General features: G+C 39.2%; 2 protein-coding genes and 1 pseudogene across 16 annotated transcripts; 2 read left to right on the plus strand and 1 right to left on the minus strand.

The window, feature by feature from the left end:
- Window positions 1–7,049: 7,049 nt before the first annotated feature.
- Window positions 7,050–7,628, plus strand: LOC138421049 (nucleoside diphosphate kinase 6 pseudogene; annotated as a pseudogene).
- Window positions 7,629–20,146: 12,518 nt separating this feature from the next.
- MRE11 (MRE11 homolog, double strand break repair nuclease) lies at window positions 20,147–98,268 on the minus strand. 6 transcript variants are annotated; one of them, XM_069554761.1, is made up of 20 exons: window positions 98,101–98,268; window positions 97,209–97,326; window positions 95,454–95,586; window positions 88,748–88,908; window positions 81,098–81,185; window positions 79,292–79,433; window positions 75,325–75,439; window positions 70,221–70,406; window positions 69,354–69,525; window positions 66,651–66,731; window positions 62,754–62,880; window positions 59,729–59,829; window positions 58,196–58,369; window positions 51,847–51,909; window positions 42,551–42,770; window positions 41,313–41,393; window positions 33,513–33,571; window positions 31,356–31,423; window positions 25,414–25,492; window positions 20,147–23,325 (listed from the first exon to the last, which is right to left on the minus strand). In XM_069554761.1, exons 2-20 carry the CDS (start codon window positions 97,226–97,228, stop codon window positions 23,272–23,274), a joined length of 2,124 nt encoding a protein of 707 aa, XP_069410862.1. In that variant the 5' UTR covers window positions 97,229–97,326; window positions 98,101–98,268; the 3' UTR covers window positions 20,147–23,271. The 6 variants fall into 6 exon arrangements, with proteins under 6 accessions (XP_069410862.1, XP_069410863.1, XP_069410865.1 ...); XM_069554762.1 differs by having other exon boundaries at window positions 97,209–97,290; window positions 98,101–98,264; XM_069554764.1 differs by having other exon boundaries at window positions 88,748–88,889; window positions 97,209–97,290; window positions 98,101–98,205.
- Window positions 97,579–116,339, plus strand: ANKRD49 (ankyrin repeat domain 49). 10 transcript variants are annotated; one of them, XM_069554774.1, is made up of 5 exons: window positions 98,346–98,395; window positions 104,994–105,118; window positions 110,676–110,787; window positions 113,789–114,139; window positions 114,836–116,339. In XM_069554774.1, the coding sequence occupies exons 4-5, from the start codon at window positions 113,885–113,887 to the stop codon at window positions 115,295–115,297; spliced, it is 717 nt and encodes a 238-aa protein (XP_069410875.1). In that variant the 5' UTR covers window positions 98,346–98,395; window positions 104,994–105,118; window positions 110,676–110,787; window positions 113,789–113,884; the 3' UTR covers window positions 115,298–116,339. The 10 variants fall into 10 exon arrangements, with proteins under 10 accessions (XP_069410868.1, XP_069410869.1, XP_069410872.1 ...); XM_069554777.1 differs by lacking the exon at window positions 110,676–110,787 and adding an exon at window positions 99,224–99,800 and having other exon boundaries at window positions 98,348–98,395; XM_069554772.1 differs by having other exon boundaries at window positions 98,351–98,395; window positions 110,676–110,930.
- Window positions 116,340–144,179: the final 27,840 nt, after the last annotated feature.

Here is a 144,179-nt window from a genome sequence, read left to right on the forward strand (position 1 = left end):
ATTTGAAGATACTATTTCTCTGTCTGGAATCATCCTCTCCCACCCCTCAGCCAGGAAAACATCTCTTCCTTCTCTAAGATCCAGCTCAAGGGCTGTCTCTCTTGTCAGATTCACCGACCCCTTTGACTGCCACAGTCTCGTAACAAGCAGAGTCTGTGTCCCCAGATCTCACTTAAAACTCCTCCCATACCATGCTGTCTCTTTTCTGATGTCTCCTTTACCTTGTGGTTGTCAATTTGTAATTTATCTGTCTTTCTGATTGTCAGCTCTTCTGTGTATCTCATTCTTATTACCCCCTAGACCCTAGGCCAGGACCCAGACAGGGGAAATGAGCAGGACTATAGCAGAGATTTTGAGCTTGGAATCAGAGAACTCAGGATGCAAGCCTTAATTTTTCTGAATACTCCTTTTTCTATCTAGCAGGGTTCAGAGACATAGCTACATTTTAATCATTTAAAATTTTATAAACTGTATCTTCTGAACTCAATATAAAATCTACCTTCTGTGAAAATAACTCTATTTTCTGTTTCTACTGCTGGTTAACCACTTAAATGAGGATTTCTTCAGTTAATCTCTGAGGAGGCAAAGAGAAAAAGATACAGTTCTTCTATTGGTAGAGCCATGGAATGGATGTTACAAGGAGATTTTCTGTAATCCTACAGGTTGAATCATGTTTCTTAGCACCAGCTCTAATTCTATGCTCTTAATTGCTCTTGAGCTATTTTTTCTTCTTTCTCTTTTATTTCTGCTGTGCGTTTTGTTTCAAACCAGATCCTCACAAAGTGAAAGAGGATAATTAAGCCTGATATTTAAGCCTTTTGATTAATTTACATTTTATAGAGGGAGGAATTGATGACTAGTTTTTTTTTTCTTATAACAATACCAAATAAAAATTTTGTAAAGTTATTTCTAGAAAGCATTACCAGATCTGCAACTTATTTTCACAGGATATAAGTAATAGCTATCATTGATACACTCTTGAAAAATGCTTTAATAAGACCTTTTTTTTTTCTGAATTACCAATGAAGCCATTGGTTTTGAGCACCAGGAAAAAAATCTTTTCGCATATTAATTTTACATCGACTTTTATTTTATAAAGTTCATGCCATGATAAAGACAAATTCTAGTAATTACAATTGAAAATTCAGCTTGCAGTCAAGGGAACCAAGGAAGGTTTGTGGTGTTTGAAATATGATGATCATACATCTTTGAAGAAGAAACTATTTGCAATGGAATAAACATGTTAGATCATAATGTAAAGGTCAAATCCTGGCCAATCAGTCAGATTATTTTAAAAAATCACATTAAGGATACCATAAAAGCCTGACATTAAGGGCAAAAGATTAATATGTAATCTAAATTGTGAGATGAGAAAGAACCTACCATTTATTCTATACCTGTAAGTTTAATTGCTAAATGAAAGATCTTAGCAGCAAGTGAGTTCGGAAGAGCATGTGGGCCCTCAGCGTGGGTTTGATGGTTCATCCTGAGCTTACTTCTGCCTCAGCTTTTCCTTATTTATTTTTGGCTGTGCTGGGTCTTCACTGCCGCACACAGGCTTTCTTTAGTTGTGGGGAGCAGGGGCTACCCTTCATGTGGCGCACGGGCTTCTCATTTCAGTGGCTTCTCTCATTGTGGAGCACAGGCTCCAGGCACGCGGTCTCAGTAGTTGTGGCTCATGGGCTCAGTTGTTGTAATGCATGGACTTAGGTGCTTGCTTTAGGGACTGAACCCGTGGCCCCCACACTGGCCGGTGGGTTCTCAACCCCCAGACCACTGCTAGGAAGCCCTACCTCAGACTTTCTATCCAGTTTAACAACTGTTTACCTCAGCCTGTCCTATTAGACTGAACTTTCTTAGGTGCAGGCACTCTGCTCTTTTCATCTTTTTTTTTTTTAATTGAAGGATAATTGCTTGACAGAATTTTGTGGTTTTCTGTCATACATCAATAAGAATCAGCCATACACTCATGTCCCCTACCTCCCCAAATCCCCTCCCACCTCTCTCCCCATCCCACCCTTCTAGGTTGTCACAGAGCCCCTGTTTGAGTTCCCTGAGTCATACAGCAAATTCCCATTGGCTGTCTATTTTACATATGATATTGTAAGTTTCCATGTTACTCTCTCCATACATCACACCCTCGCCCTCTTCCGATCCCTGTGTCCACAGGTCTGTTCTCTATGTCTGTTTCTCAACTGCTGCCCTGAAAATAAATTAATCAGTACCATCTTTCTAGATTCCATATATATGTTAAGAGTACGATATTCATCTTTCTCTTTCTGACTTACTTCACTCTGTATAATAGGCTCTACATTCGTTCACCTCATTAGAACTGACTCAAATGGGTTCCTTTTTATGGCTGAGTAATTGTCCATTGTGTATATGTACTACAGCTTCTTTGTCCATTCATCTGTCAATGGACATCTAGGCTGCTTCCATGTTCTAGCTATTGTAAATAGTGCTGCAATGAACATTGGGGTACATGTGTCTTTTTCAATTTTGGTTTCTTCAGGGTATGTCTCTTCATCTTTTAAACCATGCCTAGCATGGTACCTAGCATAGAGCAGGCTCTTGCTAAATACTTAATGAATCTATATATGAAAACATCAATAGAGTGTTTTTAAAGACAAAAGCTCCAAACATTCATAGAACTAAAGCAGAGCTGTTCATTTCATCATCACTCCTTGACAAAGGAACTGTCTCTCACAAACACAACTGGCTGTGTCCTGCAGAAGTACAGGGTGTAACTTATAAAGCCAGCAGTTTTATTTCCTTTCCAACGACCTCCTTACATGTAACCAAAACCTGCCACCCAGGTCATATTGGTTCATTTAGCTGATGAGACCAATAACCCATCTCCGACAGTGACAATAGTAAGGGACCTGTTAGATGTAAAGATTGACTGTGTTGTTCCATACATCACTCTCTTTTTTCTGAATTATAAATGGTATTTATAAAAGAATATAAAAACATATAAATATAGGGGAAAAAATCACCGCAATCTCTCTATTAACATTTTGGTGTTTCCTTTACATTTTTAAAATAATTGAAATGAAATTTTATCAGTTTTGTGTCTGGATTACATCATTCTGAGAGCATTTTCTATGTTACTGTATTTTTCTCAAAAACATCCCTTTTAATAGCTGCATATATTTTGCCTCAAGGAATACCATACTACAGTGTATTTTTTACTGCAATAAATAATGCTTGATGGAATAATCTTTTACATTAATATTTTAAGCCTTTTTATATAGAAATATGATATAGTATACTTACATGTATCCATTAGCCAGGTCCAATCCATTTCCCTTCCTCTGGTCCAGATGGTTTTAAGGCAAATTCTAGACATTCTATTATGATGTCATTTACTTTTATTTATTAAATAAATTATTCCATATATTCTCTCTATGTATTTACATATATTATTGTTGTTATAATAATACATATTGTTAGAGTATAATATATACTCAATTTTTAAATCAAATATCCAGTCAGTTGTTCAAGCATACCAAATTTTATGGCACTTCATTTATTGCACTTTGCATATACTGTGTTTTTTTACAAATTGAAGTTCTGTGCCAATGCTGTGTCAGGCAAGTCTATCAATACTGTCCTTCCAACAGCATATGCTTGTTTTGTGTCTCTGTTATATTTTGCTGACTCTCACATTTCAAACTTTTTCATCATTATTATATTTGTTATGGTGATCTTGGATCAGTGATCTTTGATGTTACTATTGTCATTGTTTTGGGGTGCTATAAACCATGCACACAAAATGGCAAAACTTATTGATAAACATGGGTTCTGACTGCTCCACCAACCAGCCCTTCCCCATCTCTCTCTCACTCCTTGGGCCTCCCTATTTCCTGAGACATAGAAATATTGAAATTAGGCCAATTAATAACCCTACAACAGCCTCTAAGTGTGCAAGTGACAGGAAAAGTCACACATTTCTTCTTTTAAAAGCTAGAAATAATTAAGCTGAGTGAGGGAAGCTGAAAGCTAGGCCTCTTGCACGAAAGAGTTAGCCAAGTTGTGAATGCAAAGGAAAAGTTCTTGAAGGAAATTAAAAGTGCTACTCCAGTGAATACACAGAGATGGTTAAGAAAGAGAAACAGTCTCATTGCTGACATGGAGAAAGTTTTAGTGGTCTAGATAGAAGATCAAACCAGCTGCCACATTCTCTTAAGCCAAAGCCTAATCCAGAGCAAAGTTTAACTCTCTTTAATGCTCTGAAGGCTGAGAGAGGTGAGGAAGCTGCAGAATAAAAGTCTCATAGCAGAGGCTGGTTCATGAGGTTTAAGGCAAGAAACTCTCTCCATAACATAAAAGTACAAGTGCTGATGTAGAAACTGCAGCAAGTTATCCAGAAGATCTAGCTAAAATAATTACTTAAGATAGTTATTTAAGGTGGCACCATTAAATAACAGATTTTCAATGTAGATGAAACAGCCGAATATTGAAAGAAGATGCCATCTAGGAATTTCATAGCTAGAGAGGAGAAGTCAATGCCTGACTTTAAAGCTTCAAAGGACAGGGGCTAATGCAGATGCTGACTTGAAGTGAATGTCCATTTACCATTCCTAGGGCCCTTAATAATTATGCCAAATCTACTTTGCTTGTGCTCTACAAATGGAACAAGTTTAGGATGATAACACATTTATTTACAACATTGTTTACTGAATGTCTTAAGTCTACTGCTGAGATCCTGCTGCTCAAAAGAAAAAAAAGGTTCCTTTCAGAATATGACAGGTCATTGACAAGGCACCTGGTCACCCAAGAGCTCTGATCAGGATATACAATAAGATTAGTGTTACTTTCATGCCTGCTAACACAAGGTCCATTCTGTAGCCCATGGATCAAGGAGTAGTTTTGACTGAAAGTGAAGCGACTCCTTGTGACCCCATGGACTGTAGGCCGCCAGGCTCCTCTGTCCATGGGATTCTCCAGGCAAGAATACTGGAGTGTGTTGCCATTTCATTTTCCAGAGAATCTTCCTGACCCAGGGATAGAACTCCAGTCTTCCACATTGCCAGTAGATTCTTAACCATCTGAATCATCAGGGGTTCCAGTTTTAACTATTAAGTCTTATTACTTAAGAAACATCACTTTATAAGGCTATAGCTGTCATAGTGATTCCTCCGATGGATCTGGGCAAAAGTCTATTGAAAACCTTCTGGAATGAACTCACTATCCTAGATGTCATTAAGAACATTCAGGATTCATGGGAAGAGGCCAAAATATCAACATGAACAGGAGTTTGGAAGAAGTTCATTCCAGCCTTCATGGATGACTTTGAGGGGTTCAAGGCTTCGGTGGCAGCTGTACCCACAGATGTGATGGAAATAGCAAGACAACTGAAAGTGGAGCCTGGAGATGTGTCTGAATTCCTGTGATATTGTGATACAGATTTAATGGATGAAAAGTTGCTTCCTTTGGGTGAGCAAAGAAAGTGGTTTCTTGAGCTGGAATCTACTTCTGGTGAAGATGTTGTGAAGGTTGTTGAAATGACAACAAAGGATTTAGAATATTAAATCATCTAAGTTGATAAAGCAGCATCAGGGTTTGAGAGGACTGACTCTAATTTTGAAAGAAGTTCTATGTGGGTTAAATGCTGTCAAACAGCACTACATGCTACAGAGAAACTGCTCCTGAAAGGAAGAGTCAATCAATGGGGCAAACTTCACTGTGGTCTTATTTTAAGAAATTTCCACAGCAACTACTCCAACTTTGAGCAACTACCACATTGATCAGTCAGCAGCCACCAACATCAAGGCAAGACCCTCCACCAAAAAAAGAGATTAATAACTTGTTAAAGGCTCAGATGACAGTTAGCATTTTTTAGCAATAAAGTATTTTTAAATTAAGGAATGTACTTTTTAAAGACATAATTCAGTTGTGCACTTAATAGACTACAGTATAGTATAAACATAACTTTTACATGCACTGGGAAGCCAAAAAATTCATGTGAGTCACTTTATTATGATATTCATTTTATTTCAGTGGTCTGAAACTGAATCCACAATATTTCTGAGGTATGTCTGTTGATTCCCAGGTGGTACTATGGTAAAGAACCCACTTGCCAATACAGGAGTCAAGAGACAGGGGTTTGACCCCTGGGTTACAAAGATCCCCTGGAGGAGGATATGGCAACCCACTCCAGGATCCTTGCCTGGAGAATCCTCACGGACAGAAGAGCCTGGCAGGCTTCAGTCCATGAGGTTGCAAAGAGTCAGACACTACTGAAGTGGCTTAGCACACATGCTCACATGTCTGCACATAAATCTTTGATCACATTTCTGATTCTGTCCATGGGATAGAATGTTAAAAAATGGAATTCTGGGTAAAGATGAAAGCTCTTGATGGCTTATGATATCTTGCCAGATTGCTTTGCTGAAAACATTCATCCATTTTCACTCCCATGAGTAACAGGAGAGCCCCATTTTCCTTCACCCTAACCAACAACCAGTCATTGAACTGATAGTTTGAAATGCATTCTGAAAGAATCCTCTTCACCCAGAAGCTAATGGTGAGGTCTTTGGAGTCAGTCAAGGCTGAGATTCAATCCTTAGCCTATGTAGCCCCATGATATGTGAGTCAGTCTCTGAACATCTGCTTCCTCATTCAGTAGATAAAAATACATAACACATAGAGTTTTGTGATGATTAGACGTTATAATATTTATAAAGTGCTTAGCATGGTCCTGGCAAACAGTTCAAAAAATGCCTGTTTTAGACTAAAAGTCCCATGAGGTCATGTCTATTGTGGGTGGTTTCTTGTATTGCTCTTATTTTGCCTTCACTTAGTGTCCAGTGAGGAGCTAGCACTCAATAACCAATGCCTGAGGGCTCAGATGAGGAAGGGTGAGGAGTACAGCCCTGATGGGTCTCCAGTCAGTCTCTCTGACAGCAGGAGGGAGGTGACCCTTGTCTTGCGGAGCCTCAGGCCCTCCAGCTCACTCTGGCCTTGACTAAGCCTGCAGCTGCTTGTCACTGATTCTGGAGGCTCTTCGTCTGCAGATTCAGAGCAGCAAGGTCCTCACTGTATGAATGAGAGAAGCTCTGTAGAGAAAGGGATATTGCCATAAGTTTTACCAAGAACACAAAGGGCGTTTTCTCTGTCAATGGCTGGGGGAGTTTATGGCCAGTGAGCCTATGTCCTCGCCCTCAAGGATGCCACTCAGCTCGGGGGGACAGTGCGAGGACCCACCAGAATGTTTCAAGCATGCTGCCTGGCCCCAGATTCACTTCATGGGAGTTTTGACCTCACCAATATCTGTAATACAACCCCTGACTTGGACGCTGTGGCTTCAGCTAGTAGGGAGAGTGTAGCTTCTTTCCTGATGCTGGTGAACAGGCTGGTGTGAGGAAGAGAAGCCCCAGTTGCTCCATGCCCCTGTGTACTGCATCCCAGAGGGAGGCATCCTCTATATAGCTGGAACAGGGCACAGGGCCAGCTGGATGCAGGCCAGTCAGTCTGTGAGGACCGGAGGTGTGGTTTGGCCTTTTTCACAGACCTCTGGTCCAGAGCATTCTCCTAGGACCAGGGAGGCCTGGGGCTCCTGTGGCATCTCTGCTGAACATCACCACCTATGTGAAGGCCTAGCTCCTGCCTACCATCCATTCTAGAATCTAACTCTCTCTCTACCTCATCTTTGGAATGCTCATTGGTGGTTCAGAGAAATGATGGCTCCTCTTTTTTCTGAGAACTACTTATCCTTTTTCAAGGAGGAGCTTATCTAATTGACTTGCCTGAAAAATGCAGTGACTCTGTATTAGCAATACTTGGTCTGTTTTCTTAGTGAAAAGTCAATATCTCCTTCCTAACATCATACATAAAAATATCGGCAGATGAATGGATAAGAAAGCTGTGGTACATATACACAATGGAGTATTACTCAGCCGTTAAAAAGAATTCATTTGAATCAGTTCTGATGAGATGGATGAAACTGGAGCCGATTATACAGAGTGAAGTAAGCCAGAAAGAAAAACACCAATACAGTATACTAACACATATATATGGAATTTAGGAAGATGGCAATGACGACCCTGTATGCAAGACAGGGAAAGAGACACAGATGTGTATAATGGACTTTTGGACTCAGAGGGAGAGGGAGAGGGTGGGATGATTTGGGAGAATGACATTCTAACATGTATACTATCATGTGAATTAAAAAAAAAATAAACTCAAAATGGATTAAAGACTTAAAGGTCAGAAACTATAAATCTCTTAGAGGAAAACATAGGCAGTACATTCTTTGACATACATCACAGCAAGATCCTCTGTGACCCACCTCCTAGAGTAATGGAAATAAAAACAAACAAATGGGATATAATTAAACTTCAAAGCTTTTGCACAGCAGAGGAAACTATAAGATTAAAACACAATGCTCAGAAGAGAGATAATAACTGCAAATAAAACAACGGACAAAGGATTAATCTCCAGAATATATAAGCAGTTCATACAGCTCAGTATTAGGAAAAAAACCAGCCTAATCAAAAAATGGGCAGAAGACTCTAAATAGACATTTCTCCAAAGAAGATATACAGATGGCCAATAAATGCATGAAGTGTTCAACATCACTCATTATTAGAGACATGCAAATCAAAACTAGAATGAGGTATCATCTCACACCAGTCAGAATGGTCATCATCAAAAAATATACAAACAATAAATGCTGGAGAGGATGTGGAAAAAAGGGATCCCTCCTACATTGCTGGTAGGAATGTAAATTGATATAGCCATAATGGAAAACAGTATGGAGAATCCTTTAAAAATAGGCATAAATCTACAATTATGACCCAGCAACCCCACTACTGGCATATATCCCGAGGAAGCCATGACAGAAAAAGACACATGTACCCTCAGTATTCATAGCAGCATGGTTTACAATAGCCAGGACATGGAAGCAGCCTAGATGTCCATCAACAGATGTATGGATGAAGAAGATGTGGTATATATATACAAAGGAATATTACTCAACCATAAAAAAGAACGAATTTGAGTCAGTTCTGGTGAGGTAGGTGAATCTAGAGCCTGTTATATAGAGAAGAAAGGCAGAAAGAGAAAAACAAATACAGTATATTAACACATATATATGAAATCTAGAAAAGTGATACTGATGAACCTATTTACAGGGAAGGAATGGAGATGAAGATGAAGAGAATGGACTTGTGGACACAGTCGGGGAGGGAGAGAGTGAGACGAATGGAGAAAGCAGCACTGACATGTATACACTATTAGGTGGAAGACGGACCGCTGGTGAGAAGTTGCTGTGTAGCACAGGGAGCCAGCCTGGTGCTCTGTGATGACCTGGAGCAATGAGATTTGGCGAGGGGAGGGAGGCTAAGGAGGGAGGGGATATATTACATAATTATGGCTGATATGTGCTGTTGTATGGCAGAAATCAACAGAACATTGTAAAAATTCAAAAATATATTTGAAAAAAAGTCTGTGTTCCACTGAATCCTCAAGGCTAGGGCAGTAGCCTCAGTGCTATCTATCTGTAACTGGAGTAATTAAACATGTCCTGAAGCCAAATATAAATATAAATATAAAAATATATATACACACACACACACATATGTGTGTGTGTATTAAATGAATAAAAAAATTCATGTCCCTTAAGGTTAATTTAATGACTAGTAATGTCCTGGGCTTATTAACTATTTGCATTTCCTATCTATCACTTTAAAATTCATGTCCTCTGGCCATTGAACAAGGGAATTTGTTAGCTTTTACCAAGTCTTTAAAATGTAACTACACTTTATATTCAAAAAGTTCACCTCTAAGAATTTATCTTAAGGAAACAAAGCAACTATATTCACAAATACATATATATTTATTATATTAATTATATACTTCCAATTTTTTTATAATCAGAAAAAATAATGTGATTTGGGGAGAAAACCAAAAAATAGAAAAATTTCCATAGAAAATTATTAAATAATTTTAGTTGCTGGACACATTAAACCTAGCTGAATTAATTCTGAGAATCCCAGTGATCAACCGTTCTATTATCTATTATCTAGTCTATTATCTATTATAGATTTTATCTGGACCAACTGGACACCATTTACTTTTCAATTGTCACAAGAACTTGGTCAATGAGTCACCCATATTTACTGCTTATTGTTTAATATGAATCCTTGTAACCATCTGAAAAGTCTCCAAGGGAAAGCTCTCCTCTGGGTGTTTACTCTATCTGGGCCAGTCATCAACATGAGGTCCAGCTCACAGTTTCCTTTGCACTTTGTCCTTTTTTATATAATCTCTGTTCAAAGATGCACCAGGATTCGAGACTACTGTTTTAGGTTGTTAAGTCAGGACATGCCTCAGTTTCATGAGAGGCAGTGTGGTCATGCAGAAAGAACAAGATATGGATTCAGATTTAAATCTCAGCTCTACATTTATTAGCTGTGTGATCTTGTTGTTCAGTTGCTACATCACGCCTGACTCCATGTGTGACACCCATGGATTGCAGCACTCCAGTCTTCCCTGTCCATCACCATCTTCCAGAGTTTGCTCAAACTCATGTGCATTGACTCGATGATGCCTTCCTGTTTTCCTTTCCTCCTGCTACCTTTTCCCAGCATCAGGATCTTTTCCAATGAGTCAGATCTTCACATCAGGTGGCCAAAGTATTGGAGGTTCAGCTTCAGCATCAGTCCTTTCAAGGAATATTCAGGACTGATTTCCTTTAGGATTGACAGGTTTGATCTCCTTGCTGTCCAAGGGACTCTCAAGAGTCTTCTCCAACACTACAGTTCAAAAACATCAATTCTTCGTTGCTCAGTTTTCCTTATACTCTAACTCTCACATCTATACATGACTACTGGAAAAATCATAGCTTTGACTATTCAGACCTCTGAAAGTGATGCCTCTGCTTTTTAATATGCTGTTTAGGTTTTTCATAGCTTTTCTTCCAAGGAGTAAGTGTCTTTTAATTTCATGGCTGCAGTCAATGTCTGCAGTGATTTTGGAGCTCAAGAAAATAAAATCACTGTCACTGTTTCCATTGTTATTTGCCATTGAAATGACGGGACTGGGTGTCATTATCTTAGTTTTTGAATGCTGAATTTTGTCAGCTTTTTCACTCTCCTCTTTCAACTTTATCAGAACTCTTTAGTTCCTCTTGGCTTTTTGCCATTATGGTGGTATCATCTGCATATCTGAGATTGCTTATATTTCTCCTGGCAATCTTGATTCTAGCTTGTTTGATTCATCCATCCCAGCATTTCACATGATATACTCTGCATATACATTAAATAAGCAGGGTGACAATATACAGCCTTGATGTACTCCTTTCCTGATTTTGAGCCAGTCTGTTGTTCCATGTCCAGTTCTAACTGTTGCTTCTTGACCTGGATCCAGGTAAGGTGGTCTGGTATTTTCAACTCTTTAAGGATTTTCCAGTTTGTTATGATCTTATGTGCCGGGGTCCAGCCCCGGTGGATCCAGGGAATTTGAAGGGTGGACGGCGTTGGCGTGGAAAGACTTGTTTATTAATATAAGATTAGATTAAGAAACTATAGTGTAGTAAGAAGATTAAGTGGAGGAAGAGGGCTGAATAGCTTGGTTTACACAGAAGGCCAATAAAATTCCAGACAAGGAATTTGCACCATCTACATTGGGCCACCGGCGCCCGCTTGAATATCTAAGGGTGCCTCGCCTTAAGCTCCCTTTCGCGCGGGTCTTAACAGCCAGGGCAAGTAAGTAGACCTGGCGAGCCTTCGCGCCCCAGGTGGAGATCCAGCCTGAAGTTAAAGTAAAGAGCAGAGAGAGGGAAAGGGAGAGAAGAAGAAAGAGAGAGAAAGACACGGGGGGAGCCAGAGTCCCAAGAAACCAGGCCGAGAGACTAGTTCGCGAAACTGGTCCTGTCCTTTATTGCTCAGAAGGCCTTTTATACTTTTGATAAAACATGGAGATCAATGGGTAACACAAAATTATGTAGCGTTCGCAGCCCAGACTCTTTCTATACATCATTTTGTATACAAAAGGTCTCAGGTGATTTACATTATCTTCTGGCCAAGAGGCTTGTTAACACTTTTTGGCTCTCTTCCTTAATGAATGTTAATTTTGTTTCCTCTGTTTTTCTTTAATCTGCATCTCCTTAAAGCATTAAAGTTACATCTCTATAGAACAAAGGTGCAGTGGGTTATAACAAAGAAGGTACTTAACTCAAAGATCTAATGTTGCTAATACCAGGTCTACTACTTGTTTTTCTGTATACCAACTATATCTACAAATAAAGGATATGAAAATTTGGCAGCAAGTATTGACTCAACAAATGAAACTTTTAATCAGTCCTATTCTAAAGATTTTGACTCCTCGGAAGCTCCTACATTCCTAGGATGTTTTAAGCTTCCTGTGCCTCCTGCGGTCAGGAGGCCTCAATCACATGCGCAGCTGTACCAGTCCTGCAGGCAGGCTAGAAAGCCATCAGAGGAGTATTTGGATTGAAACACTCTTTCAAATGCAGAAGACTAAAGGCCTGAAATGACTTTTTCCAGAAAATGTCAGAAGAGTGGAAAAGCAGAGCACAAAAACCGGCAGATTTTTGTTGGGGTACATGCTTAGGAATTTCCAGAGGGGCCCCTGAAGTCTGAGCTCGCCTTGCGTATGTCAGCTTCCTTCCTCATGACCTTGTCACGGGTGGGATTCCTCACACTGGCTCCTGGCACTTATGCTTTTTAAAAAGGTTAATAATGCCTACTTTTTAGTGTTATGAGAATAATGAGAGTGCATATACACACCTGGAAGCCTGGTGGCTCAGACGATACAGTTTGCCTGTAGTTCAGGAGACTGGGGTTTGATCCCTGGGTTGGGAAGATCCCCTGGAGAAAGGAATGGCTACCTACTCAAGTATTCTTGCCTGGAGAATTCCATGGACAGAGAAGCCTGGGAGGTTACAATCCATGGGGTTAAAGAGTTGGACACAACTGAGCAACTAACACTTTCATACACAGTTGGGCCTGGAAGGGAAGCACAACTCAGTGAATATCACTCTCCTTCATCGTCCACCTCTCCTCATTCCCTGGTGCGAGCACTGGGGAGAAGGGACTCCTGCAGAATACAAGGGGATGTCATGTAGGGAGTGGACATGAAGATGGAAGGAAACCAGTGGCTGGAGAGACAGAGGGGGTTTGATAGTGAGGGTCAGAACTGCCAGAAAGCCTGGACTGGCTGTTTTGTAAATGTACGAAGGGTCTCAGGAGAGGAGGGTAATCCACCTGGCTTACACAGATTGGCAGAAAGGAAGGTGGGTGGGGTAGGGGCATGGGAATCATTACTACTCTCTCCTGACAGGCTAGGTCACCAATGGGCAAAGGAACATTAGGCCAGGTAAACAAGGTTGGTAACATTTCAGGTAAGAAACAGAAACATAACAGCAAGAATAGGATATTTTCTTAATATCACAAACATTAGCTAGCTCTTAGCAGCCCTGGGATTTCTTTGGAGGTAATGATGCTGAAGCTGAAACTCCAGTACTTTGGCCACCTCATGAGAAGGGTTGACTCATTGGAAAAGACTCTGATGCTGGAAGGGATTGGGGGCAGGAGGAAAAGGGGACTATAGAGGATGAGACGGCTGGATGGCATCACTGACTCGATGGCTGTGAGTCTGAGTGAACTCCGGGAGTTGGTGATGGACAGGGAGGCCTGGCGTGCTGTGATTCATGGGGTTGCAAAGAGTCGGACACGACTGAGTGACTGAACTGAAATGAACTGAACAACCCAAATTGGTTTCTTTGACTATCAAAGGAAATGTCAAGTCTGGGAATAAGATTAAGGTTTGAATTAAATCAACTACAGGGACTTCCCTGGTGGCCCAGTGGCTTAGACTCTGCACTCCCAATGCAGGGGGCCCGGGTTCAATCCCGGGTCAGGAAACTAGATCCCACATGCTGCAACTAAGACCCAGAGCAGCCAAATAAATAAATAAACATAAATATATAAATATAAAAAAAGAAAAAAAAATAAATCAACTACAATTAATAACAGTTAAGAATTATAACCAACCATATAGCACAGGGAACTATATTCAATGTCCTAAGATAAACCATAATGGAAAAGAATAAAGAATGTATATGTGTATATATATATATATATATACACACACACATATATATACACACATATATATATTCAAATATATACATAGATAAAAATATATATTAGAATATACACATATATATTAGAATATAATTCTTATATATATAAGAATGTGTATACATATATATAACTGAATCACTTTACTGTACAGGAGAAGTTAACATTGTAAATCAACTATATTTCAATTTTTGCCAAAAACATATTAACTCACAAGCAGTATATATGACTATAAAATTTACTTGAAAATTTATGGAGCCAAGAATTACCAAGATACTTTTGGGGAGATAACAAAGATGGAAGGCATGTTCTAGTAGATGAAAAGCTCATTATAAAAGTATAGTAATGAATTTGAAACAGAGTAATGGAACCGAATAAAAAGGTCAGAAATAAATCCACATATGTATATGTGGTCTGTTAATTAATGACTAAGAGAGCTCTGCACTGCAGGGGAAAATGACAAGTGATTTCAACAAATGTTGTTGGGGCAAGGGCATCTCCATGTGGAGCAGAATGAAATGATTCCTATCTCAGACCACACATAAAAATAAATGCCCAGCTGGACTGTAGAATTACATGTAAAAGACAAATTAGATAAGCTTTTGGTAGATAACACAGAAGAACCTCCAGATCCTAAGATCTTAGGATAGAGAAACAGGACATGAAACATTAATCACCGATAAACTGAACTTTGTTGAAATGAAGAACTTCTGTTCAACAAAACATCATTTACAGAATGAAAGGGTAACCCATTGGAGAGAATTTTCAATACATATACACAATAAAGAAATTATTTAAAACATACATCTCAGAAATCAGTTTTTAAAAAACCAGACTACTCACTCAAAAATGGGCAAAATATCTGAATACACATATTACAAAAGACATCAAAATTGTGAAAAACAATATGCATGTTTTTTAACATCATTAGTTATCAGACAAATGAAAATAAACACAGAAGACAGTACTACATATCCATCAGAATGACTAAATTGAGAAAGGGTGAAAATACCAAATATTTTATAAGGACATGGACCATGCTATGTGGCTGGTGGGAGTTGGAACTGCTATAAGCAATGAAAAAGTAGGGATATGCTGCAACATGGTTGTAGTTCAGATATCACATTGTGAAAAAAAGTTATACACAAAAAAAGGTACACACTGTATGAGTCCATTTGAATGAAGTTATCATTTGCTAAATTTATAAAATTTGGAGAAAAAGCTAAAATTTTATGTTCCTTGTCTGCACTTTGCCAGTTTTTTGATATATTTACACTGGAGGCCAGTGCACTTAGATAAGACAAAAAACATTAAAGGCCTAAGAATTAAAACAAGATGTAAAAATATCTTCATTGATAGATCACATAAAATTACACCTGGAAAAGCCAAATGTATCAAAGATAAAACAAATTTAAGTGATAGGATTCATCAAGTTAGCAGGATACAAAATTATTATACAAAAACAAAGATTTCATATATAAAAATAATACCCAGTTATAAGATATAATGGAGGAGAAAAACGATAATCACAATAGCAGCATGACAAGATGAAATAATACTGATGATTAAATTTTTAGTGTTCAAAACCTCTATGAAGAACATTTTAAACATTTTTAAGATGCATAAAATAAACTTGAATAAATGTGAAATATTCTTTGTTCTTAGATAGGATATCCTTAAAAGATCAGTTCTTCCTAATTTATAAATTAGGAAGGTCAGTTCTTCCTAATTTATAAATTTAATGAAATCCTAAAAAAAACCCCACCAAAACAGTTTTTGTTGCTGTTGAAGCTAAAAAAGTGATACTTAAGTTAATTTGGAAAAACATACACAAAAGAATACCTAGGAAAACATTGAAAATGAAAAGCTATGAGGGGTAATGAGCCCTATTGCATTCAGCTCAGTTCAGTTTGGTCACTCAGTTGTGTCTGACTCTCTGCAATCCCATGGACTGCAGCACGCCAGGCCTCCCTGTCCATCAGCAACTCCGGGAGCCTGCTCAAACTTGTGTCCATTGAGTCAGTGATGCCATCCAACCATTTCATCCTCTGTCATCCCCTTCTCCTCCTGCCCTCAATCTTTCCCAGCATCAGGGTCTTTTCCAATGAGTCAGCTCTTCGCATGAGATGGCCAAAGAATTGGAGTTTCAGCTTCAACATCAGTCTTTCCAATGAACACCAAGGACTGGTCTCCTTTAGGATGGACTGGTTGGATCTCCTTGCAGTCCAAGGGACTTTCAAGAGTCTTCTCCAACACCACAGTTCAAAAACATCAATTCGTCGGCACTCAGCTTTCTTCACAGTCCAACTCTCACATCCATACACGACTATTGGAAAAACCACAGCTTTGACTATATGGACCTTTGTGGGAAAAGCAATGTCTCTATTTTTTAATATGCTGTCTGGGTAGGTCATAGTTTTTCTTCCAAGAAGCAAGCATCTTTTAATTTCATGGCCGTGGTCATTTTGGAGCCCAAGAAAACAAGTCTGTCACTGTTTCCATTGTTTCCCAATCTATTGCTATGAAGTGATGGGACTGGATGTCATGATCTTAGTTTTTTGAATACTGAGTTTTAAGCCAGGTTTTCACTCTCCTCTTTCACGTTAATCAAGAGACTCTTTAGTTTCTCTTCACTTTCTGCCATAAGGTTAGTGTCATCTGCATATTTGAGGTTATTGATATTTCTCCCAGCAATCTTGATTCCAGCTTTTTCTTCATCCAGTCCAGCATTTCATGTGATATACTCTGCATATAAGTTAAATAAGCAGAGTGACAATATACAATTTTGATATACTCCCTTCCCAATTTGGAACTAGTCTGTTGTTCCATGTTTGGTTCTAACTCTTGCTTCTTGACCTGCATACAGATTTCTCAGTAGGCAGGTAAGGTGGTGGTCTCGTATTCCCATCTCTTGAAGAATTTTCCACGCTTTGTTGTGATCTACACAGTCAAAGGCTTTGGCATAATCAATAAGGCAAAAGTAAATGTTTTCCTGGAATTCTCTTGCTTTTTCAATGATCCACAGATGTTGGCAATTTGATCTCTGATTCCTCTGCCTTTTCTAAATCCAGCTTGAATATCAGGAAGTTCGCAGTTCACATACTGTTAAAGCCTGGCTTGGAGAATTTTGAACATTACTTTGCTAGCATGTGAGATGAATGCAATTGTGCAGTAGTTTGAATAGTCTGGCCTTGCCTTTCTTTGGGATTGGAATGAAAACTGACCTTTTCCAGTCCTGTGGCCACTGCTGTTTTCCAAATTTGCTGGCATACTGAGTGTAGCACTTTAACAGCATCATCTTTTAGGATTTGAAATAGCTCAGCTGGAATTTCATCACCTCCACTAGCTTTGTTTATAGTGATACTTCCTAAGGCCCACTTAACTCCTCACTCCAGGATGTCTGGCTCTAGGTGAGTGATCGATCACACCATCATGGTTATCTTGGTCATCTTTCTTGTATAGTTCTATTCTTGCCACCTCTTCTTAACATTTTCTGCTATTAGTCCATATGATTTCTGTCCAATTTACTGTGCCCATCTTTGCATGAAATGTTTGGTATCTCTAGTTTTCTTGAAGATATCTCTAGTCTTTAATACTACACATTAAAACATACTATACAGCCTTCATTTTTAAACTTTGTGCTATTGGTGCATGAAGAGCACCAATGGAATGGAACAAAGTTGAGAAATAGACAACACAACATATGGAAACCTAGCACATCACTAGGGCAAAGAGGCGGCTTTAATAAATGATGGACAGACAACTGGATAGTCATTTGTAAAAGAGAAAATTAAATCTATTCTTCACAACTTTACACAAGAGTAAACTCTAAGTGGATCAGAGATCTAAATGTGGACAAATGAAACTATAAGAGCACAAAAAGAAAGTAATGCATTATAGACAAAGGGCGAATATCCTTAACATAAAAGTATTTTTATTAATTGGTGGGGGTGGAAGAACTAAAGATCTTAGGAAAAGGGGTTAAATACATGAACAAGCAATATACCAAAAATGGCCCTGAAATATATATTTACAGGTTCAATTTCATTCATAACAGAAATACAAACTAAAACTACATGGAGATGCTCATCCACGAGATTCCCAAAAAATCAAAAGCTTGACAATAAATTCTAATGGTGAGGCTACGGAGAAATAGGCTGTCTCACATATCTTCGGCAGAAGTACAAAACAGAGTAACCTCTATGGAGGGAATTTGGCGGTATTTAGCAAAACTACACAAACATTTACTGTTTTACCCAGCAATTCCACCTTCCAGGAATTTACTCTGAAAATACACATCCATAAATATGAAAATGTTAACACTGCAGAAATGTTTATATAATTGTAAATATTGGAGCTACTTAAATATCCAAATACAGGAAAATGATAGAATAAACCATTGTATTTAAACTCAAGGGAGTACTATGCAGCTATAAAAACAGAAAAATCTATATAAATTGTTTGGTGTAATTTTCAGGAGACATTGTTTGGTGGGGGGTAGGGAGACAGTATATATAGCATACAACTTTTTGCATAAGAAAAATGGAGAAATTAAAATACACAAATTCATTTTTAGCAAAAAGAAATACAGAAAAGATAAACAAGAATGAAACTGTTTACTTACAATAGAGCAGAGAGAGGGATATGGGAGGGAAGAGAATAAGATTTAAAGGCACAAGAATATACACTGAAGTATTATGGGGTAAAGAAGCATTTCCCCTTGCAACCTACTCTCCAAAGACTGAAAAAAAATTACACAGAAGTATACATGTTCATGTTTGTATATGAATATATATATGGATGGGCTTCCCTGGTGGCTCAAAGGTTAAAACCTCTGCCTGCAATGCGGGAGACCTGGGTTTGATCCCTGGGTTGGGAAGATCCCCTGGAGAAGGAAATGGCATGGAACATACACACAGAGAACAGTTTTTTTAATGATGAAAAGTTAAAAATTGGTGAATCTGAGTAAAAGGTAAAAAGTTCTCTATTATCCCTGCACATTTTCCAAATTTGATATTATTTCAAAATTAAAAGTTTAAAAAATGTAATCTGGTTTCAAAGCACTACTGAAAAGCTCAGAAATCAAGACTGGGATGATCAGCTGCTGTGTGCTTTCATGTATGTCTATGACAGATGGTTAGATGTCATTTCACAAGTCCTATTTCTAGACTATCAAGACCTACAGACAAAACAAAAGACCATCAGATATGCAACTGCGCCTCTCATTCAACTAGGCAATGCCTTTTCACCTCTAGCAACACTTTCTCCAAGTCCAGAGACATCCCACAATCAGTTCAAATGCAATCATAGGTAGACTGAAGTTAGTTTTATAAGCTTACAGCTGAGAAAAAACTGATTTTAAACATAACAAATCAACTATCATGCACAATCACTGGTCAAGAGCCCTTTGAATCTTGCTTTACCACTTACAACATCAAGGCACACAAATTAAATATTCTTTTATTTGACCCAAATTATTAGAGTGATAACATTTAAATTACACATTGGAAAGCACTGCAATTATCTCTCAAAAAAACAGACAATGGTGGCTTAATTAAAAGAGCTTGATAAACAAGATACGGAAAACTCAAGATGTCAAAATAAGTAAAAGGTGAACATATACCTCGACACACAGACTGAAATATTTGACTATACAATTTGATTGAACCATTTTTGTTAGTAATCATCTCAAAAGCAATTAGAGAAATACGTACCTAAACTGTTGAGAGGTTGTCTGGGGAGAAGATTATGGGGAAATACATGTTTTGATAAAGATTTCAATGTCTGAATTTTGAAGAATATGCACTGCATTTATGATTTAAATAGCTAAAATCAGATTTAGCTACCAGTCACAGAACAGATATACAAACGTGCTTGGCAAAGGAAAGCTATATGAACTGACTTCATAGAGACCGATCTATACTGCTAGTATTTTGAGACCTAGTTATTAAACATTAAGTTCAGAAATATTAAAAGGGAATAAGATAAGCAAATGATGAAATGTAGACATTTTTCATTCAAGAATATGGAAGCTCTTTGGACTCAAAAAAAACAAATCTTTATTCTATAATGAGCTTAAAAAAAAAAATTAGCTTTAAAAAGCCATAAAACACTGTGAGAAATGTATAAGGAATACAAAAAAGGACAACAGATTACACTGGGCAAAAGTTATTTTTAAATATAGTATATTTCAAGAGAAAAATTTTACAATGGGAAATTTTTTAATTCCATTTTTCTAATAAAGATTTTTCTCTTTATTAAAACATAAAACATTTTCTTCTTGAACCTTTATATGTAAAATTTATCGAACTGACAATTTCCTTAGTAACACAGGTGAAATATACCAAGCAATTTACATATAAAATTAGAAAGCTAATTTTGGTTTTAACTGCATAGGTTAAGTATTATTATTGCATAGGTTCCAAAATTACTGCAAAACTACACTGAGTAAATTTTAAATTTGGAAGCACCACCTTGTGGACAAAGAACGAACTTCTCAATGGCAGGAGTCAAGGTGGGGTTTCCCAGAGAGGAAACCAGTGCTCCTGAGGCACTGGTGAAATTCTATTTTCTGACCTGTACAGAGTGCCATGAGGCTCACTTTATCATTATTTTTTAAACTACATGACTTCCGTTACTGTATTTCATAATTTTAAACATTTATGGAAACCATATCCAATATGTACCCAAATTGAAAGTCTGAGTGCCTGAATTTCCTAAGTACCACTTTTATTTCCTAGAATTATAAATGTACTATTATATTTTTGATACAGAACGCCAGAAAAAGATATTCTTCGGTAAATGATGAAAGAAGTTTTCCCCTCAGAATGTTTTCACTGAGGCTTTCTCTCAGCCTCTGAGGAAACTGCAGGGGTTCTGCAGTCATCACCTCCACACATCTATCTCAACTCGAAAAATCATTCAAAAAGCCCTAGATTTTACTGCATCAATGTACAATATAAAGGATATGTGGCATATTTAACTATGCAGCAATATTCATCAAAAATGTCTTTCTTTCCTACTTTAATTACTATAGCTGCTGCAGCTGCAGCTAAGTCGCTTCAGTCGTGTCCAACTCTGTGTGACCCCATGGACAGCAGCCCACCAGGCTCTTCTGTCCACAGGGTTCTTCAAGCAATACTGGAGTGGGGTGCCACTTCCTTCTCCATACTTACTATAGGGTTGGCCCCAAATTTCATTTGGGTTTTCTGTAACATTTCATGGAAAAACCCCAACAAACTTTTGGGCCAACCAATATATTTCCAGGAAGTGACATGCTATTCACAAAATGACCTGAATTAGCTGGGGAGAATTCACCTTCTCTCACTGCCAGAGTTACTTTTCACAGGAGCTAAATGCATCCCATTTAGTACCTCTTTCATACCATAGAGCAGTTTGCAGAAAGGAAGTCCTTACTCTTTTTCTCAGGAATCTGTCAGGTTGCATTAGTGACCATGTCCCTTACTATGGCTCCCATCTGAACACATCCGACTGGCAGGTGAGAAGAGTCATTGGCTGAGTTCCTAGAGACTGCCTCCCAAACCAGCTTCCATCCCACCGTGGAAAGCATCTCATCTTTGCTTCATTCAAATACTGCGAATATTAAAGACAGGAGTAGATGTGCTGGAGAATATTTCACAGGACAAGGCCTTCTGCTGAGGCCTTGATGCTACCTACTAAAATAATCCTATACTCAAATGAAGTACAGAAAATATTTTTAAGGAAACCAGGGCTACATTGCAATTCTTGACTAGGGCCCTTTCAAAGGGCTATGATATAGAGGCCAGCCACTAAGCTAATGCTGTCTTTTGGAGTTTGACACATTCTAGGTTTGAATATACCAAAGATCAGGACTATTGCTCCATCTAGTGTTTGTTTCTACCTATGAAGAAATGTCAGGCTGTTGTACCACCAAGATCTGTAACTTCCTTCAGGAGTTCTGAATAATAGCTGCATTGTAAGATGAAAAGAACACTCTTACGGGGTCTTTTAACAGTCTTAAAAAGGAAAATGGGATTACTGAACTTAAATCTGAAGAGGTCAAATTCTTCGGTGCCCCTAAGAAGGAGCAAGAGCCATTTTCTCCTTTCTTACCTACAAGTAAGAAAAAAGTAACAGAAGCTGCTTCTCTTAAGATTTTGGAATTGCCCATGCCCAATGTTACGATAAAATATTAATAGTGAAGAATCTTGGCACTGATATTCCACAGAAGTGATACTGCATTGTTAATCTAATATAACCATAAGGGTCAATTGGCCAGTCTATCTTTAAAAAAAAAAAAAAAGATTCAATATTTCTAAGAAAATATGGTTAAACTATTTTAACCCTTTTCTCTTAGATAAGGAAGAGAGAGAAACTTTAATAATGGAAAATAATGCAGGAAATTACTACCATTCAATGGAAGCACAATATTTTAGAATCTTTGCTACAACTAGAATAAGAAATGATAATTCTGGCAGACTTTATTTTTTTACATCAACTTTTATCGAGTTGTTCAAAGTACAGGCTATATGTAATCATTCAAAGTCTCTGGCTGATACCTTCAGAAGCATTAGAAAAAGAACATATATTGAAAAAGAACACATATTGAGTAACAAACAGTGAGCTTAGGCACTGTTTCATATAAACTGTTTTACGTGCAGGAAATCCAGGATGTCTAGAAATTACTAAAATTATAAAAAGGGGTAAAGCTCTTTTCCTCAACTCTTGCTAAATGTCATCACCTTAAAATACTGACACAGTGTTTGATTATAAAGCAGAAATGTACAATGGTAGATTTATTTTAGTCCTTACTCAAGAATGATATTTACACAAAGCTCTCACTCAGTATAAACAAACTATTGTATGTCAGATAACCTTCTAAGTTTTATAGAGCATTTATAATACAGGTAACATTAACACCAGATTAAAAAATAAGGAGAACCAATGCTACTCTATATGCCCTTGATATGGGAAGTTTCTCAGACAGTGGGGTCATGGTCAGGAAATGATATTAAAAAACACAAATTTTTATACATTAGTTTCTCCATCTCTGTGTAAGCAGAGATTCAAATTCTTTAGTTAACAGCAATACTCAAAAAATCTTCAACTGATAAGCTCTTAGTCTGCAATGTTTCCATTTTTCCCGAATCTTAAAAACTTCCAACAGCCATTAAATATATTATCTTCTGTTTCTTCTTAAACAACTAAGGTTCATAAAAGGATCGTCATCATCCTAAAACGACATCCAAATGTAAAATTAGTGACTGTTCCATGCTTCACTGAGATAAAACAGAAATGCTTACGGGCAAACAATGCCAGTAAAAGCTATCTTCTCCTTTCACATTGGGTAGGCTTTCGTGTTTCTATTTCCTTCATAAATACAAATTGTCAGGTTTTTTTCTCTTTCTCTCTTCCTTAGTAGCCTTTTCACTGTTAAAACAAATAAGCTCAACTGAATTTTTAGCAAGAATTAAAAATAAAATTTATCCTGTTCTATATGAGTGTGTATATATATACCCATAATATATCTCAATATATTTTCTCAGTTATTCATCCTACAAAAAGCAAATAAGGTACAGGAAAGCCAAAAAATAAATATTATTCAAGTCATTTCTATTAGGTTTTTAAACAGGTGTTTTTTTTTCAATTTACATTTTATAACTGGTATATCTGATGTTCCAGAAACTGAAAGCCAAAAAATTAATGAAGCCACATGATCCAATTTAGAAATAACTGTAATTTTTATTCCCAGTACCCATATAATGCCAGAAATAGATCCACTACTCTCAGAATGATGCAAGAAACAATCTAGCAAGCAATCTTTCAAATATTTTTTGGAAAAAGTAGACGGGCTATTTCAGTTTCAATGAGTTCCTATGCTCCTAGGTTGTTTATTACATGTACAGTATAAATAGGCAAGAATATCAGATGTTTGCTAAGAATTTAGAGAGAATGAAAAGTAGCAAACCTAAAATAAGCCCCAAACACAGGATCTAATGCAGATAACATAAATCAATGATTATATATAACTATATATTCAAAAGAGAAAGCCAAACTGTACAGTTTTGGTTTATGTTTCTTTTAAGATATTACTAAAAAGGAATAACTCTTTGGTGTTAGGCTCTGTTGGCAATGTTAACACATTCAAATGTTCACCAAGTTAGCTATCTCTAGTGATATACGGATGTCTTGAGAAATACAAATTTGCTCTCACTTGTTGCTTCATTTTCTGCTACCATAAAAGGCAGAACTGATTTATAAATGAGAGTTAAATCCAAATTACAGTAGAGAATTTGCTAATAGTTCTCCTTTGCAGTTAACTTGAAGTATACAAAGTTTTTTAAGTAACATATAACCATATGTATATCTAGATGCTCTGGAATTAATAAATACATCAACAATTGCTCACTTTTCTCCTGGAGGCAACATGTTAGTATTTAATAGACAGACTGTATGAGTTCATGTTGCCATTTTTCTCTGTAGCCCGAGTTCTGGGGAGTCTCTCCAAGCTGTTTCAAAACTACATATGGGACACAGGGAACATGACAGCAGCAGGTGAAGCTCAAAATCATAGGCATTATTCACATGCTACAATGGGGATAAACCTGGAGAACACTGTGCTCAGTGAAATAAACCAGGCGGAAAAAGACGAATACTGTATAATCCCACTGATCTGAAGTGTCAGAGCAGTCAAAATCATAAGGACACTAGAGTGGTTGCCAGGGGCTGAGGAGAGGGGAAATGGAAAGACATGGTTCAATGGGTATAGATTTTTGGTTCTGGAAGATGCACAGGTTCTGGAGGCTGTTGCACAACAATGTGAATACACTTAACACTAGTGAACTACTGATAATTGTACACTTAAAACTGGTTGAGATGGTAAGTTTTATGTTCATGTTTCTACCACAGTTGAAAACTACCACCATGCACCCTTATATAGGAAATAGAGCATATAATGAGGATTTAATAAACATTCTATTAAAAAGTAACATTAAAAACTTCTATGATATTATCACCGCTATTTCTCCAAACATAAACAACAAAAGTTAAAAAAACTATTCTGATCCTACTGTTAACTGGGCAGGTTAAATAAGAGCTGAGTGAATATTAGATGTTAAATTTCAGGCCTTTCACGTCTGAGACATTTCCACTGACAGGCCCTCAACAGAGGCCGCTCACTGATTCCACATTAACTATGGTTCCAAGGAAGGTGATCAATGAAACTATATTAAGAAATAATTTTCAGCAACTAGCTTAGCAGTTCCTATTCAGATTTTATAAACACTTAAATTATTTAAGATTTAACATAGTATTTTATTACCTCATCTGATTCAAAGTCGACCCCTTTGGCGATCTGGCTCTGGGACATGGGTTTGCTTGATGATGAAGTCCTCGAGCCTCTGAGGCAAAATAGGAGAAAAACAGAGAAGATGAACCAAAAATTCATCACAGGAGCCTTTCTTGCCAAACTTTTCATTTTAGTAGCAGCCATAAATAAAAACAGCTAGTACATTCTCTTCGAGCTACATTAGAGGCAGTAAAAGCTCAGAGATGTGTGAGGAAAAGCACTCTGAGGTCAAGGTCTGAATTCCAGTTCTGCCCTTTATGAGTTACACGGTTTCCAGCAAGGTACTCAGCCTCTGTGCCGCAATCTCCTCAGATATGAAATGAGGATAATAATACTTTTTTAGGGATTAAATGTGTTAGCCATAAAAAGGAATGAAACTGGGTCATTTGTAGAGATGTGGATGGACCTAGAGAACTGTCATACAGGGTGAAGTAAGTCAGAAAAAGAAAAACAATTATCTTGCATTAATGCACACATGTGGCATATAGAAAAATGGGAGAGATGAATCTATTTGCAAAGCAAGAATGGAGACAGACGCAGAGAACAAACATACAAACACCAAGGGGGGAGGGGGAGGAATGGGAGGAACTGAGAGACTGCGTTGATGCATATGTACTCTTTATGTTGTTGTTGCTGATTAGTCACCAAGTCGTGTCTCACTCTCTGTGACCCCATGGAATGAAGCCCGCCAGGCTCCTCTGTCCATGGGATTTTCCAGGCAAGAATACTGGAGTGCGTTGCCGTTTCCTTCTCCAGGGGATCTTCCCAACCCAGAGATCAAACTTGCGTCTCCTGCATTGGCAGGTGGATTCCTTCCTGTTGAGCCACCAGGGAACCCATATACTATTGACACTATCTGTAAAACAGATAACTAGTGAGAACATACTATGTAGCACAGGGAACTCCACTTACTGCAGTGACCTGAATGGGAAGAAAATCCCAAAGTGAGGGAATCTATGTATAGGTATGGCTGATTCATTCTGCTCTACAGTAGAACCTAGCACAGCAATGTAATTATACTCCAATAAAAATTAATTACAAAAATAAAAATAAAAAGCAATAGCCACTTAAAAAAAGATTAAATGTGTTAATATACCTAAACACTTTGATCAGTGCCTGACACGTATGAAGCATTTCACAGATGTTTGCTTGTATTATCATAGTTCTTAGCATATATTAACACGTATCTACTACTATCCTCTACTCCTCAAAATTATGGGAACATTGAAATATTTTAATTCAACTATCAGCTATATTTCCATAAAAGGATAAAAGGATCTTGGAAAAGCCTCACTGCTTTCTGGGGTTGCCTCAGTTAGTATCATTCATGTTCTGTCCAAATTGAATAGCAAACATTTATTTAGTACTTGATCCCTGCCAAGTACCAAATGATAGGCCATGGGAAGTATCGGTAACCAAGATAATCAGGAATCTGCTTTTTTGAAGCTTAACTTGTAGTAATGGAATTCATATTCCTGTCTTTCTACTAACAAAAATTTTAAGTAATCTTAGAACAGGGGCCAGCAATCTTGGTTAGCAAGCCAAATCCAGCCTACCTGTTGCCCACAGATCTGAGCTAAGAATGGTCTTCAGCTTTTGAAATGGGTACATTTAAACGGTTGTTTAAGTACCTACATAGTATCCCTAATATTGTCTCCTGGCCCACAAACCCTAAAATATTTACTGCTGCTGCTAAGTCGCTTCAGTCGTGTCTGACTCTCTGCAACCCCATAGACGGCAGCCACCAGGCTCCCCCGTCCCTGGGATTCTCCAGGCAAGAACACTGGAGTGGGTTGCCATTTCCTTCTCCAATGCATGAAAGTGAAAAGTGAAAGTGAAGTCGCTCAGTCGTGTCCAACTCTGTGCGACCCCATGGACTGCAGCCCACCAGGCTCCTCCATCAATGGGATTTCCCAGGCAAGAGTACTGAAGTGGGGTACTATTGCCTTCTCCCAAAATATTTACTACCTAATCCTTTACGAAAAAGGTGGCCAGCTCCTGTCACAAATGAAAGCAGCGTTTGTGAATTCCTAGCCAACGATTTATTACCACGCTTTGGAATGTTACTACAGCAAAAGAACTGAAGGTCTTATCTGGACAAACTATTTGAAACAAGAGGTCTTATGTCAGAAGGAAACAGAAAAACGCACAGGTTCTCAGGCACAAAGGTAAAGGAGGATATGACGAGCAAACTCGAAGGCAACACAGCTTCAGAGACAGCAGATCAAGGAATTTATCAACTGATCCAACTGGGACACCCCTACCTCTCTGTATTTGACCTAAGCTGGAACTGGTCATTGTTGACTGGTTTCCATCTGTGACACAAAAACAGAGCATCAAGAGCATAAAGCCGAAGCCCACCATGGCAGGCAAGGCATTGTGGATGCGGGGGCTGGGGAAAGTGGAAAGTTAAGAAAGAAGCACCCACTGAGACCTGACTCTGCCTGCTGCTGTCTCCCCAGACAAATAACCAGTGGTGCCCAGACATCTACACCAGACGCTGGCTCATGTGATCACAGCAGGGGTCCTTAAATCTACACCAGAGGACCCCACAGACCGACAGATCTAGTCTATAAAAGGTATCCTATCCTTAGAAATCAGTGCTGGAAGGAAAGAATGGCTATACTGCTTTGACTGCTAGGCCAAATAAATAAATGGCTTTTGTCCTAAATGACCAAAAAAAAAAAAAAAAGTTTAATTTGATGAGCTTTAAGGCAGAGAGGGTGTATTAAATTGTGTGCAGGAGCTCTAAGTCGTCTTCATTTTTGCAGATATATTTTGGAGCCACAGGTCAGAATTCCTGTCTAGAGATGTTTGGCCAATTATGTCAGTTGTAGCACTGTCACAAGCATAAGATAACATGTTAAATTGGCCTTGGCACATAAAAGGTGCCCCTGAAATGTCAGTTCCCCTCACTGCGAGGTTTAACAGGATCCCCTCCATCTCTCCTCTTCCCCCTGGCCTGATGGGACCAGGTCTTCTCTTGCTCGTGGCTTTAAGATGAGGGTGGGTACCACCAGCTCTATCAAATCTGGAAGGGTCCTCTTATTCCCAGCGTTAGTCATTCAGTTGTGTCTGATTCTTTGCGACCCCATGGACTGTAGCCTCCCAAGCTCCTTTGTCCTTGGACTTCTCTGGACAAGAATACTGGAGTGGGTTGCCATTCCCTTCTCCAAGTGATCTTCCAGACACAGGAATCAAACCCAGGTCCCCCACATTGCAGGCAGATTCTTTACTGTCTGAACCACCATGGAAGCCCGCAACAAAGTAGAGTTTGCTGCAATTTATCCAAGGAAAAGTGGATAGACCACCATTGCCTATTCAGCAGAAGGGAGTTTTACAGCTGAAAGCTCTTTCCTTTTTCAAGTTAACCACCAGAATATCAGTGCTTTCACTGCCTACCATTCTTCCTATCACTCTCATTCTATTTCCCTGTTCTTCCTTATAGAGGTGTTACTTTGTGCCAGGTACTGAGAAAGTTAACTTAAGCAAGTTGACAGGAAGTCCAAGGCACCTTTAAGGAAGTGAACAGTCTATCTTTTTCACATTCTTTTGCCTTAGCCACGAAGGCCTTATAAGCCTCAAGGACATGTATTTTTTAAGCTCAAGATGTATGCTGTGGGAAAAGAGGTGAAGGGTTAATAGGGTAGCAGAGATGTGCCTGCAAACGGGTCTCTCTGCTCAGGCTGAGGGTCCTTGCATACGAGGTGTTCTGCCAAAGAGTCTGGATACAGCCTTGAGTTTAATGGTCCCTTGCAAACGAGGGAGCATTCCCTTCTTGAGATAAGAGGGAGATGAGGGCTTTGTGCAGACTCTGCAGTAGACAGAGATTTCACTCCCCTTTGCTGTACGATAACATGTATGCACCTGCACTGTACTGAAAAGGCTTATTCTCACAGTCTGGAATTCTGCCTAAGGGGGGCTTTATAATAATAAACGGCAATTAGTTTGCCCAGTTCTGTTCCTCTGGCCAGAGTGGTGTCCTGTCTGTCTCTTGTGTGTCTTGTATGTTCTGTGTCATTTCACTCGTAGTAACCAACAAAGAGGTCTGACAAAACTTTAACAGCCTTGAGGCATTCTTTTTATCTATTCTCAACAGCCAGTTGAAAAGTATATAATGCTTTTATATAAATATTTTAGTGCTTAAATATATTTAATGCTCTGCTTAAACTAGCAAGCCAGATACTCTTCTACCCCCTTCCTGTGCCTTTTGCTAGAATACTTTTCTATCACTTTCACTTTAATAAAATCTCAGCTACACAAAGCTCTGAGTGACTGAGACTGCATCTTTGGTCCCAGAGTTAAATTTTCTCCTTTAGAGACCACAAATCCTGCACCATTCACCATAAGCTATCAGTACTGTACTTAGCACTTCACTAACATTAACTCACTTCTAAGCCTCATAATAACCCTTGGAAATGAATATTCTTGTCTTCATTTTACAAAAAAGGACACTGAGGCACAGGAGAAACTTGTACAAGGCCCATACTCAATAACTGGTAGAGCTTAATACTTCCAATTATGACTGAAACAAATATATCAACCATGTTATTACTAAATAATTTCCACCAAACAACCTAAATCATGTCACCCAGTCACTGTCATTAGGAAAACAAATCTGCCAAGGCTGATTTCAGATTTCTTGCCAAAATGTTAGTTTATAAATTGTCTCTTGTCATTTAAATGACTCATTACATGCACAGAGGTCTGAGAGTTTAATCTATTATGTTAAGAGGCAACAGCAGAGGATGAACCTAGAGATTATTATAAGCAAAGCAAGTCTGAACGAGGAAGACAAATACCATATGATATCACTTATACGTGGAATCTAAAATACAACTCAAATGAACTTATCTACAAAACAAAAACAGAGTTAGAGACACAGAGAACAGACTTGTGCTAGTCAAGCGGGAGAAGGGTGTGAATGGGATAGACTGGGAATCTGGAATTAACACATGCAAACTATTATATATAGAATGGACAAACAACATGGTCTTTCTGTATAGCACAGGCAACAGTATTCTATATCCTGGGATAAACCATAATGGCAAAGAATGTGAACAAGAATGTATATATATGTATAACTACTCTGCTGTACAGCAGAAAATAACATAACACTGTAAACCAACTAATACTTCAATAAAATTAAATAAAAGCAGCAGCAATGGCAGAGGTGAGTCCTGGAGCAGAATGCCTGGTCCGTGACTGGCTGGTGACCTCAGGTAAGTTATTTAAACGACCACGCTTCACTTTCTCCAAAGGGAAAAGGGAGGAAAACAGAGTTATAAATACATTTACCTCCTGGAGTGACTGTAAGCAGCAAACAAGCTAATTCATATGCAAAGACTTAGAATGGTTGTCTCACATACAGGAAGTGCTAAAAGCTGAAACTGAATATTAACAAAATACAAAGCTATTTTCTGTTAATTGGAGAGAACACAGTACTCTAAGAAGAAAATCACTGGGTAATAAAGGCAAAAGGAAATGAACGACAAGTTGTTCAAACTGTCATTGAAAATACTTGTAATAATGATGCATTGACTATGAACTAGCCCCTGGTCTATTTTTCACTTCTGTATATACATGACTGCTTCCCAGGTGGCTCAGTGGTGAAGAATCTGCCTGCAATGCAGGAGATGATGGTTTGATCCCTGGGTGGGGAAGATCCCCTGGAGGAGGGCATGGCAACCCCACTCCAGTATTCTTGTCTGGAGAGTTCCATGGACAGAGGAGCTTAGTCCATGGGGTCACAAAGAGTCAGACATGACTTAGTGACTAAATAGCAACAACAAATACATGCCTTGTTGAAAATGAATCTGTTAGACTTCCATGACTTAGAAAAATGTATAAGGAGAATTCTGGATAATTTTTAATTTTTTCAGATGTTTCTTTTTGCAGGAAGTGATTATACCTACCTTTGATCAGTTTTGACAGTAGTCAGGAAAATGTTTTCTTCGGTATCTGACTCATCCACCTCAATCACCTAAGAGGGAGAAACAGCAAATAGTCTTTGTGGGGATGGAAAATTTGAATAAAAATGCATTAAATAGTCTAAAAATACATTTTTAATAAAAATTTACAAAATAGGAGGCAGAAACCATGTGAGCAGCACCCATAAAACCTAAAGCTCTGCCTGACCTCCTCCCTAAGACCTCTTCATTTTATGTATGGTTTTCTGTATAATATGTGTGAGCTCACTTCTATCCTGTACTATGGCAGCCTGCATACCTACAGGAACATGTACCTAGACTGGTGAAAGACTCACATAGGGTCACATGCAGACAGTGCCCTGTGATTCTCTTGGGTTTGAAATGAAAGACCATTGTTGTTTCATCTCTAATTAAAAATGAGTATATAAGACTGTGTGGGAAGTACGGGATATCTGTTTTTCTGTTCCATTTATTCCTGTTAAATACCACTTGTTGCCTTTAAGCCTCACTAAAGATATTTATCATTGTTGATTCTATAATCCAAAATAAGTGAAAGTGAAGTTGCTTAGTCGTGTCCGACTCTTTGCGACCCCGTGGACTGTAGCCCACTACACTCCTCTGTCCATGGGATTCTCCAGGCAAGAATACTGGAGTGGGTTGCCATTTCCTTCTCCAGGGGATCTTCCCAACCCAGGGATCGAACCCAGGTCTCCTGCATTGCAGGCAGACGCTTTAACCTCTGAGCCACCAGGGAAGCCCTTTCTGTTATCTTGACACTTAATACACACATTTGCTATGTCTTCATCTAACTGATAAAGCCAAAGACAAAACAGTGAAAAAAATAGCACTTGCGATCCATTTCTTCAACAGGTTAACATTGAACTATTAGTCAAAAACCATTAAATGAAGCTGTCTAATCAGCTATGAATCCAGACAATATTTTTGTCCATGAAACTATAAGAAGATTGTCTTATGTACCTTGAAGGAATCTAACGCCTTCAGCATTCCCCTAAACCACCACTATGTATCCCCAATTTAAAAAAAAAAAAATGAAAGAAAAAGTTTGCCATGACTTAACTCTTTTTGAACTCATATTCTTCCATTATAAAAGAAAAATCTAGAAGGGAAGCTTCCTTGTCAACATGATGAAAATTTTGTTTGTTTTCACATTTGAAGCAATAGAGGGCAACAGCTGACGGAATAATGAAATGGAGGTCAGGATAAAAGGACCAGTACACTCAGAGATAGTTGTATAATAGGAAGAGGTAAAAAAAAAAAAAAAAGATGAAATTAAGAGAAATAAAAGAACAATAGTAGGAGCAGGACAGAGAAGCTTTCTGGAAGAAGAGAAGGTCAGCCACATCATGAGCTCAAAGAGACTAGGAAGGGATGAATTTAACGTTGCTAGGGCAGTGTGATACAGGGCAGTGACTCTCAGCTAGGTGTGATTTTTAACCCCTACTCCCATTCCAGAAACGTCTGGCATGTCTGGAGGCATTTTTGATTATTATATCTGGCAGCGGGCGGCGGTGGTGGTGGTGGTGTGCGGGTATGGACCACAGCCGCCACTCGGAGGCAGAAGCCAGGAATGGTGCTTGAAAAGTGAGACACAGGGGTTTTGAAAACGAGGGAAGAGGAGACTCAAGCCAATTTTGGACTCTCTTTGGAATCCAAAGGAACAGCAGAAGTTTCATGTTAAATCTAGAGTCACACAGAAGTCCATAAACTCAGAGCTTATAATCTGTCTGGAGCCTAGCTTCAGCCATTAAGACACAGCCAGAGTATGAAAGTAACGAAAGGACACCAACAAGAAACAAGACCTCTCTGTGCACTGAATGCCCATCTTCTGTAATGGTTTTCCACACACGGACTCTTCTGGTTCAACATTATTATTCTTAAAACTATTACAGGGGACACATATTTATGGATGTACAATCAAGGTGATTCACTCTTTTGTTGCTTTTTTTAAAAGAGAGAAAACAAAATAAAAACTCCTAGAAGCCCTCAGCCTATAATCAGTAAAGTTCAGTTTTAAAATTTTACATTTTTTTCTTCTTTTATTTACTCTGTAGAGCAAAGAATTGACAATCACAATGTACAAAATATAAAGTAGCCCACAACTATGAACCTTTTTTTCCTTACCTCGGTATAATTTTTAGTAGCAACATTTCGGGAGGGCTGCTGTCTTGTAGATTTAAAGGCTACAATGAAAAAGATGATACATCCATTATGTTTTTCTTAAAATAGTTTAGAAAAATCTGCATGCTTCTTTAGCTGAATATTTCCTAAGTTTTATCTGTAAAAGCTCATGATGACTAATTATAAAATCATTTACATTTCTTAAAATCTGAAGGTAGATGGAATTATATGTCTAATTGTCAGTCTCAAATGATTTTTCTGATTTACTCAAATAAAGTAATAAGCAATGTTCATAAAGACACCTATAGTAAAAAAGTATTTTATAACAAAATACCTGAAGGATAAAATCTGATCACCAAACATACTGAAATCCAAATAAGTGAAAAGTAACCTCCTCAGGTCTTCTCTTACAGTTGGCAATCTCTTTCCTCGTGGCTCTACTGTGTTAGGAGCCATTTGTTTCAGTAAGAGCTTCCTTCCTCTCCTCTACGGTATTAAAAATATTCAGTTATCTAATTAATTGTCCAGAGGGAATTCTAGAAAACAGTGTATCCATTGTTTCACAATAACTTAACCTATAAATCCTTACATTTTCACCTTTGTAAACCTGGTTAGAATCATGAAGTTTATTCTTCCCAAGACTATGATATTATGATTTTACAATAAGAAATATAATTTGGTCTTCACCCACATTTCTGGCAGAGAGCCGCTAGCGAGTCAGTTAGTGTTAGTCACTCAGTTGTGTCTGACTCTTTGCAACCTCACGGACTGTAGCCTGCCAGGTTCCTCTGTCCATGGAATTCTCCAGGCAAGAATACCGGAATGGGTTGCCACTCCCTTCTCCAGGGGATCTTCCCAACCCAGGAATCGAACCTGGGTCTCCTGCATTGCAGGCGGATTCTTTACTATCTGAGCCACCAGGAAACCCCTAAAACGCTGATTTCCTGAAATGATGAGAGCCATCAAGGTGTTCTTTACTATGTTAACAAAGCAACTTTGGGACCACAACTGAGGGAGGCTGGGTACCAGGGAACCAACTAGGAAGACAAGGTTGGAACTTTCAGTCCCCAACCTGATTTCTGGGGAGGGTAGAGAAGCTGGAGGTTGAATCAATCACCAACAGCCAATAATGTCATTAATAATGCCTATGTAACGGGGCCTAGATAAAAACCCCAAAGGAGGGGGTTCAGAGAGCTTCCAGGGAATGAATCAGGATGTTTCCACATGCCACCATGCCTAGACCGCAAACTTGATACAGACAGAAGCTCCTTTGTTCTGGACCTTGCCCTAAGTATCTCTTCAACTAGCTATTGATTCATATCTTTAATATCTTTGGTAATAAGCCAGTAATCCAGAAAGTAAACTAGTTTCCTGTGTTCTGTGAGTCACTCTAGCAACTAAATTGAATCAATGAAGGAGTCATGGGAACCTCTGATTTATGGCCAATTGGTTAGAAGTATGAGAACAACCATATTCCAGCATGCGACTGGCATCTGAAGAGAAGCAAGCGGTCTTGTGGAGCTGGGTCTCTCCCCTGTGGAACTTTATGCTCTCTCTGGGTAGTCAGTGTCAGAATTGAGTTGACTTGTAAGACATCCAGCAGGTATCTGAGAACTGCATGGTGATATGGGCAATCACCCCCCAATATACTGGAATTAAGAGCAGAATATTAAAAACCTAGAATAAAATGTAAACAGCCCATCAGAGGTTTAAGTTTCTCCTAAGCCTTACCAGTTTCCTAACATAAAAAAAAAGGTCTCCCCCAAGATAACCCCAAAGCCAAACAACAGGGCAAGAGGAGATAAAAAGACAGAGGATTTAAAGAAGTCAAATGCTCAAACAACCCCACAAAGTCCAAAATTCTCCTAGTAAGAAAACTCAGGAATCTTTCCACCTAGCCCTAAGCTACCATTTACTCCTTTTTTCCACCCCCAGTCTTGGCATGTCTAGCTAAGAGGGGAGAGGAAAGACAAAAGCAGAGTTCTTACCCACCTACTCTATTACTGGCCTCACATCCTACTCTACTCAAAGGCTGGACAGGGCAACTGAATGAAAGAGCTAGTGACTGCAACTCTTCCAAAAAAATATTTCTGCTCAACTACTATTCACTAATGGACTTGTCAAACTCTCAGCTCCTTGAAGAAGAAACAAGAGCCTTCCTTTCTTTCTATCCCCAATAAATGTTTGCGTGATAAATGAACATTATCAGAAGATTAAGCACTGGGTTCTATTAGGAAGGCAATGCATACTGTACTAGGGGCTAAAAGCTCTGGTTTTAGAGTTAGACCTAGGTGGACTCTCTAGCTGGGTGACTGTGGCCAAGTTCTTGGCTTCTTCAAGTCTCAGTTTCCCCACCTATAAAACAGTGTTAAAAATACTTCATGCTGAAAATTGTCGAAAGGATAAATAGAGGTAGTTAATGTAATTGTTTTGGCAAGTGACTATAGGAGTAGGTATTCAAATGATGTCGCTAGTAACAGTAGATGGAGTAGCACCAATGGTAGCCATGGTAAATTAAATGCAAAGACAGAGGCTCTTTTATTTACTTAGTCACTACCCTTTGCAGACAAACTTCTGTGGAAAAAATGTGGGCTATCAACTCTTATTCACAACTGCTGCTGGCTATAAATGTAATACCTAATAATACATGTCCCAATAAAACTCCAATGCAGTAACAAACCTCTACATTCCATGTACTTTGTTATAATAGAATTGAACTTTTATTTCTTCATTCCTCCATTCAGAATACAAACACAGAAGCTATAGTTTTAAAGTTGCTTTTGTCCCAAAGTTACAGCAACTATAGCTAGTACTCCATGGCTATTATGTCACAGACTGTATTAAAAAGTCAGTTTTATTTTTCAAAAAAAGGCCCAATGTTGGATGTAACCAGTTAAATGTAAAACCACTGAGCCAAATCAACTGTATAAAAGACAAATTTAGACTAATTTATGGAAGATCCATTTTCATAAGTTTATTGTAAACACTGCCACTAATACTATTAATAACAGCAATCACTGATTGGATTCTTATCAAGTGCTATGCTCAGTAATGGATATGCATAGTTCAGTTAACCCTTTTAATTACTCTGGGAAGTTAGTACTACTCCTCAGTGGGAGGACAGAGTGAATAGGTTATTACTTAATTGAAATCTTAGAAGAATAAGAACAGAATAGAGGTAGTATCTGAAGGGACAACGGCAAAGGATTACTAGAATTGATAAAACACACCAATTCAGTTTCATGAAGCTGAATAAATTCTAAGCAGGATAAAAAAAGAATTGAACATCTAGATTCATCATAGTGAAAGTGGGGACCACCAAAGACAGCTAGCTGGAGGAAAAATGTACTACTTTAAAAGAAAAGCAACAAGATACACTAACAGCTGATTTCTTAACAAGACCAGGAGAAACATGAAGACTCAGTTTGAGTGATTAATTCTGTCCACTGGTGTCAGGGAAATCTTCACACAAAACAATAAAGCCTGGACTTTTTGGATGGTCCAGTAGTTAAGAATTTGCCTGCCAATGCAGGGGATGTGGGTTTCATCCCTGATCCAGGAAGATCCCACATGCCATGAAGCAACTAAACCCATGCACCACAATTACTGAGCCTACAGGCCCTAGAGCCTGTCCTCTGCAACAAGAAAAGCCACCTCAAGAAGTCTGCTCACTGCAACTGAAAAAGCTGGTGCATGGCAATGAAGCCCCAGTGCAGCCAAAAGTAAAAAATTAATTTAAAAAACGAGCAAACAAACAAAAAACTGAACAAAGTCATGATAAAAAAACTCAGTTTGGGCTCAGATAAAGGCAGGTAATTTTACAATGTCCATGCCTCTGTGTTGCCCATTAACCAAATTTTGGTGGCTTAACAAGGAAGTGGTCATATTTTATTCTTGTTCCTTTCCTAACTCCCTCTTTTTTTCAATAGCTCTCTCTCTCTTTTTTAACATTAACATTTCACAAAAGCCTACTATGTGCCAGCCTTTGGGGAGTGGGGGGGACACCCTATCATCTGGCTTGCAGGATCGTACTTCCCCAACCATGGACTGAACCTGGGCCAGTGGACCGCCAGCAAATTCCCAGGTTTTTTGCTTTTAATCTTCAGAATAATCCAATTTGGCAAGATTAGTCCCAATTTACCTGTGAACAGACTAGGAGAGTGAGTGACTTATCTAAAGTTACAGAACTTTTCATATGTTGAACTCAGCCCAGATTCTTTATAGTGCTTTTTTTTTTTTCACTTCCTTTCCCCTTCTCTGCTTTTTAGACCTGCTAAGAATGTCTCAGTATCTTTCTAGATGCCATTTTCTAAATGGCAACAGAGACAATATACTTATGAAGTCAAATGGATTTCAGCTGGCTCTATGAAAATACTGAATAATTCTTGAATAAAAACATAGCAGCAGAACTTCTGATAAGAAGGTTCTTTAAGAATCATTTAATAGATCTGATGTCATTATCTTTTCTCCAAAGTCATCCGTCATCCAAAAAATACTGAAAAACTTCCTCTGATGGACTCACAGGTCATTTCCTTCTGAGGTGGCTTACTCCATGTTTGGGTTGATTAACAGGCTATTTTGTATAATGCAAAGACTACTGAGAACCAATTAGCTACATCAACCAATTAGCTCAAGCTCTAATTTTATCTCACTGTGGAAACTAGTATACTGCTTAACTACTTGTCCTGAAGGCCAGAGAATGTGGGGGATCAATTCAAGCTCCAGAATTTACCAGCTGTGAGACCTTAGATAAACTGCCTATCTTTTCAAAGCCTTGGTTCTCTTTTCTGTAAAACAGAGAAAATTTAAGTACCGACCCTACTGAGCAGATGCTAAAGAGTCTGCCTGCAAAGCAGGAGACCCGGGTTTGATCACTAAGCCAGGAAGATCCCCTGGAGAAATGGCTACCCACTCCAGTATCCTTGCCTGGGAAATCTCATGGACAGAAGAATCTGGTGAGGCCATGGGGTAGCAAACAGTCAGACATGACTGAGCAACTAACACTTCCACTTTCCACTGAGCTGTTGACAGGCATCCAGTAATTGTCTCATAAATATTAGTAATTATAGTTGCAAACAATTAGCAATTGTCTCATAAATTAGTACTATCAGTGGTTTTATCAACCTAAGGCAAAATATTTAGTTCAATTCCCTCGTCTATAAAAGAGGGAGTACGTGAAACTGTTTTTAAGTCTTCCAGTCTCAAGCAGAGACATTACTTTGCCGACTAAGGTCCGTCTAGTCAAGGCTATGGTTTTTCCTGTGGTCATGTATAGAGGTGAGAGTTGGACTGTGAAGAAGGCTGAGCTCTGAAGAATTGATGCTTTTGAGGTGTGATGTTAGAGAAGACTCTTGAGAGTCCCTTGGACTGCAAGGAGATCCAACCAGTCCATTCTGAAGGAGATCAGCCCTGGGATTTCTTTGGAAGGAATGACGCTAAAGCTGAAACTCCAGTACTTTGGCTACCTCATGTGAAGAGTTGACTCATTGGAAAAGACTCTGATGCTGGGAGGGATTGGGGGCAGGAGGAGAAGGGGACGACAGAGGATGAGATGGCTGGATGGCAACATTGACTTGATGGACGTTGAGTCTGAGTGAACTCCGGGAGTTGGTGATGGACAGGGAGGCCTGGCATGCTGCGATTCATGGGGTCGCAAAGAGTAGGACACGACTGAGCGACTGAACTGAACTGAAACTTAAATCTGTGTGTGATTAGCTTTTCCCATCTGTCATCACTGGGGAGCAGTCCTTAACCTAGAGCCCATGGATGGGCTTCTAGGGGATCCTTGAACTCTATGAAATGGAATATAATTGTATGAGTACTTATTTAAAGACAGGATATGTAGCTTGCAGAATCTATAACTTAAAACAGATTTAAAACCACTGTCTTTAGGACTGTGCAAATCACATCTATTTGATCTTTGACATGATAGAACTTCATTAATGTAAAGATTTCAATTTTTCCCAGGTTAGCTATCCTAAGTTCCTTCTAAGAGATTTTTCTATATTATATTGTTTCTCTTCTGAATGATCATATAAAGCTGATATCCTTCTTGAAATATGGTTCCAAAGATGAGCACAGTATTCTTGACATGATACATCCAATCAGCTCAGAGAGAGAACATCCTTGCTGTAGAGAGGCACTGCTTTTATAAATACTGCTTTAGGCACTGAGAGGGTAACAGACAGGAAGGCTAGGGGTCTCCAAATGGAGGAAATAGGCTGTAAGTGTCAGACGATTTTCTGATTTTCTCTCTCTTAAGCGGCAGGAGGAAACAAACTACAAGTATCAGATTTTTTTCCTTCTCTATACAAAATTAAAAGGTTTCTTTTAAAATTCTGTGTTGCCATGACGACACTTGGTTCCACCCGAACTTAACTTTTCTCAAACCTTGAGCTAACCAATGTGTTTTCCTTATGGAAATACTTTTCTTAAGCTATGTTAATGAACTATGTCTTTCTTCAAGTCAGTTCCTTAAGAGACTCAGAACTGATAATGGCCCAACGAACCAGTATGTTTTACTCATACAATTGTTCTCCTAATCTATGTTAATGAAACTATGTATTTGCTTGGAAACCTGCCTTTCTTCAAGATTCATGTCAATGGCTTTATGGCCCAGGATGACTCACCTTGTGCCAATGTTATGTCAAAATGCAGCTGTGAGTTTTGAGATATTTCCTTTCTCCCACTAGCAGCTTGCTAGTAGCTACACAACATCCAGCTAAAGGCTAGCAGGGAGGCACTCTTTCCTCCCACTTCTGATGGCTATGTCCATAAGCCTTCTCTATCTCTTTTATACTTTAATAAAACTTTATCACACAAAATCTCTGAGTGACTGAGCCTTGTCACTGGCCCCAGATTGAATTTCTCTCCTCCGAAGAGCAAGAATCCTGGTGGTCTTTCATGGCTCAGCAACAGCATTTCAGGCACCATCAGACTGAAACAGTTAGATCAACCTTTGCACAACCGTAGTGACCTAAGTCTTTCTTACTTGGTCCTGCTAATATCACATACTTCTCAGAACTCTCTCTGTGTAGCCATCCTCTTGGACATATACAGAGCATGTATTTACCCTTTATAAATTTCATCTTGTAGATTTAATCCAACTCTCCAATCTGTCAAAAATTAATCTCTAATAATAAGATAATATAAATACAATACATATATACTCTCAATTGAAAGGAGAAAAAAAATAACCTATTTTAACATATATTTTCACAAATCTGACTTATAATTTCTGCTGATCTCATAAACTATAATATTAAAAATAGTTTATTAAATTTTTATACATTATTATCTAAACAGTTTATAAAAAATTGGTTCCATTAGTTTGAGGCTAGCTTTCAGACACAACACATATACAAAATCAATGCATAGAATTCTGACTGTAGTTTCCCTTGAATGCAGCTCACATGACTATATTAACAGTAGAGATGGACAAAAGCAGCATGAGAAAAGCAAGTTAACAGTATGTTAAGAAGCAGTTCCTTGTCTCAATCACTGTTGATACACTGACCAACTGCCTTTTCTATGTCTCAGTGATCCCTCTATTAAAGAGAAATCATCAGATCTAATATCAGATATTATAAAAAATTACATGTTACAGCTCACCTTCTTCAACAGCTCCCCTGAATGGCAAAGGTCTTTTAAATTAATATAATTTATCCTGTGATTCCAATAACTCTTTTGACTCCCCAGTGACAACAACACAAACCAGTAAGACTTATTCATGGGGTTTCCTGGGTCTTCTTGCATTGGAATTTGTAAATAACTGCAAGATGATCACTTGTAGTCTATACTCACCATCTATAATAGACATATTTCTAGACGTTGATGTAGTGGCCTTTGAACCTCTGCCTTGAGTAGAAATCTCCAGACTAGTGCCTGCAGTTAGAATATTGAGCAGTTAATATACAGTCTATCAGTAGCTAAAAAAATAAAATCAAAATGAAATCTTAAGAAAGTTATCTCAAAACAGTTTATGTGTAAAATGCCAAATATATACATATATATATATAAGAAGAAACATCTAGAGTCTGATCAGTCAATTTTCTAAGACTATACTTAGGCCACTTCTAGTTCATATTATTCCATTTAAAATATAAGGAAAATATTTATAAATGCAAGGGTAATAAAATAATCATCAATAGAATATGGAGACTTTTCTCCTTGGAGATTTTTAACTAAAGTACTACCCATTTTAACCAGTTTAAAATTCCTATAGGTAAATATTTAATAAAAATAATTTTTAAATATTCCTAGGGATTTTTATACTTCATCAGGAAGTCACTGGGTGAAAGCTTTTATTATTTGGACTATTCAATGACAAAAGTGTCACATTAAACACAATGATGGTAATTAATGTTAACTAACATTAAGAAATCAAACTGTTTGAGGGCAGTTTTTCTTTGTAAACAAATTTTATAAAGCCATTTCATGATAATGTGGGCATTTGTATCTTATGACACTAACAAAAATAATTTTTATCATCTGGAGTTTTATTCCTACTGTCAGTGGGCCTTAGCTAATCATTTTCCTTAAGTGTTTCATTCACTATTACTTTGTATATGTGACAGTAAATGTATTGATTAAATACACCCAATGTGTAAGAAAAACTGTGAAACTTTTTTCTTTTTTTTTTTTTTTTGGCTCTCACTACACAGTGAGACTTGAGGGATCTTAATTCCCCGACTAGGGATTGAACCCACACCCTTAGCAGTGAAAGCTCAAGTCCTAACCACGGGATCTTCAGGAAAATCCCCAAACACAGTGAAATTCTTTTAAAAAATAGGAGAGTAGGTATTAAACTCTTTTATTATGTAAAAAAAATATATATATATTAAAAAACTTTATGTCATGTGGCTATTCAATATTTAAGTGAAATGTGTATGTCAGAACTACATTAAAGCCTGTCTCAGCACATTATAAAGATAAATTTTTGAAGGACTGTGTAACTCAATTCTGCCAATGGGAACACAATCCTGAATTTTCTGAACAACTGCCAAGTGTGAATGTGTAGGGAAGACAGTACTCTTCCTAACCTCTTCCTCTCTGTGACCCCCTTCTCGACACTGAACTCTGCCCTCTTCCTCCTCTTTGGCCTCTTCCTCGGCCTCTTCCTTTGTTGGTTGCCGCTATGTTGCTATCGTCAGAGTCATCAGCCATCTGTTCTGCCAAATCTATACTCATAAGGTCTTCAGCAGTCAAGGCGTAAGCAGCATCCTCTGACTGAGATCTGAGGGCTCTGGCCCTACTCATGGCCTGACAGGGATGATAAGAGGAAAGCACATGTTACTGGACAATGCAGCATCCTCCCAACTCATTAATCTGGTCACTCTGGTGAACATCTCATATTGCCAAACTGTCTAAACTATTGTTTTTCACTAATTATGCTGTTATTGTTGTTGTTCAATCACTCAGTTGTGTCCAACTCTGCAACCCCATGGGCTGCAACGTGCCAGGCTTCTCTTTCCTTCACTATCTCCCGGAGTTCACGCAAACTCAGGTTGATTGAATCAGTGATGCCATCCAACCATCTCATCCTCTGCCGCCCCCTTTTCCTCAGTCACACTAAAAAATGCAATACAAGAGAAGCCTTCTCCACCAGCAATCAAATTCAATGCCTGTGATTTGCCAGATCGATTTGCAATACTACCTATTAAAGGAGACCTTTTAAAAGGTATACTAAGGAGAATAAAATTTCACAAAATCAGAAGTTTCAGAACTGGGAGGAATGGCAATTCTGGCAGGAGTTAGCAATCAACCCTAATTCAATAGGCTTCCCAGGTGGTGCCAGTGGTAAAGAACCTGCCTGCCAATGCAGGAGACAGAAGAGACAAGTTCAATCCCTGGGTTGGGATGATCCCCTGGAGGAGGGCCTGACAACCTCCTCTTGTCAGGAAAACAAGAGGAGAAAATCCCAAGGACAGAGGTACCTGGTGGGTTATAGTCCATAGAGTTGCAAAGAGTTGGACATGATGGAACCGACTTAGTACATGTGCATGCATACCTAATTCAACACCACCATTTGTAAGAGACTGTCATCATTTGAACTTCTCTATACAATGGGCTATTGATAAATAATAACAAGAAAAAACCTCACAAAAAATAGCTTCTATTTCTGAGTGATGATATTTTAGGGTGCTTTTCTTTTCTTCATTATTATTGAATATTACAAATTTGCTACAATATACATTTTTTAACATATTACTTTTATAATCAGAAAGACAAAAGCAATAATTTCTTACAAATATATATAAAAAGAGTTAAGTAGAACAAAACAACTGAAAGCCTGGAAAAGGATAAAAACCTTTAGGATCAAGATTTTAATTTCATAAATTTTAATTTAGAAAGAAACTGTCTAAAAACAACCAGTTTGAGACTTAATCAACTATCCTGAATAACTCTGAAGTGACTATAGATTTCCTGATTAAAAACAAAAAGAGAAATGCTGCTCTGATCTCTTCCTTTAATCTATCAAAATGTAACAAGAACAAAAATTTTTTTAAATGTTTTCAATGAAATTAGAAAAATGCTCTACCCACAAAACACAAAGCCTAGGAGGAAGAGTTAATGGGTAGGAGAGTGAATATCTGGCCTGGCTAAGGGAGAAGATTGAAGAGTTTCAGACAGTGTAGAGAGCTCCAAAATTGATCTATCCCTCCCAAGAGACCATGACAATAGTCTCTCTTGCTTAAAATGACAAGTTCTGGGTCTAAAAACAGGCAGCTATGGACAGACAGGGCTAACTGAGGAGATGAGAACAAAGCAGGCAGGGCAGAAGCAGGAGTGAAGTGGTGGTGGGAGGGAACCAAGCTTCACGATGAGGCACTTGCTGGAGTGGAACAGCTAACTCACTACCAGCACTCAACATGGCATGACAACTCAAAAAGAAAAAACTTCAGGGAATACAACAAAAAACATAAAGAAAAAAACTGTAAAGATTTCAATTCATCTTTCTTGTCCCAGATAAAGTATGGCCAATCCTCATAATTTTCACATCCCATATATGCAAATTCACCTACTTGCCAAAATGTTTTTGTAAGCCCCAAATAATACTCCTGATGTTTTTGTGGTCATTGATGGGCATGTGCAGAGTGGTGAAAATTTTTAATTGCCCGAAACACACATTCCCAGATGATGTCAAACAATGTGACACTCAGCCTTCTGGTTTCAGCTCTCATACTTGTAAATGAGTGTCCTTTTTGGAACACATGTAATGCCATGTTGTTCACAATTTTGTGCTTTTGGATGGTGATTTACTTTAAAAATGGCCCCCCTGTTGTACTGCTGAAGTATTATTTACTGTCCCTAAGTGCAGGAAGCTAAGACATGCCTTGTGTAGGAAATACACTTGTCAGATAAGCGTCATTCAGGCATGAGTTATAGGGCTATTGGCCACAAGTTCAATGTTAACAAATCAATGACATATACTGAATAAGGTGTCCTCAAACAGAAACACACACGGAAAAGGTACTGCATTAATCAGTTAGCAAAGATTTTGTAACCAGTGGCTGGCAAGAGCCTATTCTTGTATATCTTCTTGAAGCAGTAAGTTAAATACTCACTCAGTGTTTGTACTGACTTTATAGAATAAAACTACCATAAATAACAGTGCATTAAAACATGTACTAAAGACCTAAATTACATACTAAGGTAGATGTAACTGATACATGTTGAACACTGTACTCTGAAAATAAATAATATACTTCTTTTTAAGACCCCATTAAATGGTTCAACTAATATACAATGGGATGCTAAGAAAAAGATCAATTCTAAATAGAAAAAAAGAATATCATACTTTCTCATCACAGTGCAATAAAATTAAAAAATAAAATACCCTGACTTCAAATTGCAAAATAAAACAAAAAGTACAGAATATCTAGAAAATTATAATAAAAATACTGAATATCAGAACAGATGAAACTACTTTAAAATGAATTGTTAAATTAAAGCAAAGAAATGAGAATGGAGGGGGAAAAATGATCTAAGGAAAATTAAAAGAATTACGACAAAGCACTCTACTCAATTCTAAGTAATTTGGAAAATAAATGACCTCAACTAAACCAAGACAGTCTCAACAGACTAATTAACAAACAACATTTTGAGAAAATTATTACAAGATCTACACTCCAGAAAATGACCACAACCAGAGAGTTTCACAGGTAAATTCTACCAAAACTGCAAAGAACAGATGATTCCATGGCTAGTTCGACAGCATTAAGAAAGAAAGCTGGTCAATTTCTTTTTATAAAGCCAGCATAACATGGTACCAAAAACTGACAAAAGACTGCATGCACAGGAGAAAAATTACAGTATCTTACTCATGAATATCAAAGCAAACAAAAGGAATCCAGGGGCACACTGAAAGACCAGTACACCCATTACCAGGGGGTTCCTAAACTGATTCTAAGGATGTTTCAATAACAGAATAGAAAATAATATAATTCACCATATTAACAGAACACAGGAGGAAGAACCCCACAAGCGTATCTTCACAGATGCCAAAAAAGCTTTTGATTCATTACCTATTCCAGACTTAAACAAACAAAAAACCCTCAGGAACAAAAGGAGACCTCTCTTACATGGCAAAAACGCCTAACTCTGCTACACAAACACTCGCTTTCACCTGAGTGCTCTTATAAATCAATTAGAGAAAGGCCAATGACCTAGGCAAAAAAAATATACTCTATGTAAAGAACATGACAAAGTGTTTCGTATAATGTAACTTATAAAAACTGTTCAGACTTACTAGTAATAAAAAAAGTATGAATTAAAAACAATAGTAAGAAATAATTTTTCACCACTTAGATTTGTAAAGCTCATACAGCAATTCCATGTTTAACCTTCTGAGGAATCATCATACTGTACTCCAGTACTCTTGCCTGGAAAATCCAATGGACAGAGGAGTCTGGTGGGCTGCAGTCCATGGGGTCACTAAGAGTCGGACACGACTGAGCGACTTCTTTCACTTTTCACTTTCATGCATTGGAGAAGGAAATAGCAACCTACTCCAGTGTTCTTGCCTGGAGAATCCCAGGGACAGGGGAGCCTGGTGGGCTGCCATCTATGGGGTCACACAGAGTCGGACACGACTGAAGTGACTTAGCAGCAGCAGCAGCAATGCACAGGGGTTCCCATTTCTCCATTTTCTTGCCATTATTTGTTACCTTCTAATTTCTTGGAGAACAGCCATTCAAAGGGATACAAAGTGTATCTAATGGTTTTGATCACAATTCCCTAGTGTTTACTGATATTGAGCATATTTTCTGTGCTTAGTGGTTAAATGTATCTCTTCTTTAAAGAAATATCTAGGCAAGCCCTCTGTCCATTTTTAAAACAGGTTGTTTCGTTTTAGAGCTCTATATATTCTGGTTATTAATCCTTTATCAGATATATGATTTGCAAATATTTTTTCTCATCCTACTGGCTGCCTCTTCACTCCATTAATAGCACTTGGTATTATAGCTTAAAAAAAGATATCAACCCTGAATCAAATTCAGATAGAACATAAGAAAGATATCAGAGGCCAGTCCAACTATGAACTTTGGATAAGACTAAGAACAGTTTCAACATTTTTAAAGGGCTGTTAAAAAAAAAAAGGTGACATATACCACAGATGGCCAGCAAAGCCTAAAATATTTACTACTGATATTTGGCTTTTTATTTAAATAGGAACCTAAATTAAAGAAAATACTTGAGAGTTTTTCTATGTGAACAAGACATTAAAGCATGTTTTTTAATCTCTAAAGGAAAAACTAATGCTTTTGTTTGTCTGTTTAAGTAATTTAAGTATGATACTGGGATTCATGTTTTGAGCTAAATAATTCTACAAAGCTGTGAATTACACCTTGGGAAAGCCTCGAACTTCATTAGTCAAGTTCTAGATAGTATCAGTTCAGTTCAGTTTGGTGTCATTCAGTCGTGTCCAACTCTTTGTGACCCCATGGATTACAGCACACCAGACTTTACTGTCCATCACCAACTCCCAGAGTTTACTCAAATTCATGTCGACTGAGTCAGTGATGCCATCCAACCATCTCATCCTCTGTCGTCCCCTTCTCCTTCCACCTTCAATTTTTCCCAGCATCAGGGTCTTTTCAAATGAACCAGTTCTTCACATCAGGTGGCCAAATATTGGAGTTTCACCTTTTGCATCAGTCCTTCCAATCAATATTCAGGACTGATTTCCTTTGAAATAGACTGGTTGAATCTTCTTGCAGTCCATGGGACTCTCTCTCAAGAGTCTTCTCCAACACTACAGTTCAAAAGCATCAATTCTTTGGTGCTCCGTTTTCTTTATATTCCAACTCTCATGTCCATACACGACTACTGGAAAAACTATAGCTTTGATGAGACAGATCTTTCTTGGCAAAGTAATGTCTGCTTTTTAATATGCTGTCTAGGTTGGTCATAGCTTTTAATGACCAAGCATCTTTTTAATTTCATGGCTGCAGTCACCATCTGCAGTGATTCTGGAGCACCCCAAAAATAAAGTCTGTCACTGTTTCTATTGCTTCTCCATCTATTTGCGATGAAGTGATGGAACCAGATGCCATGATCTTAGTTTTCTGGATACTGAGTTTTAAGCCAACTTTTTTACTCTCCTCTTTCACTTTCATCAAGAGGCTCTTTAGTTCTTCTTCGCTTTCTGCCATAAGGGTGGTGTCATCTGCATATCTGAGGTTATTGATATTTCTCCCGGCAATCTTGATTCCAGCTTGTGTTTCATCCAGTCTAGCATTTCTCATGATGTACTCTGCATATAAGTTAAATAAGCAGGTGACAGTATACAGCCTTGATGTACTCCTTTCCTGATTTAGAACTAGTCTGTTGTTTCATGTCCAGTTCTGTTGCTCCTTGACCTGCATACAGATTTCTCAGGAGTCAGGTAAGGTGGTCTGGTATTCCCATCTCTTTAAGAATTTTCCACAGTTTGTTGTGATCCGCACAGTCAAAGGTATTGGCGTCGTGAATAAAGCAAAAGTAGATGTTTTGCTGGAACTCTCTTGCTTTTTCGATGATCCAGATGAGCGGATGTTGGCAATTTGATCTTTGGTTCCTCTGCCTTTCCTAAATCTAGCTTGAATATCTCAAAGTTCACAGTTCACATACTGTTGAAGTCCAGCTTGGAGAACTTTGAGCACTACTTTGAAGCGGGTCAGATGAGTGCAATTGTGCAGCAGTTATAACATTCTTTGGCATTTCCTTTCTCTGGGATTGGAATGAAAACTGACCTTTTCCAGTCCTGTGGCCACTGCTAGTTTTCCAAATTTGCTGGCATATTGAGTGCAGCACTTTCACAGCATCAACTTTTAGGATTTAAATTAGCTCAGCTGGAATTCCATCACCTCCACTAGCTTTGTTCATAGTGATGCTTCCTAAGGCCCAGTTGACTTCACATTCCAGGATGTCTGGCTCTTGGTGAGTGATCACACCATCGTGGTTGTCTTGGTCATGAAGATATTTTTTATACAGTGCTTCTGTGTATTCTTGCCACCTTTTCTTAATATCTTCTGCTTCTGTTAGGTCCATACCATTTCTGTCCTTAATTGTGCCCATCTTTGCACAACATGTTCCCTTGGTATCTCTATTTTCCTGAAGTGATCTCTAGTCTTTCCCATTCTATTGTTTTCCTATATTTCTTTGCAGTGATCACTGAGGAAGGCTTTCTTATCTCTTCTTGCTATTCTTTGGACCTCTGCACTCAAATGGGTATATCTTTCCTTTTTTCCTTGGCTTTTGGCCTCTCTTCTTTTCTCAGCTATTTGTAAGACCTCCTCAGACAGCCATTTTGCCTTTTTGCATTTCTTTTTCTTGGGGATGGTCTTGATCGCTGCCTCCTGTACAATGTCACAAACCATCCATAGTTCTTCAGCCATTCTATCAGATCTAATCCTTTGAATCTTTGTCACTTCCACTGTATAATCCTAAGGGATTTAATTTAGGTCATACCTCAATGGTCTAGTACTTTCTTCAATTTAAGTCTGAATTTGGCAATAAGGAGTTCATAATCTGAGCCACAATCAGATCCTGGTCTTGTTTTTGCTGACTGTATAGAGCTTCTACATCTTTGGCTGCAAAGAATATACTCAATCTGATTTCGGTATTGACCATCTGGTGAAGTTCATGTGTAGAGACATCTCCTATGTTGTTGGAAGTGGGTGTTTGCTATGACAAGTGAGTTCTTGTGGCCAAACTCTGTTAGCCTTTGACCTGCTTCATTCTGTACTCCAAGGCTAAACTTGCCTGTTTCTCCAGGTATCTCTTGACTTCCTACTTTTGCATTCCAGTCCCTTAAAATGAAAAGGACATCTTTTTTGGGTGTTAGATATTACAGGTCTTGTATATTTTCATAGAACCAGTCAACTTCAGCTTCTTCAGCATTACTGATCAGGGCACAGACTTGGATTACTGTGTTATTGAATGGCTTAGCTTGGAAACAAACAGATATCATTCTGTCATTTTTGAGACTGCACCCAAGTACTTCATTTCAGACTCTTATGGACTATAAGGGATACTCCATTTCTTCTAACAGATTCTTGCCCACAGTAGTAGATATAATGGTCACCTGAATTAAATTCACCCATTCCAGTCCATTTTAGTGCACCGATTCCTAAAATGCTGATGTTCACTCTTGTCATCTCGTTTGACCACTTCTAGTTTACCTTGATTCATGAACCTAACATTCCAGGTTCCCATGCAATATTCTTCTTTACAGCATCAGAGTTTATTTCCATCACCAGTCACATCCACAACTGGGTGTTGTTTTTGCTTTGGCTCCGTCTCTTCATTCTTTTTGGAGTTACTTCTCCACTCTTTTCCAATAACATATTGGGCACCTGCGGACCTGGGGAGTACATCTTTCAGTGTCAGATCTTTGTTCCTTTCGTACTTTTCATGGGATTCTCAAGGGAAGAATGCTGAAGTGGTTTGCCATGCCATTCTCCAGTGGACCACGTTTTGTCAGAACTCTCCACCATAACCCATCTATCTTGAGTGGCCCTATACAGAGTGGCTTATAGTTTCATTGAGTTAGACAAGGCTGTGGTCCTTGTGAGCAATTCCAGCTCTTTCCAATTCACCACCTGTCAGCTGCTGCTGCTTCTGCTAAGTCACTTCAGTTGTGTCCGACTCTGTGTGACCCCATAGACGGCAGCCCACCAGGCTCCCCTGTCCCTGGGATTCTACAGGCAAGAGTACACCTGTCAGCTACAGTTCTGAAATATTTAGGGAACGAAAATGGACTAATGGGACAGTTGTATGAATTCAGTGAGGATGAAACTTCTGGTCATAAGGATTAAATTTTTCTTTCTGCATATCTCTGTCTCATGTACTAAACTGAGACTCTGTGGGGGACCCAGGCCATCTTTTTCATGTTTATATCCCTAATAAAAAACACAATGGCTACCCATAACAGGTACTATAGAAAATGCTGAAGGAAAGCAATCAAAAGTCCAAAATAAATAATTGATAAAATAATTTTTGAGTACTAGACAGCAATCATCCAACACTTACAGCAATTAAAAAATAGGAAAATATATTTTAATTTGAATTTCAATCATGAATTCACCAAGTACCAGACAGAGGCCCAAAGTTTAAGTTAACAGTTGCTAACCTCAAATTCCTAATCTACAAAGAGATGGAAAAGACAGTGATGAGGGCAATCAAGCAAATTTCAACAGTTTAGAAAGACCAGTGGACACTGTGTATTTACCTTTAATGACACTGCTAACCAAAACACTAAATTTCTTCTTTTTTTGCTGCAAACAATATCAGCTGGGGTAAGGTTTTACCTTATATTGATAAGAAGCTCTAATAGCAGTTGGGAATTATTTTGACTAATAAGAACTCTTCAAACTATTATTCCTGCCCCCTGCTCTCCCACTCCATACACGTATCAACAATTAGTTAAGTTTTCAACAATAGCAGAAGGTTAAAAAGAGAGTATCAGCAACCAGAATATTTGTAGGTTGAACTGGAATAAGTCAAAGGCAGCTGTCATCAGCAACCCCTCCTCAGTCCCACCCACCAAACCAAGATCCTGTAGACTGACTAAGTAAAGTAAAGTCGCTCAGTCGTGTCCGACTCTTTGCAACCCCATGGACACCAGGCTCCTCCGTCCATGGGATTTTCTAGGCAAGAGTACTGGAGTGGGTTGCCTTTTCCTTCTCCAGGGAACTTCCCGACCCAGGGATCGAACCTAGGTCTACCCGCATTGTAGACAGACGCTTTACCGTCTGAGCCACCAGGGAAGTCTGCCTGACTAAGTAAACCTACTAGTTATCCTGATTTAACAAGCTGACACATATGCAAAGGAATTAACAGCAAAATTAACCTCTCGAACTTCATCATCTTCTTCATTCGTATTCTTTTGTCGGCTTTCTCTGAAACGACGTACCTGGATTGTAACAGAAAAATTCACAAATATGTTACAAACGTGTCTGTTATGTAAATACAAAACTGCTTAACAGATGCTTTTCATTTCAACATAAAACTTGGAAATTCAAGTATAGTTTTGTTTCACAAAAGATTAAAGAAGTCATATTTCCCCAGTGCTGCTCCTAAGTCGCTTCAGTCGTGTCCGACTCTATGTGACCCCATAGACGGCAGCCCACCAGGCTCCAGGTATGCCTGGGATTCTCCAAGCAAGAACACTGGAGTGGGTTGCCATTTCCTTCTCCAATGCATTAAAGTGAAAAGTGAAAGCAAAGTCACTCAGTCGTGTCCGACTCCATGGGCTGCAGCCTACCAGGCTCCTCCATCCATGGGATTTTCCAGGCAAGAGAACTGGAGTGGGCTGCCATTGCCTCCTCCAGAGACTTACATTAAAAATTCAGAAATGTACTCTAAGAAAAATTGGCCATAAACAAAATTACATTACCTGTTGCCAAAATGGCCCCTGTCATTGAAAAACAGCCAGTCAGACTACAGAGGAAGAACCTGCAATGTCCTATGGGTGTTATACTTCAATAAAATAGCTAAGAACAAAAACCTCTCTTTTAACAGGTTTGAGTTATTACACTACACAAATTATCCTTAGGCTCCTGGCTACAATCATCCAGGAGGCTCTCTAAATAGTGTCCCAAATGGGTGGGCCCTTGAAGATCTATTTTGTTAACAGTCAACCACTGAAAGTTTAATGATTGCAAATCCTGGTCCTGGTGCCACAAAGGATACAGAGCTTCCTTTGTTACCAGTCGCTGCTCACAAAGCTCTTACAATTTAGTTATGCAGCTGGAGACATGCTCCATTTATTTAATAATTTACTCGGCACATATTTACAAGCCACTAAGTACCAGGTACTACTGTAGGAGTGGAGAATACAACAATGAACAAGAGTCAGAAAGTCTGCCCTTAAGGAGCTTATAATCACTGTGTGCGTGTGTCTGTGTTAGAAAATCAGAAACAAAATAAGCTATATTGTATTTTAGAAAGTGTATGGGATGGTGTAGTTGGAATCAGCTATGGCACCCCACTCCAGCACTCTTGCCTGGAAAATCCCATGGATGGAGGAGCTTGATAGGCTGCAGTCCATGGGGTCGCAAAGAGTTGGACATGACTGAGTGACTTCACTTTCATGCACTGGAGAAGGAAATGGCAACCCACTACAGTGTTCTTGCCTGGAGAATCCCAGGGATGGGGGAGCCTGGTGGGCTGCTGTCTATGGGGTCGCAGAGAGTCAGACATGACTGAAGTAACTTAGCAGCAGACTGGGAAAACTCTGTCCTTACCTCTGGGGAGCCTTTGGCATTCCCAGTGTCAATTTACTGATGGTTTCCTACCTGGATGAGCAGTTAGCATGGCTTATGTGACCAGAGGGGCATAAAAAAAACCCTGTCAACTTCTGCATATATCTTGCTATGCATCCAGTCCTGGGTGCACGGTGTGCATGTAAGGAGAGGAGGAGTGGATGCCTGGCATTTCCCAGACCCCTAATGCCTGCCTATACTCCTCCCTCTTGCCAAACTATACCAGCTGCCTTTAAATAAAAACCTTGAGTATGCTCAGTGGAGTCTTAGGAGTCCTTTCAAGTATGTGAACCTGTGAAATTTTTGCAAAAGGTGTTTACGTGCTCCCAGAGAAATAATGCAGGAAGAGGGACAGGGAGTGCCAAGGAGAGGCTACAGGTGATCATTGAAGGCCTCACTGAGAAGGTAATAAAGTGATAAAGCGGCAAGGATTTTAAAAAGTAGGGAATGAACTTCGCAAGTACCTGGGGGAAATCATTCCAATCAAAAGAATACATGGAAAGGTACTGGGGCAGAAACACTGTATGTTTAAAACAGCAAGGAGGATGCTGGGCTTGAGCAGACAAGTGGCTGAAGAAGTTACAGAAACCAGATCCAGTAAGGCCTTGGGAACAACTGTAAGGGGTTTTTCTTCTCCGGCCGGAGTGACTTCATCTGAATTACTTTAGGACCACCAACAGCGGAACTGAAGATAGAACGGTAGAGGACAAGAAACACTGGCAGAACAGGGAGACCAGTTTGGAGGCAACAAGAGCAACTAAGGTGAGAAACAGTCAAGCTTTAGACCACTGATAGTGATGGAGGTGGTGAGAAACATTCACATTCTGTCACAAACAGTACAGATTCTGAAGGTAGAGTTAAAGGATTTCCAGGCAGGATACAGGTGACATGAAGAGAGGAATCACGGATGACTTCAAGGTTGATCGCCTGAGCAAATGAAAGAATGGTGCTTCCACTAGAACCTTACAGGTAGACTAGGGGCTAAGGATCAGTGTCTCAGATTGGGAATGCTGGAAGCTGAGAAGGTCTCCTGAACACCTGAGTGGGAACATTCAGCAGGCTCTTGACTACAGAAGACTTGAGCTGACAGAGTTCTGGGCTAGTCTTTTGCAAAGTCATCACCAAACTGATGTTGGTATTTAAAGCCAGGAAGTTGGATGAGAATACAAAAGGAATGTGTAGAAGGGGTCAAAGGACTGAATTCTGGAGACTCCAACAAATCAATAGAGATTGAGACTGAGAAGACACAGATAATGAGGTGGGAAGACAACCAGAAGAGTGTGGAGCCCTAACAGCCAATGGAAAAAAGGCATTAAGAAGTGGTCAAGTGAGATTTAAGATGGAGAATGGACAGTGAATTTAGCACTGGAGGTCACTGGTACTTTGACCAGAGTAAATTCACTAGAAAGATGGGGTCAAAACCCCAGAATGAATAGGTTTAAGAGAAAAATGAAGGAAAAGATTCTGAGCAGCAAATATAGAAAAAAATTCTGCTGTGAAAAATGAACAAAGAAGCAGAGTAAAAGCTAAAGGGAAATAAGATCTAGGCACCAGAGTTTTGTTAAATAGCAGCATGTATGTTATGATTCAGTAAAAGGGGGAAAATATAGGAAAAATAATTGTTTTTTAAATGATGCCATAGCATGTAATAGTATTCCAGGTAGCATATGATATACCAAAAGCACTGAGTCATTCACAGATGAGAAATGAGAATCAAGGAAAAAATACAGAGCAGGCATTATGTGCCAGTATACTGAGGACTTACATGTATTCTTTTAATCCTCACAACTTTGATGGTAGTTCTATTATCCCTATTTCATAGATGAGGCAGAGATATTAAAATAGCCCACTGACAGTTCCATAGCAAGTAAGGTCATCCAGTGTGCAGTCCATACGCTTAGCCCCCATGCTATACACACACAGACACACACACATACACTCTCTCTCTCTCTGTCAAAAGTCATGATATCACTCCAGGTGTAGATGGTCCTTTTAGAGGGTAGAGTATGAGGAGGGGGACTTGCTTCATTTATTTTTTTTTTTTAGAGTAGCTTGGGTTCACAACAAAATTAAAAGGAAGTTACCTAGATTTCCCATATACCCTATCCCACACATGCACAGCCTCCTCTATTAATATCAACATCCCCCACCAGAACTGTTCAGCTGACACTCCACACTCCATACTCTGTATCACCCAAACTCCAGAATTCAAAGGCTCACTCTTGGTGCTGTGCATTCTATGAGGCTGGACAAATGTATATGTATACATGTATAATCCACCACTTTAGTATGATACAGCATAGTTTCTCTGTTCTAAAAAACCTCTGTGAATCTATTCATCCTCTCACCCCACCCCCACCCAACCACATCTTTTTACCAAGTCCATAGTTTTACCTTTTCCAGAATGTTACACAGTAAGAAGTCATGTTCAGTACATCAAGTTACTTTTTCAGATTGGCTTCATTCACTTGGTAATATTCATTTAAGGTTCCTCCATGTCTTTTAAATGCTTGATAGGTCATTTCATTTTAATACAGAATAACACTTTCTTGTCTAGATGTTTCACAGTTCACTTATTCATTTCCCTACTGAAGTATATCTTGGTTGCTTCCAAATTTTGGCAGTTATGAATAAAACTGCTATAAATACCATGTGCAAGGTTTTGTTTGGACATAAGTCTTCACCTCTGTTGGTAAATAAAGACCAAGGAGCATGACTGCTGAAGAGCATGGGAAGAGTGTGTTTACTTTTATAAGAAACTGCCCGACTGTCTTCCAAAGTGACTATATCATTCTGCATTTCCACTAGCAATGTAAGAGTCCCTGTTGCCCTATGTCCTCACCAGCATTTGGTGCTGTTGGTGTTCAGGAGTTAGGCCATTCTGATAAGTGTGTAGTAGCTTCATTTCCCTAATGACATGAGATGTGGAGCATCTTTTCATATGCTCACTTGCCAATGGTCTATCTTGGTCTATCTAGGTCTCTGGTTCCTTTTTTAATTGGATTTTTAATATTTTCTTATTGTTGAATTTTTAGAGATTTTTACATATTTTAGATAATAATCCCTCATCAGATGTTTCTTTTGCAACTATTTTCTCCCAGTCTGTGGCTTGTCTTCTCAGTCTTTTCAGTCTTTTGTAGAGGAAAAGTTTTAAATTCTAATGCAGTCTAGATTTTCAATTACTTCTTTAATGAATCATGCTTTTGCTGCTGAATCTAAAAGTCATTATCATACACAAGGTCATCTAGGTTCTCCTACATTATCTCCTGGGAGTTTCGTACCTTTGCATTTTACATTTAGTGGGGGATGGTCATATTATATTTACGACACTTAACTGAGAAATCTACCCATGCTAAAAATTTATAAACCTAACACATCCAGAATCACAGAGTAAGGGGTTTTAAAGTGTGAATTATCTGCCTTCCCTGTAAAAGTACCTGGCATTTAATATTACTGGTTGTATACTAGCTGACATCATTAAGCTTTAAAAGAATTATGTTAAATAATTAAAAGCACAAAAATACAAGTCAAGTGGAATGAGTTTTAAAAATAATACTTTGTTCTTCTGCTTAGAGGGAATTTGGAAAACACAGGAAATGATCCCTTATAATCCTACTACTTGAAATAACCACTGATAACATCTGGAATATTTTCTTCCACTTTTTCACATACACACATAGATATACTCACATAGAAAATAAAAATAATTGGGATCACACTGTGTATAATCTTACTTCTTTGGAATTCTTTTCCCACTTAACACTGAAAATACTTTTCCATGTTCTTAAAATATAATTTTTAGTAGCTGCATAGTATTCTATGGCCTTCCCAGGTGGCACCAGTGGTAAAGAACCCACCTGCCAATGCAGGAGACTCAAGAGACATGGGCTCAATTCCTGGATAAGGAAGATCCCCTGGAGGTGAGCATGGTAACACCCCCTCCACTACTCTTGCCTGGAGTATCCCATGGACAGAGGAGCCTGGAGAGTCCTAGTCCACAGGGTTGCAAAGAATCGGACACAACTGAAGTAACTTAGCACATACACATAGTATTCTATAGTATCTATGTGCCAACATTTATTTTACCAAAATATTTCTGATTTCTCCCCTGCAGGTAACACTGAGATAAATTACATCTCATTCAAATCTCTGTCTCATTACTGTCTTAAGGAAATTTCCTAGGGCTGAATTAAAGGGCAAATCTTAAGCCTCTTGACATACACTGCCAAAACGCTTTATAGTACAGCTGTTCAAACTCAATACTCTACCAGCAGGGTACTAAATATCTTTAACAAATCATTGCTACTTTGACAAATAAAAAATTAATTTGAGTTTCTCTGAGTATCATAGGTTAAATACCATTTTCATATGCTTATTAGCCATTTGTATTTCTTCTGTGAACCACCTATTCAGGTCCTCTGTTCATTATTTTATTGAAATGTTTAGTAATCTTCTTAAGATTCATAAGAGCCTTTTAACATTATATTAAGAATATTAACCTCTTATTCTGCCCACATACAAGTATGTTTTCCATGTCAGTACTATGTCAAAAAATTTTGTTTTTTTGACAATCTGACATGCAAACATTCAAAATTTTCATGTAGTCAAATCTAAAGAGTTTTTCCTCTGCTTTTATGCTTACAGGAACTGCATTTTCTAAGTGAAATTCAAAATCTCAATCAAAACTTACTAAAAAATTGAAGTAGACATTTTCGTCCTATGAGGTTCATTTTAAAGCACTTAACATTCACTAGGTATCAATCATTTTTGAGACGGTATTCTAGATACTTATTAGACATTTTATAATGTGATCTCAATTTTAGAGATGAGGAAACTGAACAAATCACAGAAGTAGTGATTTCCCAGAAAGAAATGCAGAGCAACTCTTAAGGAGAGACTATCTAAATATTAGATTTTTCACCCAACATTATTCACCTCTTCATCGATTTTATCTTCTAGTGCATCAATATGACGTTCTTTAAGAAATCGCTGTGTTTTTTCCAACTGATATTTCACTAATTCCTCTATGGCATCTTTTTCTTCCTTGTCCACAAATTCTTGTACTGCTTCACCCATTCCCCTTTCTGTTAGAAGTGAGAGCTGTACGTTCTGTAAGAGACAGAAAATAGTATTTTCTGATGCAGAAAACAGTATTTCCCCTACAAAACAATTCTATATGAGTAAGGAAAAATACAGAATCAAGGAAAAAGACAAAAAGTTATCTAGTTACTGGAGGAAAAATGAAGCAAAGCAAAAGAAACCAAAGGACAGTAATTAAGCCTAGAAATATTACGGGCCAACAACAGCAAAGTATAAACAAGAAACAGGAGTAGAGTTCAGGGCTTATGAAAACAGAGAGGCCTGAGTGGGACGGAATGCAGAAATGGGAGCTGACTGATGATCAGATTAGGCTGACCAGCGTGGAAGGCAGAACTGTTTGCTATTTAGTCATTTAGTTGTGTCTGACTCTTTGTGACCCCATGGACTATAGCCCATCAGACTCCTCTGTCCATGGGATTTCCCAGGAAAGAATAATGGAGTGGGCTGCCATTTCCTTCTCCAGGGCAGAATAGTGGCCCCCCTAAAGATGTCACATCCTAACCTCTGGGACCCATGAATATGTTACATAGCAAAGGAGAATTAAGGTTACAACCAGAATTAAGATTGCTATCAGCTGGATACAAAACAGAGATGAGCAGGGACTATCTGGGTGGGCTCAGTATAATCACAAGCATCCTTCATAGCAGAAGTGGGACACAGAAGGGAGTCAGAGAGATGTATCTGGGGAAAGACAGCAAGGCAGAAACATCGTTGTTTGCTTTGAAGATGGAAGAAGGGGCCTTGAGCCAAGTAAGGTAGGAACAGTTAGAAGCTGGAGAAGCTGAGAAAATTAATTCTACTCTACAGCTTCCAAAAAGGAACACAGCCCTGCTAATACTCAATTTTAGTCCATGGAGAAGAGTGAATTTCTGACCTACAAGATTGTTAAAATAATAAATTTACGTTGTTTTAAACCACTAAGTTTACATTGCTTTAAACCACTAAATTTATTTCGGCAGCAACAGGAAGATAACATAATCAATCAGAGGATCTCAAAATGGCATATACTTATGATAATAATAGTAGCATCACCATCCTGCGGCTATATAATAAAGCAATTCTGAAATTACATCCTGATGCAAGAAAATTAAATCCCGGATTCAAACTTATGTAGCAGAGGTAAAAAGAAAGGATAACAACAATAATACACAATAATTGCGGTGTTAATATCTAACATTAATTAAGCAGTTATTTTTCTTGATATATAATAGCTATAAATGAGTGTAACTGATTATCACCCTACTTACTTCATGAAAACATTCTGAGGATTCATTTTGTTTAAATTGTCAATTATACATATCCTAAATTGAAATCTGTTATTATAAGATCACCACTAATTCAAATGGAGAACTGTAATTAAGAAATTACCTTCTCTGCAGTTTGAAAATACTGTTTTACAAGGTCTTCAACCCTTAGTGTTGTTCCTTCTGAGGGTTTTGAGATGAATTTGCCAAAGTTGATCTCTTCTCCTAGAAAAAACACATCCATGAGGAGAAAAAATAACAGTTTCTATTTTAATGATGAGGCCTTCCTGGTGGCTCAGTGGTAAGGAATCCACCTGCCATTTCAGGAGACGTGGGTCCAATCCCTGGGTCAGGAAGATCCCCTGGAGAAGGAAATGGCAACCCACTCCCTATTCTTACCTGGAAAAATCCCATGGATAGACTGTAATCCATGGCAGACTACAGTCCATAGACACAACTAAGCGCACACAGACACCTTAATGTTAAAGTACCCAAATTCAACGCACATTCCTGTCAGTAGAGGAGATATGCCCAAACTTTATCAACTGTCAGCTTGCTCAACGTAGTAGATTTTGAGACAAAAATATGGCATTTTTGCTAGTTTCAAGAGTCTTTCCCCCCAAGTCTCTACTTCTTTTCCTGATCTCCAAGTAACATGTCTCTTGGCTCCATCCTCAAGAGTGGTCCACAGATCTCTGGGAGTCCCCCATACTGCTTCAGGGGGCTCAATAGTAACACGAAGACATTATTTACGTTTTCCACAGTATTGCCACTTACACTGATGATACAAAAGCAGCCCTGGGTAAAACTGCCAGTGCCTTAGGATGAGTGAAGGCAGTGGTTCTGAGCTCTACTAATAATCATCACCTCGTATTTACAGTTCAAAACAAGACAAAGCAAACAGCCAGTTTCACTAAATAATATCCTTGATGAAACAGCAAAAATTATTAATTAAATCTGAGCTCATAAGTACATATCTCTTTAATATTCTGAGAGATAAATGGGAAGCATGTATAGTAAAGCAGATTTACTGCATTCTTATGCAGGATGGTTGTCTCAAAAAACAGTAGGTACAGAATAAAAAGAGTACTGGGTAAGAAGTCAAAAAGCATAAGGTCTAGTAATATGCTCTGTTCATAACTTCTGTCAGGGAGAATGAATATTAACTGTCCAGCAGGTGTGCAACATGGTGTGGAAAATACAATAACATGTTAGGAGACAACCTATAATAGCTAATGATTACAATGAAAGGTGGTAACTGCTACAACAGAGCTGAGAAAAAAAAATATGACACACCAAGAAGAAATGAACTATTTCTTCCCCAAGAAGACTGAAAATAATGTGCAGATAGCAAACGCTATTATCATTTGACTCAAGACTTGCAGAATGAGGAAGACTCAATAAGCAAAAAAAGAGAAAAAAAAAATATCTTAGGCAGAGGGAAAAGTTTATGCCATGGCTTACAGGATAAAGCAGCACAAAGTTCAGCATGCCTCTTGCAAAGCAGTGAAGACAAGTAAATAGAAATCCTTTTTGAATTTCAAGATGGGAGAATCAATATTACTTCATAAATATGATTACTACATTTTACTATGCCAGACACTATGTTAAGACCATTTATATACAGTATATCTTCCAATCCTCATAATAGTACTATGAGGCAGGTATAGCTATTATCCTAATTTTGATGACAAGAAAACTAAACATCAGAGAGATTAAGCGATTTGCATGATTTCACACATGTAGTTGAAGTAGCAGAGCTGGCCAAAACAACAAAAAATTTCATGCTTTCAATACGATACAAGAAAGGGTCATTGTTTCCATTTGGCAATTAATGTTTAAGCAAAAAAGGGATCATCAGAACAAAAGTGACTATGGATGAAACACAAATAAATAAGGAACCAGTTCTAAACTCCATATTCTCACAAATGCTATACCAATAAAACTCCAAGGAATTGATAAGAATGAATGATTAGAGTAAATCATCATCAATAACTAGCTAAAGTTAACAGCATAAAAACCATTCTCTGATATGGATTGTTTTCCCTTAAAACAGTATTCTATGAGCTCTATTTAAATATCCAAATGACTATTTCAGGCTGAATTAACAGTATACACCATTTTGATCACAATTTAACTATGAAAATAGAAGCTCATTAAATCAGGGTTAATAAAAACCAATGCGGTGTACATGTAAACAAGGGACATATTAATTCTGACTCAATAGTTCTAAGGAGAAGAGCCACTGTATTTAAAAAGGATCAATATTTATTATGAAGAAGCACTATTTCAGTCAGGTAACCTGTTTTTGATAAATGTTAAAATAAAGGCAATTAGTTTTCACAAAACTTAATTAGCCCTTAAGTATATATCTTTTTAATATTCTGGGACATCTCTTAGGACTAGAATCTTAAATCACATGCTGTGAAGTTGAAATATTTAGCTGTAAAATTTAAGAGTATATTCTCTAAACATTTAGAATATATAATAATAATATATATGTAAACACTAAATCTATAAAATATGTGTTATTAATCAGCAGCATGTTTAAAAAAAACTATGAAAGCCATCATTTCTTCACTGATAACCGCAGGTTTACAAGCGATTGCCATCTAATTTTTGCCTGCATGCGTGTGTGTTTAGTCACTAAGTTGTGTCTGACTCTTTGTGAGCCCATGGATTCCTCTGCCACGCTCCTCTGTCCTTGGGATTTTCCAGGCAAGAATACTGTATTGGGTTACCATTTCCTTCTCCAGGGAAACCTTCCTGACCTGGGATCAAATTTACCACAGGTGGCTCAGTAATGCAGAAGACATGGGTTTGATCTCTGATCCGGGAAGATCCCACATGCCTTAGAGTAACTAAGCTCGTGCACCACAACAATTGAGCCTGTGTTCTAGAGCCTGGGAACTGCAACTACTGAGCCTATTTGCCAAAACTACTGAAATGCAAGTGCCCTAGAGCCCTGAGCTCTGCAACAGAGAAGCCACAGCAATGAGAAGTTCCCATACCCCAACTATAGAGTTGCCCCCGCTCGCCAAAACTAGAGGAAAAAACTGCAAAGAAACAAAGACCTTGTATAGCCAAAAATATACCTTAAAAAGAAAGGTGCTAAAAATATCTTAAAAAAAAAAAGATAACCAGCTTACCTGTGTTTTCCTTTTGTTCTCTGTGCCTGAAAAAATGGATAACATCTTTTGGATTAGCTACCCGATCCACAAATTTCTGGCTAAAGCGAAGAACACTGAACGGTTCAAAGCCTCCACTATAGTCCACCTGGAAATAAAGAACAAGTTACAAAGGCTAGCAAACAACAGAGTACCAGTTTCAGTATTTATGGATAAGACTTTTAAGTTAGTACTGTATGTTAATGTTCTACAATTCATTTTAAAGATCATCATGATGTTACACAATTTATTCCATGAAAAAATAAAGATTCAAAGGTTTATGCTTCTTCAAGACATTGTTTGATGGAATCAAGGTACAGCAAGAATTCCCACAATGTCAGAATCACTGTATCTCCCCATGGTAAAAACTAACAGTCTAGGAACCAGGAATATCATCTGTAAAGGATGTGAAATTTCTAAACAAGTTTTCTTAAACTTTTAAAACAGATATCCAAATAGAATGCTGGCACTAGATGTATTTATTAATTGGTTTATCACGTAAGGATAAGCTTTCACATCAGACAAAAATAAACATTGGGAAAATCCATGGAGGAAAAGATGCAAGTCTGTGAGCTTTGAGAAATGATCACCTTCAAAACATGGGACATTCATCTCTTGGTATTTCAGGGGGATTGATTCCAGGACCTCTGGCTGGGAACACCAAAGTCTGCAGATGCTGAAGTCCCTTGTATAAAATGGCACAATTCAATCAGCCCTCCATATCTGCAGATATGAAACTGCAGGTACAAGAGGGCTCACGATTTCTATTTAGAAGTAATAATGGTTCTCAAGGCAGGCTTTTTTTAAAGATGTCTCTTATGGCACCAAGCCCCTTACAAAGAAAAACACCACATCTCTTCCTAACAGATATAATCATTTTCCTAAACCAGCTGTTCTCAAAGGATGCTCTGGGAACCAGCACTGTACCACATTACCAGCCTCTCCAGACTACGCCTAACCTCCACCCAACTTACACTCTCTGTCACACTTAGCACTAGCTAAGATTCTGTCACATATTTGCTATTTGTTTATTGTATCTCTTCTCACACCTCCATCTCCTGAAAGCCTTGTCTATTTTATCTTCACTGTCCACCCCCCACTCTCATATACGAAAAGAAGGCACTCAGTAACTCAATAAACATCTGTTCACTGAATTAGTGAATCAGTGAGGGTCATCTAGCCAATACATTTTGGAATACTACCTACAGGAAAATATTTCTTCTTTTTATCATTAATGAGTTAGTAATGTGTTTGGGAAAGGAACACCAATTTTCAATTTAAGTCTGATTAGTTTTAACAGTATCAGGCAGACACAGATGAGAAACATGGTGCTTCTGCCCTGATAGAGAGATCTGTGTGGTTCTCTTGAAGCAGCTAAGTTTCTATTACCCAGATAAACCATCTCTATAGCTGCCATGTTCTAAACCAGAAAATGCCAAATGCTCAAGCTAGGAAGTCTCCCCAAAACATATTTTTAACAACTGAACTCCAGGCTAGTTTTATTTGTAATTTTCTTTTTCTAAACGTTAAAAAATTATTCACTGAAGTGTCCACAATGTCTAAGTACTCTACCAAGGGCCAGATATAACATAAATAAAAGAGCATCCTGGTTGGAAAGAAACTAAGAAGCTGGCTAGGAAGACAAACCATGTAAAGAAGTAGCTGTAAGCAGAATCTGAATAGTACTGTAAGAAATATGTAGAGAGGAGATTGAGGACACAAAGAAGTAGTGATTCTGAAGGGATGTCAAGAAAAGTTTCTATTGAAGAGGGAAGCTTAAGTGAGTATTAAAGGGGATTACTTCAGAAGAAGAGAAGTATATCCCATGCAGCAGGATCAGTGTGAGCAAATACGCTAAAGAGTGAAATAAACTCCACTAGACTGAGGCGACTTAGCAGCAGCAGCAGGCCTAGGAAACAGCAACTTTCAGTCAGAAACTGGAGTCCAGGAGGTGCTGCCAGGAAACAAGGTAGAAGCAACGAGGTCGGTTTAGACCAGATCATGTCAAGTCTGGAACACCACATGAGAGTTTAGGCTCGTTCTTGTTAGAGTTGGGATGTCATTAAGTCGTTTTCAGCAGGAAAATCATGCAATATCATATTTTAGAAAGACAGTGTTGGCATTAGTCTGGAGAGGCCAGGAGGAAACTGGAGCAGAGTCAGGTAGGAAGCTGCAGCGGCAGGCCAGCTAAGAGAGCATCCAGGCTCAGCTACAGCAATGACAACGAGATGGAGAGAATTCACTCAGACCTAGGAAGCACATACCCAGGGACAAGAGACCCAGTGGCTCAAGGTCACATAACTACTGACAGAGCCAGAATCAAACCAGTCTGACTCTAGACTGTCCTCTTTACCTTCATCCTGTATGGCCCAGGGCTTCTCAAATTGTCATGTGCATATAAATCTTTGGGGGATCCTGTTAAAATGCAATTCAGTGGGTTTAATATGGAGCCTGAGATTCTGTATTTTTAAGAATTTCCCAGGTAATGCCAGTGCTGCTGCAGTTTAAGGGCCATATCCCTTGGGCACAAGGCTTTAGAAGGACTCTTGTACTCCAACAAGGAGGTCTCAGGGGTACGTCAAAATTTGGGAACCATCATTCTATAGGTGATCATATGCCTAGACTGGACACAGAACTAAGTAAAATATAGGAAGGGACAAAGAAAACTTGTAGAAGAGAATGCTGAAGAGTGACTCACTAACTAAGATAAAAAAAAATCTACTGGATTTGACAATTGAAGGTTGCATTTTCCACCTGAGATGGTGGTGTTACAGCCTTGATTATAGTGGACTGAGGAAGAGACTGTTATATGAGCAATATAGACAATGTATTATTTTGGGGGGAAGAAAATCAGAAAAGGGAGGAGCTAGAAGAGAAAGGCACAGGGCCGGGAAAAAAAAGAAGTCTGTTGTTATTTGTGAATATTATGATGCAAAAGATAAGCAGGTTTAGAGTCACAGGAAACACTTTGATTTCTTAGAATTTTCTAACTCTGAAATGTCAGTTCTTGCCACCTATTTATCAACCACGTGCAATTGCCAGGGACTGTTCTGGGATCTTTGGCTACATTAGTTAACAAGATTCACAAAGTTCCATGCTTCCATAGAGCAGATAGTTTGGTAGCTGAGGATAAATAATAACCAAAATAAATAAACAAATAAATTGGATGTCGTAGTTCAGGTGGATGTGTTGTGGGGAAAAAAGGAAGACGTAGAGAAGGGTAAGTGAAATCAGCAGTGCTGGAGAGAGGGCCTGGGGGTTACAATCTTAATCAGGCTGGGGTCCACTGAGGTGACTACCTGGGTGACATGAACAGACCTGGAGGAAGTGAGCAGGTCTGATATGCCCGAGGCACTGCAAGTCTGAGTGCCTGGAAGGAGGGGAGAGCGGGGAACCGCAGGCAATGAAGTCCGAGAGCTCGGCCAACCTAGTCAATACAACACTATTTAGAAATGAGGGAAGCAAGAAAACAAAAACGTCAAACCTATCAGAATGAACTAAAATGGATTGCCAACAAGGATCTACTATATACAGAGTACATGGAACTTTACCAATGTTATGTGACAGCCTGGATGGGAGGGGGATATGGGGGAGAACACATATATGTATGGCTGAGTCCCTTCACTGTTCACTTGAAACTGTCACAACATTTTTAATCATCTATACCTCAATATCAAATAAAAAGTTTATAGAAAGGAATGAAACTACAATTAAATCAAATACTGGTTGCTTTATTATTTTCTTCACCAATGATGACAGCTCTTTTTACTATACGTACTCTCTTTGCTACTTTACCAAAAAAAAAAAAAAAAAATCATGTAAACTGTACAACTCTCCTTTGAAAATCAATAAAGCTAAATTCATCTAAATAGGACTTACTCGCAGTCGTATAAGAGGCTTCTCTGGCTGTCGAGAATTTCCCAGACGTTCCCGTTCTGCATTTTCAAGCATTTCTTCAACCTCAAAATAAAGATATTGTCATGACTAGGGGGAAGAGGTACCTCTGGCTGGCATCTGGTGGTAGAGGTCAGAGAGGACTTGCAAAAATCCCACTGTGCACAGAACAAGCTCCCACAACAAAGCATTTCCCAGTCTAAACTGTCAGCTGTGCCAAGGCTGAGAGACCCTGAGCTCCCTGAGTAGGCAGGGACAATCCACTCACTCATGCTCCATCTCCAGAGCCTGAGAGATCAGGTTCAGGGACAAGTACATGACCTCAGTCGAGGGAAACTCAATGTTTAAGGGGTTTATCTGGAACCACTGGGAAAAAAATGATTCAGCTGTAAAGGCAATGTAAGTCTGTGGGCCACCGCATGACAGACTTCCTTATAGTGAAGCTTAAGATAAAAACCACAGGACTGGGTGGCACAGGACTAAACATGGAAACAGAGACCGAAGGGCCTGCTATCTTAATCTGAGTTTCTAAATCTGGTCATCTTGAAACCAGCAAACCTAAACCTTTCAGTTATATGAGTTACATGAAGCTAGTAAAGTTGTGACATTGGGTGAGTTACTTTAAGGTTCAGCTCCAGTGGGCGTTTCTGCAGTTTAGTGGTTATCACATTTGCCTCACTTTATGGTTCAGCTCCTCTTTCTATAAAATGTGGATGGTAGACTCTACCGTCCTATAGCATTGCTAAGTGGATTAAATGCAAAACGCTGTCAACAGTGTCCAGAATATACAAGCAATGAACAGCAGTGACAATTATCATTATCATAAAAAGCAGAAGAGCATACGCAGAGTAAGAACTGAGTAAGTGTTAGCAATTAATGTTACATATGAACGACTTCTGTTCCAACAGCAAATCTGTAAGTCTAATTTGTTCGTTAAGTCCAACAGTTATCCTAGGTACTCAACTAACACAATCGACTACATAATCCTATACTGTAATAGGGTTCCCAGCTGGTGCTAGTGGTAAAGAACTCGTCTGCCAATGCAGGAGACATAGAGATGCAAGTTTGATCCCTGGGTCAGGAAGATTCCCTGGAGGGGCGCATGGCAACCCACTCCAGTATTCTTGCCTAGAGAATCCCATAGACAGAGGAGCTTGGCGGGTTACAGTCCAAAGGGTTGCAAAGAGTCAGACACAACTGAAGCAACTTGGCACACATGCACAAATAGGTTTATAATACTTTTCATACAAAAATACATAAAAACAAACACAAAAAAATAAAGAAAACATTTTTAATCTTAAATGCGGCACTTTGAAAAGTACAATACCAGCTACATCACTGCTGCTTTTACTCTTCCTTCCAGACATTCTTCAGCTTGAAATAAAGATACTGTATTACCATACTCTATACAGTGATTGTGGTGGTTTAGTCGCTAAGTCATGTCGGCCTCTTGTGACCCCATGGACTATAACCCACCATGCTCCTCTTGCCTGGGAGTCTCCAGGCAAGGATACTGGAGTGGCTTGCCAGTTCCTTCTCCAGGGGACCTTCCCAACCCAGTGATCAAACCCATGTCTCCTGCACTGCAGGCAGACACTTTACTGCTGAGCCATCAGGGAAGCCCTCTGTATAGTGCAGTACACCAGAGTACAGCCACTGCAGAGGATGCATGCATGTGACAATGTACAGCAGACATGTGAACTAATTTAAGTGATGGGACATGCAAACGCATGTCCGCATCTTTCAAAGTTTGCAACTTGAAGGTTCATGTGTAGACTTACTGTATTAAGATGTCAAGTTCCATATTATTAAATGCATTCATCCAACTTCAAAGTGGCTCAAGAAATTCTGCAGAGGTTTAGGGATGGTGATCTGTATGGGAGGAGGTATGGGACTTACACTGAAGTGACATGGTCCCTGTGCTGTGTTTAATCACTCAATCATGTCTGACTCATTGCAACCCCAAGGACTGTAGCCCACCAGATTCCTCAGTCCATGGCATTCTTCAGGCAAGAATACTGGAGTGGGTTGCCATGCCCACCCCCAGGGGATCTTCCCAACCCAGGGATCAAACCGAGGTCTGTTGCATTGTAAGCAGACTCTTTACCATCTAAGCCACCAAGGAAACCCAAGAATACTGGAGTGGGTAGCCTATCCCTTCTCCAGGGGATCTTTCCAACCCAGGACTGAACCAGGATCTCCTGCATTGCAGGATAATCTTTTACCAGCTGAGCGACCAGGGAAGCCCTAGCAGACACATTTCAAGATTTTATCTGGAGGTAGATTTCAGGGTGAGAGGATGTGTGAAGGAGATTACTAGGCTAAGGTTCTCGTCATCTACCATAGTATCCTGCGATTCCCCAATCAAAGTTACTGCTTTCATTAATAAAATGAACAAATTATCAAATCAGGATAAAAAAAGAAAAGCAATTATACATGCATCTCTGAGGAGGAGGAAAGGATCTGGGAGGGGGACTTAAAGTTTCCTCTATATGTAGCATTCTTCCATCTCAAAGACTTAAAACCTTCAATACACCTAAACTCATTTACTGAACAGTGGTTCCTTAAAGGTTTCATGAGAATGTAGCAAATGTAATGTCTTCCCTCTAGTCTACTGAAGTATTTAATTCAATGTAAATAACCTCTCAACTAAAATAGATTTCATTGACCTTTATCTAGAAGAATTACCTTCTCCAAGCAGAAGTTCTGTATGACTTGCGTTACTTTAGGATTATCTGGGTTAAAAATGTCTGGATGATCAGCCAGAACAATATCATCCATGAAAAACTGCCTCACTGTTCGGAGAGGAATTTTCTGCATATTCATCTTCCTTCCTTTAATACGCAGCAAACCAATGTGTCTAAAATGAGGAGGGAAATGAAAACCTAATCACACTGTACATTTCCTCATGAAGATGTGCACATCAAAACGATCATATTTGTTAATGTCTACAAAATCCTTAAAACCTCCCCTCCTTAAAAAATGTTTAGTAATTTGATTTTTTTTTAAAATATTTATTTATTTATTTGGCTGTGGACTTTCTAGTTGTGGCATGCAATGCTTAGTAGTTGTGGTGCCTGGGCTTAGTTGCTTCGTGGCATGTGGGATCTTAGTTCCCTGATCATTGATCAAACCTGTGTCTCGCACATTGCAAGGCAGATTTTTAACCACTGGACCACCAAGGAAGACTTTTAGTAATTTGATCTTAATGTTATATCACAGGAAAAAATGTAAACATTCTTCTTCCCCAGAATAAAATCTACTCATCCATCAACTTTCCTATAGCATTCTAACTTAAAATTTAATTAATAAAAAATGTTAGCCTTGAATTGGCCTAATGAACAGCAAAATCATTAATACCACTGGGGTATTTCACTCCTGCTGAAAACAGCTTAAAATCTAGGAAAATAGTAATAGTATATGGAATAATCAGTCTTTATAAATAAATTTATCATATAAGTAACAGCACCATCAGTACTTTTGGCCTATGAGATGATCAGATTATTATAGAAAATATTTTTAAGAATTGATTTGGAAAATATAATCATTACTTACTTCTTTACAGCTTCTCCTGGGGAAAGAGACGTGACCACTGAACTTCCAGGCTGTGACACGTAGAAGAGCTGCTGTTCATTTTTGGTTGGAGCTATTTTACACTCATGTTCATGGCCCCAGATAACAAGATCGATGAAGTCATCCAAAAACTGCTCTGGAATGAAGTTGGTACTTCCATGTTTACTCCTATGCCAAGATTTTTAAAACTAAGTATTACAAATATCTACAGATATAAAACAACTTCATAATAAGTCTTTCTCCAGTCACTAAAGCTTTATTATCCCTTCTATAAGCCAGAAAGTGTTCGAGGGGTTGGGGATACAAAGATAATATCTAATTCCTAATCTCAAAGGGTTTACAAGCTTGCAGGACACAGACAAGTAAAAGCCTCAAAAGAGAAAGCAGTCAATTCTACACAGAGGCAGGTCACAAAAGGTAAAGAGGAATACCTCTCCCTGTGGGAAAGCCAGAAAAGCATGAGCTCTAGAAAGAGTAAAAACCTATAAACTGGTCTGAGTGTACACCAAACAAAACACAGAAGATGACAGTGAATTTAACCTAAGCTTATAAGTCCCCTCACTTTTAACATGTTTCTTTTACTGATTAAAACAATGAGAATGTCAGTCTTATATAAGAGATAAGAGTTTTCAATATTAAATAAAATATTGTATGAATGTGATTTCCAAATCCTTATTTTATACCTAGTTTAGCTGCTATTATTAAAAGATATCTGAAAACCCAAAGAGAGGAAAATAAGAAAAAAATTCTCCACAATATTGATTTATATCACTGAGAATTTAAGTACAAGTGTTCAACAACTTCAACCAGCATTCAACTGAGGCAAGCCGACATTCATTCACTCAACAAACATTTACTGAGTATCTGTATGTGTCAGGTTTCCCAGGTCTCTTCTAGATCCTGAAGACACGAACAAAGTCCTTGCTCAAATGGGGGAAACTAGCAATAACACAATATGCTCATGTATATGCATACACATATACATATATATATATCTATGTTTTTTATATAAAGTTTTGTCAGACAGTGATAGGGGCTATATAGAAAAATAAAGGGAAAAGTTACATGTAAAAGGGAGGCTACTATACACAGGGTGGTCCAGAAAAGCCTCTCTGACAGGAGACAAGTAGCAGAGCATGGAGATGAGGGACCAGGAATGCCCGAGACCTAGGCAGAGCGAGGAAATTGATGGCAACGGCACTGACATGGGAATGTTTCCAGTGAGTTCAAGAGCAGCAAGGGGACCAGTGTAGCTGAGCAGAATGAATGCACGGAAGAGCAGGAAGTGAAATCAAAAAAGCTCATGTATCTAGGAATGTTTATGTAAAAAAACTTTTATGTAAAAAAAAATGTATAATGCTATCACAATGACTGAAGAGAGCAGAATAACTCAAATAAACATGATGTATGTGTGCCTTCCTGGAGCACAGGAAAAGGGAAAATTACGCTGGTGGGTTGACTCTGACTTATGACACAGAAGCCTATTAGAACATCCTTGCGGAGATGTTTTGCATGACAAAATCTGTTTAGGGTTTACCTTCTTTCGCTGCAAGAAAAAGAAAATTGATCAACATATAGAAACAAATAGGAAATAAAGTAAAATGTAAAAGGCTCAAAAATTCTTGCTCTGTATGAGAAAATCAGTTTGTTTTTTTTTACAAGGCCCTGAAAACATACTTACCCAGAAAACAATAAGAATGTAAGAATGCTGAAGGTGAAAAATGACCCTAACAGCATTACAATAAAAACCTATTATAATGACAATGAAGGGATAGGGGAAAAGGAACTGACCTAAGTAACTTTAGAAAGTGGTGTTTTTTACTAGATATAGTTTAAGGCTATGGACTAAAATAATACACAAACACTGAATCCTGGCTGGCAAATTTTCTCAATTTTAAAATTACTTTATATATGAATTAAGATTAAAAAAGTAAGTAAACATAAAGATGATACAATCCAGGTTTCTGTTAGAGAATGAAGCCTCAAATAAGGGAGAAGACAAAAATGAACCCTGTAGGGCTGGATTCAAATCAGTACGAACTTGCACTAGGGTTTTTTGTTTTTTTTTTTTAACACACATATTTGTTGTTCAGTCGCTCAGTCATGTCTGACTCTTTGCGACCCCATGGACTGCAGCACACCAGGCTTCCCTGTCCTTCACCATACCCGGGAGTTTGCTCAAACACATACATACATACAAATATGTATACATGAATTAGTAAATATACACATATTCCCTTAACTCTAGTCATGAGGGCTATGGAGACCGGCAGTAGCACTAAGCACACTTAGTGGCCATATCTGGGTTTCTAAATACCACTCTCCGATGAAAGCAATTAGGGCTCCTTGGCGAAGTAGTTGATTCCTGGGCTTGGGAGAAAAATACAAGAGGAGCCTGGAGCAATTTGTAGGACTGGAAGGTTAATGACATAGTTCAAAAAAACAAAAAGGAAGAGGGCTTGCTGAAAGAGCACAGAAGCCGATATAAAAATGCTCTCAATGGTCAGAGTTGAAACAAAGTAAGCAACAACAAAAACTGCTAATACTGGATTGTACCTCAAAGAATAAAATAAATATTTGAGTCTAAAGTAACATAAATGAATGGAATGAATAAGTAAATAAATGAGAATGACAAATTTTCCTAACAGAAGACTTTCAGTCAATAATTATAGAAAGAATAAGGGAAATTTAAAAAGTTACAAACACCATCACAGCATTAATTACTGGAAACAAGATGCACCTTCAGTTTAGTTCAGTCACTCAGTCGTGTCCGACTCTTTGCAACCCCATGAACCACAGCACACCAGGCCTCCCTGTCCATCACCAACTCCCAGAGTCCACCCAAACCCATGTCCATTGAGTCGGTGATGCCATCCAACCATTTCATCCTCTGTCGTCCCCTTCTCCTCTTGCCCTCAATCTTTCCCAGCATCAGCATCTTTTCCAATGAGTCAGCTTTTCATATCAGGTGGCCAAAGTATTGGAGTTTCAGCTTCAACATCAGTCCTTCCAATGAATACCCAGGATTGATCTACTTTAGGATGGACTGGTTGGAACTTCTTGCAGTCCAAGGGACTCTCAAGAGTCTTCTCCAACATCACAGTTTAAAAGCATCAATTCTTCGGCACTCAGCTTTCTTCACAGTCCAACTCTCACATCCATACATGACCACTGGAAAAACCATAGCCTTGACTAGACGGACCTCTGTTGGCAAAGTAATGTCTTTGCTTTTGTCTATGTTATCTAGGTTGGTGATAACTTTCCTTCCAAGGAGGAAGCGTCTTTTAATTTCATGGCTACAATCACCATCTGCAGTGATTTTGGAGCCCAGAAAAATAAAGTCAGCCGCTGTTTCCCCATCAAGATGCACCAGTGGATGCTAAAGCCTGTGGGTCAAAGTCTAAGGAGAAACAGGATATTCACATAGTCTCAATGTATTTTTCCCAATATATTATTATAAAGTAGAAGATGTGACCTTTCCAGTGGAGAAACGTGGTCTACACCACCTTAATCAAATGATCAAGATTATTAACATCACCCTTAACAGCAACCAGCCATACCATCCATTCCCCTTACCAATGTGCCACTCCACCTCTCATTCTGGTATGGAATGGCTTCTGACTTATTCCTACTTGGGGAAAGCAGAAAGTGTAGCAGAACTGGGAAGCCTTCAGCAAGAGAAGGAACAAACTCCCCGTCTGTTACATAGAAACCAACATATCAAAACCCTGTCCTGTTTCTCCTTTGAAACTCACCATGTTTATTCAAGAATATACATAAGGCAACATAACACTGCAGCCTAAAACCTTTCTTTCACTGAGTTGTGGTGATGGACAAGTACCAGAGTATTCTACAGTCAATAAATATCTCTTCAATAAATACTATTTAATAATAATAAGAAGAAATTATATAATCAGGCCCCAAATCCCTTCAGATTCTTTTTCAATAACTTTTCAACTTTGTTCCTTATATATCATTTCACTGCCACCATTGTTACCATCTCACACTTTTTTACTATAATTATCACATAATAAATCTTGTTTCTTCAAATCTCTATTTCCTTTCAATCAACCTTATACCCTGCCACTAGATTAAATTTCTTAAAACTACCAACAAAAAAAAGCTGATCTACCTATATTTAATATTCTGGAAAAACACCTGTATATATGTACCAGGAGTAATGTATAAGAATATTCCTGTACCCACTTCAGCAGCACATATACCAAAAAAAAAAAAAAAAAGAATGTTCCTAACAAAAAGATTAAAAAAAAAAAAATCTGGAAATAACAAAACACTCATCAACAGGCAAAAAAGTTGAAATGTATACATCAGTGAAAAAGAGTTATGCTGTTAAGCAGCAAAATGAATCATAGTGACATAGGGCTTCCCTGGTGGCTCAGTGGTAAAGAATCTACCTGCAATGCAGGAGACCTGGGTTTGATCCCTGGGTTGGGAAGATTCCCTGGTGAAGGGAATGGCTACCCGTTCCAGTATTCTTGCCTGGAGAATCCCATGGACAGAGGAGCCTGGCGGGTTACAGTCCATGTGGTCACAAGAGTCAGACATGTCTAATGACTGACATTTTCATTTTGAAGTAACATACTATTGAACAAAAATAAGCCAACTGCAAAATATAAAGCATGGTTCCAGTTATACCAAAACCAGATAAAGATGACTCATGAGTAAGTGTATAACTGAACAATAAAGCAAGCTATGGACAGATTAAATAAAAAGTGAAGATAACGCTTCCCTATAAAGTATGTAGAAAAAGATAGGGTCAGAAAAGGGCATGGGGTAATGTACTGCTCATGTTCCACTTCCTTCTGAATTTAGGAGCATTCATTTTATGGTTTTTGGTATTTCTTACCCATATGCTAGAAATACTCATTTGCATTAATAAGTATGAATATATATTGAAAATGATTTCAAGATGCAGTCACGCAATGCCTATCTAAGTTTGCCTGATCCCGCACTGACAGCTTTCAAGGAATAAGGAACCCTTTACTAAAATATAGGTAAGCTCAGAAATAGAGATTTGGGGAACCTCAATATTTGACTCAAGAATTTTCAGAGACAAAACTTTTACCTGTTCTGATGAATCACAAATAAGTTAAACCAAGAGTTCTCATCTTCTTTGGGTCTCAACATTGTTACTTTTTTGTTGACAAACATTCGATAGAGCCTTTCATCTGGAATGGATCCTGAAATAGACATTACATTATTTTAAAAGTTTTGCTTCTAAATTATGTGCTTCTCTCAGTATCTCATTTTCCTATCAGAGAGATATTTGAAATCTGATATTATTATTCACAAATGAAAACGTTCCAAGTTCGTGCCTGACAGCTGCTGAGCAGTTGTTTTTGTTTAGTCGCTCAGTCGTGTCAGACTCTTTGTGACCCCATGGACTGTAGCCCATCAGGCTCCTCTGTTCGTGAGATTTCCCAAGCAAGTACTGGAGAGGGTTGCCATTTCCTCCTCCAAGGGGTCTTCCCGACCCAGGGATTGAACTCGAGTCTCCTACAAGTGTCCAGTATTGGCAGGGGAAGTCTTCACTGCTGAGCCACCAGAGAAACCTGCTGAGCAGTCAGTTGCATTCAAAGGATGTTTTCCATGTCAAGCATACATACCTTCAAAATCTAGAAAATGTAGAATAAAAATCTGTTTTCTATGCTCATAGTCTTATTAAAATTTTTAATAATATTGTTTCCTACTCTATTTTTTCTATGTGTACTCTTGATCTAACATATACATTACAAAATACACAGGAAATGACATTAAAAGGGGTGAGATTTTAAAATGTACTTAAAAATAATAGTTTTATATATATTATGCTTTTAAATAAAAACAGTGTGCTTTTAAATAATTTAATGATTTTCAAATAACTCTTCCTAACTCCCCAAAGGATAATCTTAGTCTAGTATAGGTCAATGAAAATAAACATGCAAATTATAATTTTAAATGCTATAAAAGGCAAGTCAGGATGCTAAGAAGGCAATTATCAGTGGGAGGACAAGGTTACCACTTCATGGAGTGATTAAGGAATAAAAGTCAATGCTGCAGAAGTATAAGAGCTAGAAGAGGTCTAGCTTCTAGAGAGAACTCCTAGTGCTAGCAATTGAAATGATGGTGGAATGTATGACTGGGACAAAAAAGGCAAGACATGAAAATCCAGGGCATTAGAAGGTTGATCTACTTAGCTGCAGAAATACTGAGAACACTGACAAAACTGGAAGGTAAGCAGGTAAGAAAATTGAGGTAATGGAAAGGGCAGTTTATTGGTTGGCAGTTAGCTTCAAGGATATCTGAAAAGGAAGGACAGGGGGTGGCAGCGGGAAGCAAGGAGAGCAGGGACTTGCCCTCCAGCCCTTCCACCCTAGAGCCTGTGAGAGGCCAGGAGAAAACTGCACAGGACACAGGAGCCTCGTAGGCCAGTGTCACTCACAGTGACACAGCACAGGGAGCGTTCAGGGACTGATGATATGAGGAGTCTGCTAACTAAAAAGGGCTCTAGAATATGAAACCCCACTCCAGTATTCGTGCCTGGAGAGTCCTGTGGATGAGAAGCCTGGTGGGCTGCTGTCTATGGGGTCGCCCAGAGTCGGATACAACTAAAGCGACTTAGCAACAGCAGCATATACAGAGCTGGGGTGGGAGTAGCCGCTGGAGGGTAGAGACTGAGTCCAGTTAAGGAAAATAGAACAGGATGAGATAAGAGCTTGCAGAGCTGAAATAGTTTCAGCTATTGAAGCTGAAACACCAATACTTTGGTCACCTGATGCAGAACTAACTCACTGCTTCTGGCAGTGACTAAGGCATAACGGGGTTTGTCCTTGGTTTGAAAGTGTAAGGATCAATCATTTTCTTCAGATATGATCCCTAATGTTACAGTGATTAAAATATCAGGAGTGTTTTTATTTTTAAGTGTATTTTACTTCCTGCTCTATCACTTGCAAAAATCAGACATAATATTTTGATCTCATCTTCTGTATCTCTGAAATAGAGATTGCCATGATGCTTTTCTACTGGCAAAATTATGTAACCTGGGCAAAGACTCTACACTTCCTACAGAAAGTATTTAAATAAACCATCCATCTTAATTATTCTTTAAAAACATATACAAAGAGAAATGAGTACTAAGGCTTCTATTATACTAAAATCACTCAAAAAATAATGAAAACTATGGGCTTCCCTGATAGCTCAGCTGGTAAAGAATCCGCCTGCAATATGGGAGACCTGGGTTTGATCCCTGGGTTGGGAAGACTCCCTGGAGAAGGGAAAGGCTACCCACTCCAGTGTTCTGGCCTGGAGAATTCCATGGACTGTATAGTCTACAGGGTCGCAGAGAGTCGGACACGACTGAGCGACTTTCACTCACTTCACTCATGTTGAGGTTAGTTATAGCATGAGTTTTTTCTCAATTTCCCCTGGGGTACTTTAAAACTGGTTTAACATGAAGCATAAATTTTATAATACTTAGGAAATGGCAACCCACTCCAGTGTTCTTGCCTGGAGAATTCCACGGATGCAAGAGCCTGGTGGGCTACAGTTCATGGAGTCGCAAAGAGTTGGGCACAATTTAGCAACTAAATGATACACATCAAAAACAATAAAACTATTGCATTCATATAACAAATATCAAACTGAACTTAACCAAATGAAGACACAAAAAATACACTCTGAATGCATGCTGAAAATGGTTTTCTCAGTAGTCATGTATGGATGTAAGAGCTGGACCATAAAGAAGGCTGAGTGCAAAAGAATTGATGGTTTCAAACTGTGGTGCTGCAGAAGACTCTTGAAGAGTCCCTTGAACTGTAAGGAGATCAAACCAGTCAATCCTAAAGGAAATTAACCCTGAATATCAACTGGAAGGACTGATGCTGAAGCTGAAACTCCAATACTTTGGCCACCTGATGCAGAACCAACTCATTGGAAAAGACCTTGATGCTGGGAAACATTGAAGGCAAAAGAAAGGAGCAGCAGAGGATGAGATGGCTAGATAACATCACCTACTCAATGGACATGAATCTGAGCAAACTCTAGGAGATAGTGAAGGACGAACTCAATGAGGTCACAAGAGTCAGACACAACTTAGCCACTGAAGAACAACAAACAAAAATAGTCTTCCATTCACATGTAATAAAGCCTAGCAAACAAGCTTTTACCTACTGGAAACTAAATAAATTTCATAAGTTGATAAAGCAAATTTTCAGAGCATTGTAGATGACAGTTCTAAACAAGCACTAACAAAAATATCATGTGAGCCACCAAAACAGGCCAAATATGTAATTTTAAATTTTCTAGTAGCCACATTAAAATAAGTAAAAGAAATTGGTAAAATTAATTTTAATATATTTTATTTAACCCAATATCTGAGTAAGGTATTTTACATTTTTTTTCTGTCTTTAAAATCTAATATGTATTTTATACTTATAGCATGACTCAGTTTAGACTAGCCACTTTTCTAGTTCCTGATATCCACATGATTACTGTATTGGACAGTGTATAAAAATGCAGTTTTTCTAAATTACTCTATAGTTCTGATGTTCAGGATTCTTGTCTGAGTCTAAAAGAAAAAAAAGAAAGAAAAAACATACAATAGCTACTAAGGGAAAAAATATTTTTTCATCAAAACTGCTATTAAAAACAAATCTCAAGGACTATTGAAATGAAATGTCAGTCGGTCCTTCATGTCTGACTCTTGAAAACCTGATGGACCGTAGCCTGCCTGGCTCCTCTGTCCGTGGAATTCTCCAGGCAAGAATACTGGAGTAGGTAACCATTCCCTTTTCCAGGGGATCTTCCTGACTCAGAGATCGAATCTGGGTCTCCTGCACTGCAGGCAGATTCTTTACCATATTGGTAAAGAATGAAAAAGAATGAAAAATGTCCATCAAAATGTTGTAAGATTTTTTAAAGTCACCCATAAGGAATAATTAGATTTGCCTCACTACTTTCCAAACAACAACAAAGTGAACTCCAGAATTTGATTTCCTAGTTGCTTAAACAAGTAAATGTTTATCAACATAAATAGTAATATAAAGCCATCTTACCTAAGCCATATAGAGCAATTTTTGTACTTCCTTTCTGAAGCAAAACTGGACTAATGTCTATCTTCTCCACAGACAATGAACGTCCAAAGTGATTGACAAATCCAGCACAACTTAAAATATCCAGGGCGCAGAGTGCATCTGCCTATGCAAAATATTTTCAAAGAATATTACTGTATATCTAAAAATAAATAACCTGCATGTTATCACTTATTAAAAGTATACTCTGTATAGCAGTTATAAAAACCTAGATGAAGATAGTGCCTTGTCAAAACAAGATTACAATAGTAAACTATGTGCTATCCTTTTTTCTATCACTGTGAGTAGAATCACATGCTAAATGCAAAGTTAATATTTCATCAAAATTTATCATGTCTTGTCCACTGGAAAAAAAAAAACCATCTATATTAAGCAGACCTCTCAAGATGTGAGGAAAAAAAGACTAGCTAAATAGTGATTTATAATACATTAATGACCAGAAAAAATAAAATGATATTTTGAGATTACTTTCGGTTCAGTTCAGTCGCTCAGTTGTGTCCAACTCTTTGCGACCCCATGAATCGCAGCATGCCAGGCCTCCCTTCCATCACCAACTCCCGGAGTTCACTCAGACTCACGTCCATCGAGTCAGTGATGCCATCCAGCCATCTCATCCACTGTCACCCCCTTCTCCTCCTGCCCCCAATCCCTCCCACCATCAGAGTCTGTTCCAACTCTCTGAGTCAACTCTTTGCATGAGGCAGCCATAGTACTGGAGTTTCAGCTTTTGCATCATTCTTTCCAAAGAAATCCCAGGGCTGATCTCCTTCAGAATGGACTGGTTGGATCTCCTTGCAGTCCAAGGGACTCTCAAGAGTCTTCTCCAACACCACACTTCAAAAGCATCAATTCTTCAGTGCTCAGCCTTCTTCACAGTCCAACTCTCACAACCATACATGACCAGTGGAAAAACCATAGCCTTGCCCAGATGGACCTTAGTCGGCAAAGTAATGTCTCTGCTTTTGAATATGCTATCTAGGTTGGTCATAACTTTTCTTCCGAGGAGTAAGCGTCTTTTAATTTCATGGCTGCAGTCACCGTCTGCAGTGATTTTGGAGCCCAAAAAAATAAAGTCTGACACTTGTTTCCACTGTTTCCCCATCTATTTCCCATGAAGTGATGGGACCGGATGCCATGATCTTCGTTTTCTGAATGTTGAGCTTTAAGCCAACTTTTTCACTCTCCTGGGCCTTGCTGTCTTTACTTAGCATCACAAGAGTATCTTCCCACAAATCATTAGCCACAAAAAAGATCAAAACTCATAATTCAGTTTCAACTGAACGCATGTCAGTTTTGCACCACTGTAAAGCTGAAAAATCTTAGGTCGAACCATCATAAGCTGAAGATGGTCTGTACTTCCTTATCAAACAAAATAAGATGATCTAATTTAGATTTAAAACTGTTCATGAAACAATTACTTCCTACAGTGAGATTTTTGAGATAAAAGCACCAGGTAATCTGTAAAGCATTATACAAATGTTAGGTTATTCCCAACATTTATTTATTCCTAAATGTTATTCCTTCTACTGGTTACTTATTGCTAACTTTGGCACTCAAGAAATAAAAGCATATCTCATACATCAATTATTATCTCAGATTTTTTAAAGTATCTAAAAAGCAGTATAAAAGCCTATATGAATGATAAAAAGTCAATTTGAATCTCTGAGTCAATCTGACTAAAAGTTGCAGGGAAGAAGTGGAAGAATGCTTCCCCATAGACAAACGGAAAATTTCTAAAATTTCAACAAACTTTAAGAACACAATAATTACCCCTGTGGGATCATCATGATTGCCGTGAATACTAAACACCGGAATTGAAATGTTGAGATTGCCATCCTGGTAGTTCACCCATGGAAACCTTAAAAAAAGAAAGAAAAAATTTCTGTAAGAGACAAAAGCTCTTTCCTCCATTCTCCTCCTCCAAAAACTTAATACTGTTAGAGGCAAATTGGATTATCTAAGCTGGCAGATGACTACTAGTTTGGAGTTTAAAAAAAAAATTCAATCATAGGCAATAATTCAAGTTTGAAAAGATCTCAAAGTACTGCACTTGAAAAGAAAACCTTACAGTATATGATGCTTGTGAATTGTACGAACGATTTGATTATCTGAATAGTAAGCTAATAGGCTTTCAAAATTTCAAAGTCTTTGTGTTAGGTCTGTATTTGTATTGTAGAAGCAGAAGGGGAAGAAATACATCTACTCTAGAATACAAAAGACCTTGATTAAAAATTCCAGCTCTATCACTTACTACTTGTATGACAAATTTTCATAGTACTCCTGGCCGTAGTCACCAAGCTGCACTTCTCAGAGGAAATGACACTAGCAATTTCTACTTTATCTGTGCAAAAATATCTTATACCTATAAAGCAAATAAATACATATTCCTTCTTCCACAAATGGCAGCACAATATAGACCTCTGGACCCTGCCTTTATCACTTAACATACTTTGTAAATGATTCCATATCAGTATATAAAGAGCTTCCTTGTGTCTTTTTTTAGCCAGACACTGTATGGATTATTACAATGTGTTTAAGTAGATACCTATCAATGGACATTTGGGCCATTTCCAGTCTTTTGTTTCACAAATGGTTGAGCACTCCTGAACAAAGGTGCCCTTGTGAGAGTATAGGAAATTATCAGGAGGACACTGTCAGGTCAAAAAGTACAGCTACATTTGTAAATTTGATTACTGCCAATTTCCCCTGGTTGAGGTGGTATAACTTACATATAATACAATGGCAATGCATGAGACCATTTCCCCTTACTCCACTAGTACAATATATGATCAAACTTCTTGAATTTTATACCAGTGATTCTAAACCCTAGCTGCACAGCAAAATTCTCTAGGGATCTTTGAAGATCCGCCAATGTCTGAGACACAATCAGGGAGATTAACTGACCTAGAGACTGGGCATCAGTTTTTTTAAGATTCTGAGGTAAAGATAATACACACCCAGGACTGAGAATTACTGATGTATATAAATCCTATAGGAAAAACATATCTCAGTGTACTTCATCTTGTATCTTTCATATTCTTTTAGTATGTTTAAATGTCACTTTATTTCCTTTTCAGTGAATGATGTCCATATTCTTTACCTAACTTTTTGTTTATTAACTCATGAATTTCTTTTAACTGACTTGAAAAAATTATTTATCTATTGGGAAAATTAGACCTTAATTTGCCTTGAATTAAAAATGTTCTTTCTGGTTGAACCTGGACTTCTGACTTCCATGGGCAGCTCTTGCCATGCAGAAATTTACAAAGACAAAAATACCAATCTTTTATGGATTCCGGATTTGTGCAATACTTAGAAAAGTCTTTTCCACATCCAGATTTTTTAAAATTCTTAACAGTTCCTCTAGTTCTTTTATTGAATAAGCTACATTTTCCTGGAGATATGTGACACCACCTTTATCAAATACTAAATTCCCACATGTATTGAGGCTATTTCTGGAACTTCTATACTCTTCCAATTACCTGCCTATCAATTCATGAGTCATATCACATTTTTTATTAATGTAAAGAAGGCAATGGCACCCCACTCCAGTACTCTTGCCTGGAAAATCCCATGACGGAGAAGCCTGGTAGGCTGCAGTCCATGGGGTTGCTGAGGGTCAGATACGACTGAGCAACTTCACTTTCACTTTTCACTTTCATGCACTGGAGAAGGAAATGGCAACATTCCAGTGTTCTTGCCTGGAGAATCCCAGGGATGGGGGAGCCTGGTGGGCTGCCGTCCATGGGGTCGCACAGAGTCGGACATGGCTGAAGTGACTTAGCAGTAGCAGCAGCATTATAATATACTTTTTTCCAGCTATATTGTGATATAACTGACGTGCAACATTGTGTTACTTTAAGGTATACAAATACGTTGGTTTGATATATTCATATACTGCAAAATGATTAACCACTGTAACTTACCTACCACTGTAATTAACACATACTCCCTTCAACAGCTGCCAGCATGTCACACAGTTACCATCTCCTTTTCCTAGTAAGAACATTTAAGATCTACTGTCTTAGAAACTTTATTAAAACTATAACTAATACTATGCTGTACATTAGATCCTATGAATGTAATCATTTCTTAATCAAAATTATACTTTTTGACCAGCATCTCCACTTCCCCCCCACAACACCTGGCCCTGGTAACCACCATTCAAGTCTCCATTTATATGAGTTCAGATTCCCTATACTGTGTAAGTGATATTACACATTATTTGTCTCTTTCTCTGACTTAGTTTACTTAGCATAAAGCATTCAAGGTCCATGCATATTGTCTCACATGAAATGATGTCTCTTCTTACAGTTGAGTAACATGTATGTTTTACATATACACACATATACATATTACATGTTTATCCATTCTTCCACTGATGGACATGTACACTGTTGCCACCACTGCCTTATCTTGGCTACTGTGAATAATGCTGCAATGAACGTGGGAGTGCAGACTATCTCTTCAAGTACTGTTTTCATTCCCTCTGGATATATACCCAGAGGGAGAACCACTGGATCACACGGTGGTTCTGTCTTTGAGGGGGAACCTCCAGTGTTTTCTATCGGCTGTATAAACTGGCATTCCAAATAGTGTGCAAGGGTTTTCTTCTCTCCACATTCTCCCCAATACTTGTTCTCCCTTATTTTTTTGGTGACAGACATCCTAACAGGTATGGGGTAATATCTCATTGTGGTTTTCATATGCATTTCCCCAATGATTAGTGATACTGAGCACCTTTTCCTGTACCTGTTGTTTGTTCTATTTCTGTGAAAGTTACCATTGGAATTTTGATAGGGACTGAACTGAGCTAAACACTACTTAGTAGTCCTCTTTTTCAGAGTTTCCCTAATTCTTTTTTTGTTCTATTTTTCTACATGAATTAGTAAACTGGAACAGAAAATTATCCAAAATGTAGTACAAAGAAATAAAGTTATAGGGGATACTAAAAAGTGGGTAAGATATAATTTTCAGAAAGAGAACAGGAAAGAAGGTTTGAGAACATTTGCTACTGTTGTTTAGCTGATAAGTCATGTCCAACTCTCTTGCAACCTCATGGAATGTAGCCCACCAGGCTCCTCTGTCATGGGATTTCTCAGGTAAGAATACTGAAGTGGGATGAAAGAAATCAAAGAGCACACAAACAGATGGAAAAATATACCATGTTCATGGATTGGAACAATCAATATAGTGAAAATGAGTATACTATCCAAAGCAATCTATAGATTCAGTGTAATCCCTATTAAGATACCAATGGTATTTTTCACAGAACTAGCACAAATAATTTCATAATTTGTACGGAAATACAAACAACCTCAAATAGCCAAAGCAAATTTGAGAAACAAGAATGGAACTAGAGGAATCAACCTGCCTGACTTCAAGCTATACTACAAAGCTACAGTCATCAAGACAGTATGGTACTGGCACAAAGACAGAAATATAGATCACTGGAACAAAATAGAAAGCCCAGAGATAAATCCATGCACCTATGGACACCTTATCTTTGATAAAGGAGACAAGAATATACAATGGAGAAAACACAATCTCTTTAACAAGTGATTAGAATTTTTTAAAACAAGGAAACATATGTAAGAATCTTTCGAAATCCAATTCTAAACCCAGCCAAATTATCAATCCAAAGTTAAAAGTACTCATCTTCTTAAATACAAAAATCCCCAAAAATTTACCTCCCAATATAAACTCCTTTTTAAAATATATTTATACACAAATAGGTAAGAAATAAGAATAAAAATAGCTGTGAAAAGCAGAGAAGCGAAAGGCAAAGGAAAAAAGGAAAGATATACCCATTTGAATGCAGAGTTCCAAAGAATAGCAAGGAAAGATAAGAAAGCCTTCCTCAGTAATCAGTGCAAACAAATAGAGGAAAACAACAGAATGGGAAAGACTAGAGATCTCTTCAGGAAAATTAGATACCAGGGAACATTTCATGCAAAAATGGGCTCAATAAAGGACAGAAATGGTGTGGACCTAACAGAAACAAAAGATATTAAGAAGAGGTGGCAAGAATACACAGAAGAACTATACAAAAATGATCTTCAAATAATCACAATGGTGTGATCACTCACCGAGAGCCAGACATCCTGGAATATGAAGTCAAGTGGGCCTTAGGAAGCATCACTACAAACAAAGCTAGAGGAGGTGATGGAATTCCAGTTGAGCTATTTCAAATCCTAAAAGATGATGCTGTGAGAGTACTGCACTCAATATGGCCATAGGACTGGAAAAGGTCAGTTTTCATTCCAATCCCAAAGAAAGGCAATGCCAAAGAATGCTTAAACTACCACACAACTGCATTCATCTCACAAGCTAGTAAAGTAATGCTTAAAATTCCCCAAGCTAGCTTTAACAGTACGTGAACCATGAACTTCCAGATGTTCAAGCTGGGTTTAGAAAAGGTAGAGGAACTAGAGATCAAATTCCCAACATCTTCTGGATCATCGAAAAAGCAAGAGAGTTCCAGATAAGCATATACTCTGCTTTACTGACTACATCAAAGCCTTTGAGTGTGTGGATCACAACAAACTGTGGAAAATTCATAAAGTTGGGAATACCAGACCACCAATCCTGTCTCCTGAGAAATCTGTATGAAGGTCAAGAGGCAACAGTTAGAACCAGACATGGAACAACAGAGTGGTCCCAAATTGGGAAAGGAGTTCATCAAGGCTGTATATTGTCACCCTGCTTATTTAAATTCTAGGCAGAGTATGCCACGAGAAATGCTGGACTGGATAAAGCACAAGCTGGAATCAAGATTGCTGGGAGAAATATCACTAACCTCAGACATGCAGATGACACCACACTTATGGCAGAAAGCAAAGAAGAACTAAAGAGCCTCTTGATGAAAGTGAAAAAGCTGGCTTAAAAGTTAACATTCAGAAAATAGAGGGGTAAACAGTGGGAACAGTGACAGAATTCATTTTGGGGGGCTCCAAAATCACTCCAGATGGTGACTGTAGCCATGAATTTAAAAGACACTTGCTCCTTGGAAGAAAAGTTATGACCAACCTAGACAGCAGAGACATTACTTTGCCAACAAAGATCCATCTAGTTGAAGCTATGGCTTTTCCAGTAGTCATGTATGGATTTGAGAGTTGGACCATAAAGAAAGCTGAGCACCAAACAATTGATGCTTTGGAACTATGGTGTTGGAGAATACTCTTGAGAATCCCTTGGACTGCAAGGAGATCCAACCAGTCTATCCTAAAGGAAATCAGTCCTGAATATTCATTGGAAGGACTGATGCTGAAGATGAAACTCCAATACTTTGGCCACCTGATGGGAAGAACTGACTCACTGGAAAAGACCGATGCTCGGAAAGATTGAAGGCAGGAGGAGAATGGGATGACAAAGGATGAGATGGTTGGATGGCATCACTAACGTGATGGACATGAGTTTGAGTAGGCTGCAGGAGTTGGTAATGGACAGGGAGGCCTGGCGTGCTGCAGTCCATGGGAACGCAAAGAGTCAGAGACACGACTGAGCAACAGAACTGATGTCTGTTTTCATGGAATACTTTATGTGTGTGTGTGTGTGTGTGTGTACACATATACCTATATGTATACACACACACATATATATATACATACACACACACACACACATATATACATATGCCCACATTTTTACATATATATATTTAAGTTCTGTATACTGAGAGAAACCAGAAGCACCACAAGACAATAGCCATGTGCATGCCAAGCATCCAGATTCTAGCTTACAAATACCATTCCAAAAGGAACCAAGACTCCCTGAGTATAAAGCTTGGGAAAATACAGAATTAGCCTGGAGCATCTTCCAATGCCAAAAAGTAAGAAAGATGGGGAAAAAAGATTAGTGTATGTTGACAGGACACAAGAGCCCGTCTGAAAGAGTGTCCAATAGCTAAAGCTGAAACAATTTATTTGAGCAACAAAACAGATTATCAAAATAATGTTAAATTACAATTCAAAGGAAAAAAATGAGTTCATACTGATATAAATGATTTAATAAGTTCCTACTAATATAGACAACTGAATAAATAAACAAACAAATGGGGGACAAGGGACAAGTCTTTATGGAACAATTCCAATTAATAAATGGCAGAAAGAATGTGGGAAACAGGAAATCACCATGAGGACACTATAGTTACAATAGCTGCAGGCAAGAACCACTGGCAAATGCTAAAACTACTGGACAAACATTAAAGAGAAAGGAAATAGTTGTAGAGCCTCTCCTAAAATTTTACTGATTTTAGTAAGTGGTAGCTTTAACATGCCCATAAATTCTTTGACACTCTTTTCTCTCTCCAAGAAGCAAAACTTAACTCCCTCTCTTTGAATGTGGGCTGGACGTGGAGACTCACTTCTACAAAATAGTGAATGGAAAGAGAAAAATATTAAGTTGATAGTGGAGAAACCTGTAAGACACTATCTTAACCAAGTGATCAGGGTTAACATCACCAGCTCAGGTCATATTGATGGCATATACTACTAACAAGCTATGAGAAGGGCAATTCACCTATAAGGAATATTCTTTCCCCAAAACCAGTAACCCTAGTCTAATAATGAGAAAACCCAAATTGAGAGATATTCTACAAAATATCTGACCAGTAAACTTCAAAACTGTCAGTGTCTTTTAGGAAAAAACTGAGACACTGGCATAGGCAGAAGACAACTTTGAGATCATTTTAATTAAAAGCAGTGTGGTACCTGCTCAATGTATAAGAAAAATGACATACCTTTATGACCTGGGGTTCTAGGTATATATTGTCAATAAGTCCCAAAAGCACAAATCTTAAAGAACAACATATTTGACTGCTGCTGCTGCGTCACTTCAGTCATGTCCAACTCTGTGCAACCCCATAGACGACAGCCTACCAGGCTCCCCTGTCCGTGGGATTCTCCAGGCAAGAATACTGGAGTGGTTTGCCATTTCCTTCTCCAATGCATGAGAGTGAAAAGTCAAAGTGAAGTTGCTCAGACGTGTCATATATTTTACTATGAACATTAAAACTAAGTATTTCTATCATCAAAAGGTCCTGTCAACAGTCAAAAGACAATTATTGATTAGGAAAAAAAATATATGTGTAACAAAGGCTTGATATGTAGAATATAAAAATAGCTCCTGCAAATTCAACATGAAAAGCAAAAACAATCCAAATTTTTTAAATGGACAAAGGATATGAACAGAGATCCCAAAAGTACAGTAAAAATCTGAGAAGTTACTCTATCTATTAATTAGGGAAATACAAATTAATACAATAATGTACAGAAAATTCAAAGAACTACAACTGCCAAGGAAATAGCTTACAATGAAGAGAAGATGACTAACTGTTTATGTGTTCATGCATCCTACATAGGAAATGTTATATATCACAGACACAAGGAAACATTCACTGAAGCATTTAAATATACTTACTTACTAAAACCAAAGTTAACTGACTGGTCGCTGAGAATTTCAAACTGTACAGGACGATCCCCCATACAATATTTTCTTAATAACTCGAGGCAGGTATGTAATGTTTTTCTTGAGGGTTTATTTTCATGAAAAAGATCACCACCTAACAAAATAAAATCCACCTAATCAACAGAAAATAGTGTGAAAATTAGTATGTTTTATAGGTAAAAATTTTAAAACTATAGACCAAAGAGAGAAAAAAATTTTATAAAAGATACCATTACATGTGGAGATTTAAACTTTCATATTTTATTCATTTAAAGGCCCTTCCAATCTGGTTACTAATCTGATTCGCACTTAGGTTCCCAGGCCACCTTCAAAAAGCCATCTTCAAATTACTATACCAAGTCTCTAACTCATGCTACCAGAAGTGATTTCTTTTCTTAAAGTTATCCAAATCAAACATAAACTTTGCACTTTAATAAAACCTAGAGTACATCATGAGAAACGTTGGACTGGAAGAAACACAAGCTGGAATCAAGATTGCCAGGAGAAATATCAATAACCTCAGATATGCAGATGACACCACCCTTATGGCAGAAAGTGAAGAGGAACTAAAAAGCCTCTTGATGACAGTAAGAGGAGAGTGAAAAAGTTGGCTTAAAGCTCAACATTCAGAAAACGAAGATCATGGCATCCGGTCCCATCACTTCATGGGAAATAGATGGGGAAACAGTGGAAACAGTGTCAGACTTTATTTTTGGGGGCTCCAAAATCACTGCAGATGGTGATTGCAGCCATGAAATTAAAAGACGCTTACTCCTCGGAAGAAAAATTATGACCAACCTAGATAGCATATTCAAAAGCAGAGACATTACTTTGCCAACTAAGGTCCGTCTGGGCAAGGCTATGGTTTTTCCAGTGGTCATATATGGATGTGAGAGTTGGACTATGAAGAAGGCTGAGCATTGAAGAATTGATGCTTTTGAAGTGTGGTGTTGGAGAAGACTCTTGAGAGTCCCTTGGACTGCAAGGAGATCCAACCAATCCATTCTGAAGGAGATCAGCCCTGGGATTTCTTTGGAAAGAATGATGCTAAAGCTGAAACTCCAGTACTTTGGCCACCTCATGCGAAGAGTTGACTCATTGGAAAAGACTCTGATGCTGGGAGGGATTGGCAAGAGTTGACTCACTGGAAAAGACTCTGATGCTGGGAGGGATTGGAAGCAGGAGGAGAAGGGGACGACAGAGGATGAGATAGCTGGATGGCATCACTGACTCGATGGGCCTGAGTCTGAGTGAACTCTGGGAATTAGTGATGGACAGGGAGGCCTGGAGTGCTGCGATTCATGGGGTCGCAAAGAGCTGGACACGACTGAGCAACTGAACTGAATTGAACTGATAGAAGGAATGGTTCAGTGGTAAAGAATCTGTCTGCCAAGCAGGAGACCCAGCTTTGATACCTGGGTCAGGAAGATCTGCTGGAGAAGGAATTGGCAACCCACTCCAGTATTCTTGCTTGGGAAATCCCATGGACAGAGGAGCCTGGTGCGCTACAGTCTATGGGGTCACAAAGAGTCAGAGACAACTTTGTAACTAAACGACAACATGCAAGGAAGAGCTGATTCAATCCAAATTACTCACTTGATTCATTCAACAATGATTTTGACTTCCTATAGGCAGTGACAGCTCAGGAAATAGCCATCTACAAAACAGATCACGTCCCTGCTCTCATTGAATACAATGTACCATACCTCATACTGAGTATGATGAATAAAATATGACCCCTATTCTATTCAAAATCCAGTGGGAGAGAAAAACTGCTATGCATCTAAACATAAGTCAAACTCTGAATTTAGACAGGAGGTATGTACCAGGAGAAGAGCTATTACCAGAGATAATCTCTGGTATCAGAAAGACTCATCACAGGGCATGGCACAGCATACACTTGTTTAACAAACATCTGCTCTTCCCATCTTCCTATGCACTGTCTTCCTCCCCTTTAAAGCCCCAGACTCCCTTTCCCCTTCTCCTTAGATCAGGATGGCAGATAAGCCTCCATTACCTCACTGCTGGGTGTCTCATATTTTTGTGGGGCTCCTGCATGGGAAATATCATGGACAGATGAGCCTGGCGGGCTATAGTCTGTGGGGTCACAAAGAATTGGACACTACTTGAGTGACTAAACAATAACAACACACATATGCAATTTTTTAGTCTATTAATCTGTCTTGCGTGCATGCTAAATTGCTTCAGTCGTGTTCGACTCTTTGCTACTCTATGGATCATAGCCCACCAGGTTCCTCTGTCCATGGGATTCTCCTGGTAAGAACACTGGAATGGGTTGCTGTGCTCTTCTCCGGGGGAGCTTCCCACATCTCATGTTTCCTGCATTGGCAGGTGAGTTCTTTATCACTAGTGCCACCTGGGAAGCCCTTATCTGTCTTATGTTAACTTAATTATCAGACAAGTCAGAGAACCTAGAAGGGAAGAAGGAAAAGATTTCTGGCCCCTACACTAGTCAGAGAGACTACAATTAAAATTTAACCTAGGTCTTCAAAACTAAACATGATTTGAACAAAGGAAAAAAATGATCACAATCAAAGCCATAGAAAAGACAACTTAAGTAAACATTTTTATAAGGGAGGGGAAGGGACAGAGTTGTTTAAAAGAGTTTTGGAGGTTGGTTACTCAAACATACAAATGTGCTTAATACTACTCAACCGAATCCTTAAAAATGGTTAGGGTGGTATGTTTTATGTTATCAAGAGCAAAAAAAATTTTTTTATTATCTTTAAAAACTGGTTTGTGACTCTAGTAATCACTGAGAACACAACTTGCTTCTGAGGTATTCCTGCCCTACATGAATCTACTCATGAGGAAATGTCAGACATATCCAATCGAGGAATATTCTGCAAAAATAATTACCTGTGACCCTTCAAAAATGTCAAGGTCATGCTTAGAGAACAAACGTATGGTTGCCAGGGGTTAAGGATGGGGGGAAAGGATAGTTAAGAGAGTTTGGGATGGCATGGACACCCTGTTATATTTAAAATAGATAACCAACAAGGATCTACCACAAAGAATAGGGAACTCTGCTCAAAGTTATATGGCAGCCTAGATGGGAGAGGAGTTTGGGGAGAGCACATGGTGCTCAGTGTCTGACTCTTTGTTACCCCGAGGACTGTAGCCTGCCAGGCTCCTCTGTCCATGGGATTTCTCAGGCAAGAATACTGGAGTGGGCTGCCATTTCCTTCTCCAGGGGATCTTTCTGACTCAGGGATAGAACCCAGGTTTCCTGCATTGCAGGCAAATTCTTTACCATCTGAGCCACCAGAGGACTCTGGGGCAGAGTAGATACATTGAGTCCCTTCACTATTGACCTAAAACTATCACAACTTTATTTAAAAAAAAAAAGCCAGAGTCATGAAAGACAAGGCAGACTGAGGAAATGTCCCAGATTATAAGAGACTAAAGAGACATGACAACTAAACGTGAAATGTAATCCTGGGCTGGGATCTAACATCACTGACCTGCCCCCAAACTGCAACGACATTTGTTGTGGGGAAAACTGGCAGCATCTTAGAATTGCATGATAGTACTGGAGAAACATCAGTTTCCCTGGTTTTGACAAGTGCACTCTGGTTACACATGCAATTTACTCTCAAATGGTTCAGGAAAAGTGTGTCTGTCTATGTGTTTACGTATGGAGAGAAAGAGGATAAATTAAATGTAAAAGTATAGGAAGGGCATCCCTGGTGGCTCAGATGGTAAAGTTTCTCCCTGCAATGCAGGAGACCCTGGTTTGATCCCTGGGTCAGGAAGATGCTCTGGAGAAGGGAATGGCAGCCCACTCCAGTATTCTTGCCTGGAGAACCCCATAGACAGAGGAGCCTGGGACTACAGTCCATGGGGTCAAAATAGTTGGATCCAACTGAGCGATTAAGACACATTTACATATTCACACACACACACACACACACTCAGTGTAGGAAAATCTCAGTGAAGGGTAAGAAGTTATTTGTACTATTCTTGCAATGTCTCTTAAGACTGATATTGTTCCAAAATTAAAAGTTTAAAAAAAGAAGACTCTGAAGAACTAGAGAGTACAGATTAGGCTGATAGAACTAAAAAGTAGAGATAAGGCTGGTTAGAAGGCTGCTGCTACTGCTGCTGCTAAGTTGCTTCAGTCGTGTCCAACTCTGCGCGACCCCATAGATGGCAGCCCACCAGGCTCCCCTGTCCCTGGGATTCTCCAGGCAAGAACACTGGAGTGGGTTGCCATTTCCTTCTCCAATGCATGAAAGTGAAAGTGAAGTCACTCAGTTGTGTCCAACTCTTAGAGACTCCATGGACTGCAGCCTACCAGGCTCCTCTGTCCATGGGATTTTCCACGCAAGAGTACTGGAGGGGGGTGTCATTGCCCACAATATAGAGGACTTAATAATCAGAAAGAATTTAGGTTTCAGTAAGAAGAAGTAGACACAAAAGATGGGGGAAAGTAAATATAACATGCATTTGGAGGTACCAGCTTGGGGTTGTGGGCAGAAGAGGACAGTTAGGATTAAAGAGTGCAGGGAGAGGAAGCAGAAGGAAAGGAAATGACACAGTGAAGGAAAAAAAAAAAAGCTTGCGCTCAGGGAAAGACATAGTTCTTTAGCACCTAAGCATAGAAAAGGACACAAACAAACCTCCTTTGACTGTTAATTTCTCTGCCTTCAGGGTAAAAGAAGACGATACTAGACATTCCCTCATTCATGAACACATTTATGAGAGTGCCTCCTGCTCGGCAGATACTTTCGCCGTACTAGGATACACATGAGCAAACAGAAAAGAATCTTCATTCTCATGTAATTTATCTTCCAGTGGAGAAGAAAATAAACAAGTAGACAATCCAATAAATTATTTCAGATGGTGCTATGAAAAAATGAATGAGTACTGTGGTAAGACTGTTTGGAGTTATCAGGGAAGACCTCTCCAAAAAGATAAAACTTGAACTGAGAAGTAAACCCTGACTAAATCAAGATGCTCGGAGCAGGAAGAGAACCAGACACACAGAGGTCCCAGAGTAGAACACACACTCCGGGGTAGATGGAGCACAAGCCAAGCACGGAGAGTCAAAGGAAATGAAGTCTTCTAGTAGGGGCCAGATTATATTGAACTTTGTAGTTTAATTTTTACTCTAGATTTAATGGAAGGCCACTTAGATTTTGAAGCAGCAGAGTGCCATGATCTGATTTATGATTTTAGAAGTTCACTCTGTCTGCTATACTGTAAAAAAGAAAAAAAAAAAAAAACACCTAAGGTGACCTACTAATGTGACTTCCTTGGTGGCTCAGATGGTAAAGCATCTGCCTACAATGCGGGAGACACGGGTTCGATCCCTGGGTCAGGAAGATCCCCTGGAGAAGGAAATGGCAATCCACTCCAGTATTCTTGCCTGGAAAATCCCATGGATGGAGGAGCCTGGTTGGCTACTGTCCATGGGGTCGCAAAGAGCCGGACACGACTGAGTGACTTCACTATCTAAGGTGAGCTACTGTAGTTCAGCAAAATAAGGTAGAAGTTTTGAATTAAGTTTATAGACTCAAAGGCAGAAAATAGTGGGAAGGATCCACTCATAAATATTTAGAAATATGAACTAAAGGACTTGCAGAAAAACTGAACAGAACTCTGAGGAAAAGTTGAAGATAACAGCTGGCAAGTCACTCGAATTTATGTTTATTCCCCAGTTGTCTTCTGGGCTCTAGATGGACATTTTATCTGTCTGCCAAAAGGTTTCCTTGAATATCCTATTGGAACCTCCAACTCAAATGGCCTAAATCAAAATTCATCACCTTCCCATATAATGAAGTATGTAATAAGGAAGTGTGAAAATAAGAAAGAAATCTTCCTTATTTAAAACCTACTTCTATTACCGGTATCACCATTCACCCAAACTTAACACACTTCAGAGATACTGTCATCCCTTCTCCCTCATCTGCATCTCCTAATCAAAGTATGCAAACCCTATTTTTGTAATAGTTCTTGTATTCACTTCCTTGTTTCCATTGCAAACCACCACTGTAAAAAAGCCTCAAACTTATTTTGACTTCATGCTAGACTCTGTTGCCAGAAGACTTTCTATTAATTGGGTACAAACTCCTCAATCTGGCATTTGAAGCTCTCACTGAAGCTCAAACCACATTTCTAGTTTTTCAGCCCTCTTTCTCAAACAAGACCCACCAGTGAGCCAACACAGCTGCTATATCTCTTCCAAGCCCAAGTTAAATGCCACTTAATTTATCTCATCTAACTGTCCTATTCTAAACGTGATCTCTTCTACCTCTAATCTCCCAGGAAATACTATTTATAATTTTCTTATGGCTCTTATCCCATATGACCTTGCATCTGAGCATTTAGACATTTATCTTATCTTACATACTGATTTGCCTGCTGTATGTTCTTTGAAAGCAGAAACTATGACAGTCATCTTTACAGTTCAAATAGAAACATGCTGCACTCAGTAAACACTTCATCAATTTTCATAAATTTTTATAGACTATTTTCAAAAGTCACTCCTACTTGAATTCAGGGAATAAGGCACATGAAATCTGATTTGGACTTTTAGCATACTTATATTTAAGCAGGCAATCTGAGCACAGGAACATACAAAACAAAACTCTAAGAGGAAAAACAGTAAGTACAGGAACTTGGTAGAAATTGCAAAAATGCAAACCAAACTCACATCATTTTCCTGGGCAAGTCTTAAAATTTCATCAAATGTTACAAATGTATCATTTCCTCTCACGGCATCTTTTTCCATAAATCCCAGATGAATGTCCGTTGCAACCAAGATTTTAAATGTGTTTTCATCATCGCTGTATTTACAAAGAAGAAACACTTCAATATAATTCACTGAAAGAATGTTCAAGTAAACTGAACATCTAAACTAAACTAAATTAAAAAAAAATCTAAACTAAATCTCTAAATAGCAATTATGAACTAAAATCATTTTTCCAGCTCGAAACAAGATCTGAAAATTTGAAGCATTCACTAGTTTATTAACATCACAATCTTCCTACCACTAATACAATGTAGAATACATACACACTTTTTAAAAGGCTCTGTAACTGCTTCAATATATAACCGTGTAACAAGCAGTTTTATACACTCATATGTAACTTGGATTTGAAAGTTTATTTTCCTAATCTGTTTCACAGCAAAAATCTAAGAGAATTTGATCCCAGTATCTAAATTTGCTATTTATTTATTTTGTACTTTTCCAGGGAAATTAGAATTAACTAGTTAATTTAAAAAGCACTCCTCTTATTTTATAAGCAGATTTCTATTCTAATAAGCTAGTAACTTACATCCAGGTCCTGCTTGACTACTCTCTACACAAAGTTAGCTTCCCATTAACAAATCTGGCCAAGTTTATAATGCCATTTAAATTTGGTAGTACCCCAAAGATTCAATACTGTCATGTGATGCAGCAATATGATAAGTTATTAACACTCTCTTAAACATGTGACTTTTTAACTGTCTTTAAAATAATTTGGTATCTCTGATCTCATCTCAACTCACATGTAAAGAGGTTAAGTATTATTGTTTCTGAAAAACCAGAAGGCTAAATACCTTTATCATGAAACAGAATGGCAGAAATGGTACTAAAAGCCAAGATTAAAATTCAGGCTGTTTTCACTAAAACATACGAACTTAAAAACAAACTTTTATATATCTCTAAAATTCAAATCTTTATACACAGGAGAATTCTCCAGAAAAGATGTCTCTTCAGAAACTTCAAAATGATAAGCACAGTTCTGACTACTATATACATACAGATTAAGTCAGAATACTTTCAAATCACATTACTATCCAGACTTCCACAATTTCTAAAGTATTTTCACTTCAGTTTTTTCATTTAAATATGAAAATTTATCTGAGAGTCATTTTAACTTGATGATACAAATGAAGAAATTGGGGTGAAGTTTAAAGGCTTGCTAAGTTGCTCAGCATCTAACAATACTACTCAAGAAATTAAAACCAGGATGAAAGACTCCAAGTTGGAAGCTTTTCCCACATTACTTTTCCTAGTTCTTTTATTTATTTTCATTTTAGTCAGATTCATTTGCAATTTATTCAGTGCTAGGGCAATTTATCCCTCTAAAAATGTGCTCTAAAAGACTTGCATTAGCTAGTAAGACTTAGTTCAAGAATATTTATAGCTTCAATAGTTTAAGACAAAAACCTAAGAACATATATTTATACAGCAATATGCCAATCTACTGCAAAACCCCAATCTACAGCTGCACATTATCTTTAATTAATAAACATACAGTATGAATTGTTAACCATTCCAAATACTTTTTGTAACGACCAACACTTGTGTTCATGCAAGCTCTTTATTTACTAAACAAGTTTTCTTTTATGGTGATCATAGACGATAAGGCTATTTGATAGAAACCCAAACCAACAAATATTTCGAAAGAAAGGCGCTTACAGGGCATCCGCAGGACTCATTTCTATGGTCAGTCCACCTCCTCTGAGACCAGTTCCCTCTCCAAGTACCCTTGGGTCCGGTGCTGAAATAGGTCAGAAAACTCACTCGATTCCAAATTCTAAAACAAAATTTTATTTAAAACATATTTTTTAAATGCAGACTGGCAATTTTGGAAGAGTCTCATTTTCACTTAAGCACCTACTATACATATTTATTTTTAATGTTAACAACAACAAAAAAATAGCGTGTCTCCAGTGCCACTCCTTTTTTACCACTATAATTAAACTCTCCTAGCTCCTTTTGCGTGCGCTGTGGGAAGCTAATGTTTGTTAAATGAATGGGCAAAAGACTCACACAATACTTCCGGTTTAGCACACAAATAACTGAACAGAAATGTTTTAAGTTGCATGTTAAGGGCTACTCTGGAGCCTACGGAGATCCTGTATTTCCTGCTTAAACAGAATTATTTTAAAGACACGGGCTACTTTTGAAAGGATAAGAGGTCCACGTTTGAATAAACAAAACACGTCGTTGAAGGAAAATAGCCGGAGGAGCCTAGTGGGCTGCAGTACACTGGGTCGCAGAGTCGGACACTACTGAGCGAGTTTACTTTCACTTTCACTTTTGAGGAGGAGAAGCTGCCACCGTGGAACGACCCCTCCCACGCCAAGATCGCCGGTTCGGTGAGGATCCCAAACCTCAGCGCGCCCGCACCACAGAACTCCGCGGAACCTCCAAGCTCCTCCCGAGCCCACTCGGCCCATTCTTCCCACAAAGTCAGTCCTCTCTGGGCTTCCGCCCGCGACGCCACAGACAGAGGAAGCAACTCGCAAATTATCCCACACCTGGACTCTCCACAGCCCCACCCTGGGGACCCGAGGCTGACTTTTACCCGGGAAGAAGGAGGGACAATCACGACAAGAAGAGCAACAGCACCCCACGGGATGGCGTCTCAGAACCGGCTTGTTGGTAAACCTGAATTAGGCGGGAGAGTAACAGCTTCTCCTTCTCTCGCGATACTTCATTGATGACGAAAGCGCTTCAACCCCTCTCAATGGCTGTCGAGTGCCGCGAGGTTGCAAGAAAAGTTGCAGCGAGGCCCCGCCCTCGTACAAGAGCCAATCCTGAGTAGCCGACGAGACAGAACCCGGAAGCGAGGTTCCCGGCGGCGATTTTCCGACTCTGAGGTGGGTAGCTCTTTCTCGTCTGGGGTCACACTTCCTGGACGCTTGGCGCCACCTTTGAGCGCTTGAACCGAAAGGGGCGGGCCTCTGTGGACCCCTGGGGAGCTCTGCAAATCCGGCCGCGAAGTAGGTCCTCGGTAGGGCTGGAGCAGTTTCTTCGGGCTTAGTGGTTTGGAAGGCCGCAGATGCGCCTCCTGGGCCTGTGAAGTGACAGGCCAGTGCCGAGGTCGGGACTTGTGGCCTTCTCTCTCACTGCCCTCCTCAGAGAGTGAACATTCGGCCTCTAGTTTACAAGCCTTTCCCTGCGTCTCATTGTCTCCGTGGACCCCAAGTTCAGCACATCTGTATTGCTTTGTGCTGACAGTGCATTAAAAAAATAATGATGTGAAACTTTTGAATTAGAAAATCTGGGCCTTTAGTTCCATTGAAAGTTGTTTTAATCTTTATAAACTTCAGCGCCTTCGCCTGCCTAATGGGGCTTATGGCTCCACCTGTCGCTGAGCTGTTTAAGAGTTGACATAGTTTGTGGAATGTGATCTTTAAAAAACATAACCTAGTTCCTTCTGTTGCAATATCATCAAGTAGAAATCTTGATCGACTGTTTAAATCTTGAATCAGGGAGATGCACCAGAGTTTGACTTTTAAATTAATTAAGAAATTTCTGTATGTAATTTATTTTACCTGGAACAGTAAATTCAAATTTTAAAAAGTTTTTATAAAAAGAGGAGGGGCACAAGATCTGTGCTATAATGTTGCTGTGCTGTACCTACACTCTCAGTAGCTTAAGTCCTGTTCGACTTTTGTGACTGTGGCTTGCCTGGTATTCTCTAGGCACGAATCCTGGAGTGGATTTGCCATGCCCTTCTCCAGGAGATCCTGACCGAGGGATCAAGCCCACCTCTCCTGAGTCTCCTGCATTGCTGGTGGATTCTTTACTGCTGAGCCACCAGGGGAAGCCCCAATAATGTTGCTATGGATGCTGTAATTAATATGTAAACTTTACATTATTTACTGGTATTTATTGTTTAATGAATAGATGTATATTGCATTGTAAGCTTCAGAGAATAGGTTGAGAAAAAAGTGAAAATATTAGAATATAAAAACCTTTCTGATTGATCTGAAAAACTGAACTATCTTAGAAAATTCTTTACTGCAGTCCTTTTTTTGTGCATAGGGTCTTCCCTGGTGACTCATGGTAAAGAATCTGCCTTCAGTGCAGGAGACTCAGATACTATCCCTGCGTGGGAAAGATCCTCTGGAGAAAGGAAAGGCAACCCATTTCAGTATTCTTGCCTGGAGAATTCCACGGACAAAGGTGTCTTGTGGGCTACAGTCAATGGGGTCACAAAGAGTTGGCCATGACTCAGCGACTAACACTGCATTGTGCAAAGTAACACGTCCAGAGAAGGTATTGGTCATGAATGATAGATTTAAACTGGACTTTAATGCTCTTGGCACTATTATTAAAATATAGTGATGCATTCAGTTCAGTTCAGTGGCTCTGTCGTGTCTAACTCTTTGTGACCAAATGAACCGCAGCATGCCAGGCCTCCCTGTCCATCACCAACTCCTGGAGTTTACCAAAACTCATGTCCATTGAGTCGGTGATGCCATCTAAACATCCCATCCTCTGTCATCCCTTTCTCCTCTTGCCCTCAATCTTTCTCAGCATCAGGGTCTTTTCAAATAAGTGAGCTTCTTGCATCAGATGGCCAAAGTATTGAAGTTTCAGCTTCAACATCAGTCCTTCCAATGAACACTCAGGACTGATCTCCTTTAGGATGGACTGGTTGGATCTGCTTGCAGTCCAAGGGACTCTCAAGAGTCTTCTGCAACACCACACTTCAAAAGCATCAATTCTTCTGCACTCAACATTCCTTATAGTCCAACTCTCACATCCATACATGACTACTGGAAAAACCATGACCTTGACTAGACGGACCTTTGTTGGCAAAGTAATGTCTCTGCTTTGTAATATGCTGTCTAGGTTGGTCATAACTTTTCTTCCAAGGAGTAAGCATCTTTTAATTTCATGGCTGCAATCACCATCTGCAGTGATTTTGGAGCCCCCAAAAATAAAGTCAGCCACAGTTTCCACCGTTTCCCTATCTATTTACCATGAATTGATGGGACCAGATGCCATGATCTTAGTTTTCTGAATGTTGAGCTTAAAGCCAGCTTTTTCACTCTCCTCTTTCACTTTCATCAAGAGGCTGTCTATTTCTTCTTTCTGCCATAAGGGTGGTATCATCTGCATATCTGAGGTTAGTGATATTTCTCCCGGCAATCTTGATTCCATCTTGTGCTTCTTCCAGCCCTGTGTTTCTCATGATGTACTCTGCATATAAGTTAAATAAGCAGGGTGACAATATACAGCCTTGACATACTCCTTTTCCTATTTGGAACCAGTCTGTTGTTCCATGTCCAGTTCTAAGTGTTGCTTCCTGAACCTGCATACAGATTTCTCAAGAGGCAGGTAAGGTGGTCTGGTATTCCCATCTCTTTCAGAATTTTCCACAGTTTATTGTGATCCACACAGTCAAAGGCTTTGGCATAGTCAATAAAGTAGAAATAGATGTTTTTCTGGGACTCTCTTGCTTTTTCAGTGATCAGCAGATGTTGGCAATTTGATCTGTGGTTCCTCTGCCTTTTCTAAAACCAGCTTGAACATCTGGGAGTTCACGGTTCACGTATTGCTGAAGCCTGGCTTGGAGAACTTTAAGCATTACTTTACTAGCATGTGAGATGAGTGCAATTGTGCGGTAGTTTGAGCATTCTTTGGCCTTGCCTTTCTTTGGGATTGCAATGAAAACTAACCATTTCCAGTCCTGTGATCGCTGCTGAGTTTTCCAAATGTGCTGGCATATAGAGTGCGGCACTTTTACAGCATCATCCTTTAGCATTTGAAATAGCTCAACTGGAATTCCATCACCTCCAGTAGCTTTGTTTATAGTGATGTTTCCTAAGGCCCGCTTGACTTCACATTCTTGGATGTTTGGCTCTCGGTGAGTGATCACACCATTGTGATTATCTGGGTCACTAAGATCTTTTTTGTACAGCCACCTCTTCTTAATGTCTTCTACTTCCGTTAGGTCCCTACTATATCTGTCTTTTATTGAGCCCATCTTTGTATCTTTTTCCACTGGTCATGTATGGATGTGAGAGTTGGACTATAAAGAAAGCTGAGCACCAAAGAGTTGATGCTTTTGAAGTGTGGTGTTGCAGAAGACTCTTGAAAGTCCCTTGGACTGCAAGCAGATCCAACCAGTCCATCCTAAAGGAGATCAGTCCTGGGTGTTCATTGGAAGGACTGATGTTGAAGCTGAAAATCCAATACTTTGGCCACCTGATGCAAAGAACTGACTCATTTGAAAAGACCCTGATGCTGAGAAAGATTGAGGGCAGGAGGAGAAGGGGATGACAGAGAATGAGTTGCTTGGATGGCATCACCAACTTGATGGACATGGTTTTGGGTGGACTCCGGGAGTTGGTGATGGACAGAGAGGCCTGGTGTGCTGGGGTTCCTGGGGTTGCAAAGAGTCAGACATGACTGAGTGACTGAACTGACCTTGCATGAAATGTTCCCTTGCTATCTCTGATGTTCTTGAAGAAATTTCTCGTCTTTCCCATTCTATTGTTTTCTTATATTTCTTTGCATTGATGCATTAGGATTCATTCAATTAAAACTCATAAAAATTAGGTATAAAGAAATCCATATCTTAGGAGTTATGAGTAACTCTTAAGATTTCTCAGAATCCAATCCAAGCAAAATCAAGTGATAGCACTTTAATCATGTTAATTATGCAAATATTTTTAATGCTTGTGTATATAAGTCGGACATAAATGTAAGTCAAATACAGTCCCTATCCTTATGCTAACCATCTTTTTAGAGGCTAAAACAAGAATAAAATTAGTGATAAGACAGTATATATCACCAACAAATAGGAGAAACTAGAGAGAGATCTAATATGCAGGCTCAAGAAAGACTTAAGAGAGAGGCAACTTCTGGGAAGAGTCTTAAATGACTAAAAATATTTCAACAAATATAATTAGGAAGCTGAGAAATATTTTTTAAATATCTATTATACTCATTTTCTTTAAGTGGTTAAACTTTGATATGCTGTACAACTTTTTTATAATTAATGAATTTATTTTAATTGGAGGCTAATTGCTTTACAATATTGTGGTGGTTTTTGCCATACATTGACCTGAATCAGCACAGATGTACATGTTTCCCCAATCCCAAACCCCCATCCCACCACCCTCCCCATCCCATCCCTTTGGGTTGTCCCAGTGCACCGGCTTTCAGTGCCTTGTTTCATGCTTCGAACTTGGACTGCTCTTCTATTTCACATATGGTAATATACATGTTTTAATGCTATTCCCTCAAATCATCCCACCCTCGCCTTCTCCCACAGAATCCAAAAGTCTGTTCTTTACATCTGTGTCTCTTTTGCTGTCTCGCATATGGGGTCATTGTTACCATCTTTCTAAATTCCATATATATGCATTAATATACTGTATTGTTGTTTTTCTTTCTGTCTTACTTCACTCTGTATAATAGGCTCCAGTTTCATCTACCTCATTAGAACAGATTCAAATGCATTCTTTTCAATAGCTGAGTAAAATTCCATTATGTATATGTACCACAACTTTCTTATCCATTCATCTGCCAATGGATATCTAGGTTGCTTCCCTGACCTGGCTGTTGTAAACAGTGCTACAGTGAACATTGGAGTACATATGTCTCTTTCAATTCTGGTTTCCTCGGTGTGTATGCCCAGCAGTGGGATTGCTGGGTTGTATGGCAATCCTATTTTCTGTTTTTGAAGGAATCTCCACCCTGTTCTCCATAGTGGCTGTACTAGTTTGCATTCCCACCAACAGCATAAGAGGGTTCCCTTTTCTCCACACCCTTTCCAGCATTTATTATTTGTAGACTTTTTGATACCAGCCATTCAGACCAGGGTGAGATGGTACCTCATTGTGATTTTGATTTGCATTTCTCTAATAATGAGTGGTATTGAACAATTTTTCATGTGTTTCTTAGCCACCTGTATGTCTTCTTTGGAGAAATGTCTATTTAATTCTTTGGCCCAGTTTTTGTTTGGGTCATTTATTTTTCTGGTATTGAGCTGCATGAGCTAGTTCTTTATTTTTGAGATTAATTCTTTGTCAGTTGATTCGTTTGCTATTATTTTCTCCCACTCTGAAGCCTGTCTTTTCACCTTGCTTATAGTTTCCTTCGTTGTTCAAAAGCTTTTAAGTTTAATTAAGTTCCATTTGTTTATTTTTGCTTTTATTTCCATTACTCTGGGAGGTGGGTCACAGAGGATCTTGCTCTGATTTATGTTAGTGTTTTGCCTATGTTTTCTGCTAGGAGTTTTATAGTTTCTGGTCTTACATTTAGATCTTTAATCCGTTTTGAGTTTATTTTTGTGTATGGTGTTAGAGTGTTCTAGTTTCATTCTTTTACAGGTGGTTGACCAGTTTTCCCAGCACCACTAAACTATGCTGAATAGTAGTGGTGAGAGTGGGCACCGTTGTCTTGTTCCTGACTTTAGCGAAAATGCTTTCAGTATTTCACCATTGAGGATAATGTTTGCTATGGGTTAATCATATATGGCTTTTATTATGTTGCGATATGTTCCTTCTATGCCTGTTTTCTGGGGAGTCTTTATCATAAATGGTGGTTGAATTTTGTCAAAGGCTTTCTCTGCATGAGATAATCATATTATTTTTATCCTTCAATTTGTTAATGTGTTATATCACATTGAATGATTTGCGGATATTGATCAATCCTTGCATCGCTAGGATAAAGCCCACTTGGTCACGATGTATGATCTTTTTAATATGTTGTTGGATTCTGTTTGCTAGAATTTTGTTGAGGATATTTGCATCTATGTTTATCAGTGATATTGGCCTATAGTTTTCTTTTTTGTGTGTCATGTTTTTTGGTTTTCATATTAGGGTGATGGTGGCCTCATAGAATGTGTTTGGGAGATTACCTTCCTCTGCAATTTTCTGGAAGAGTTTGAATAGGATAGGTGTTAGCTCTTCTCTAAATTTTTGGTAGAATTTACTTGTGCTTTTGTTTGTTGAAAGATTTTTTACTTCCCTGGTGGCTCAGAGGTTAAAAAGCGTTTGTCTGCAAGGCGGAAGACCCAGGTTCAATCCCTGGGTTGGGAAGATGCCCTGGAGAAGGAAATGGCAACCCACTCCAGTATTCTTGCCTGGAAAATCCCGTGGACGGAGGAGCCTGGTAGGCTACAGTCCATGGGGTCCCAAAGAGTCAGACGTGACTAAGCAACTTCACTTTACTTCCATTTCTGTGCTTGTGATGGATCTGTTAAGATTTTCTATTTCTTCCTGGTTCAGTTCTTGAAGGTAATACTTTTCTAAGAATTCATCCATTTCTTTCAAGTTGTCTTATTCATTGTCATATAGTTACTGATAGTAGTCTCTTAAAATCCTTTGTATTTCTGTGTTATCTGTTGTGATTTCTCCATTTTCAGTTCTAATTTTGTTGATTTGATTCTTTTCCCTTTTTTACTTGATGAGTCTGGCTAATGGTTTGTCTATTTTATTTATCATCTCAAAGAACCAGCTTTTAGTTTTGCTGATTTTTGCTATCCTGCTGCTGCTAAGTCACTTCAGTGGTGTCTGACTCTGTGCGACCCCATAGATGGCAGCCCACCAGACTATCCTTTCCCTGGGATTCTCCAGGTAAGAACACTGGAGTGGGTTGCCATTTCCTTCTCCAATGCATGAAAGTGAAAAGTGAAAGTGAAGTCGCTCAGTTGTGTCCAACTCCTAGTGACCCATGGACTGCAGCCTACCAGGCTCCTCCATCCATGGGATTTGCCAGGCAAGAGTACTGCAGTGGGATTTTTGCTATCAGTTCAGTTCAGTCGCTCAATCATGTCCGACTCTTTGCGACCCCATGAATCGCAGCACGCCAGGCCTCCCTGTCCATCGCCAACTCCGGGAGTTCATACAGACTCACATCCATCGATTCAGTGATGCCATCCAGCCATCTCATCCTCTGTCGTCCCCTTCTCCTCCTGCCCCGAATCCCTCCCAGCATCAGAGTCTTTTCCAATGAGTCAACTCTTCGCATGAGGCGGCCAAAGTACTGGAGTATCAGCTTTAGCATCATTCCTTCCAAAGAAATCCCAGGGTTGATCTCCTTCACAATGGACTGGTTGGATCTCCTTGCAGTCCAAGGGACTCTCAAGAGTCTTCTCCAACACCCATACTTCAAAAGCATCAATTCTTCGGCGCTCAGCCTTCTTCACAGTCCAACTCTCGCATTCATACATGACCACAGGAAAAACCATAGCCTTGACTAGACGGACCTTAGTCGGCAAAGTAATGTCTCTGCTTTTGAATATGCTATCTAGGTTGGTCATAACTTTTCTTCCAAGGAGTAAGCATCTTTTAATTTCATGGCTGCAGTCACTGTCTGCGGTGATTTTGTAGCCCCCAAAAATAAAGTCTGACACTGTTTCCACTGTTTCCACATCTGTTTCCCATGAAGTGATGGAAGCAAATGCCATGATCTTAGTTTTCTGAATGCTGAGCTTTAAGCCTACTTTTTCACTCTCCTATTTCACTTTCATCAAGAGGCTTTTTAGTTCCTCTTCACATTCTGCCATAAGGGTGGTGTCATCTGCATATCCGAGGTTAGTGATATTTCTCCCGGCAATCTTGATTCCAGCTTGTGTTTCTTCCAGCCCTGTGTTTCTCATGATGTACTCTGCATATAAGTTAAATAAGCAGGGTGACAATATACAGCCTTGACATACTCCTTTTCCTACTTGGAACCAGTCTGTTGTTCCATGTCCAGTTCTAACTGCTGCTTCCTGACCTGCATACAGACTTCTCAAGAGGCAGATCAGGTGGTCTGGTATGCCCATCTCTTTCAGAATTTTCCACGGTTTATTGTGAACCACACAGTCAAAGGCTTTGGCATAGTCAATAAAGCAGAAATAAATGTTTTTCTGGAACTCTCTCACTTCTTCCATTATCCAGTGGATGTTGGCAATTTGCTCTCTGGTTCCTCTGCCTTTTCTAAAACCAGCTTGAACATCAGGAAGTTCACAGTTCATGTATTGCTGAAGCCTGGCTTGGAGAATTTTGAGCATTACTTTACTAGCATGTGAGGTGAGTGCAATTGTGCAGTAGTTTGAGCATTCTTTGGCACTGCCTTTCTTTGGGGTTGGAATGAAAACTGAGCTTTTCCAGTCCTGTGGCCACTGCTGAGTTTTCCCAATTTGCTGGCATATTGAGTGCAGCACTTTCACAGCATCATCTTTCAGGATTTGAAACAGCTCAACTAGAATTCCGTCACCTCCATTAGCTTTGTTCATAGTGATGCTTTCTAAGGCCCACTTGACTTCACATTCCAGGATGTCTGGCTCTAGATTAGTGATCACACCATCATGGTTATCTGGGTCATTAAGATCTTTTTTGTACAGTTCTTCAGTGTATTCTTGCCACCTCTTCTGAATATCTTTTGCTTCTTTTAGGTCCAGACCATTTCCGTCTTTATCAAGCCCATCTTTGCATGAAATGTTCCCTTGGTATCTCTAATTTTCTTGAAGAGATCTCTAGTCTTTCCCATTCTGTTCTTTTCCTCTATGCATTGATCGCTGAAGAAGGCTTTCTTATCTCTTCTTGCTATTCTTTGGAACTCTGCATTCAGATGCTTATATCTTTCCTTTTCTCCTTTACTTTTTGCTTCTCTTCTTTTCACAGCTATTTGTAAGGCCTCCCCAGACAGCCATTTTGCTTTTTTGCATTTCTTTTCCATGGGGATGGTCTTGATCCCTGTCTCCTGTACAGTGTCACGAACCTCATCCCATAGTTCATCAGGCACTCTATCTATCAGATCTAGGCCCTGAAATCTATTTCTCACTTCCACTGTATAATCATAATGGATTTGATTTAGGTCATACCTGAATGGTCTAGCAGTTTTCCCTACTTTCTTCAATTTGAGTCTGAATTTGGTAATAAGAAGTTCATGATCTGAGCCACAGTCAGCTCCTGGTCTTGTTTTTGTTGACTGTATAGAGCTTCTCCATCTTTGGCTGCAACAAATATAATGAATCTGATTTCAGTGTTGACCATCTGGTGATATCCATGTGTAGAGTCTTCTCTTGTGTTGTTGGAAAATGGTGTTTGCTCTAACCACCGCATTTTCTTGGCAAAAGTCTATTAGTCTTTGCCCTGCTTCATTCCGCATTCCAAGGCCAAATTTGCCTGTTACTCCAGGTGTTTCTTGACTTCCTACTTTTGCATTCCAGTCCCCTATAATGAAAAGGACATCTTTTTTGGATGTTAGTTCTAAAAGGTCTTGTTGATCTGCATAGATCCATTCAACTTCAGCTTCTTCAGCATTACTGGATGGGGCATAGACTTGGATAACTGTGATATTGAATGGTTTGTCTTGGAGATGAACAGACTGTCGTATTTGAGATTGCATGCAGGTACTGCATTTCAGACTCTTTTGTTGACCGTGATGGCTACTCCATTTCTTCTGAAGGATTCCTGCCCACGGTAGTAGATATAATGGTCATCTGAGTAAAATTAATTAGGGCTAACTGCTCCATTGTATTATTTAAAGTTTGTGTTTCCTTGCTAATTTTCTCTTGGTTGATCATAGGTATGAGTGGGGTATTAAAGCCTTCCACTATTGTTGTGTTACTCTTAATTTACCCTTTCATACCTGTTAGCATTTGCCTTATGTATTGAGTTACTCCTATGTTGCGTGCATATATATTTAGAGTCTTTGTATCTTCTTCTTGGATCGATCCTTTGATCATTATGTAGTGTCCTTCTTTGTCTCTTTTCATGGCTTTTATTTCAAAGACTTTTTTTATCTGATATAAGATTGCTGCTCCTGCTCTATTTTGTTCTCATTTGCATGAAATATCTTTTTCCAGCCTCTCACTTTTAGTATGTATGTGTCGCTTGTTTTGAAGTGGGTCTCTTTTAGACAGCGTATATAGGGATGTTATTTTTGTATCCATTCAGCCAGTCTTTGTCTATTGGTTGGGGCATTCAACCCATTTACATTTAAGGTAATTATTGATAAGTATGATCCTGTTGCCATTTACTTTGTTGTTTTGGGTTCGAGTTTATATACCTTTTCTGTTTCCTGTCTAGAGAAGATCCTTTAGCATTTATTGAAGAGCGGGGTTGGTGGTACTGAATTCTCTGTTTTTGCTTGTCTGTAAAGCTTTTTATTTCCCCTTCATGTTTGAATGAGATCCTTACTGGATATAGACATCTGGGGTCTAGGTTTTTCTCTTTCATCACTTTAAATATGTGCTGCCATTCCCTTCTGGCCTGAAGAGTTTCTATTGAAAGATCAGCTGTTATCCTTATTGGGATCCCATTGTGTGTTATTTGTTGTTTTTCCCTTGCTGCTTTTAATATTTGTTCTTTTTATTTGATCTTCATTAATTTGATTAATTTGTGTCTTGGGGTGTTTCGCCTTGGGTTTATCCTGTGTGGGACTATCCAGGTTTCTTGGACTTGAGTGAATATTTCCTTCCCCATTTTAGGGACGTTTTCAACTGTTATCTTCTCAAGTATTTTCTCATGCCCTTTCTTTTTGTCGTCTTCTGGAACTCATATGATTCAAATGTTGGGGTGTTTAACATTGCCTCAGAGGCCTTTAAGGTTGTCCTCATTTCTTTAATTCTGTTTTCTTTTCTCTTCTCTGCTTCATTTATTTCCACCATTCTATTTTCCACCTTCCACTTATCCTGTCTTCTGCCTCAGTTATTCTACTATTGGTTCCCTCCAGAGTGCTTTTGGTCTCAGTTATTGCATTATTCATTATTAATTGACTCTTCTTTATTTCTTCTAGGTCCTTGTTGAACATTTCTTACATCTTCCTAATCCTTGTCTCTAGTCTATTTATTTTATTTTCAAAATTTTGTTTTCAAGATTTTGGAGCATCTTGACTAACATTATTCTGAATTCTTTTTCAGATAGACTCCCTATCTCCTCATTTTTTGTTTGGTTTAGTGGATGTTTATCATGTTGCTTTACCTGCTAAATATTTATCTGACTTTTCATTTTGTTTAGATTGCTGTGTTTGGGGTGTCCTTTTTGTAGGCTGGAAGTTTGTGGTTCCTCTTTATTGTGGATCCTGCTCCCTGTCAGTGGGGTTGTACTAGTGGCTTGTCAAGGTTTTCTGGTTAGGGGAGGTTGTGTGTGTGTTCTGGTGGGTGAAGCTGGATGTCTTCTATCTGGAGTGCAATGAAGTGTACAGTAGTGAGTTTTGGGGTGTCTTTGGGTTTAGTGTGACTTTGGGCAGTCTATCTTTTAATGCCCAGGGCTGTGTTCCTGCATTGCTGGAGAATTAGCATGGTATGTCTTGCTCTGGAACTTGTTGGCTCTTGGGTGGTGCTTAGTTTCAGTGTAGGTATGGAGGGTTTTGATGAGCTCTTGTCTGTTAATGGTCCCTGGAATCAGGAGTTTTCTGATGTTCTCACGTTTTGGAGTTAAGCCTCCTGCCTCTGGCTTTCAGTCTTATTCTTACAGTAAGTAGCCTCAAGACTTCTCCATCCATACAGCACTGATGATAAAACATTAAGGTTAATGGTGAAAAGATTCTCCACAGTGAAGGACACCCAGAGAGGTACACAGAGTTACTTAGAGAAGAGAAGAGGGAAGAGGGAGATAGAGGTGACCAGGAGGAGAAGACGGGGAGTCAAAAGAGGAGAAAGCAGTCTAGCCAGTAATCAAATCCCTAAGTGCTCTCCACAATCTGGAACACTCAGAGAGGTTCATGGAGTTCCATAGAGAAGAGAAGAGGAGGAAGGAGATAGAGGTGACCAGAACGAGAAGAAGGGGAGTCAAAACGGGAGAGAGCAATCAAGCCAGCAATCACAACCCTCAGTGAACATGGGTACTGAAGATTAGATTCTTAAAGGTACAGAGTTGATTTAAAAAAAAAACCAAGAAACAAAGATTAAAAATATAGAGTAGAGGTTAGACTCAAAAATACAATGTTAAAAATACAAAACAAAATGAATCACAAAAATTATGAAAAATATATGTATATGAAATTTGTTTTTAAAATAGGATCTTTTTTTTGCAAGGTAATAGTAGGTTATAAAAGTGAAAATTAAAGTAGTAAAGAACTTAAAAAATTAAAAAGTGATCATATAAAATATATTTAGGGATTTCTCTGGAGTTGTTGTGGGCAGTGTAGGGTGAGTTCAGTTTCCCATAGTTCCTTATTCCAGCTTGTACTTGTTCTCAGGGTCTATGCTGCTGCTGCTGCTGCTGCTGCTAAGTCACTTCAGTCGTGTCCAACTCTATGCAACCCCATAGATGGCAGCCCACCAGGCTCCCCCACCCCTGGGATTCTCAAGGCAAGAACACTGGAGTGGGTCGCCATTTCCTTCTCCAATGCATGAAAGTGAAAAGTGAAAGTGAAGTTGCTCAGTCGTGTCCGACTCCTAGCGACCCCATGGACTGCAGCCTACCAAGCTCTTCCATCGATGGGATTTTCCAGGCAAGAGGACTGGAGTGGGTTGCCATTGCCTTCTCTGTCTCAAGGTCTATAGGCCCCCTCTAATGCTTAGTCAGTGTTAACTACAGGGTTTTAATCTGTTGCACCTGTCACTTCCAGAGCCGGTCCCTATTCTTTGTTTATTTTGGCTTCCTCTGTTTGAAAGTCTCTTCAGTGTCTAATTTCTGCCCTGACACAAGGGGGCAAAGGTGGTCACTTATTTACACTCACTTGTTCAGTTGTGTTTTGGGGAGGGAGGAGCCCTGCAAACAAACATCACTGGCATGTGTGGGGAGTGTTTGCAGTGTATGGGCCACAGTGGGTTTGCCCAAGCTCACGGCTTGTACTTTCTGGTTCTATACTGCTCAGGCTGCAGGGTGCTCTGTAGGGCACTGTCCAAAGCAGGCCCTGGGTTTCATGCACTTTCCAGGTCTAAGCTACCCAGGTTCAGGTTCTCAGGCACTCCACAGGGCACAGACTCTGTTGGGCGTGCGTTTTGTGCCCTTCCCAGGTCTGAGCAGCTCAGGCAACCAGGTGCTTGAGGAGCACACTGTCCCAGGTGCGCCATGCATGTTAATCACCTCTCTGGTCTTGGGTGTGCCATGTGTCTCCTCTGGGAAGCTGATCTCAGGCTATGACCCTCCTGGCAGATGTCAACCATCCAGGATCCCAGGAAGACGTGGTTAGCAACTGGGGGCCTGCTCACAGTTTGGTGGAAGATGCCCGTCTCTGAGGCTGAGATTGGAGCAGCCCGTTGCCTTCTGGCTCTGGCTGTTGCCCACCTGCTTCTCTGCCTCTGGCAGGGAGGGGACTGTATGCAGCTGGCTAGCTCTCCTTTGGTGATCACTCAGTCCTTTGCTCTGTGAGCAGGCCAGGCTGCACATTAAGTTAGAGAATTTCGCAGGAAAGTTCTCTCTCTCTCTCTCTGGGTATCCCAGAGTTTGGGGTGCTGTCTGACATTAGCTCCCTCAGATTGTCCTCAGGGCATTCAGGCCCAGTCCTTACCTTAAGCATGCAGCTCACGCCTTCCTCTCCAGCCTCCAGTGGCTGATGTGAGCATCTGGGCTACTTCTCTGCCAGGAGTTGTGGTTAGGCACCTATTCTGTGTGTTTTGGTTTATTTTTTCCTCCTGGTTATCTTGCCCTCTGAGATTCTAAAACTCCCCCATAGACCTACTGGTGAGGGGGTTTCCTGGTGTTTGGAAACTTCTCCTTCATGACTCCCTCCCTAGGACGGTCTCCATCCCTAACTCTTTTGTCTCTCTTTTTGTCTTTTATATTTTTTCCTACCTCCTTTTGAAGAGAATGGGTTGCCTTTCTAGGTGCCTGGTATCCTCCACCAGCATTCAGAAGTTGTTTTGTGGAAGTTTTTCAGTGTTCAGATGATCTTTTGATGAATTTGTAGAGGAGAAGGTGCTCTTCCTATCCTATTCCTCCTCCATCTTGGGACTGCCCCCCTGCATAACTCTTTAAGCTGATATTGTTTATAAATTATTATGGCAACCTAGCAGAATAAATGTCATTTACTTCAGGAAGCCTTCTGTAATCCCTTGGTGGTAGTATTTTAGTCACTAAATTGCCTCCAACTCTGCGAACCCATGGACTTGCAGCCCACAAGACTTCTCTGTCCATGGGATTCTCTAGGCAAGAATGCTAGAGTGTGTTGCCATTCCTTCTCCAGGGCATCTTCCCAACCCAGGGGTTGAACCCATGTCTCCTGCATTGGCAGATAAATTCTTTACCACTGAGCTACCAGGGAGGCCCTCGGTAATCCCGTGAGACTGGGTTAATTATGGTCCTCCTGTATATTCATTGTATCTGGTTACAGTCTTATCTATAGTACTTAATGCTTTTTTGCCAGTCTTCCTGACTAGATGGTAAACTTCATGAGGTTAAGACATGGATCTTGTCCATTATTGAATCCCAGTACCAAGAGACTGGCGGGCTTCCAAAGTGGTGCAGTGGTAAAGAACCTGCCTGCCAGTGTAGGAGACAAGAGAAATGGGTTTGATCCCTGCATCAGAAAGATCCCCTGGAGAAGAAAATGGCAACCCACTCCAGGAATTTCTAGCCTGGGAAATCCCTTAAACAAAGGAGCCTGCCAGGCTACAGTTCAGGGGTCACAAAGAGTTGGACATGATTGAGTCAGTAAGAACAAGCATATAACACCAAGAGACTGGCACATGCCAGGTGTTTTTTTCATCTTTGTTGAATGAAGGAGTGAATGACAGCCAAAATCCTGTTTCATAACAAGAACCCAACTAAGAACAATAGTTGTCTGTCAGTGAATAGGACTACTTTTTAAAGCCGTGAATTTTCCTAAGCCAGAAAGTGTTCAAGTAGAAAGAGGATGATTATTATAGATGTCATGGTAAAGATATCTGCATTGATGAGAGATTGGGACATGTGTCCTCTGGGGACTATTCCATCTCTAAGAATCTCTGATTCTTGGAAGTAGTTTTTAGGAAAAACAAATTTTTGTTTCTTTTCTATAGCATCTATGTGTCTCATTTATAAAAATGGTGAATGTTCTCATTTTTATTGTATTAGTTATGATTTAAAAACTTCAAGCATTAATCAGCTGTTAGTATAATACAACATAGTATCTAAACCAATAGATTCAAAATAAGTCAGAGTCATAACTACTGACTTAGAAGAAAACAATAAAAAATGACTATTAGGCCATTAAAAATAAAGGTAACTGAAATCTGTCAGCTCCAATATTTGATGAATGTAAAGAGTATTAATAAACACCAAAAAGTTTAGACAGAGTATATTTGTATATGTTTGCAAGACTTATTTATGCTATTAATAAAGCCTCAATTACTGGTTTGCTCCTGTTTTTTGTGTTTGTGTTTTCAGATCTTGATGAATAAAATAAAGCAGACATAATCATCTCTGGAGAGATTATTTATATCCTGGTGTTTGAAATGATTTATATTTAAAATAGTAGTAAAAATGGAAAAAGAGAAAGTAAATGATGAAAAACCAGACCCAGAGAACTCCTTGGACTTTTCTGAACACTTCAACCAACTTGAACTGTTGGAAACACATGGACACCTTATTCCTACTGGTACCCAAAGTCTCTGGATAGGGAATTCTGATGACGATGAAGAGCAAGATGAAAAAACTGAAGAGTGGTATCAACTGCAAGAAAAAAAAATGGAAAAAGATCCAAGCAAATTGCTTCTTTGGGCTGCTGAAAAAAATCGGGTAAAAAAAAAAAAAAAAAAAAAGAACAGAACAGAACAGTTAAAAAAGAAACCTTAATTTAGTAGAAAAACTACTAGATTGGAAGCCAGAGGACCTGTCCCTGAAGCTCGCTTTGTCCTCAGACCAAACTGAAAAAATATCACTTCATGAAAACAGGTGTCTGAGGTTATTTTAGTTAGAAGGAATTGAGCTTCTTAATTTCTAGATTTCCTTGTTAGCATTGTTTTCTACTGATAAAAGTTTATGTTTTAAAGTTTTATACACCATGCATATTGGTGTGATAATCCTACTACTGAAAGATCAGAACATAATGTTCCATTATTATGTTTTCTTCACAGATGAAACATAACATATCAAACATGATTCTAGCCTGTATTGTTCATCTAACTGTAGCTTTAGTGCAGTAAGCCTTAATTGGACCAGGAGTAAACATATGGATTGGTTTTCAGAGAATCACGTTCATAAAATCAAGTTTATGAGGGAAAAAAAAAAAAGAATTTATAATTAACACTGACTTGTTCATTGTTAAATAAGTTGTCCTCCTCCCCAAAGAAATCTTACATTTATTTTACAGTCATCTACTAACAAGGAAGTTTTCATTTAACTTAATTAAATCTAACACCACTAGACTGTTTCATGTTGTTTACTGTTTTGTTTCATGTTGGGTTTGTGAAAGATCTCCTGTTTTATTCTCAGCTGACCACAGTGCAGAGACTGCTTTCAGAAAGGGCTACCCATGTGAACACTCGAGATGAAGACAAGTACACACCGCTCCACCGAGCAGCCTACAATGGGCACTTAGATGTGGTCCGGGAGCTGATTGCACATGGGGCGGATGTCCATGCAGTGACAGTGGATGGCTGGACACCCCTGCACAGTGCCTGTAAGTGGAATAATGCCAGAGTGGCTTCTTTCTTACTGCAGCATGATGCAGATATCAACGCCCAAACGAAAGGCCTCCTGACTCCCCTACACCTTGCCGCTGGGAACAGAGACAGCAAAGACACCCTGGAGCTCCTCCTGATGAACCGCTACATCAAGCCAGGTCTGAAGAACAGCCTGGAGGAAACAGCATTTGACATCGCCAGGAGGACTGGTATCTATCACTACCTCTTTGAAATTGTGGAAGGTTGCACAAATTGTTCACCTCAGTCTTAATAACGGTTCTAATAATTTTCTTAAGTTTCTAAGTCCGAGTGCCTGCTTTGTGTGAGATGTGAAATATCCCCATTGTACAAAGTTGACATCAAAAGTCTTAGGACAGTAATTCAGTGGTACTCACGATACTATCCCTCCAAGTGAATTGCCCGACCTTGATGTCAAAATGTATTTGAAAGTTGTTTGGATTTATCTTTAATGATTTCCATGGCGTTTGTGATTTTTACCAAATCATTTTAACTTGTCTATATTGAAAAACTTGTCAGAGGTTGTGCAGAAAACTAACGATATTTTTGGTGCTGATCCAAGAGAAAATGTATTTTTACATTTACAATATCCCCCATCCTAGAGCTTTGTGGAGTATTTAGTATATCAACATGTATTTTTATAAGGTCAAGTAACTCAGCATTTTATTTAAAAATCTTAAATATACCGGTGCAGTTCAGCTGTCTTCTCTGCATCACCATAGCCATTTACTTTCACTGTAAACCGTAAGAATGAACATATTAGTGACTTGAACCTTCATAAGTTTAAAAAAAATTGAGAAACCTAGGTCTTTGTTTTTTATTAATAGAACCATAGATGTTTAATCTACACATATTATATACTGCCTCTCCTTCCACAATCCACACAATCCTGTGGACCCTCCTACCTCACCCACCCTGGTCAACCTACATAATCCTTATTCTCCTGGTGAGTCAGCACGACCCTTAAGACATGTGCACCACTATACCTTGGTCCAGGTGATCATAGCCTATTTGCCATCCAGCTAGTTTTACCTGTCCGGTCCTGCTGAGCCGGGACCTGCTCACCTCATCTCCCAGGGTCACAGGAAGGGTTCTTTTCCAGGATCCTCATTTTATAGAAGCCACACAAAGTCAAAGTGACAAGGGAAAAGGAATTCTAAGATGATTATACTGGGGCAAGAACGACAAAGTGGCTCAGGCATTTTTTAAAAGCCACGTTGTAGATAACAACAAAAGCGTAAGTATAAATATTCTTAAAAAAAATAAAAATAAAGGCTTTAAACAACCAAGAAAAAGTGTGAATAATTCTTATACCTGTGTGTATCTTATCTATCTGGCATACATTTGTTTAGCTTTGACTCTGTCCATCTCTCCAGCAGCAGCTTCTTGTTCCTTTGCCCTTCTGTGACTAAAACAAAAGAGTTATCTTTCAACTTCTCAGCACCAGAACTGACACACTGGGGACAAGCAGCTGAACTAATGGGCTTTTTCTTTGGCTATATATATGTATATGTGTGTTTATGTGTGTATATAAAAGTGAAAGCAGTGAAAGCTCAGAGTCCTAACCGCTAGACCACCAGGGAATTCCCTCTATGGTTATATTTTTTAAATGTCCACCAAAATATTTGTCTCTTTTGACCCTGTCCATGTGACCCAGTTACCTTAAACTAAGTAACAATGTTATTTAATCAAATATATGTGGCAGTTTTTAGGTTAAAACAAGATTGGATCATCTCAGAAGAGTTAAAAATGACATATGAACTGAATCATTATGACAGTGTTTTTAAGACTTAGGAGAGCTTTGGTTATTTTGTGATCTCTGGCTAGGACATAACTCTATTTCAGGGTATCAATACCTTTGATATAAGGGTTTTGGCAAAAGTGAGAGGTTGATTTCTGTTTAATCTGACCTAATGTAGTGATACCAAATGACAAGGTATAGCTGATAGAAATGACAGTAGAATAAGACCCAACTACCCCATTAGACTGCTAAACGAGGCTACTTGATTACCTGAAAGTCACAGAGCCTATGGCACCTTTCTTACTTGGGAATGAGTTGCATTCTTGATTATATATATATAAGCTTTCCCTATGAGTATGACTCCAAAGGATCTGCTTTATTTCTAAGAAAATGAGATGTGACTTCTCCCTTTTTTTCAGTCTTCAATCACTCAACCAGTCCTAGGGAGCAAATTTCTACATATTAGAGAAATCCCTTCCATCCCTGAGGGTGGGACTTGTATTATTTGCTTCCTTTATACCTTCCTTGGTGGTTTTTTAATTTCATTTATTATTATTTTTTTCTTTTTTAATTGAAGTGTACTTGACATAAAATATTATATATTTCAGGTATATAACAAAGTGATTTTTTTTTTCTTTTTGGCTGTGCTTCATGGCCTGTGGGCCTTGGTTCCCCAATCAGGGATCCAGCCCACATCCCTCACAATGGAAGTGCACAGTCTTAACCAGTGGACCGCCAAGAAGTCCCAACAAAGTGATTTGATACTCTCCTTAGTATTTTCTGACTCCTCAGTCCACAGAAGATGTGCACTAATCATGATTTTCACTGCTCAGTGGACCTTTGAATACACATTTGTATCATGCAGGTCTGTTTATAAGCAGTACTACACAACCCGTGCTGAAGAAGGAAATGCCAGCCCACTCCAGTGTTCTTACCTGGAAAATTCCATGGACAGAGGAGCCTGGTGGACTGTAGTGCAGGGGGTGGCAAAGAGTTGGGCACAGTTGAGCACACATGCCTATGTGCACACAACCTGTGCAGTTGGTTAAATCTGTGGATGCAGAACCACAGGTACAGTTCTGATGAGAAAGTTCAATTTTCGGTTATGCAGAGGGTCAGCACCCCAATCTTTGTGTTTAAGGGTCAACTCCATATTACCTGTGTTTACCAGTTGCCTTTAAGAAGACTAAATCATTTGCAAACAAAATTCTCACTAGTCTCACAGAGTTTATCTCAAGAACTTTTTAAAAAATAAAATCTGTTTTGCATAACAAGGCTTAACTAACTGTGTGCTTGAGGAAGAGGTGACTTTGTCATTGTTCAAGGGACAGTGACCCACAATGAAATTAGTTGACTTTGCTTTTATAAATCTTAAATGTGCTTCTCCAGGGCCCAAACATTTGTTCCGGCTCACAGCTTACAATAGTGAAAGGATTTAGCATTTTTATACTATGGATGTGAAAGCATCCATTTGTTTCTATTTATTGGCATCTATTATTGCATTCACCACCATGCTAGAAGATCATGATCAAAAGAGTCCCGGGGGAGGGGGGGCAAAAAAAAAAAGAGGCTCAGAGAAGTAAAAATTGGTCTAAGACCTATGTCCCATACCAAAATGAAATTGTATCAGTTCTCCATTCCTAATGAAAACATGTGCCATCTTCACCCTACCTGAAATGACTCAAGGAATTTACAGCACTGCTTTGACTTGGGGAGCTACGAAACATGATCACAAAATCATTGATAATGGCTTACTTCATTAGTTACCATGGGATGCTCCAGTCCTTCTGTAGGTTCATACGATGACCATTCAACTTGTGTAAGACAGAGTGCTTTCTCCAGAGGGAATTAAAGATCCATGTTTATTAAGTTCAGAAGACAGTAAGAAGGATTGAGTGTAGCATATTGATGTTTTAAATCCCTAAAAATTTCCCTTGGGAATCCTACAATTTTAGTCTGGGAACCTAAGTGGAAATTATTAAGATCATTGCTACTACATAAAACATTCTGAGCCACATAGGTAATTTTAAGGTTTTTTTTTTCCTAGTGGCTGCATTAAAACACAAATGGGTGAAATTAATTTTAATAATCCACATCCAAAGCACTCATTCCAATATGATACAAATATTTTTAAATTATTGAGATATTTTACTTTTTTATATTACATCTTAAAATGCAATGGGTTTTTTATGTTTTTGTTCAGTCAGTAAGTCATGTCTGACTTTTCGTGAGCCCATGGACTGCAGCATTCCAGGCTCCTCTGTCCTCCACTATCTCCCTGAGTTTGCCTAAATTTGTGTCCACTGAGTCAGTGAGGCTATCTAATCACCTCATCCTCTGCCCAAGAAAATATCAGTCATTGCTTCTAGTGTATTTTATGGCACATCTTATTTCAGATGAGCCCCATTTGACTAGTGGCTACTTTGGTCAGCACAGGTCAAGATGCTTGAAACTTTCCCTGGAGGCAAAGCAGAAGGCTAAGAGGAGGAGCAGGAAGTTTTGAGCCAGATAAATCTGTGTCCAAACCATGACTGCCTTTTGGCAAATGACCTGTTTTTTCACATGTAATATGCAGATACTATCTACCTTGTTACAGTTTTGTGAGGAATAAATGAGATATAATACAGATAAGGTATTTCCTTTCCTCAACATTTCAAGCAGGAATGCCCTTTCTATTAGGTATTTGGATCCTTGAAGATCCCAAAGTTCTCCCTTGATATTCCTATAGTTTTCTCATGACTTTAGTAGGATATGCAACAAAGAGTTTCTTTCAAGAATCCAAACACCCTGGAGAAGGAAATAGCAACCCACTCCAGTACCCTTGCCTGGTAGGCTTCCATGGGGTCACAAAGAGTTGGACATGACTGAGCGTGCATACATACACACACACACACACACAAAGGAAAAAAAAAATCCAAACAAAATGCCTTCCCGTCTTCAAAGGCCCTTGCCAGGTGTCAAGGTCTCCAACAGAAGAAAAACTTCAAGGAATAAGAAAAGGCGAAAGAATTTCAGCAGCTAATTCAATTTTTGGTTATGCAGAGGGTCAGCACCCCAGTCCTTGTGTTTGAGGGTCAACTCCGTATTACCTAGCTAATTACAGCTAATTACAAGGACTTGAAGGAAATGAGATTCTAAGAGAAAATCCGTTTCCATTGTGGACCCAGAGCCTTGAAACTCAGAAAATGTTACTGCTCATTTCATATGTGGAACTTTTTGGTCCTTACCAAATGAGTGGTTCTAAATTGATGCCATTTTTCCTTTTCATGATGGGTCATCTTAATGCTGAGCAAATGGAATAAAAGCACTCATATTTGGTTTATCAGTTTAATTATTCAATCAAGCCTCAGAAACATCTAATAGTCCTCACCATGAATTGAATGACATAGCCCCTTCTGCCAGTGGATCTCAGAAAAGCAGAAATTTGTAGGCCAGAAACTGTGTTTAATGAAAGAAATGGCTTATGAAATCTAAAAGCAAACTACTACCTAATTTGTTTTCTTGCTTCCCTTTCTATTATAACATGTTCAGCATTTTGTCTCTGCTAGACAGTGCTTGGAAGTTAGGAGAACATCACTGGAGAATTAATGTTTGTTCATGAGCACTGACTCCTGAGTGATCATTGGAATTCTTTTTTTCAGACACAGCTGTCTTAAGGCAATTTTTAGCAATAAAAACGTGAGAATGTGATCCTGCCTTTATTAAAAAATCAGGTGTCTCTCAGATTTTTCTAAATCCAGACACAATAACTCATGAAGAAGATGTATCCTGATTGAAGGGACCAAATCTAGGAGCAAGAAATAGTCCTTCATTGACATATACTAGAAAAAGCACTAGAGTTCAGATTTGCTTCTCTGTTACTTGCATATTTCTTATTTGAAGATATGCATGGCTTTCAAGAAGAATCAAAAGGAAGAAAAGGGTATTAAGATGGATCCTTTCATCCATGCTTTTGATCTTAGTCTGCACCTTGAACAATGAGGTTTTGGAGGCCATACAGAAAGATAATCATGTGTCATGGTTCTTCACTCTGTTGACACTGGGGCCAAATAATTCTTTGTATTCAAATTCTGTGTATTCTGTGTATTCAAATAATACGCAGGGGCATCCTGTGTATTAGTTGATGTTTATCAGCATTCCTGGCCTCTACTCTCTAGATATACCTCCCACCCTGCCAGTTGTGACCACCAAAACTGTCTCCAGACATTGCCAAGTGTTTCCTGCTATATGTCATCAGAAGTGCTTAAGGCAGGAGATTTCCAAATTTGGCTGGCCACAGAGTTGTTTTATTATAATTCAGGTAAGTTTTATTTAAAGTCATGTTTTTCTTAGATTTTGCTAGGCATTCCAAATATTCATCAGTGAATGAACACTCAAAAATTATACAATTGTTGATTCTCCTTAAAATCTTTGATATTTTGTTGAGATCATTCAAACATATTCAAAAATTGGGCTAAAATATACAGTTAGAAAAAGAACTCTTCAATACTGAGTTTCATACATCAGAAAAACACTCCTGTTCACAGATTTAGTCTCTAGGAAACTTTTTTTTTTTTTACTCTTTTTTTTCTACCCTTTACTTTCTTTTTCTTTTTTATCCTTTTTTTTCTTTCTTTGGGGAGAGCCTAACTGCCCAGCATGTAGAATCTCCGTTCCCTGACCAAGGATCAAACCCACAGACCCAGCAGTGGAAGGAAGCACAGTCTTTAACACTGGATCACCAGGGAAGTCTCTTACCTCTAGGAAATTTATCCCTTAAGTCAGATGAGAAATTCTAGAAAATTTAGAAAAAGTCTAACTTCTGGTATCAAGGGAAATAAACAAATCCTGATTTTTAATAGGTTGTACAATTATAAATGTAAAATTTTATTGCACTGCTGGATAAAAAAACAATGAAATTGATGCACAGTCTTTTCTTTAGAAAAGGTCTTAGAAGAAATGGGGTAAGAGAAGCCAACCACTTCTGTAGAGAAGAAGGAAATGGAGAGAGAGTTGGCATCTTCCAAGTGTCAACAACTGCAGAAATAGAAGATAATCTTGTAATGTCATTGCCATTCTAGAACCCTTAGTTATTAAAAAGAAAAATAACATGGTGTGATTTATTTTGGCGATTGTTGGAGACCTTTTAGCAAAGGTCACTGAGAGCATGTGGACCAACCAAGGCAGTGGAGGCTGCCTCACCCCCTCCCCTGTCCGTGGAATGTATGTTCTTCCTACTGTTTCCATTATGGGAACCCTTTCAAGGATGCGACCTTGGGAGAGCAAGATGTGTTGAAACTTTCTTGAACTCAATACATGACTGAACCCAGTTAAGGCCTCTATACAAATTTTTAAGATTCTGGAGGACGGGAGGGGAGTACAGCTCATCATGCAGTCACCCTGGACAAGCTTCCTATATAAGCTCCCTTACTTATTAAACTTGCCACCTATCAAGCTGGAGTGGTCTGCTGCTTTCTTCAGTCTCTCCTCATCCTGCCTGTGTGGGGGCCAATCTCAGATTTCACCCAGGAAACTCGAGGCTGCAAGCCAACAGAGATGACTTTTGCTTTAAAAATGAATCCCAAGATAAAATGTATTAAAGTCATAATGTATAAAAAAAAATTTACATCTGTTTATCAGCCTTACCTAATCATTTTTAATGTAATGCATAGTAGAATAACCTCAAATGGTCTTCTTTATGAAAGTTTCTGTATATCCAGTCATGCTACACCGAGTTGCTGGGATAATAACGACTTTGACTGGGTGCAGGCTGTACTGTAGGACTCACATACATTGCTTCATGTGAGCCTCACAGTAACTCAGAGATAGGATGCCATTGTATATACGGGGAAGTGGGCTTATGGAGGTTAAGTAAATTGTCATGCAGTTAGGAGATAAGTTTCAAGCATGTCTTTGTGATTCTACCACCTTTTATCTTTGTAGAGTTGATTAAAGAAGATATCCTTTGGTGCACATTGAGTTTATTTTCTTTGAACTGAAACATTACCACTTTTCACATATGAGTGTTACTATCTCGGTATCATCAGTTTATCAAATAATCATAACAAAAATTCAGTTTTCTTTATTTTCCATTTTCTTTAAGATTATTTTTATGTAGTCAAGTTACAGTAGTGTTTGAGTATATAAAAATTTACTGTTATTAGAAGAAAGGGCTTCCCTGGTAGGTCAGCTGGTAAAGCATCTGCCTCAGTGCAGGAGACCCTGGTTTGATTCCCTAGGTCAGGAAGATCCCCTGGAGAAGGGAGTGTCTACCCACTCCAGTATTCTTGCCTGGAGAATCCCATGGACAGAGAAGCCTGGCCGGCTAGACTGTTTCACTCTCAACCCCACCTGGAAGAACACTCTGGAGAACACGCTGAAGAATTCCTAGTATGAAACACTCTTTCTTCACTACTATCAGTTCCTGATGCAGCATGTGAATTTTCTGGCTGAAGCAGAAATGCCGTTTTCTCACACTTTGCAAGCTAATACTGTTTCACTCTCAAACCCCCCTGGGGAAGGAACTTGGGTGCTTGGATCTCCTTCACGAGAGCTCATCTGCTAGAACCCCTAAGTTCATAATTCCTTGTATGGTTATTTCAACTCAACACACAGAGAACAACCAGGTCACTCCACTTCCATCATCCAAGGTTGTTTAACTCAAGTGTATATTTTCAGTGCTGAGACACTACAAGGAAACATGCTGGGTGTCAAACTGGCATTGGGCTCTGCTAGCAAGAAGTCTGCTCTCATCCTGTGAAAGCAAGAATGTGTCATTCTTAAACCCACCTAGGGAAACATTTTGGGTGTTTTGAGAAAACACTTTGGGTGGTAGTGATGATCCCTCACTACCATAAATATTGGTCACCTGGCCGTGACTTTTCTGAAGAAATGCTGTGCTTTCATCTCCTTACTAGGAGCTCTACCCACAGAACACCTAGGTTCATAACCCATTGTAGGGTTATGCCACTCATGACACAAAAATGAACCAGCGCACACCACTGTCTTTGTGGAAAGGTTCAGTGTGTTCCAAGTGAGTACTTTCGTTTGGGACAGTGCGAGGAAATACGCTGGTTTTGTGAACTTGCCATTTATGGACTGCTGGCATAAACAGTGTGCTCACCCTGTAGATGCAATAACGTTTCACTCTGAAGCCTCTTACAAAAACACTTTGATTCTCAGTTCACAACCATCAATGTTTAGTGCAAGCAAGTAGTATTTCTAAAGTAAAATTTGCCTGACTGGCCTTACTACCAGCTCTGCTTATTGAACACCTAGGCTCCTACTGTGTCGTATGGGTTGGCCACTTACCACATAGAGAAGAGTTCACATAATTTTCTAAACGCAAAGGTTCGGTTTGTACTAACTGTTCATTTCCAGTGGTTCAAGACAGCAGAGGAGTATGCGGGGTATGCCTCAGCCACTTAGGTTCAGCAGGCAAACGCTGTTTTCTCACACTTTGCAAGCTAATACTGTTTCACTCTCAAACCCCCCTGGGGAAGGAACTTGGGTGCTGACTTTCTCTTCACTACAGGCAGTTAATGCAAGGAGGTGACACTACTAAAGGTCACAATGTGCTTCAATCTCCATAGTAGGAATTCATCTCATAGAACTCTGACATTCATAATGCGTTTATTTTTCTGCCATGCCCGACACAGAGAACATCAGTTGGGCTGCTTGTTTTGTAGAAAGGTTCAGTTTGCCCAAAGTTTGTATTTTCAAGGCTGAGACATTGTTGGGCAGTATGATGGGTGTGAATCTGCCATTTGAGTTCTGCTGGCCAAAACACTGCTCTCACCCTGTGAATGCTGGACTGTGTTGTCAAAACCACCTAGGAAAACACTTTGGGTGCTGATTTCATCTCTGGTCAATTTTTATCACCTGCAAGTTGCTTTTCTGAAGAAACACTGTGCTTGGATCTCCTTACTGAATTCTCATCACCAAGAACAAGCTAGATTCAAAGTGTAATATATGGTTAAGGCTGTCACTGCACAGAGAACAATCAGTTGATACCACTTCCTTCGTGGAAATGTTCAATTTGCTCTGAATGAGTCCTTTCAACTCTGGGACACTTTCAGGAAATATTCTGGGTATAAACTTGCCAGTAGTGGACTGCTGGCAAAACAGTGTGTTCACCCTACAAATAATAGAAGGTTTCACCCTGAGTCCACTTACAAAAACGCCTTGGGTGCTGATTTTCACTTCACTATCATCAATTTTTAATGCATGCAAGTTACTTCAACAAGTTTTGTTGAAGGAAAAACTGTGCCTGCATCTCCTTACTATAAGCTCTGCTTATAGAACACTTGTATAAAGGTTATGCCACTAAACATCCAGTGAAAAACCAGTTCACACCAGTTCATTTGTGGGAAAGTTTTGGTTTGACCCAAGTGTATATTTTCTGTGATGGGACATTGCAGGTATTTATTCTCAGTGTGAACCTGCCAAATGGGTCTGCTAGCAAAAACACTGATCGAATTCTGTGAAAGCTCATGTGGCATTCTCAAAACCCACTGATGAAAACACTTTGGGTACTGATTCTCCCTTCATTCAAGTCAATTTTTCGTTGCCATCAAGTGACTCCTATAAAGAAATACCATGCTTTGATTGCTTTAATATAGGGTCTTCTCATAGAAGACCCAGGTTCATAATGCCTAGTATGGTTAGGAAGCTCATCACATAGATATCAGCCAGTACACCCCACTTCCATATCAAAAGGTTGTTTGACTCAAGTATGTATTCTCAGTGCTGAGACACTGCAAAGAAACATGCTGGATGTGAACCTGGCAATTGGGGTTTGCTAGCAAAAACTCTGCTCTCATCCTGTGAAAGCAAGATGTGTCATTCTCAAACCCACTGAGGAAAACAATTTGGGTGTTTGAGAAGAACACTTTGGGTGCTGATTCTGTCTTCACAACCATCAACTTTTCTGGCCAATGCATGCCTTTTCTGAAGAAACGCTGTACTTGGATCGCCTTACTAGGAGGTCTGCCCATAGAACACCTAGGTTCATATGCGTTGTAGGCATATGCGAATCACGACACGGAGATCAACCACTTCACACCACTTCCCTCTTGGAAAGGTTCAGTTTGTTCAGAGTGAGTACTTCCAACTCTGGGACACTTTCAGGAAATAGGCTGGGTGTGTGCTTACCATGTGGACTGCTGGCAAAATAGTATGTTCACTCTATAAATTCTAGAAGGTTTCACCCTGAAGCCACTTACAAAAACACTTTGTGTGCTGATTTTCACTTCACTACTGTCAATTTTTGGTGCAAGCAAGTTAAGTTGCTGAAGGAAAAACTGCCTGTGTCTCCTTACTACAAACTCTGCTTATAGAACATCTTGTATGGTTATGCCACTAGATACCCAGTGAAGAACCAGTTCACACCACTTCCTTCATGGAATGGTTGGGTTTGACACAAGTGTCTGTTTTCAGTGCTGGGACATTGCTTGGATTTATTCTTGGTGTGAACCTGCCAATTCGAGTCTGCTAGCAAAAACACTGCTTGAATACAGTGAAAACTCGAATGTAACATTTTAAAAACCCACCGAGGAAAACACTTTGCATGCTGATTCTCCCTTCACTCTGGTCGATTTTTTGTCACTATCAAGAGACTATTCTGATGAAACACCTTACTAAGAGCTCATCTCATAGAACACCTAGGTTCATAATGGCTTGTATGGTTACACAACTTCACACACAGAGAACAATCAGTTCACACCATTTCCACTATCAGAAGGTTTTTTGACTCAAGTGTGTATTTTCAGTGCTGAGAGACATGATGTGTGTGGACATGACAATTGGGGTCTACTAGCCAAAACTGCTCTCATCCTGTGAAAGCAAGAATATGTCATTCTCAAATCCACCTGAGAAAAAGCTTTCAGTGCTTGAATAAACACTTTCACTACCATCAATTTTGGTCGTTAGCTCTTGACTTTTCTGAACACTCTATATGGATCTCCTTACTAGGACCTCTTCCCATGGAACACCAAGGTTGATAGAATATTCTAGGGCTATGCCACACATGACACAGAGATCAGCCAGTTCACACCACTTCCTTTGTGGAAAGGTTCAGTTTGTTCCGGGTGAGTAGTTTCAGGTTTGGGACACTGCAAGGAAATATGCCAGTGTGAACTTGCCAGTTGTAGAAGCCTAAGCATAAACAGTATACTTACCCTGTAAATCCTAGAATGTTTCACTATGAAGCCACTTACAAAAACACTTTGATTCTCATTTCATTACTGTCAATTCTTAGTAACTTTTTGAAAGGAAAATCTACCTGACTCTCCTTACTACCAGCTCTTCTTATAGAACACGTAGGTTCCTACTCTGTCATATGGGTTTGCCACTCACTACATAGAGAACATTTCACATAGCTTTCTAAATGTAAAGGTTCAGTCTGTACCAAATGTATATTTCTAGTGCTGTGAGACTGCAGAGCATGAGGGGTCTGACTCAGCCATTTATAGTCAGCAGGCAAAAACTGTTTTCTCCTCCTTTGAAAGCCAGAGTGTTTCACTCTCAAACCCTCCTAGGAAAACAGCTTGAGTGCTTGTTTTCCTTGGGTAATTGACTTCACTACAGTCCATAAGTGCAAGGAAGTAACTCTACTAAAAGAAACAATGCTCTTGGATATCCACACTAGGAGCTCAATCATAGAACACCAACATTGTTAATGTGTTTATGTTTATACCACGCACCACACAGAGAGAAATCAGTTTAACCATTATGGAAAGCTTCAGTTAGTGCTAAGTGTGTATTTTCAGGGCTGGGACACAGCAGGGAGGTATGATGGGTGTGAACATGCCATTTGAGTTCTGCTGACAAAAGCATTGTTCTCACCCTGTGAAATCTAGACTGTTTCACTCTCAAACCCACCTGGGAAAGCATTTAGGGTTCTGATTCTTTCTTCACTACAGTCAATTCCTGGTGCAAGCAAGTGAATTTTCTGACTGAAACACGGTGCTCAGATCTCCTTCCTAAGAGCTCATCTTCTAGAACGACTAGGCATAATTCCTTGTATGGTTATGCAGCTCAACCCACAGAGAACAACCAGGTCACTCCACTTCCATTGTCAAGAGGTTGTTTGACTCAAGTGAGTATTTTCAGTGCAAAGACACTGCAGGGAAATATGCTGAGTGTGAAACTGGCAATTATGCTCTGCTAGGAGAAGGCAATGGCACCCCACTTCAGTACTCTTGCCTGGAAAATCCTGTGGACAGAGGAGCCTGGAAGGCTGCAGTCCATGGGGTCGCTGAGGGTCAGATACGACTGAGCTACTTCAGTTTCACTTTTCACTTTCATGCATTGGAGAAGGAAATGGCAACCCACTCCAGTGTTCTTGCCTGGAGAATCCCAGGGACGGAGGAGCCTGGTGTGCTGCTGTCTATGGGGTCGTACAGAGTTGGACATGAGTGAAGTGACTTAGCAGCAGCAGCAGCAAAAACTCTGCTCTTGGCCTGTGAAAGCAAGAATGTGTCATTCTCAAACCCACCTAGGAAAATACTTTCAGTGTTTGAGAAAACACTGAAACTAGCAAAAACTAGTTTGGGTGCTGATTCTCTCTTCACTACCGTCAATGTTGGTAGCTTACTTATGACTTTTCTGAAATAACACTGTGCTTGGATCTCCTTATCTGGAGCTCTGCCCATAGAACACCTAGGTTCATAATATCTTCTAGGTGTAGGCCACTCACAATAAGAGATCAACCAGTTCACACCACTTCCTTCATGGAAATGTTTCAGTTAGTTCCGAGTAAGTACTTCCAACTCTGGTACAGTGTCAGGTTTTAATATGCTGGGTGTGAACTTGCCAGTTGTGGACTGCTGGCCAAACAGTTTGCTCACCCTTTAAATCCTAGGATGTTTCACTCTGGAGCCACCTACAAAAACACTTTTGGTTCTGATTTTCACTTCACTACCATCCATTTTTAAGGCAAGCAAGTTACTTTTCTGAAGGAAAACCTGTGCCTGCCTCTCCTTCCTAAGAGCTCTGCTTATAGAATGCCTACGTTCACACTGTGTCATATGGGTTCGCCACTCACCCCCAGAGAACAGTGCACACATCATTCTACATGCAAAGGTTTGGTTTGTCCCAATTGTGCATTTCTAGTGCTAGGAAACAGCAGAGAAACATGCTGTGTGTGCATCAACATTCAGTTGATGGGCAAAAACATTTTTCTCACCCTTTGAAAGCTAGAATGTTTCACTCTCCAAGCCAGCTAGGAAAACACCTTGGGTGCTGATTTTCTCTTCACTACAGTCAGTTGATGCAAGGAAGTGACACTACTAAAGGAAACAATGTGCTTGGATCTCCATCTTAGTGCTCATTTCATAGAACACCAACATTCATAATGCATTGATTTTTCTGCCAAAGCACACAGAGAACAACCAGTTCAACCACTTTCTTCATGGAAAGGTTCAGTTTGTCCCAAGTGTGTATTTTCAAGGCTGGGACACTGCAAGGAAATAGGACAGGTGTGAACCTGACATTTGAGTTCTGCTGGCAAAAACATTGCTCTCACCTCATGAAAGCTGGAGTGTGTCACTGTCAAACCTACCTAGGAAAATAGGAAAACACTTTGGGTGCTGATTCTGTCCTCACTCCCGTCATTTTTTTATCGCCAGGTAGTGGCTTTTCTGAAGAAACACTCTGCTTGGATCTCCTGACTGGGGTCTTATCTCCTAGAACAACCTGGGATCAAGATGCATTGTATGGTTATGGCAGTCACCACACAGAGAACAAGGAGATCACACCACTTCCTTCATGGAAAGGTTCTGTTAGTTCCTAGTGCGTAATCTCAGTTCTGGGACCCTGCAAGGAAATGTGCTGAGGATGAATTTGCCAAATGGGGACAGATAGCAAAACAGTGTGTTCAACTCATGAAAGCGAAAATGTTTCACTTTCAAACCAAGCTAGGAAAAGTCTTTGGTGCCTATTCTCTGTTCACTACAGTCAGTTCTTGGATCAAGCAATTGAGTTTTCTGAATGAAACACTGTCCTTGGCTCTCCTTCCTAAGAGCTCATCTCCTAGAACACCTAGGCTTATAATGCCTTGTACGGTTATGCTACTCCACACACAGCAAACAACCAGTTCACACCACTTCCTTCGTGGAATGTTTTGGTTTGACCCAAGTGTGTATTTTCAGTTCTGGAATATTGCAGGGAATTACTCTCGATGTGAACCTGCCAATTGGGGTCTGCTATCAAAATCACTTCTCAAATCTGACATTCTCAAAACCCACCGAAGAAAACACATTGGGTGCTGATTCTCCCATCACTCCAGTCAATTTTTGTCACTATCAAGTAACTATTCTGAAGAAACACCATGCTTGGATCACCTTACTAGGAGCTCATCTCATAGAACACCTCGGGTCATAATGCCTTGTTTGGTTATGCAATTCAACATGCTTAGAAAAACCACTTCACTCCAGTTCCATCGTCAAAAAGTTGTTTAACTCAAATGTGTATTTTCAGTGTTGAGACACTCCAAGGAAACATATTGGGTGTGAACCTGGCAATTGGGGTCTGCTAGCACAAACTCAGCTCTCATCCTGTGAAAGAAAGAATGTGTCATTCTCAAACCCACCTGGAATAACAATTTGGGTGTTTGGGAAAACACTTTGGATGCTGATTCTCTCTTCACTATCGTCAATTTTTGTCACCAGCTTGAGACTCTTCTAAAGAAACATTGTGCTTGGATCTCCTTACTAGGAGCTCTGCCCATAGGTTCATAATGTGTTCTAGGGCTAGGCCACTCACAACACAGAGATCAACCAGTTGACACCACTTCCTTCGTGGAAAGGTTCAATTTGTTCAGAGTGAGTTCTTTCAGTTTTGGTACACTGCAAGGAAATATGCTGGGTGTGAATTTGCTAGTTGTGGACTCCTGTGCTCACCTTGTAAAACCAAGAATGTTTCACTCTGAAGCCACTTACCAAAGCAGTTTGATTCCCACTTCACTAGTGTCAATTTTTAGTGCAAGCAAGTTACTTTTCTGAAGGAAAATCTGCCTAACTTGCTTTACTAAGAGCTCTGCTTACACAACACCTAGATTCATACTGTGTCATATAGGTTTGCCACTTTCCACATAGAGAACAGTTCACACAATTTTTTAAATGCAAAGTTTTGATTTGTCCCAACTGTGCATTTCTAGTGCCGAGACACAGCAGAGATATATGCTGGGTGTGAATTGGCCATTTACATTCAGCAGGTAAAAACACTTTTCTCACCTTTTGAAAGCCTAGGATGTTTCATTCTCAAAGCAACCTAGGAAAACAGCTTGGGTGCTGACTTTCTCTTCACTACAGTCAATTGGTGCAAGGAAGTGACACTATGAAAGAACACAATGTGCTTGGATCTCCATCCTAGGAGCTCATCTCATAGAACACCAACTTTTATAATGTGTTTATTTTTATGTCAGGCACACACAGAGAACAGTCAGTTCAACTGCTTCCTTGTGGAAATGTCCAGCTTGTCCCAAGTCTGTATTTTCAAGGTTGGGACACTGCACGGAAGTAGGAATCTGCCGTCTGAGTTCTGCTGGCAGGAACACTGCTCTCACCCTGTGAAAGCTAGGCTGTTCCACTCTCCAATCCATATAGGAAAACAGTTTGGGTGCTGATTCTATCTTGGCTACAGTCAATTTTTGTCACCAGCAAGTGGCTTTTCTGAAGAATCACTGTGCTTGGATCCCCTTCCTAAGAGCTCATATCCTAGAACACTGAGTCTCATGATGCTTTGTATGGTTATACAGCTCAACAGAGAACAACCAGTTCACCCCACTTGCTGTGTCAAAAGGTTATTGACTCAAGTGGGTAATTTCAGTACTGAGACACTGCAAGGAAGCATGCTACATATGAACCTGGGAATTGGGGTCTTCTAGCAAATCCTGTTCTCATCCTATGAAAGCAAGAATATGTCTTTCTCAAACCCACCTAGGAAAGCACTTTGGGTGTTTGGAAAACATTTTGCGTGCTGATTCTCTCTTCATTGCCATCAATTTTGGCAGTAGCTCATGACTTTTCTGAAGAAACTCTGTGCTTGGATCTCCTTACTGTTATCTCATGACCTAGAGAAACCAAGGTTCAAAATGCATTGTATGGTTATGGCAGTACCACGCAGAGAACAACCAGTTTGCACCACTTCCTTCATGGAAAGCTTCTGTCCTCCATGGAACGCTTTGTTCTAAGCTTCTGTCCTTCATGGAAAGGTTCAGTTTGTCCCAAGTATGTAGTTTCAGGGCTGGACACTGCAAGGAAATATGCTGGTTGTGATCCTGCTAATTGGAGACTTATGGCAAAGAGTATGCTCATCCTTTAAAGGTAGTATGTTTCATTGTCACATTCACCTAGGACCCATTTAGGAAAACACTAGTTTTGAACTGGCCATTTTTGGCCGAGGGCTAAAACAGTTTTCTCCCCTTTGAATGGTAGGAAGTTTCACTCTCAAACCCACCCTGGAAAACATTTTGGGTGATGATTCTCTCTTCATTACACTCCATTTTTGACACAAGCAAGTGGGTTTTCTAAAGGAAACACTGTGCATGGATCTCAATAATAGGAGCTCATCTCCTTGAACAGCTAGGTTCACATTACATTGCATGGATATGCCACTCAACACAGAGAACAACCAGTTCCCACCACTTCCTTCATGGAAATGTTCAGTTTGTCTCAAGTGTGTATTTTCAGTTCTGAGACACTGCAGGGAAATATCCTGTGTGTGAACCAGCCAGTTGGGTCTGCTTACAAAAACAGTGTTCTCACCCTCTGATAGCTAGAATGCTTCACCCTCAAACCCACCTAGAAAAACATTTTGGGTACTGGTTCTCTCCTCACCAGTTAATTGTTGGCACAAGCAAGTGACACTTCTGATGGAAACACTGTGCTGGGATCAGGAGCTCATCTCCTAGAACACCTATGTTCATAATGTATTGCATGGGTATGCCAGTCAACACACACAGAACAAGCCCATCATACCACTTCCTTGTAGAAAGTTCAGTTTGTTCCAAGTGTGTATTTTCATTTCTGGGATACTGCAGAGAAATATGCTGGTTGTCAACTTGCCAACCGGGGACTGTTTACAAAAACAGTGTGCTCACCCTGTGAAAGCTATAATGTTTCATTTGCAAACCCACCTATGAAGATGCTTTGGGTGCTGATTTTCCCTTCATGACAGTCAATTCTTTGCACAAGCAGGTAACTTTTCTTAAGGAAACACTGTGCTTGGAGCTCAACACTAACAGCTCATCTCCTACAACACCTAGGTTCATAAGGCCACTCACCACAGAGAGAACAACCAGTTCACACCACTTCTTTCATGGAAAGTTTTGTTCCAAATGTGTATTTTCAGTTCTGGGACACTGCAGGAAACATGGTGGATGTGAACCTGCCAATTGGGGTCTGCTAACAAAAACACTGGAAATTTCTGGTTCTTGGGTGGAGCTTGGCTTCAGTGTAGCTATGGAGACTTGGGTGGACTATCGTCTATTAATGTGTCCTGTGGTCAGGAGCTCTATGATGATCCAAAATCCTGAAGTTGAGTCCCTTGGCTCTGGGTTTTGGTCACAACCTCTTACAATAGTATCAACACATCTCCATCCACACAGCACAGAATATAGAATCCCTAGGTCAATAATGAAACAACTCTTCACAGCCAGGAATACCCAAAGAGATTCACAAAGTTATATAGAGAATAGAAGAGGAAGGAAGGAGAAAGAGATGACCAAGAGGAGAGAAGAGAGAGTCAAAAATGAAGAGAGCAATCAACCCAGTAATCAAATCCATAAGTAAAAATGGGTACTAAAAATTAGCCTCTTAAAGATACAAAATTAATAACAACAGATCAAAAAACAAAAATTAAAAACCTAGAAAAAATTAGACTCTCAAAATGACAATGCTAAAAAAGACAAAATAGAGCACACAAATTTAAAAATATGGAACTTATTCAAAAAATAACTTTTTTTCTTTTTTTTAGAAAGGTAAAGGTAGGGTATTAAAAAAAGTTAAAGGAGTAATAAAGAACCATATTAGAACAGTTTGAAGGAAAAAAGAAAATGAGAAGGGGAGGGAAGGAGAAAAAAGAGAGGAAAAACAAAATAAAAAAAGAAAGAAAGAATAACATTTTAAAAAATTAAAAATAATATGGTAAAATAATATGGTAGTAGTGAGGTAGATGTTCATGTGATTCCTCCGTTTTCCTTCTCCAGTCGAGTTGCCTACTCAGAAATTCTTCCAATATACCTAGGAATGTCTCTGGAGCTCTTGTTAGTATAGATTCAGTCCATTGTTCTGGCTTGTACTTGTTCTCAAAGTCTACAGGTGCCCCTCAAATGCACAGTCTCAGCTTAACTGCAGGAGTTTAATCTGTTGCACCTGCCACCTCTGGGGCGATTCCTCCTTTTTTATTTTTTGCTTAGGTTGGCCTCCTCTGCTTGCAAGTCTCTCTTCAGTGTTTGATTTCCACCCTGACATGACGGGGTGAAAGTGGTCACTTATTCGGGCTCACCTGCTCAGTTGTACTGTGGAGAGGGAGGGACACTGCAAACAAATACTACTGGTGTGTGGGGGGAGCTCTCACAGTTGATATACCACTGGGGAGTCTAAGTCACCTGGGCTCCCAGGTGCCCTGTGAGGGCACAGTCCATGGCATTTTCTTAATTGCTTTTGGGTTTTTGTCAGTCTTTTCCTTCTCTTGTGTTTCCTGCCTATAGAAGTCACTTTAACATTTGTTGTAAAGCTAGTTTGGTGGCGCTAAATTCTCTTAACTTTTGCTTGTCTGTACACCTTTTGATTTCTCTATAAATTTTGAATGAGACCCTTGCCAGGTAGAGTAATATTGGTTGTAGATTTTTGCCTTTCAGTAATTTAAATATATCCTGCCATTTCCTTCTGGCCTGAAGAATTTCTGCTGAAAGATTAGCTGTTAAACTTTTGGGGTTTCCTTAGTATGTTACTTATTGCTTTTCCTTTGCTGCTTTTAATATTCTTTTTTGTGTGTTTAGTCTTTGTTAGTATAATTATTATGTGTCTCAGGATGTTTCTTCTTGGGTTTGCCCTGTATGGGTCTCTCTGTTCTTCTTGGACTCGATTGACTATTTCCTATCCCATGCTGGAGAATTTTTTGACTATATCACTTCAGAAATATTCTCAGACCTTTTCTTTTTCTCTTCTTCTTCTAGAACCCCTACGATTTGAATGTTAGTGCATTTAATATTGTTTCACAGGTCTCTGAGACTATCCTCAATTCTTTACATTTTTTTCCCTTTTTCTGCTTTTCAGTAGTTATTTCCACCATTGTATCTTCCAGCTCACTAAATCCTTCATCTGCCTCAGTTATTCTGCTATCAATTAATTCTAAAGTACTTTTAATTTCAAAATTAAGTAATTTCAATACTTAATTTTAAAATTAAGTACTAATTTTTAATACTTAAAAATACTTTTAAGTATTTTAAATTTTTACTTTCTAAAGTATTTCTATTTTTAATTGTGTCATTCATTTCTGTTTGTTTATTCTTTTTTTCTTCTAGGTCCTTGTTACATGTGTTAATTTATCCTTTCATTTTCTCCATTCTATTTTCAAAGTTTTGGATGATCTTTTCTAACATTACTCTGCTTTTTGGTAGTTTGCCTATTTCCTCTTCATTTATTTGGCCTTGTGAGTTTCTAATTTGTACCTTAATTTTCATAATATTTTTCTGTCCTTTCATTTTTTTTCTAACTTACAGTTCTTGAGGTCTCCTTTTCCTAGGCTTTAGGGTCATATTCCTTCTTCATTTTGGTTTCTGTCCTTGGTGGGTTAGGTTGGTTCAGTGGTTTGTGTAGGATTTGTTTGGGAGGGACTTGTGCATTCTGGTAGGAAAAGGTGAAATTTTTTTTTCCCCCTCAGATAAGCAGGGCTGTGTGATGAAGTATGTTTTGAGCTGTCCGTGGGAACCCTGTGGGCTGATGATTAGGTTTGTGTTTTCGTCTTGCTTCTCTTTTATGTGAGGCATCTTACACTGTCTACTCCCAGCAGCTGCGTGATGCTGGGTCTTGTAAACTTGTGGAGGCCTTCATGGGAGTTCTCACTGATTAATAAAGGTCCATCTAGTCAAGGCTATGGTTTTTCCAGTGGTCATGTATGGATGTGAGAGTTGGACTGTGAAGAAAGCTGAGCACTGAAGAATTGATGCTTTTGAACTGTGGTGTTAGAGAAGACTCTTGAGAGTCCCTTGGACTGCAAGGAGATCCAACCAGTCCATTCTGATGGAGATCAGCCCTGGGATTTCTTTGGAGGGAATGATGCTAAAGCTGAAACTCCAGTACTTTGGCCATCTCATGTGAAGAGTTGACTCACTGGAAAAGACTCTGATGCTGGGAGGGATTGGGGGCAGGAGAAGAAGGGGACGACAGAGGATGAGATGGCTGGATGGCATCACTGACTTGATGGATGTGAGTCTGAGTGAACTCCAGGAGTTGGTGATGGACAGGGAGGCCTGGCATACTGCGTTTCATGGGGTCACAAAGAGTTGGACACAACTGAGCAACTGAACTGAACTGAACTGAGGGTTAGGAGTTCTCTGTCAGTCTAGGGTCTTGGGTCCAGGACCCAATCCAAAGACTCAGGGCTGATCGCTGGCTGGGGAACTGTGATTCTACAAGTCATTTGTTATGTCATTAAAGGGAGTTAAAATAAACATACAAAAACAAGAAATAAAGATGAACCCCAGGCAAATGGTAAATACAAAATCAGAAAAATAACAAAAAATAATGGAATTCACATAGACTCAGGTACATACACACAAACAAAACCAAAATAGTACAAAGAAAAAGTACAAAAGTGTGATCTGGCAAGCAAAGAATACTAAAAATGATATTGAGGGAAAAAAATAACTAAAACACAAACTGGAAAACAAACCCAAGCAGAGTGCTAACTGGGGAATAAAGCAAAACAAAACAAAACAAAACAAAACAAAAACAAACAAACAAGAAACCCCCCCCCCCAAACTAACAAACATGGTGAAAAAAAGAAAGAAAGAGAATGAAAGAAAGGAAAAGTAGAAAAGCAAAGTTAAATTGAATTATATTTAAAAGATTTATATATATTAAAAAATAACTACAGCAGGAAAAGAACAGTAATGAATAAAACCAATATATATATATATATTTTTTAAATTTAAGAAAAGAAAAAATATCCCCAGAGAACCACAAAAGGCCAGTGTAGTGGTAGAAGTGACATCTTATCGTGAATGATGTTGGATTTGTGATCTCTGAAGAAGCTTCAGTTTGGGGATTGGGCACCAGGCTTAATCACTCAGAGCTTTTGTGCAATAAAACTCAGAAATTTTATTATAGTCAAAGAGGACAGAGAAAGCTTCTCCCACAGACATCAGAACGCAGATGGAGACTGTCCCGCATGCTAGTATGGTCAAGGCCTTATATCTTTTTAACATACCCACTCCAACAGTGGAAGTGGCAAATAGATTCAAGGGATTAGATCTGACAGACAGAGTGCCTGATGAACTATGGACGGAGGTTCATGACATTGTACAGGAGGCAGTGATCAAGATCATCCCCAAGAAAAAGAAATGCAAAAAGGCAAAATGGCTGTCTGAGGAGGCCTTTCAAACAGCTGAGAAAAGAAGTGAAAGGCAAAGGAGAAAAGGAAAGATATACTCATCTGAATACAGAGTTTCAAAGAATAGCAAGGAGAGATAAGAAAGCCTTCCTCAGTGATCAATGCAAAGAAATAGAGTAAAACAATAGAATGGGAAAGATTGGAGATTTCTTCAGGAAAATTAGAGATTCAAAGGGAAAATTTCATGTAAATATGTTCATAATAAAGAACCTAACAGAAGCAGAAGATATTTAAAAAAGGTGGCAAGAATACACAGAAGAACAGTACAAAAAAGATCTTCACGACCAAGATAACCACGATGGTGTGATCACTCACCTGGAGCCAGACACCCTGGAATGCAAAGTCAAGCGGGCCTCAGGAAGCATCACTATGAATAAAGCTAGTGGATGTGATGAAATTCCAGTTGAGCTATTTCAAATCCTAAAAGATGATGCTGTGAAAGTGCTTCACTCAATATGCCAGCAAATTTGGAAAACTCGGCAGTGGCCACAGGACTGGAAAAGGTCAGTTTTCATTCCAATCCTTAAGAAAAGCAATGCCAAAGACTGTTCAAACTATGCACAATTGCATTCATCTCACACACTAGCAAAGTAAAGCTCAAAATTTTCCAAGTTAGGCTTCAACAGTACATAAACGGTGAACTTCCTGATATTCAAGCTGGATTTAGAAAAGGCAGAGGAACCAGAAATCAAATTGCCAACATCTACTGGATCACAGAAAAAGCTAGAGAGTTCCAGAAAAGCATCTACTTCTCCTTTATTGACTACGCCAAAGCCTTTGACTGCATGGATCATAAAAAACCGTGGAAAATTTTTCAAGAGATGGGAATACCAGACCACCTTACCTGCCTTCTATGCAGGTCAAGAAGCAACAATTAGAACTGGTCGTGCCCACTGCTGCCTATACCCAGAGCTACAGCCAACCTGGGAGAACACTCTCCCACTGCATACCGGTGGTCCCCATGGCCCTAACACACACAACCTACTGCACCGAGCTTCCCCTGCTCAGGGACTGAGGGCATTGCTCCACCCAGTGATGCCACCGGCCAATGGAGACCAGGGGATGACACCCACATGATGCATGGAACAACAGACTGGTTCCAAATCAGGAAAGGAGTATGTCAAGGCTGTATATTGTCACCTTGCTTATTTAACTTATACGCAAAGTATATTATGCAAAATGCCAGGCTGGATGAAGTACAAGTGGGAATCAAGATTGCCGGAAGAAATATCAATGACTCCAGGACACAGATGACACCACCCTTATGGAAGAAAGTGAAGAGGAACTAAAGAGCCTCTTGATGAAAGCGAAAGAGGAGAGTGAAAAAGTTGGCTTAAAACTCAACATACAGAAAACTAAGATCATGGCATCTGGTCCCACCAGTTCATGGAAAATAGATGGGGAAACAATGGAAACAGTGAGAGACTTTATTTTTTTTGCACTCCAAAATCACTGCAGATGGTGATTGCAGCCATGAAATTAAAAAACACTTGCTCCTTGGAAGAAAAGCTGTGACGAACCCAGACAGTATATTGCAAAGCAGAGACATTACTTTGCCAACAAGTCTGTCTAGTCAAAGCTATGGTTTTTCCACCAGTTATGTCTGGATGTGAGAGTTGGATGATAAAGAAAGCTGAGTACCAAAGAATTGATGCTTTGGAACTGTGTTGTTGGAGAAGACTCTTGAAAGTCCCTTGGACTGCAAGAGGATCCAACCAGTCCATTCTAAAGGAAATCAGTCCTGAATATTCACTGGAAGAACTGATGCTGAAGCTGAAACTTCAATACTTTGGCCACCTGATGTGAAGAACTGATTCACAGAAAAAGACCCTGAATCTGGGAAAGATTGAAGGCAGGAGGAGAAGGGGACCACAGAGGATGAGATGGTTGGATGGCATCACTGACTCAATAGACATGAGTTTGAACAAGTTCCAGGAGTTGGTGATGGACAGGGAAACCTGGCATGGTGTAGTTCATGGTGTTGCAGAGTCGGACACAACTGATTGACTGTACTGAACTGAACTGAACTCCCACAACATATATATTAAATTAACAAGATTAGAACTAGCAATAGAAATGTCTTACCAGACCCACTGGTACAACATACATCTTAAGATAACAAGATCATCTAAGATTAGTCAGAATGTTCTTTTAAGAAGGACAAACATATCCTCAAGATACATTGTTCTTATAAAATCATTAGTACAGAGCTTAAGGAAAAACATATCCTTGAGCAAGATGAGTTGTTTTGTTGTATAATCATTAGCTCTGAGCTTAAGGAAAGTTAGTCTTAAAAACTGTTGTCATAACAACTCAGAGTTTAAGAATAAACATGTTATGTGACTAACACAAAGTAATGCAGAAAAAATGGTTGTCCTTTTCTCCTCCTTGAGAGCCCTAGACCCCTTTCTCCTTGAGGGCCCTGGACTCCTTATCAACCTACCTAAGAATTAACTCTCTCACAAGCATATGAAAGAAATAGAAAGTGTGATTGGAAGATGGCAATGACGACCCTGTATGCAAGACAGGAAAAAAGACACAGATGTGTATAACAGACTTTTGGACTCAGAGGGAGAGGGAGAGGGTGGGATGATTTGGGAGAATGGGAATTCTAACATGTATACTATCATGTAAGAATTGAATCGCCAGTCCATGTCTGACGTAGGGTGCAGCATGCTTGGGGCTGGTGCATGGGGATGACCCAGAGAGATGTTGTGGGGAGGGAGGTGGGAGGGGGGGTCATGTTTGGGAACGCATGTAAGAATCAAAGATTTTAAAATTAAAAAAAAAAAAAAGTTAAAAAAAAAAAGAAGTTCTCAAAAGACTAAGTAGAGTTAATAGGAATAATAAAATCAACAACCACAGCAACAGGGGGAAAAGAAAAAGAATCCAGAACCAATAATAGAACAAATCAAAATAAAAGAATGATAAATATTTTTCTCAGATCTCAGCTATCAGTGTCCTTTCCTTCACTGTTACAGACCACCTGCGTCTCCTTAGGGATCCCTCCAGTACTGGCGTGGTCTCTGGACCTTCTGTGGGAACAGCTCAGACTCTAATCTTGTCCTACTGTTGGGTGTTCTTGCCTCCAATGTCCACAGTTGCCAGAGTTAGTGCGTTTCCTTCTGTGGGAACTCTCATTGTTCTTTCATAGACACAGAGTCTGCCTAGTCGAGTGTGTGGATTTAATCTGCAGCTTGTACAATTGGTACAATTGGGAAGGTATTTGCTCCTCCTCCTTAGCCCCACTGCCCCTGCATTTCAATTGTGTTTTTATCTCGAAAGGTTGTTGCTGAGCTGTGAAAAATGCTGGGATTCTTGGCCTCCAGAGTAGAAGAATTCAATCCGGGGCTAGTGCTGAGGCTTGATTGCTCACAGCTTTTGTGTAATAAAGTTTTATAAAGTATAAAAGAGATAGAGAAAGCTTCTGACATAGACATCCGAAGTGGACAGAAAGAGTGCTTCCCCGCTAGTCTTTGGCCAGATGCTGGGTCTCGTGCATTGCAGGCAGATGCTTTACCATCTGAGCTACTAGAGAAGCCTTATATAGCTACTAGCATGCTGCTAATTGGAGAAAGGAAATGTCTCAAAACTCAGAGAATGGCACAAGTCCCCTCACACGCAACATGCATTTTTAAATAACATTGGCACAAGGTGAGTGGTGTCCCAGGCCATAAAATGGCTGACATGAATCTTGAAGAAAGGCAGGTTTCCAAGCAAATACTGTCTTATTAACATAGCTCAAGAGAACGTTTGTATGAGTGAAACATACTGGTTTGTCAAGTTGGTTCTGAGTCTTAAGCAGAACCAACTTGAAGACAGGGTCTAGGATAAATACATAGCTCACTAACATAGCTTAAGACAAACATTTCATAAGAAAAATACATTGGTTAGCTCAAGGTTTGAGAAAAGTTAAGTTCAGGTGGAACTGGGTGTTGTCATGGCAACACATAATTTTAAAAGAAACCTCTTTTTAAATTTCTATAGAGAAGGGGAAATAATCTAACACTTGTAGTTTATTTCCTCTGAAGGAGGAAAGGAACAGGCTGAGCTGACTTCATTTTGAAAAGGAAGGTTTCCTTGTCCATCTTACATTCCCAGTGAACTTTGGACTATGTGCCTGGAGGCCATAGAGATCACATACCTATGACAGAACAGACCTCCCAGCCTGATAGACACCAGATCCCATAACAAGATTTCCCTTTGCCAGAAAGAATGTAATAATCCCCTGTGTAGTCAATCACCTTCATAATCTTTATAGCACCTATTGGTGTAGGTTACAAAGTATAACCAGTTGACCTTTCTGATTATGAATCATGGCTGTAACCTGATTGTATCTCCCTTTAACATTTTCCAGGCTAAGCTTAAGGAATTTGGAGATGTGGGCCTGAGCAGTACACTTAAGGTATATAAGGTGTTCACAGAAGTTGGTTGGGGTCCCTGGCTAAAGAGGAAACTCTGCCTCAGACCCACCTGTGTAATAAACTGCACTCCAGTATCCACACTGTCCTTCTGAGTGGGTTTGTTTCCTGGAGCATTTGGCTATAACACCTCCTGCCACTTAAGAGAGAGAGAAAAAATCTCTGACACTTGCTGCCTATATCCCCCATTTGGAGAACCCTAGATTCCTGCCTGTTACCCTCTCAATCTCTATTCTACATGTGGATTATCCACAGAAATTTGCTCCTGAGGCTGCCCTGGAGGACTTGCCCAGTGAGGACCGAGTGCGGAGGTGGTGCAGATGTTTGGATTTCAGGGACCCTGGTGGTACAAAGTGTGCTGGATGCCAGCTGCCTCAGCTATAGTACTATTAAGAGTCTTTTTCTAGCCTCTGACAGCTGGCATACTATTCATACTGTTCATGGGGTTCTCAAGGCAAGAATACTGAAGTGGTTTGCCATTCCCTTCTCCAGTAGACCACATTCTGTCAGACCTCTCCACCATGACCCGCCTGTATTGGGTGGCCCCACATGACATGGCTTAGTTTCATTGAGTTAGACAAGGCTGTGGTCTGTGTGATCAGATTGGCTAGTTGTCTGTGATTGTGGTTTCAGTCTGTCTGCCTTGTGAAGTCTTCTCTCAGCACCTACCATCTTACTTGAGTTTGTCTTACCTTAGACGTAGGGTATCTCTTCACGGCTGCTCCAGTAAAGCGCAGCCGCTGCTTCTTACCTTCGACGTGGGGCAGTTCCTCTCGGCTGCGCTTCTATGCTGTCGCAGCTGCCATGCTTCAACAACACCCAGTTGTGGATGGGACTGGGGATAGAAGCAAGGTTCAATGCTGTAAAGAGCAATATTGCATAGGAACCTGGAATGTTAGGTCCATGAATCAAGGCAAATGGGAAGTGGTCAAATAGAAGATGACAAGAGTGAACATTGACATTCTAGGAATCAGCAAACTAAGATGGACTGGAATGGGTGAATTTAACTCATACGACCATTATATCTACTAACTGTGGGCAGGAATCCCTTAGAAGAAATGGAGTAGCCATCATAGTCAAGAAAAGAGTGTGAAATGCAGTATTTGGATGCAATCTCAAAAACAACAGAATGCTCTCTGTTTGTTTCCAAGGCAAACCATTCAATATCACAGTAATCCACGTCTATGCCCCAACCAGAAACGCTGAAGAAGCTGAAGTTGAACAGTTCTATGAAGACCTACAAGACCTTTTAGAACTAACACCCAAAAAAGATGTCCTTTTCATTATAAGGGACTTGAATGCAAAAGTAGGAAGTCAAGAAACTCCTGGAGTAACAGGCAAATTTGGCCTTGGAGTACAGAATGAAGCAGGTCAAAGGCGAATAGAGTTTTGCCAAGAAAACTGGTCACAGCAAACACCCTCTTCCATCAACACAAGAGAAGACTCTACAGATGGACATCACCAGATGGTCAACACCGAAATCAGACTGATTATATTCTTTGCAAACAAAGATGGAGAAGTTCTATACAGTCAACAAAATCAAGACTGGGAGCTGACTTGCTCAGATCATGAACTCCTTATTGTCAAATTCAGACTTAAACTGAAGAAAGTGGAGAAAACCACGAAACCATTCAGGTATGACCTGAGTCAAATCCCTTAGGACTATACAGTGGAAGTGAGAAATAGATTTAAGGGACTAGATCTGACAGACAGAGTGCGTGAGGAACTATGGATGGAGGTTCGTGACATTGTAGAGGAGACAGAGATCAAGACCATCCCCAAGAAAAAGAAATGCAAAAAAGCAAAATGGCTGTCTGACGAGGCCTTATAAACAGCTGTGAAAAGAAGAGAAGTGAAAAGCAAAGGAGAAATGAAAGATATACCCATTTGAATGCAGAGTTCCAAAGAATAGCAAGAAGAGATAAGAAAGCCTTCCTCAGCAATCAATGCAAAGAAATAGAGGAAAATAATAGAATGGGAACACTAGAGATCTCCTCAGGAAAATTAGAGATACCAAGGGAACATTTCATGCAAAAATGGGCTCAATAAAGGAGAGATGGTAGGGATCTAACAGAAGCAGAAGATATTAAGAAGAGGTGGAAAAAATACACAGAAAACTGTACAAAAAAGATCTTCACGACCCAGATAACCACAATAGTGGGATCACTCACCTAGAGCCAGACATCCTGGAATATGAAGGCAAGCGGGCCTGAGAAAGCATCACTATGAACAAAGTTATTGGAAGTGATGGAATTCCAGCTGAGCTATTTCAAATCCTGAAAGATGATGCTGTGAAAGTGCTGCACTCCATATGCCAGCAAATTTGGAAAACTCAGCAGTGACCACAGGACTGGAAAAGGTCAGTTTTCATTCTA

Source organism: Ovis canadensis, chromosome 15 (assembly GCF_042477335.2).
Source record: "Ovis canadensis isolate MfBH-ARS-UI-01 breed Bighorn chromosome 15, ARS-UI_OviCan_v2, whole genome shotgun sequence".
NCBI lineage: Eukaryota > Metazoa > Chordata > Mammalia > Artiodactyla > Bovidae > Ovis > Ovis canadensis.

Bases quoted from the DNA above. Each gene is read 5' to 3' on its own strand.
- MRE11 (XM_069554761.1), bottom strand. From the start codon at position 97,228: ATGAGTCCTGCGGATGCCCT. The intron at 79,434-81,097 runs GTAATTATTGTG...TATTTTGCATAG, and splicing joins ATCATGATGATCCCACAGGG to GCAGATGCACTCTGCGCCCT. The intron at 23,326-25,413 runs GTAATAAAATAC...ATGTCGTTTTAG, and splicing joins TCGACTTTGAATCAGATGAG to GATGATGACGATCCTTTTAT.
- ANKRD49 (XM_069554767.1), top strand. From the start codon at position 113,885: ATGGAAAAAGAGAAAGTAAATGATGAAAAACCAGACCCAGAGAACTCC. The intron at 114,140-114,835 runs GTAAAAAAAAAA...TTTTATTCTCAG, and splicing joins GGGCTGCTGAAAAAAATCGG to CTGACCACAGTGCAGAGACT.